At 41.9% G+C, this 144,179-nt stretch overlaps 1 protein-coding gene and 1 long non-coding RNA gene across 4 annotated transcripts; both read right to left on the reverse strand.

Moving 5' to 3' along the window:
- Positions 1 to 12,134: 12,134 nt before the first annotated feature.
- On the reverse strand, positions 12,135 to 97,841 carry LNPK (lunapark, ER junction formation factor). 3 transcript variants are annotated; one of them, XM_077829824.1, is made up of 13 exons: positions 97,733 to 97,841; positions 92,345 to 92,434; positions 87,815 to 87,856; positions 86,001 to 86,188; positions 81,174 to 81,232; positions 75,496 to 75,536; positions 64,510 to 64,593; positions 64,376 to 64,427; positions 57,524 to 57,748; positions 36,304 to 36,409; positions 35,467 to 35,537; positions 33,639 to 33,809; positions 12,135 to 13,128 (listed from the first exon to the last, which is right to left on the reverse strand). In XM_077829824.1, the coding sequence occupies exons 2-13, from the start codon at positions 92,369 to 92,371 to the stop codon at positions 12,929 to 12,931; spliced, it is 1,266 nt and encodes a 421-aa protein (XP_077685950.1). In that variant the 5' UTR covers positions 92,372 to 92,434; positions 97,733 to 97,841; the 3' UTR covers positions 12,135 to 12,928. The 3 variants fall into 3 exon arrangements, with proteins under 3 accessions (XP_077685950.1, XP_077685949.1, XP_077685951.1); XM_077829823.1 differs by having other exon boundaries at positions 87,815 to 87,859; XM_077829825.1 differs by lacking the exon at positions 57,524 to 57,748 and having other exon boundaries at positions 87,815 to 87,859.
- A 29,730-nt stretch (positions 97,842 to 127,571) lies between these two features.
- On the reverse strand, positions 127,572 to 142,906 carry LOC144272369 (uncharacterized). The gene is made up of 3 exons (XR_013347540.1): positions 142,671 to 142,906; positions 133,200 to 133,247; positions 127,572 to 127,607 (listed from the first exon to the last, which is right to left on the reverse strand). It is a non-coding gene; the product is annotated as an uncharacterized LOC144272369 (long non-coding RNA).
- Positions 142,907 to 144,179: the final 1,273 nt, after the last annotated feature.

Genomic DNA, 144,179 nt, shown 5'->3' on the forward strand with positions numbered 1-144,179 from the left:
ACATATAGGCCAACTGTCCTCACAGCACATTTTGATAAAACAAATGAAAAACTGGTGACAGAGATTAGTAGCATACTTAGAAGGAAACAGGCTCATAGATGGAAGTGAGTTCAGAAGCGGTAGGAGTGCAACTGACCACATTGTACAGACAGACACAGGAGAACAAAGAACACATAATAATGACCTTCCTGGACAAAGGGAAAACTACAATGTGTTCTGGAGAGAGGGACTATTATATAAACTGGAAACCATGGGTATTGTAGGAAGAATGTATACATGGATCAGAGATTTCCTAAGCAAAAGAACTATACGAGTCCAAGAAGGGAAAGCCTTTTTCCAATGTATATCCCATTACAAATGGAACTCCATAGGGGAGTGTCATTAGTCCACTCTTTTTAACATCATGATAAATGATCTTCCAAAGGGGATGAGTGCAGGAATAGGCATCACATTATTTGCTGATGACTGTGCCATATGGTCCAAAAGCTGGAACCTTGAAAATACCACCAAACGAATCAAAGATGTCCTTCAGAGGAATACAGAAAGAGGAAGCAAAAGTGGGGCTTCAAGTTCTCCACTGACAAAACTAAGGGAGTGATCTTCACAACACAGAAGATTCAAAAAGACAGACAATTATATCTATGTGACCAACAGATAAGGATAGTGAAAAAGTACAAATTCCGAGGTATGATATTTGATAATAAGCCCATTTGGATGGAGCTTCTTGAAAATATTATAGATCAGTAAGTGCAAAGGAAGAATCAACTTACTTAAAAGTACACCTGAAATCTCCTGGAGAGCAGATAAAAAACAAAAACAGTGATAAGGATATACAGAGTGCTAATCACAACTATTAGTGGATAAGGCTGCCAGGCCTGTAGGTCAGCATTAAAAACAAATCTGAGAAAACTAGACTGTATCCAAGTTTAGGCATGGTGTATAACATATAGTGCCTTCATTCCTGTGTCTGTGCGTGTAATGCCTATCATGTTTAGAATGAAGCTCCTAGACTTACCTTTTGTGCCAAAGTACTAGGCAGTAGTGACGATAACACTCCAAGCTAATATATACTGATTGCTGGGAATTAAGTGGAGAGCGGGTAGGACAAAAACTCAAAAATCCTCTAGGTAAGTAGTGTGGGTAAGTGGATAAAAAGAGCTCAATGAAAAGAAAAGCTTGAAAGAGGCCACAATCAATAGCTATGGGAAACTATTCCCCTCCCCTTAGATAGGCATGGAATTGCATAATAAAATAAACAAAAGGAGAAAAACGATAACGATACACGATATAGCAAATCAATATATCTGTGTCAGATGAATACTGTAAGTGTACATACTGTACTGTATGTAATGATGGTTCCAAACAGGAAGGAATGGGGAGAGTGGGAACAGCTTTCTGTGTGCTTGCATTCAGACTCAAGAAAGCTATAAGCTAACAGGGATATTGATGGCACTAATTTGGGCCTTAGACGTGGAGTCAGACAGGACGGCCATGGCAGCGGATTCCTTATCAGGGCTGCAGGCACTATACAATGGCAAGTCTGACAGCAGAAACAGTATACTTAATGAAATATTACTGCTAACAATGAATTGGCACATTTGGATAAGACCATAGGAAAAGCATGGATCCTGGTGCATGTAGGGATAGCTGGCAACAAATTGGCAGACAGACAAAAAATCCTATTAAGCATGAGATCTCCTTAAGTAAACTGGAATTTAAACACTTCTTCAAAAATGAGCTAAGGAAGGAGTGGCAAGAACTGTGGGCACATAAATGAAGAGGGAAAAATTCCATGAAGTATGCCCAATAGTTGAAAATGCTGATGTTATCCAAAGCCCTGAGAGGAAGAGTGAAATGGTTTTATTCAGAATTTTAACAGGGCATTGTGGATTAAGTAGTAATCTATTTCTAATCAACAAGCATAAGGATGGACTATAAGAAACATGTAATGTCCATAAAACGATAGGTCATCTCTTATGAAATTGTGAAGACTGGATCAGTAAAAGGAGATATTCATATGGAAAAAACTTAGAAGCCTTAAAGTAACATTTTTTTTTCTTTGTAACACCTATCCAAAATACAAGGAAAATGGCGAGTCTTCAATTCTTTAAGAATACTGGGAAATCTACAAAATCCAGAGAATGGTGGTCATAGACTCACGAAGTGAGTCTACTGCGCCACCCCTAAGAAGAAGGGACAGGGAGAGGAAGCTTAGGAAACTGCAGAGAGTGAGAAAGACTCCTGAGGGAAGAGGCAGCAGGAGAGTCTGGAAGGCAGAGCCAGAAGGCTGAGCTCCAGCCAGGGGGGAGAGACAACTGAGTTCTGTTTTGACAGCCTATTTCCACCCTGAGAGGAACAGGTGAAAGGCAAATCAAAGGGACCAGGGAAAAGAACTGCTCAAGCCCCAGGAGGGGGGCTATGGGTTCCATGAGTCAAGAGGGAAAGGTTTGGGCCTAGTGGGCCACTGGATACTGTGAGCAAGATTAAATAAGTAGATCCAACCCAGGAGGCATAATTTTATTTGAAATACTGTGGGCTGTGTAGTTCTTAAGAAGCCTAGACCAGGAGGAAACAAAGGCAAGGTGCTTCTCTGGCCATAAGGAGGCAGCTGACCATATTACATAGAACAATTGAGCTTTACTGAAATATACCAGATCTCAACAGGTAAGCAAAAACTTAACATTTTTGCAGATTGCAATCCACAGAAACTAAGAGAGAGAGGGGTATTTCAAGATAAGGCATGGTAAGGCATATCCACCTTGGTGCATTCAGAGCATGGGCTGGTAGATCCCTTTGCAATTGACTTTTTTGGGGCTCCATTTGAGCACAGAGATTCACTTTCATATGATCCACTTGTATATAAGGACTGGGGCCATAGCGAGTCTGAATTACTTTTCTGTCCAGTTGAAAAACCCCATCTGATTAAAGCTATTGTTTATAGAACATATTCTTTGAACACACAAAACTCATACTAATGCAATGTAAAGGCTATTACAGCAACATGACTGGGCCAAACTATACATATGTTGTATTTTCTATTCCTGTTTCTCCGGTGAGAGACATAGCTCAATAAATAACTGTACTAAAGCCCATACCACCATATATCCAGAATGTGTAACATAGTTGACTTAACATTGCACTAGGAGCCTTAACATTTGCATTTCCTGACATTTTATCCTAAACTAGGCAACTTCAATATTACAGAAACCACCATCAATTAAAATTTAATTGTCTTGGTGTTTTATAAAAAAAAGTTCATATGACAATATTAATAATTAAATTGCTCTAATTAGGCTTTAAATGAATTCATAGCTCATTAAAGTGAATGGGAAGAACTTTCCTCATGGAGATGAATGGGATGAGGCAGCTTAGAAGTCCAGTCTTCACTCTTCCCATTTTACCTGAGAGTTTTCTACAAATCTAGGTTAATGAAAGAGATGCATATCCATTCTCTTTGAAAATGAGAGACAACCAAATTTAGTTTTTAAGTTTAACTTTAAAATTTACATAATGCAACAAAAATGTGGAGAGACCCTAAAAATTGTGAGATCTCCTGTTTTTACAACCTCAAATTTTCTCTTATCCTGACTATTTAGAGAATTTTGCTCGATATATTTCAGCCAGCCAGTTGCAATCACCCTTGTGAAAGTTGTTCCAGCAACAGACAAAGAACAGCAGCCACTACCCCACAGTGCCTTTTGGCAAGGCAGGGAGAATACCTAATGATGTCACAAAAGGGAAGGTTTGGTTGGAAAAATATTAAGGACTTCTTACTGAGCATGCTCCCAAGCATAGCATGGGAGCTTACAATCATCTAGCCAGATATTAGAAGTTTTCTTATTTCAAATACTGTGCCTTGAAAAGGAGAGAAATGCACGTGATGGGAATTTTAGGTCAATATTAGTACATTATGTGAACGAGAGGTGTATCAGCGTCTATTAATTCTCTTTGCTGCCCTGCAGAATCTCTTTGCTGTTTTGGTATGTTCTGGAGTAAACCTGAAACACGCTAGTCTTATACTGGTGGCAGGCCTTATGCTGAATAAAAAGCATGTTAGGATTAGAAATAGTATTTTATTTTTTCTGGATACGAATAAAGAACCTGATTATAAAATGTTATTATATAAGCCAGAGATGATTTAGGTTTCGCAGTGTTGCCAACTCAGGAATTTTATCATGAGTCTTCAGAAACTTCATTTTTTTTTTTAAAACTGTCCTAATATTTTGGGGTCTATCTGACCTTACTGTGCACAAAAGTGTAAAGAATTTTCATGCCAAACCTGTGCACCTTCATACTTTAAAAGTATTCTCAAATGAGGATGAAATAAATCTTTCCACACTGGTTTTATCATCCTACCTGCTGTGGTTTTTGTGCAGCAAACAAAGTCACTGAACAGGAAATGAGATCAGTTCGACCCCTCAATATTAGTCAATAGGGAAAATGAAAGTACTACACTTCCAAGGTTCTTTGGAGGTCTCTTGGACTCCAAACAAGTACAAACATTTAAATAAAACATGATAGGCAAACCACTGTCTCAGACGCAGACTTTAACGCTAGATGGGACCATCATGATCATCTAGTTCAGGGGTGGGCAAACTTTTTAGCCTGAGGGCCACATTGGGTAATAGAAATTGTATGGTGGGCCATGAATGCTCACAGAATTGGGGTTGGGGTGCGGGAGGGGGAGAGGGCTCTGGTTGGGGGTTGCAGGCTCTGGGGCAGGGTTGAGGATGAGGAGTTTGGGGTATAGGAGGGTGCTCTGGGCTGGGATCGAGGGTTTCGGAGGAGGATCAGGGATGCAGGTTCTGGCTGGGGGTATGGGCTCTGGGGTGGGGCTGGGGATGAGGAGTGTGGGGTGCAGGAGGGTGCTCTGTGATGGAATCGAGGGGTTTGGAGAGTGGGAGGGGGATCAGGGCTGGGGCAGCGGGTTGGGGCGCAGGGAGAGGCTCAGGGGTGCAGGCTCTGAGCAGCACTTACCTCAAGCGGCTCCCAGAAGCCGTGGCATGTTCCTTCTCTGGCTCAGGCATTGAGCAACCCCTGACCCTCGGAGCAGGGCCATACCGTGGCTTCCAGGAGCCGCGTGGTGCAGCCCCCCACCTGGCTCCCCAGTGGGAGCTCACGGGCCAGCTTAAAATGGCTTGTGGGTTGGATCCTGCCAGAGGCCTGTAGTTTGCCCACCCCGATCTAATTTGATCTCCTGCACATTGCAAGCCACAGATCACCACCTATCCAATCCTGTAATAGACCCATAACCTCTGGATGAGTTACTGGAGTCCTCAAATCATGATTTAAAGACTTCAAGTTACAGAGAATCCACCAATTACATTAGTTTCAAGCTGAAAGTGACCCATGCCCCATGCTTCAAAGGAAGGTGAACGCCCCTTCCCCCTGCGGTCTCTGCCAATCTGACCTGGGGGGAAATTCCTTCCTGATCCCAAATATGGTGATCAGTTAGACCCTAAGCATGTGGGCAAGACCCACCAGCAAGACCCCAAACACATACAAACATTTAAATAAAACATGATAGTCAAACCACTGTCTCTTCTTTCTTTAAGTATTCTCAAGCTATGATGAGGACAACCAGTTAGTATTGGTTTTGTCTGTATAGCTGTTGTACTTTTAGTGTAGCAAAAACGTCACTCAAAAGATATTTGGGTCAGTTAGATCCCAAATTAATTAGTGTAGGTATTCATAGATACTAAGGTCAGAAGGGACCATTATGATCATCTCGTCCGACCTCCTGCACAATGCTGGCCACAGAATCTCACCCACCCACTCCTGCGAAAAACCTCTCACCTATGTCTGAGCTATTGAAGTCCTCAAATTGTGGTTTAAAGACTTCAAGGAGCAGAGAATCCTCCAGCAAGTGACCCGTGCCCCATGCTACAGAGGAAGGCGAAAAACCTCCAGGGCCTCTTCCAATCTGCCCTGGAGGAAAATTCCTTCCCGACCCCAAATATGGCGATCAGCTAAACCCTGAGCATATGGCCAAGATTCACCAGCCAGATACCCAGGAAAGAATTTTCTGTAGTAACTCAGATCCCACCCCATCTAACATCCCATCACAGGCCATTAGGCCTATTTACCATGAATATTTAAAGATCAATTAATTACCAAAATCATGTTATCCCATCATCTGATAGACATTATAAAAACTATGCTTTTTGTTTTGTTTTTTAAATGCACCAAAACGATCTTGGGGGACTGTGAGACTCCTCTCACAACACTTGACTCATGTATCATCACAATTTTTCAGCAAATTGAGTTTCTTTGAAGATAAGCCTGTCAAACTGAGTTTCTGGGAAGCCTACACTTGCTATGAAGAGCTTCTGGGGAAGCCACAATTGTCAGATACATTTTCTGGCAAGCCCACACTTGACAGCTGCTGTTGCTGGGGCAAAGACTCGTTGCATTGCACATGCACGCTGCAAGTCCGAATGCATACAGCGTTGGATTTTGTTGAATTACACACAGCACAATAAATCTCTGAGTAATAAATCTCAGTGACCCAGATACCAAAATGGTGAAACCACTGGTGCAGGTAAGGAACATTGCAGCCGTGCCTCAGGCTTCCAGGGAAGCAGCATCTAGTGTGCTGATTACTGAACCAGCACCTAAGAAACCAGAAGATGTTACATCTGTTCCAGAGAATGAGACAGAAAAATGCATCAAAAACGTTCAAAGTAAAACCTGTGTACGTTCAGAACATGTCACGTATTTGCTCCATTTGTTCACAGTAGTAGGCCATTTATTGCCACTTTGCTGTTGCTATCTATTTTCATTGTCTAAACATGGGGTCAATTAGACAACACCACCTGTATAGCGTATAGCATTTTTAAAATGCGTTTGATCATGGGGCCTCTCTTGCTCTCTTCTTAATTCGGGGTGTTCCCTCTTCATGACTTGGCCCTATGGCCAGGTCACTGTACAGTCCTCCCCTTCTGGGGTAACACACTTTCCAGACCAGCTGTCTGGTGGTATTTCCAATGCTCCTGTGCCTGCTAGGGGAACCCCCTGCCTGCTACACTGGGTTCCATTCCAGGGACCCTATAACAAGCAAGCAATGTCTGCACACAGTCCTGCCTCTTACTGCTGTTTCCCTGTGCTTCTTCCTACCTTGCCCTCTCAGGTTATCTTTCACTACAACTCTTTTGGGTTGACCCTTCTTCCAGGGCTAGAACCCCAGTGCTTATTCTCCCTCTTGGGTTTTCTCCTCCCTTTCTCTCTGCTCCCAGAGCGTCGCTTCAGACTCTCTCCCTGCAGCCTCCTTCTGCTGCAAACACTTCCCAGGCACTTTTGCTGGCAGCATGAAGGAATGACTGCGCAAATTATTCAGAGGTGATGCCACTGGTACACGGGTAACGTACAGTACTAAGACGACACAGGATATGTCTACACTGTAATTAAACACATGCAGCTGACTCGGGCTCATGAGACTTGCAATGTAGATGTTCGGGCTCAGCCTGGAGCCTGGGTTCTGAGACTCCATGAAGGGAGAGGGTCTCAGGAACCTGAGCTCCAGCCTGAGCCCGAATGTCTACGCCACAACTTTACAACCTTGCAGCCCAAGTCAGCTGCAGGTGTTTAATTGCAGCGTAGATATACCCACAGGGCCCCTCTTTTATCCCTGTAAGATAAAATAACTCCTCCTTATAAGTTATTTTTTAACTTTAAACACATGAATGAGTTCCGATTTTCTTTCAGGATTCCCATTTTATAGAGATCAGAAATAACTGCATGATGGCAGCAACTGAAATTATATTTTTTATGAAATAAAATATTTAAATTACAAAATGAAGGGGGTACAGAGCCAAACACATTGAAGGAGAGGTAGCTGTGTTTTTTTTGACACCTGAAATTTACATCAGAACACCACAGCAATAAGGACTGTGGCCTAATTACTTTTTGGTATTGAATTTTTTCTTAAAAGTTTTCAAACAGCCAAAAGCAATGTTTGAGCTTGTTTTTTCAATGAAAACCCAAAAACTTTAATTAAAAATTGGTATTTCCCTTGCAAATACCAGTTTTGATGAAAAAGCCATTTTTCTTCAAAAAAATTAAAATGATAAATTTCAACCAACTCTACTTTTTATAAATATACCTCCAACCTTCAGTTCAATGGACTGGCTGTGCATGCAGCCCTAACAATTACTATTTTTCAAATGGTTCTAGGACACACGATAAGTGCTCCATGAGAACATGCACCTGCAAGAGGCAATTCTCAAAGGAACTAAGTACTTTGCATGCAGGGACCTAAACTCATGTAATTTTAACTTCTGAAACACTAACACCATTCACCTGTTGGCCATTCCACTCGTGAGACCTGTAACCAAAGTGCAAACAAAACCTTACCCGTAACAGTGCTAAAGGAGGCTAGAGAAAATGTATGGTCTCAACTTGGTTAGTTAATTTGTTATAATGCCTTGAGATTCCTTTCTGAAAAGTAAACTTTGCATATACAAGCCACTGAAATACAAAGTAATGCTGCAGTTATAGGTATGTACTTCTTCCAAGATAACACTCTTGCATTTTTAGTTCACTTTCAGCCAAATGGTTCCCATAACACTTTACAAAAAATTGATATTTTAGGATGGGAAATTTAGCGTGTTGAACATTTTACTAGTAAGATGTATGTGTATCCCCCTTAGCACTTTGCTTGGATACTGTATCCCTTTTCTCCACCCTCTGGTCTGAGACCGTACATTCTTAAGACAGAGACAGTGTGTCTTTTTTGGGAGCACATTTTGGATACCAGCATGGACTAAATCAATATCTGCATATTGTGTACACGTGCTAGTGAAACAATGTGAAGCCAGTCACATAACAAACATTGAATTTATTATGTTCTTTTGATGACCTCATCTGCACTCTGCCCACTGGGCATACTTCTAACAATCCATGAGCATCTTAAGGTGGCTGCAATTAACATGTTCCATAAAAATATTTCCCATTTCTCCCAAATATGGGGCTTCAAGTTCAAGTTTGAGATCTTTTAACCATGAAGGTAAAAAAATTGCATACTATTGAAAACTGAAGATGACCAGCTTTCAAATGAAACTACTTCTGTCTCTCACTTGTTAAGATATGAAACCTAAAATCATGTTTACCAGAAAAGTAGACTGTTTTTTGAGATAATTTAATCTATCCTCCTGGGGTCATAGAATATCAGGGTTGGAAGGGACCTCAGGAGGTCATCTAGTCCAACCCCCTGCTCAAAGCAGGACCAATCCCCAACTAAAACATCCTTTGTCAAGCTTGACCTTAAAAACCTCAAAGGAAGGAGATTCCACCACCTCCCTAGGTAATGCATTCCAGTGCTTCACCACCCTCCTAGTGAAAAAGTCTTTCCTAATATCAAACCTAAACCTCTCCAACTGCAACTTGAGACCATTACACCTTGTTCTGTCAATTGGTGTACAACTGGACTCAACAGAAACTGGTTTTGCAGACAAAAAGACATGAAAAATGTTGTTTGCAGCATAGTTGTAGCCGTGTTGGCCCCAAGATATGAGAGAGACAAGGTAGGTGAGACATCTTTTATTGGACAAACTTCTGTTGGTGGACAGAACAAGCTTTCAAGCTTCATACAGCTCTTCCTCAGGTCTGGAGAGGGTAGCAGAGTGTCCGAACTAAATACAAGGTGGGACAGATTGTTAAGCATACGGGGTTCTCACATGCTGTAGGAGACCACTTAAAATGAAGTGGAAAAATGCACCATAAAACTAACAATATACATCAATGATATTTTAATCCTCTGGACAGATGACCTGAACTCCCTCAGACTTCCAACACAACTTCAACAACCACCACCCATCCGATGAACTCTCTGAAATACTCCCACTCTAGCACTAACTTCTTGGACACCACAATCAGCTTCAGCAATGGAACACTACACACAACTATATACAAGAAACCCATGGATCACCACATTAATTGCCATAGATCCAGTGACCACCCCAGATACACCAAGATATTTTATCTACAGACAGGCACTGAGAATTTGCTCCAAAGAGGAAATCTGGGATACACACCTAAACTCACTAAAAATCACCTCCACCACACAAGGACTCGCCCACCAGAGAAGTAGATTATATCATGGAATGGGCCACCCAAATACCCTGGGAGAACCTGCTTCAATACATAAAAAACCCACTGACTGCACACCCCTAGTTGTCACCTACCACCCCAAACTAGAACCCATATGGGGTATCAAATAATTACAATCCATACTTGATGGGGACCACTTCCTGAAAGAAATCTTTTCCAAACCTCCTCTTGTAGCCTTCAAACAACTGCCCACCAATCTGCCAAGTTCATCATCAGAAGCAAGCTCCCTACAGACTAGGGCATACCAACTCAAAGTGGAACCAAACCCTACCAGCACAACAGACACAAAACCTGCAAGCCTGGACACAAAAACTGCTAGGAGGATTAATCACTCCCCGGCAAAACACACCTTTAAGGAGCCATGGGTCCTACACATGCCTATCACAACATGTACCTCATTCAGTGTATCAAATGCCCCAGCCACTATGTGGGTGAAACCACACAATCACTGAGCTCTCAAATGAACTCACACAATAAAAATGACAAAAGACATAAAAGACAAACACCCCATCACCAGTGGGTGAACACTTTTCACAAAACGGTCACTCCATGTCTGATCTCTTAGTTCTCATCCTCAAAAGAAACCTGCACATCATCTTCAAAAGAGAGCCTGGAAATTTAAATTCATAACTCTGCTGGACTCTAAAAAACATGGACCTAACAGAGGCACTGTCTGCATGGCTCATCACAACAATTTGTAATATGCACTACTGCCTGCTAACCCTTAATTGTCCACTTCATTTTAAGTTGTCTCCTATAGCATGCATGAACCCCTTATGCCTAACAATCTGTCCCGACTTCTATTTAATTTGGACACTCTAGTTACCTTCCCCAGACCTGAAGAAGAACTCAAAAGCTTGCTCCTTCCACAAACAGTAACTGGTTCCATAAAAGATATTACCTCATGAAAATATTAATATTTTAACAATACTTGAAAATATTTTTTCTGTGCAATGAGGCACATGCAGAGCACATGATGGTGCGGAAGAGATTTGACTGACAATTGTTTGGCATGACCTGTATTACTCTGTATCAGACACACATGGTTTATTCAGGCCATCCCAAACATGTCAATAAGACTTCTAATATAAGAGAATACATAATAGTCATACATTCTGCATACACAAACCAATGAAACATCACCACCTCAAGGGTGAAATGTGACATCAGCTTAACAGTGTAAAGCAACTAATTACAACTCCAAGGATAATTTTAGGCAAGTAGAATATAACTAACCAATATGGAAATTGTTTAGGGTAATGTGGATTGAAGTCCTTTTTGCAAGTAGTACATGGAATTTTTAAAGACCACCAACTCCCAGGATTTCTGTTTTACATGCCACTCTTAGGAGGGCAGCTCCAGCAGCAGAACCACTCAACTGTGCTTCAGGGTTTTGTTTATTTGTTTCTAAAACATAATGGCAGCTCTGCAGTAATTAGCTAGGTGGAAACAACTAAGGCCCTGTCTATACTACCGGGGTAAGTTGACCTAAATTACGCTACTCTAGCTAAGTGAATAACGTAGCTGGAGTAGATGTAGCTTAGGTCGACTTACTGTGGTGTCTACGCCACTCTGCATTGATGGGAGACGCTCTCCCATCGACCTACCTTACCCTTCTCAGGGAGCTGGAGAACCGGAGTCGACTGGAGAGCACTCTGTGGTCGATTTAGTAGGTCATCACTAGACCCTCTAAATCGACCCCGCTGCATCAATTGCCACAGCGTCGATCCCTGGTAAGCGTAGACATGGCCTTAGTAATTCAATGTGCTGTTAACCAAAAAAAACCCTGGAATTGTAAAATTAGGCACATTTAGAAAACAGCGAAATGTACTAACATAACTCTACAAAAAGCTTCTAGGTTAATTACCAACCCAGTTCAATTCTACCAAACAAGTCACATAGGTACTAAAGTACATGCTCTTTATAAAGCAAACTGACGTATTCCTTCAAGAGTCTCCATAAACTGTTATAGTTGCTATATAGCACATAAAGTTTTCTCATGAGTTCTGGAAAATACAAAGCAAATATTGCTGCTAGATAGTCTTTATTTTCCTTTAACAAAATACACAAAGGCACAACATTCACTTATATATCGTCATTATTATACACGTATAAATAACGCTCAGTATTCAAGTACAATCAAGTGCAGAGACTTCCTATACTGTATGTAAACACAAACTAATTTTGTATATCATGTGCCTTTGGCCCATCTGCAACATAGGTAATGCCAAAGGAGTTACCATACAGCTTAGTGATGTTTAAATGCATTCTGTCAAAAAAGTTAAGACAATGACTAAGCTGTTACAGTTATGACATTTCCATACTGCTTAAGCTGAATGCCTAAAGACATTTTAGCATGTAAACATCTAGATATTTAAAAGTCACTCAATCCATTTTAATGGGTAAACATTAAAAAAAATCCTAAAAGTTCACAAAACCAAAACTCCACTTGACAAGTTGTTGCCAATTACTGCAGCTTATGTTCAATAACCTAAAACTTAGTATGCATTTGATTAAGTGTATGGAAAATAAACCTGTAGGTAAATTTTAGTTTTCAAATATACAAATCTAAACTAAAGCGACCTGTAATTATGTTAGACTTCAACCAGCTGCACATTCTGCAGTGCATTAGCTCACTGAAAGAATACATGCTTAATTTTCAATATCCAGTAGTGCACATAGTTTCGACGTACTGTGGTAGTGAGGCAGTCTGAGCTCAAGAGAGATTTTAAATTATACCTTTTTTGAAAAGCCCACCTGAAGAGTAACAACTTGCATGAACAAAGCTAAAAGAACTAGCTACAGAAGGCACTTGAAGTACTTATTCTGCTTCCAGGACAGGCTCATCACTTTGTTCAGTTGGAACAGCAGAATCGATTTTTGTAACTGAAGGTTCATTTTCATTTGTTGTTTCTTCTTTAACACCCTCTTCAGATAATTCAACCCCTTGCTGCTCAGTACTCGATGCCTCACCATCTATCTGGTCTGCCTCAATAATACGTGTAACTTGTTCTATGGGTTCTGAGAAAAAATAAAATCATTAAATTAATCATTTGATCACTTCCAGAAATACTGAATATACAGTTCACATTTGTAAAGAAGTGTGGGAAACTTACACTTGAACATTTTCTAATCACACGTTTAGAGTACTGTCACCGTATAAAAGTTCTTTATAAATACCAGGACCAACTTGCAATGGGTTGATATTTCTCTAATGGTAAGGCCAAAAGTAAGAATTTGCAGAGTTTTGTTGTGGGGAGAGAAAAGTAGACAATGGGTGGAAGAGATATTGAAAATTTGAAGCTATCAAGGCAGGCATTTATATATTCGAGCGTATTTGATATAAGATTACACACAAGAACATTATTATAAAATTGCAGAAACTTAAGCACTCAAAAGTTAAGTATCAGAATTAAGGTTTCCTATGCAACCTTAATTCAGTACCCTTGTGCATATGCATTATGATATAGTCTTTAATTACATGTTCACATACCATTTTTTCCCCACAGGACCCCTGCATCATTCTATGGACAAGACAGACTGAATCAGAACTGTGCAATGAAGGAAGCTGTTTGTAGGACCCCTTGCAGCTTCTGCAAGAGATGAGGCAGTTCAACCTGAGTTGACTAGTTTGTGATTTTTACATGTTCACATACCATTTTTTCCACAGGACCCCTGACTCATCTCTTGTAGAAGCTGAAAGGTGTGTAATATTTATAGTACTGGAGGTAGAGGGGTTTAGGTCTGCCGATAACTACAGGCCCAACCCCTCAACTACAGGGGAGGAGCCAATGAGCCCAGACTACAGTGGATTTCTGGGGACAACAAATGAAAAAAAACGGGCACAGAAGTGACATCAGAGGTAAAGAATAAGAGCTCCAGAGAGAGACACAAAGCAGAGAACCCCAGACAGCACTCATTGCTCCTCTAAGGAGTTTAGGGAGTCAGTGGACACTGCCCAGAGGAACTCTGTCCAAAGACGTGAGTGGAAAAGGGACCAAAAATAGGCCCCATGGTCACAGAGCACCCCTCTGTCTAGCTTCCTCCTCCTGGAATGATGGATGACCATCTTGGCCAGCACCAGGAGGAGGTTGATGAGGAGATCCTGCAACTTTGTGGGGCCACAGATGCAGTGTGCATAGATCAAGAGGTGTGGGGAAAAATGTGGCCAGAACCTCAGCAAGAGGCTCTGGAGGAGCCAGAAGAGGGGCTGCAACCTGATGTACCCACAGAGATGTGCACCAGGGTCTTCTTCTCATTGCAGAAGGGACGGGCATCAGGGGATTTCGTGAACTGCACCAAGTACATGCCTGTGCTCACAGCCACCAACTGAAATGCCTGGCAGGCTGTGGGACCAAAGTGGAATACAGGCTGGCCCACCAGGGTTCCTCACCCTCCTCTGGTGGCAGCAGGTCCTGCCACTTGGCGTCAGGGCAGGACACAAAGGTGAGGATGTGGATAGTATAAAGCACGAGGACATACAGATGTTCTCTGGGCAAGGTTTGGAGGCAGACTAGCTGGATGTTGTGCAGTTGGCTCAGGTGGCATTTTAGGAGTGGCTGGGGAGGCTCGCAGGATAAGGATCCAATGATGAGTTTTGGAGGGAAGCATCCTCCTGCAGGACTCACTCGAGAAAAGCAAGAGAAGCAGGAAACAAGGCTGCCCTCAGTTCCTGGAGTGCACAAGAGGAAATGTGCAGGATGGAAAGCCCCATGTGCTGGCCAGTAGTTGCAGGGTCCACCTGGCCCCTCTGATCAGAGTCCAGGTGTGTAATGAATGAGACAGGAGATGCAGGAAGAGAAAGGGTGGTCTCACAGTTAAGAATGCTGCCCTGGAAAACACTGCATTCTATCCCAGCCTCTACACACAGTTCCTGTATGGTGTGAGGCAAGTCACTTAAACCAACTTTTCACAGGTGGTCTCTCATTGTGTGTTCTTTATTTTCTGTATGCCCAACTTGAGATCCAGATTGGAATCTGATTTGCAAGAAGACTGAGCACTCACAGCTGCAACTGAAGTCAGAGCTGTACTCTCATCATATGAGCTGTTAAATTCTCTGAAAAATCAGATCCTAGTCAGTTCAAGTTGAGCACTGAAAGTTAAGGTCAGAAGTGTCCACTAATCTCCAAGCTTCCCATCCTTAAAATGGGGATATCACTACCCTCTCATCTCTCACAAGCGTTACGAAGATACATTAATGTTTGTGATGTACGCAGATACTATAGTGATGAGCGCCACAGAAAGGCCCCCGGGGCAAATTAATAATTTTGTCTTCACAGGAGAGTTTCAATACCATGCAGTAAAGGCATGGGGACACTAACTGAACAATGAGGAGGAAATAAAATATTTAATACTTCTCATTAGCTGGGCATCATTTAACCTGCACACTGAATGAGGCAGGGGGTCCTCTGGACAAAACTATATGTGATCATGTAATAAGGCTATCACAAGGGAGAAAATTAAAGTTGGACAGACAACCTTAATTCTGGCATTTCCTAACTTCTGAGGAAGTTATTATATTATTAAAATATTAATTTTAATGTGTTTTTTTAAAAAAATATAATTGACTAGGTCTTTAAGAACACAAGTTATAAAAATAAATTCCATTATATGGCATCATACTGACACTCATGAGGTTCACCGGCAGGGATGGAATCTTTAAAGCCACTCCACTGATCTCTGCAACTTGAGCTAATGTTGTAAATGGTAGCCGTAGAAGGTTGTCGTCCTCTACACGGATCAGCACCAGAGTGGTAGGACACACTGACAGGGGGGTTCACATATATTTGGTGACAGAAAAGGAATGGGGAGATTCAGGCATCTTGGGTTCCATTCCAGGGTCTAGAGGGGAGTGTGATCTAGTGGGCACAGGCTTCTGCACATTCTTTTCAGCTTGACTCCTGCTCTGTTCCCTCTAACCAGTCCCTGTCTAGTCTCTTCCCCACCCATCTCATCATCCCAGCCTCATTCTCCTTACCTCACCAGTCTCAGCCTCCACTCCTCTGGCTTCTCATCCCAACCCCAGTTTCCTGGACCAGACAGTCTGTTTCATCTCCCAGATCCTCAGTCAGTCACTCTGCTCCTCCTTGGCCTCCAGTCCTTCCCGCCCGCACTGGTTTTCTAATCCCAATTATTTTCCCCAGACTCCTCATCTAGTTTGTCTCTCTTACCTCCACCCCACTCCCTGGCTCCTTGTTCCAGTCTCAGACTCCCAACTCCTAGTCAGATTTTCTTTCATGCCTTACTTCAGTCCCAGTCTCAGACTCCTTGTTCCAATCTACTCCGTTCCTTGCCCAGTTCTTATCCTCTCTGCATTCAAGTCAGATAGCTTTCTCCTCCCTGGGCTCTTCCCCCAGGGTGGGTGGGTGGGAGTGCCATTGAAAGCACAGGAGAGACACCTTTCCCCTGCTATCAGTTCCAGTGCCCAGCCGCACCATAGCCTGGAGATTTTTAGCAGCTCAACCAAGAAGTCTGAGCATGTGTGAACTGCAATTTTTCAAAAGCTTATAGCAGCCAAATTTGGGTGGATTTTCAAAGGGAAAACAAAAGGCACATTCTTGGTACAGAGACCACTCCCCTGCCAAATTTCAAGCCCCTGAACTGAAGCATAGGGGCACACTAGAGGTCTCAAAAGAAGATTCCAAGAATATGAAAAAATAAGTGAAAAGTAAGTTTTTATTAATTAAAAATAATTCTGGCAAAGGGCTGAACTGTTTGGGCTGAAACTTTCAAAAAATATTCAGCCTGAGGAGACACTATGCATAAAAAAATTTCAGCATAAATGCTTAAAAGTTGGCAAAGTTGTATGCAACTAAAAACAGGATCTTATAACAGCTCCACCTATTGTGTAACAAACTCCAATGTTTAAAGCTTTCATGTGCAAGTACAAGGATTTAATGTTACATCATAACAAATTGGTTATGATTAATGTAAATGTCTAAAGTAATTTAGATCTCAGTAACACAATTTAAATGCTAGTAAAAACTGTAATTATAGAGGGATAAAACTCTGAAAATTAAATTGAAAAGGACAAAATATTACAATACAAATCTCTTATTTCATTGAAGTCTTTGAGTATTAGGGAAATACACCTACATATATCGGTCTTACACACAACTGTTGTAGACTGCTTAAGACAGATTTTAATATGTCAAAGCCATTACCATATTATAACACTTAACAAAACCTGATTCCAACAGCCATGCATTTCTTAACATCCTTGCTTAATGTTTAGTATTAAACAAAAGCATGTAAACAGAGCCTTCTTCACAGTCAGCTAATGAAGTCAGGAGTCCTACCTTTACAGTAGGGAATGTTTCCTACAACAACCAGTGAGCTCACAATATTATAATTTCACAGTTTGTCTAGGAAGGTAGGTATGAGAAAGTTTACAAAAAATCATGTAATAAGTAAATACCAAGTGTAAAGTGTATGATCTAACATGCAACTTGTTTTTTTTTTTTTTTTTTAAGCAGCTGTGGTAGCAACACATGAAACCAGATTCTTAGATTGAGTGTGGGGAGGAACAGCAGGAGGAAGGAGAGTGGAAAAAGAAGAGAACAGAGAAAAAGACACTCACCTTTGTAACTGTTGTTCTTCGAGATGTGTTGCTCATATCCATTCCAATTAGGTGCGTGCGCACTGCGTGCATGGCCGTCGGAGAATTTTTACTCTAGCAACACCCGGTGGGTCAGCTGTGGAGCCCCCTGGAGTGGCGCCTTCATGATGCTGGATATATACCCCAGCCGACCTAGCACCCCCTCAGTTCCTTCTTGCCGGCTACTCTGACAGAGGGGAAGAAGTGCGAGTTTGAAATGGATATGAGCAACACACTCGAAGAACAAGTTACAAAGGTTAAGTAACCGTCTTTTCTTCTTCTAGTGCTTGCTCATATCAATTCCAATTAGGTGACTCCCAAGCCTTACCTAGGCAGTGGGGTCGGAGTGAAGTACTGTGGATTGCAGGACCACTCTACCAAACGCTGCATCATCTCTGGCTTGTCGGACGATGGCATAGTGTGAAGCAAACGTATGTACTGAAGACCAAGTAGTGGCTCTGCAGATCTCCTGGATTGGCACCTGGGCCAGGGAAGCCCCTGAGTCCTTGTGGAGAGAGCGGTGAGGGGTGGGGTTGGAACACCGGCCAGATTATAGCAAACATGGATACACGATGCGATCCAAGAAGACATCCGCTGAGAGGAGACTGGGAGGCCCTTCATCCGGTCCGCCACCGCAACGAAGAGCTGGGTCGTTTTCTTGAATGGCTTCGTACACTCTGTGTAGAAGGCAAGGGCCCTATGAACATCAAGGGAGTGTAGCCGCTGCTTCTGACTACTGGCGTGCGGTTTTGTACAAAAAACCAGGAGGAAAATGTTCTGGTTGATATGGAAGGTCGATACCACCTTGGGAAGAAAGGCAGGGTGAGGTCGCAGCTGCACCTTATCCTTTTGGAAGATTGTGTACGGTGGTTCCGAGGTAAGAGCCCTAAGTTCGGAGACATGCCTCGTTGACGGGATAGCAATGAGGAAAGCCGTTTTCCAAGAGAGGTATAGGAGGGAACAGGTGGCCAACGGCTTGAACAGGGGCCCCATAAGCCTGGAAAGGATGAGGTTAAGGTCCCACATGGGGACTGGCTGCCATACCTGCAGGTAGAGATGGTCCAGGCCCTTAAGGAACCTACAGACCATGGGGTTGGCAAAGACAGATTGGCCATTCGCTCCCAGGTGGAAAGCCGAGATGGCTGCCAGGTGAACTCTGATGGATGATATCTCCAAGCCCTGCTGTTTCAGCCTCAGGAGATAGTCCAAAATGAGAGACATGGATGCTTGGAGGTGGGGGCGTGCCACGGTGAGTGCACGAGCATGAGAATTGCTTCCACTTCGCCATATATGTGGCCCTAGTGGAAGGTTTCCTGCTACCCAACAGAACTTGCTGCACCAAATGAGAACAGAGGAGTTCTGAATGGCTCGGCCATGCAGCATCCACACCGTGAGGTGGAGGGATCATAGGTCGGGGTGACAGAGGCGGCCGTGATCCTGAGTGATCAGGTCTGGAAAAAGGGGCAGCGGCACTGGGCATCCACAGAGATCTCCAACAGTGTGGTATACCAATGTTGCCTGGGCCACGCTGCGGTGATCAGAAACGGCAGCGTCCTGTCCCTGCGCACCTTGAGCAGTACTTTATGTGCCAGGGGAAACGGCAGAAAGGCGTAAAACAATCGGCTCGTCCACGGGAATAGGAAGGTATCTGTGAGAGCCTGGGGAGCAACCTTGGAGGGAGCAAAACGCCAGGCATTTCCGATTGCTCCAAGAGGCAAACAGGTCGACCTGAGGAAACCCCTACTTTAGGAAGATGGAGTGGATGACATCCAAATGAAATGGCCACTCGTGGTGGTCCGCCAACATGTTCTGGACTCCTGGGAGAAAAGACGCCACTAGGTGAATGGAGTGGGCTATGCAGGACTCCCACAATCGAATGGCCTCCTGACAGAAGGGAGGAATGAGCAGCCCCTTGCTTATTGATGTAGAACATGGCTGTGGCGTTGTCTGTGAGGACTGCCACACAATGACCATGCAACCGCTCCTGGAAGGCCTGACAACCCAGACGTACTGCCATCAGCTCCCACACGTTGATGAGAGAGAGCTCGGATGGGGCCTATAGTCCCTGCATCTGATGTCCCTGAGAAGGACACCCCATCCCAGGGCTGATGTGTCCGTGATGAGGGACAAGGAGGGCTGAGGAAGGGGACTCCTTTGCATACTGTCTTGGGGTCTAGCCACCAGTGGAGGGAGGCCAGGACCCTCTTCGGGATGGTGACCACCAGGTTCAGGCTGTCTCGACCTGGGCGATAGACTGATGCCAGCCAGGCTTGAAGCAGGCAGAGCTGTAGTCTGGCATGCCTAGTCACATATGTGCAGGAAGTCATGTGTCCTAGAACACTCAAGCATGTTCTTGCCATCGAGGTGGGAAGCTTTGAAGGCTCTGGATAAGGCTTGCCAAAGCTTGGAAACGAGCGTCCAGCAGGAGGGCTCGCGCTCGCATGGAGTCCAGGACCACCCCGATGAATTTTATTCTCTGGGTCGGTTCTAGCGTCGACTTCGCTACGTTGAGAAGGAGGCCTACTCGACAAAACGTGTCCGTGACCAATTGAAGGTGGGACTGTACCTGTTCTTTGGTACGACCTCGGATGAGCCAGTCGTTGAGATACGGGTATACCTGTATCCGTCGTCGACGAAGGACGGCCATACATTTGGTGAACACCTGGGGGGCCGTAGAGAGGCCGAATGGAAGGACCGTGAACGGTTAGTGTTTGCGATTGACCATGAAGAGGATGAAACGTCTGTATGCTGGATGGATCGCTATGTGGAAATATGCGTCCTTCATGTTGATGGTGGCGTACCAGTCTCCAGGGAAGGTATAATGGTGCCCAAGGAGACCATGCGAAACTTCAACTTTACCATGAATTTGTTGAGTCCGTGCAGGTCCAGGATAGGCTGAAGCCCGCCCTTTGCCTTGGGGGATTAGGAAATAACGGGAGGAAACCCCCCTGCCCCTTAGCTCCCTTAGAACCCTCTCGATTGCCCCCATGGCAAGGAGTATCTGAACCTTCTGAATGAGGAGTTGCTTGCTTGTGAGGGGGTCCCTGAAGAGGGACAGGGAGGGAGGGTGGGGAGAAAGAAAATTGGAGAGAGTATCCCCTTTCCACCATGTGAAGAACCCAATGGTCTGTGGTTATGAGGGACCAAGCACGGTGGAAACGAGATAAACGATTCAAGAAGGGTGGGGTAGGATCCGGAACGAGGTCCAGTACATCATCCTCTGGCGTCCCTTCAAAAGTTTTGCTTAGAACCTGCTGAGGGCTTGGAAGGGCCCTGGCCCTGCCTGGATTGGTGGTTGGACGGCTTCCTCCTGCCATTACAACCCCATCTCCTATAAAAATCCTGCCTTGGCCAAGAAGGGGGATAGGAGCGCTGAGGCTGAGGTTTAAAGGGCTTCCGCTGGGTAGCCGGCGTGTGCATGCCCAGCGACCTCATTATGGCCCTTGAGTCTTTGAGGCTCTGAAGCCTTGAGTCTGTCTTGTCCAAAAACATGCCCTCTCCATCAAAGGGGAGATCCTGCAACATTTGCTGAAGCTCCGGTGGTAACCCAGAAGCTTGCAGCCAAGAGATACACCTCATTGCGATCCCTGAAGAGAGGGTCCGAGCGGCAGAGTCTGTGGTGTCGAAGGAGGCCTGCAATGAGGTCCACGCCACCCTTTTGCCTTCTTCCACCAGGGCCCCAAACTCTTCTCTGGACTCCGGAGGTACCAGCTCCTTGAACTTCATCATGGAGTTCAAAGAGTTAATATTGTATCGGCTCAGGAGCGCCTGCTGGTTCACGATCTGGAGCTGAAGACCCCCCGAGGAACAGACTTTGCACCCAAACAGATAGAGGTGCTTGGCCTCTTTTGACTTGGGCACTGGGGCTTGCTGACCATGCCACTCCTCATTCACTGAGGCCACCACCAGTGAACAAGGCTGTGGGTGACTGTAGAGACAGTCATATTCCTTGTAGGGGACGAAATACTTCTGCTCAACCCCTTTAGCAGTCGGGGGAATGGACGCGGGCATTTGCCAGATTGTTCTGGCCGTGGTCTGAATGGTCCGGATGAGTGGTAGGCCCACCCTAGATGGAGCCTCTGCGGACAAAATGTCAACCACAGGGTCCTCCACCTCTATAACCTCCTCTGCTTGGAGGTTCATATTCCACGCCACTCTGCGCAAAAGGTCCCGGTGGGCATGGAAGTCTATTGGAGGGGGACCCGATATAGCAGTTCCCGCCACCGCCTCATCGGGTGAGGATGAGGAGGCCGCCACGGGAGGAAGAGGATCATCTGGAGCCCTAAGCCCGCGACCTCGGTGTCCGGACCAGGAACTGGACCTAGAGGAGGGCCTGGAGCCGGGAAGGACGACACCACAGTCTCCATGCTTCCAGGAGCAGGACAGCTGGTGGTGGCCTCTTGCACTCATGGCTCAGACGGGGCTGAACGAGAAGCCCCAGATGGAGCACCCTGGGCCTGGTGGTATGCCCAGGGCATCCAAAAGGGCCATTGAGTGGACCCTTGAGCAGAACCTTGCTCCTGTGTCTGCCAGTGTCCAGCCCGAGTCCAGGCAGCTGTGATCCAAGTGGCGGCAGTCTGAGAAACTCGACCCTGCCTCTGACTCTGAAGAACAAGAGGCGGAACGCGATGGCCACAGTGGTGCAGAGTGGGTCTGCGCAGAGTCACATTGATGAGACGATGGAGAGCGGTACCGCAAAGCTAGAGATCGGTGCCGTGATGGTGGAGAGTGGTACTGTGACGCCGGGGAGCAGTGCCGGGACCTGGACCTAGGTCGCGACGATGACTGGCATTGGGAGCAACGTTTGAATCAGGATCTACTCCCGGACGGTGACTGGTGTATGGAGCGGTGTTGGGAACGGTGCAGGGAGTCAGAGTGGTACCGCGAGTACGACTAGCGCCGCGGCTCAACTGACGGTACCGGTGGGTGAATAAGAGCCAGCATGCCCCGGAATGGTGCCATACAAACAGGTGCCGGTGCCTTGGTCTGCTGAGGGGATGCCGACACTGTCATGGCAATCAGATCCCTTGCAGCCACAAAGATATCTGGAGTAGACAGCAACTGGACCTCAACCACGCTGAGAGTCGGGGAGTCCAGTCGCACCGGACTCAACGGTTCCCTTCTCGATGCTGGAGTCAATGGTGCAGAAGCCGCCACTTGTGCCCTGGGTGCTTGGCTGTAGAACTCGGCTCTATAAACAGATCCAGGGAGGGTGGCACCTGCTGAGGTGGGCCAACCTTTTCCGGTTTGTGGTGCCACTTCTGGCCAGGCGAGTGGGAGCGGTGCTGGACCGATGATGTCGGTTGCAATGCCGGGGAACGTCGGTGCCGCGGGTCTCTATCAGAGTCCAACCGCGGTGCCATTCCTACCGCTGTTGCTGGGGCGCTGCGCACCAAAGCACTCGGTGCCAGGAGCTATGTTAAGCAAAAGTCCTGCTCCTTCTTAGTCTGGGGACGAAACCCCTTGCAGATCCTGCACTTGTCTGCTTGATGAGACTCCCGCAGACACTTCAGGCAAGAGTCATGGGGGTCATCCATTGGCATGGGCTTAGAGCAGGAACTGCAGGGCTTAAAGCCTGGAGCCTTGGGCATGAGCCTAAGCAAAAGATGGGAAGGAGGGAAAACCGCTTCCATCCCCACTAATACAAACAACTATACTATAACTATTAACAAACTGTGTAGGAAAAACGCTAGGGAGAGTGGAGAGCAGCAAAGCCAAGCTCCACAATTCCAGTGACCGTCACGTAAGAAGGAACTGAGGGGGCGCTGGGTCAGCTGGGGTATATATCCAGCACCATGAAGGCGCCACTCCAGGGGGCTCCACAGCTGACTCACCGGGTGTTGCTAGGGTAAAAATTCTCTCACGACCGTGCACATGGTGTGCACATACCTAATTGGAATCAATATGAGCAAGCACTCTAAGAAGAACAACCCATTGCCTATTCTCTAAAATTCTGAAGCAAGAGACTTTTGTAACACTTCTGCAGCAGTGATAGCATCCAGCCACCTGTAATTTTACACTCAAGGAATCCATCACTAGCAGCAGAATTTCAAGAATCCTGGCTTTTCATAATTCTGTTCACAAAGCCTCAGACACAAGAGAATTAAACCCTTTCTGAACTAGAAAAATCAGTATGTGATTAAATGGTTTCAAATTCAAGAATTCTCTGAAAATCTGCGTTATCAAAAGTGAAACAAGTTTATTCAGTTCAGCCTAGCACTCCACAGAATGTCAATTCTGTATGACAAGAATGGAACAGCAGAATTAGAGTTCAGGGATATACATAAAAGCTGTGTGAACAAGTTACTGTATACAAAAACTTTTCTGCATTGTACCACACTTTAGCCACTATTAACAACATTTCACTCTAAATAATAAAGGTCATCCCAAAAGTTTCAAGTTAGAGTCCAGGGATTCACATTTTACTCACTAAGAGTGAAGTGTGACACAGGAAGATATTTGAAAGTTTTCATCTAGTTACACACAAAGCAAAATAACTGTTTTCAATGCAGAATGCCAGGTTTCAGTTTTATAGACCACACGTGACATCAGCATTGTGTCATATAGTCAACTCCACTGTGTTGCATTTAGATTGAATGAGGTTTGCCAGTCAACCAAAGTGCACATTTTGGGGAGCTATATGAAGTCCCTTTATTAAGTAAATTTTAAATGTTCAGAAGAACCAACCACCTGTTAAATAAGGATTACTGGGTTAAATCAACCCTTCAACTCCCAACTTTAAAGAGTCTCATGCCCAGACTTGCAAACTACAGAACCGTTACTAGTAGTAAAAGCATGAGAGGCAGTGCATGCATCACCTAGTCTGGAAACATTCTGTAACAGAGGAATAAGACAGACAGACCGACTGACTCTCTCTAATAATTTCTTTAGTTGTTCCTTCCATTGGCAGAAGTGATCTCAGAACCTCCATTTGCTCCTTTGCATTGGGCAAACTCATTGTTATTTTTATTATTCTTAGTACAATGCAGGATAGCTTAGGAGTTGACAAAAGCAACCAAAGGTCTTAAAGTAACTCAAGTTTTTGCCCTTTATATGAATTTTCTCTAAGACTAGGTTTCCTTCTCTACCTTAGCAGACCCAGTGAAATAATCTGACTTTTAAAATGTGCACTAGTGAGATACGCACTTTCCAGTGTCTCAAATACCTGCCTGAGGGATATTTGTCTCACACGTATTCTGTGTGCGTGGCTTCTATACCATGAGGAAGGAAGGAATACATGCATTTTAGTTTTTCTTGAAGGAGAAAGCCTAACATTTACACAGCACTTGCATCCATATGCCCGTGACAGTTCTGCCAAAGAGGTAGATCAGCGCTCCTCAACAAGTCAGGCTGAACTGAGTAAAAGGGTCAACAACTTAGGACATTTTTACACTGAAAAAAAAATCATATTAGAAGTAACTGAATCCAAGAAAATATGATTAATCTCCTCAGTCCTCTGTGCCAGTGTCAGGAGGTCTGAAAAAAAAACCACAAAAAAGACATACGGGGGCAGAAATGCTTTTCTTCCAAAGAAAATAACATGGGTTTAAGAAATGGTGCCCTAGTGCTATTCCCTAACAGAGCTAGAGGATATTAAGCCTTACTGGTTAAGAGACAAGCCAATTCTTTGCCAACAAAGTTTGCTTTCAGATCCAGTTTCTTGAACAGTCATTCTGAGCGGTCATTCAAACCGAGCTAAATTTATTCCCCTATAGTAGATACTATGTCTCTGCTGCAAGTATCTCAAAAAACATATCTGACATTTGAACCAGTGTCTATTCTTCTGGAGCATCTGGTAGGTAGCCAAACAATGGGGTCAACACTTAGTCTTAAAGACATGCATGGTTGTCTGCTGAACTTCAGTCTACAATTCTGAAGCTCCCTTTTGAAGGGTAGGACTTTTTTACAGCTAAAATAGATGAGCCTGGAAAAATAAAAAGTATCAGATCATCTGCCACATTGGCCTATCGCCTGGCCTGCCCCAACTGCCATTAAAAAAAAACTTTGAACACCTTTTTGTTTCTAGTAGTCCCCTTGTGGAAGATGGTCTTCATAATCTCAAAACATGAGATACCCAAACAACAGTCAGATCAGCAGTTTAGGAACGGTCAGATGTGCAGTAATCCCCTCCTGCTTGATGTGCAGTGAGGACTGTCCTCAGCTATAACTTAGCATCTGCTTTTAGCACAGCTGTTTTCTGAGAGTGAGGAGGTCTTGAGACCATTTGTCAACCAGCTGCAGGAAAGGAAAGTGTATTTAAGCAAGCCTAGTTGCTGCTTCTACTACCTGTAGATTGCAGGTACTCTAGCTAAGCCAAAGCTTGAGAATTCAGCTGTTTTTGCCTATCGGTCCTCTGGTTCATAGGCCAAAATGAATCAAGTATTGGACAAAAGTTATCTGTTCCTTTAACAAAACGGGCTTAGTGGGATACAGTTCGAATGAAACACTGTATTATGAAAAAAAATTAAACTATTTTATGCTGTGGAAAAGAGCTCTCTATAATACTTAACTATATTCTAGCTTTCCTTATCCTAAAATGTAAATCACTTCAGACAAAAAAAGCTTTAATTTCTTTTGCACTTCTGTTTTGAACTTGTAACTCGGAAAGCATGTCTTGCACTGTTCAGTCTTTTGATTGATCACTTTAACAACCTCAGAATTGTTGTATACAGTGGATTATTTTTTTCCAGTTGGATATTTTTGGAACCCTATACAAATATCACTGTCCTTGTTTTATTTTAATGTGCTAAACTATGTAGCTTTATCATTCGACTTATGTTTTCTTTTAATCAACTGTTGGCTTAGGTTTAGGTGGAATTAAATTAGGGAATCATACTGGAAAATGCCACTTACTGGTGGTAGTTTAAGGTTTGGAAAGTACTATGGGTTAAAGTGCAAGTTCAACACTATTATATCTTCTATGTCTGTCCATGCAATGTGGTTCTTGTATTCAAATTAACAATCTTAAGATAGGCTAGGGAACCTAGAGCCCATATGAAACTCCTTGACTTACTCTACCTTTCTGTATTATTTGTTGCAATATTTTCCAGCACTGCAATCACCTTTGATTGATGGGTCTTGGAAGTTAAAGTTTACATTGAGTTAATGGCATATCAAAACTTAACCTCCTTTCCGGGATCTTTCTTATAACAAGTTTCTAATGGAAAACTCATGTCCCTGTCAGACAGAAGCCATGGAACTAGAGCCAGAGCTTTATTGGGGCAGAAGTTTTACTCCAACTATCCTCAGAGAAAGAAGTTTCTGTCCCATTCTTGACAACTGCAAATGGAAAAAACTGACAAACAGAAGTTTAGGATGGCTTCTCAGTAGCTACTATGGCTTATCTGCTTTCTCCCATCCCTTAGTAAACTGACTCATTTTTATATCCCAATTTATAATCCTATCAACCCTTGGAACACTTGTAAAACTCATCAGAACCATACATGTTCCTTTCAGACACATTAGCACTACTACAAAGACTACTGCTTTCTTCTTCAGCCTTACACTATTTTTCCTAAGGATGACATGGCTTTAAATCCTCAAGATACATTTTTGCATCCAAGGGGGTCAGAGACTTCTACATAAATCAATGTATTTTGCTTCCACTGTTTCTTCCAAGACATGATCTCCATGGGGAGAGATTAGCTATATCTGTTAAAATGACTATTTTGTTTTATTTAAAAACTCAAATTTAAAAGACTGTCCATTTGGGGCTATGGGTGCCTTCACTGTCAGCTAAAAGCACAATACAAAAGCCAATTACAAAAATAAAATAAAAATAGCAGAATTCTTCTACACACCAGTCACTAGTCAGCATATTACATATTATCTGCCAAACAAAAAGCCTACAATCACAGCTCGGTCTAAATGTCAACTCAGAGGAACTTTGTAGGATGCTTAGGTCAGATCTGAGTTACTTTAGAATGAAGCTGTGTACCACCGGGCCGGGGGGAGGAAGATGCTTTCCCAAAGGACTTCACAGAGAATGCCTTGCCAGAAGCCTGTTCTCTAAAGGTTCAAATTGAGTACCTACGCAGATCTCAAATTGTGGCAGTATGGCATAAAGAGACAGGAAGGTCCTTGGCCATTTAGGGCCTTGTAGGTCAAAACCAACACCATAAACTCTGCATGGAAGCCAATAGGCACCCAGTGCAGATTCTGGAGCACAGGTGTCACACGTGCGCCACGAGATACCACATTTATGAAGCATGCTGATGTATCATGCATTAATGTCAGCTTCCAAACAAATGTTAAGTATGACCACCTTGAAGAGCATATTACAGTAGTAAAAAGTACAGGCAACAAAAATATGAAACAAGGACAAGGTCAGCATCAGAGAGAGGACTGCCATCTCCTGATCAAACAGAGAGGAAAAAAAGTCCTTATCACTGCCACTTGTTGATCATACAAAAGCAGCTGGTAATCTAATCAGACCACCAAACTACAAACTTTGGTTACAAGTTTTGTAGATTCACACTCAGTCAGGGGTACTGCTAACTTCCGCCAGCTTGTCTGCTTCCTTACTGCAACTCACCATTCACTACCTGAGTCTTCTCAGGATTGAGTCTCAATCAGCTCACTCTCATTGCACCCAGACACTAGGAAAAACACTGAATCATACTCTCTGGATTGGTGAGATATAAAGTTGGCAAAAAGAAAAGGAGTAATTGTGGCACCTTAGAGACTAACTAATTTATTTAAGCATAAGCTTTCGTGAACTACAGCTCACTTCATCGGATGCATTCGGCTGTAGCTCACGAAAGCTTATGCTCAAATAAATTTCTTAGTCTCTAAGGTGCCACAAATACTCCTTTTCTTTTTGTGAATAAAGCCTAACACGGCTGCTACTCTGAAACCTGTCATATAAAGTTGGGTGTCACTAACTCTAGCAGCCCCATATATGCAATGAAGAGGGATTAGAAAGTAGATCCTTGTGGTATGCCATGACAGTCCTGGTGAGGGGGTGCGGGGGAGGGAGGGAAGAGCAAATCCAATACTATTCTCCATGGTCTATCAGGAACAAACAAAACAAACTAAGGCAATGAAGTGCAGCCCTGTCCATTCCCTTCAGAGATCCCGGGCATGTTCAACATCACCTCATGATTTAAGGTACCAAAAAGCTGATTGAGGCCTATCTTAAAATAAACACCTTATCTTTTTGCATCAGGTGGTTGTCAATACAATAAAGCATTCTGTGCCATACTCAGGTTGGAATCCCAGTTGCTCAAGGTCAAGTAAATCAGAAGCACAGATCTTCCAAGATTTGTAAAGATTTGCTGCCTTTCTACAGTTTTAATTGGATATAATGCTCTATTTTTGGTTATCAAATATTTTCAGCGTCAAGATTTGGCTTTTTCCAGCAGGGACTAAATATGACGCACTCAACAGGAACATTTGGAGACACAGACCAACAGCTGCTGATCCCAAACAACAGGACAAAGAGAAGCACTTTACTTTAAAGCACTCTGTGCTCTGTCTTCAAATGAAACCAGAGGAGCAAAATGGATAAAACTGTGCTTTGTAGCTTCTTAAAAATTCTGTTGGAGATTTAGTACTAAAATGACTCAGGTTTTAATCTACTATAGGAAAGGCAGCTACCATGGCTTCCCTAATGAATTTCTCAATTACTGAGATATATTGAGGCTGCCATTAGGAGCTCAATTCAAACATTTACTAAGCACTAGTCTTTTGATTTAGATGCAAGATAAGATGGTAGGCATGTGAGAGCAATTTGCTCAACTAGTTTTCCTTAGGCACATCTCTGCTGGCTAATCTCTATCGAGTTGAGATCTGCAGAAGCAATTTCATGGAGAAAAGAAGAGCAATCACCTTAGCGTTTTAGTGTCAACAGGTACTTTAACCCCATCCCCCTATGTCTGTGACCACAAAAGAGTATGCAGCAGGCTAGTGAATACTTGGACACAAAACTGGAGGGAGTGCGGGGATTCAACCCAGTCATCTTTACTGAAGGTGGCTAGTCATTTTGTCCATGCGACTGTGGTTTTGCTATTTTGGTAATGGCATTAGCCTTACTCCAAGGCTATGGTTTAACAGGGTTACTGATCCAAATTATGTTTCTGAATGCTGTCAACATTTCGGTAGAAGTTATTTTCCTGTTGCCAACATCTGTTGTAATTATAATTAAACATACCCTTTTTTGCCAGTAGAGTACCGTCTTAATAGGTGATCTGCAAAAGCCTTGCTTACAGTTTATACCTCATTAAAAGGAAAGTTTAGTAGCTTAAGTTTACAGAGTCACATTAATTAAAGCCTTTAAAATCAGTATGGGTTAAAACTACCTGTAAGCAGAGTTTACGCTATAAATTAGATCTGACAAAAAATGGCTCATTGAAAATACTTTTTGACAGATTGAGAGAAAAGATTATTTTCATAAGACAGCTGCTCAAATGAAATGCCTTGAACCAAGTCATGGGCAGTTTGTGCATAATGACAAAATTACAAATTAGCATCAACCTATAGTGCATCATCTAATATGGGTACAAAAAACATTTTCTTTTGGATAGTACAGTTAGAGAGTTAATATTTTGTTTTATACATCTATTGTAATAGATTAAAAGCAGGTACAGTATTTATCTAGTATATTATATGGCTGAGATTTTCAGAAAATAAGGAAATTAGATACCCACATTCCAGTAATAATGGGTGTTGGGAACTTAACTCCCTTTTTCTGTAAACCCCAGCCTGTTTTAAAAATTTAGTCTGGTGCACATAGATTATACTTTCATACTTTACTTATTGACAATTAATTTACTGACAATCTGGATTGCATGTTTTGTTTTAAAACACCTTAATCCTTTTCTAATTATATCAGTGACTTCCCTGCTTATCTGTATTCTGACTCTGCATTCTACACAGAGAACTTTGGAAAATAAGAAATGGTTAATTTAAGGGAGGGATACTTTACAATTTTATCTGCAATAGCAGCAGGAAGATCTGGGTCTGAGTTCAATAAAGAACTCAACGTTTAACTAATATAACGCAAGATCACACTGGTAAAACCAAAATGATGGCCATCACGATTTTCATGATTAAAAATCAATTGAAAGATGATCTCATAGTTAATACAGTTCAACATAATATTGGGAATATTAATGTAACATACATGAGAAAATACAAAGAAAAAATACTTCTTTTTAGAGAAGCAGAATTACAAGGTATCTTTAAAAATGGTTTGCTTCACCAGCAAGATTTTCTCTCTATGAAGGTTGAGTTCACAGATAAAAGAAACTACACCTTGGGCTGCTCTAATCTATGCGGGGGGAAAGTTACCGATAGAGTCAGCCTCGAGAGCAAGTGAGGGCTGTATACAGCTACTTTGGAGTTCCTTCACTTAGCTGCACCCAGAGTTTATTGGGTGCAACTAAGGATTGAGCCTGAAACCTCTTGGCTAAGGAAATTAAAAGGTAGGAAGACTAATAAAGCCAATATGGCTCCAGCAGAAGCTCTTTAATGATATGAAAAATCAAAAAGGAATCCTACACAAAGTGGAGAGATGGACAAACTGCATGGGTTTTTTCCTCCTTGTTGTTAATATTAATTGTTAAGCATCTGGCCACAGTTAACCTTATTAGTGAATGCTGAAACAAAATAGGCATTAAATACCTCAGCCTTTTTGATATCATCCGTTATTAGCTCTCCTTCCCTGTTAAGTAGAAAACCTACACTTTCCTTACAGTATGTCTACACTGCAACGTAAGACCATGCTTGAGCCCGGGCCGAAGCCTAACCTGACCAATGTGAAAAGGTTAAAAAAATTGGGCTTGAGAAAAGACGACTGAAGGAAGTCCTAACAACAGTTTTCAAACAGAAGGGTTATTTTAAATAAGATGATCAATTGCTCTTTATGTTTACTTCTTGTCCTCCTTTCTGTGATGGGCTGAATCTGCAGTAAGGGAGATTTAAATGAGATGTTAGAAAACCCTTTTTAACTATAAGTGTAGTTAAGTTCTGGAAGAGGTTACTAAGGGAACATGGGAAATCCCCACCACTGTTAAGAACAAGTTGGTAAACACCTGTCAGGGATGGTGTAGGTTTTCTTGGTCCTGCCTCAACTCAAGGTTTCTTGCAGCCCTGCATTTCTATGATTTTATGATTAAGTATGATTGACTAGAAACTGGAGAACACAACAAGGCCCTGAATAAGGGCTAAAGCAGCAAGAGGCACTCCCACATCAGATTTCAGAGTAACAGCCGTGTTAGTCTGTATCCGCAAAAAGAAAAGGAGTACTTGTGGCACCTTAGAGACTAACCAATTTATTTGAGCTCAAATAAATTGGTTAGTCTCTAAGGTGCCACAAGTACTCCTTTTCTTCTTCCCACATCAGAGCCACTGAGCAGTTCCTTCACTGACCAATCAGAAAGGAACTGTCTGCAATGTTCTGGATAAGGTTATGTCTATACTGCAAAGAAAAACTCAGTGCCAAATCTCAGAGCCCAGGTCAACTGGCTCAGGCTGTAGGATTAAAAATAGCAGGATAAACATTCCCACTCAGGCTAGAGCCCTGGCTCTGGAAGCCAGAGGAGGTGGTGGAGCCTGTGCCCCAGCTTGAGTGGGATGTCTACACCTCTATTTTTAGCCCTGTACCCCAATGCTGAGGAGCCCAAATCAACTGACTTGAACTCTGAGACTCCGTGCTTCTGGTTTTTCTTTGGGTGTAGACATACCCCTGACGTACTTGAAGTTGGAGCATATTCAGCAAGTTAGAGCTCTCAAGCCAGCCTGCAGGTGCCTCACCAGATCAAGTTTCTCAAGACCTAGAGGCAGTTTCCCACATGACTCATGCTGAGGCAGGAGACATCAGTAATGAGAATTCTGTACAAGTGGTATTTTTAGAGAACTCACAGCACTATTAGCAAGTAATTAGACACTAATTGTGTGTGTTTTTAACCAGTTTAAGCCATTAAAGTCTTAATACACCACTACAAAACCCCCCAATTTATTAATCTGTCCTCTGTGCAATGGCAAAGATGATCACCCTGCCTCTTCATGCCACATACAAAGTGAAAGACAATGGCACTCTGTCCCCAACATGAAAAGATTACAACAGGAAGGGAGTTTTATTTGTTAAACTACTAGAACTATTTCCTGTAGTCAGCTGCCTTTTAAACCTCTTCAGCTAAGCACATAGTGACATGAACTGCTCCATATTCCCTAGCCCCACATGCTTTAGATCTTGTCTGGTTTGAACGGAACCGTAGAGAAATCCATACCTCTTTAGTAAATAATCAAAAGTTAAGTCTAACTGAAGATTCTTTGGTTTTAATTACAACTCTTTTCTAAACTCTCCTGAAAACATTGCATCTTCTTCTTGGCTGAACTCTAGACACCTACTGTATTTGCAGACTATAAAACCTCTCAAAAGGAACTTTGTTAAATTAAAATTGACAATTTGTCTTTGAACTCTTGATTTTAAGCAAGGCAGTTTTACTAGATTTTCCTGCCCTGGGGAAAATAGCAAAACTAACTTAAGGAACAAAGGCAGGAATTTCAACCCACCTCAACCAAATGACCTGTTGAAAAAACAGTGAAATTTAACCACTTGGGGCAGATTATCTTGTTAATTATGCACATAATATATAGTTTAGATTTGATATTTGTTTATCAATAATAAAAAAGCCAGGGATTTCATTAAGCAGTATTTTCAAAGGGAAAATAACCTTGCCAGACATGAGTAAAGTAAGACTGAATTTTAAGGGGTTGTATGGCTAAAAACCCTTCAGCAATGCAGATGAAGAGTAAATCAAAAACACTAAGGAACAAACAATGCAAAATACACACACTACAGGAGAACAAAAAAGTTAGAATGCTTTAAAACTGCTGCACTTTAAGGAAAAAAGACAGAACCAAGAAGAGCAGTGACAAAAGGATTTCAATTAACATGAATAATGGCAACCTTCACAGGATTAGTACACACCTTCCTTTGGTGGATTCTCTTGTAGTTTTACCCCTCCAGAATGCAAAGGTCCAACCATAGTCTGCAATTCTGTTGGCTGCCTCTTTTCACAACTGAAGTCTGGGAGTCGTGGAGCTTGTGGTCTAGTTTTTCTTGCAGGATTCAGGAAAAAGCAGTACGCACACCTAAATGCTGTACAGAAGATTACAAAAGCATACACAATAATAATCTCACTTTCAGCTCTGCTGCTGCTACTTGTGAACATTTCGGGTAAACATTACTAGGGGTGTCACAAACATCAACAAAACATGATTGTCTATGGAAGAAAAGTATTCTTAAAGATTTATAAGACGAGTTTCTTGGGGGTTTTTTTGGTTTGGCTGGGGTTTTTTTGTGTGGTTTTTTTTAAATAAATACTCCAGTATGGATATCCATTCCCTTTAAATTATTCTGTAAAATATTATTATTCAGTCATTTCCTTCCCTGAGGGCTACACCTTGATGTGGTGGGAAGGCTTGAAAGTTCTCATGACCTGGAGAGCTTTGCCAGCAGGAGTTTAAACTTCTGGTAGAACCACTCCAGCCAGCCAGGTCAAAGACTAGGGACCAGACAATAAGCAGTCCATTGCTGGGGTAGACAAGACTCCTAGCCCCAGTAGACAGCTCGTCTAGGAGAAGACATACTCTGTATTAAAACTGGAGCTAGCCAGTCATGGCCCACAGACTTCGGCGGAGTGGCCACTTTCTTCTTCAGTCTGCAGCGACGTTTGGCTGTGGGCCATGACTGGCTAGCTCCAGTTTTAATACTGAGTATGTCACTTTGACCATCAATGGGATCTGCATATGATTGTCTCAATTGTTTCTCCTGCACCTTGCAAAGTGCTGCATCTTTGTTTGGCAGACCACCCGTTACAACCTTCTGCACCGGTAGATAAAATGGCCAAAAAGGATGAGAGAATTACGACCAACTTGCTACCACTTTGAAAAATTATTTGTGTAGCTCATCCATCAGACTCAATGGGAGACTCCATTATTACTTGAAAAATAATCTGCTCTCGTGGTATTTAGTAAGAAAAGCCACGTTTGTGTTGGAAAAATATTACATGCTGTCCAATAATTTAAAATACACTTTTACAGAAGACCAAACAAGTCTCTTTCTTGCACATTTGGACTGTTTGTTGCTCAGACGGATACACAGAATACATGCTGTCAGATCAGTGAGAAATGAAATATATTGCCTATTGTGCTGTATATTTTCTCCCAAACAGAGAGACAGACCCCCATGCGCAATGGAAAGAGAAGAGAGATGCCTGAAACTATTTCTTACACATTAGACTTACTGTAGTTTTATTTTGCCTCTTTTGTACATCATCTGTGTTCAAAAAAGAACTGGGTCTGTCTTAAGTTATTGTCAGCCATAAATTGACATATAACCTCCAGGGCTTGTTCCTACTCCTGTTTTGATGCCTCCTTGAGATCTTCTTGCCAAAACAAGATTTTCTATAAGTTCTGGTAAAGTGGAGAACTTTAACGTCAGATAGTTTTTAGCTATAAAACCCTTTTGAGGGCTATTCATAGCCCACAGTGATTCTCAAGGATGTTTTGGAAGAGGCTTATTTCTCCTGAATAGTTTTACACACACAATATACTCGGCCTGAAGGTTGTAATAAAGTACTTTTTTAAAACTTAAAATGTATCCTTAGCTACTGAATAGTAAATTACCATAAGTGGCATCTCTTAGCTTGTACTAAGTACTTAACTAGAATCTAAATGTTACAGTACTGTAACAGTCTCTCAAGAAGTACAATACTTATTTTTTGAAAGAACAGACTATGTAAGTTAGTTCTTACCAATGTATTCAAACTCCTCCTTCAGAGCCATACCATTATGAGAAAAACACTGTTGACATATAAGGGCATACCTTAAAAAAAAAAAAAGAGTAAAAATACAGGTGTTAAGTTGAAGCTAAGTATTCAGACAATGGAACTGCTGTATAGTATTAAAGCTGAGCAACTTTCAATATAGTTAAAATGTTGTTAACAAGTAATGCCCAATCCATTTATGAAGAATGTACTGGTTAGCAGGGTCTCTTCATTTACACATCAGCAAAAGACAAATTTTGAATCATAATCTTAAGAATTAAACCAAGATGGTTAGGTCTTAACCTATCACATAGCTGCAATTTAAGTGTCTGTTTCATACTAGACTCAATAGAAGCCACATCAAAAATACTGGTAATTCAACTTTTATGAGGAAATACAATGATCTGATTAATAGTTCCTCTAACAGAGTTAGAAGGCCAGCTCAAGTGGGTTTGGGACAATTCAGCAGGCAATTAGTTATAAGCAATTAAAATGACGATACATGTGAAAAGAAATTAAGAGTCTCGGATGTTTTTAGGTGATGGTTTAATTCATTCTCCCACTCAAGCTTCAATAAGGCTTTTCTTTTTCATTAGTGCACTATCATTTTAAAACTGCTCCTGCTAGAGTTTACGCTTCTGAGAGTGGGGTAAAAGAGAGTTCAGGCAAGGCTTTAGAGAGCCAGTTCATTAGGAAAACTGTATATGAAGCCACCAACAAACATAAGCAGCAGAATTCTAGAACATCTAATGCTGCACAAACAAAAACCAGACTTTCAACTCATTGTGTATGTGCTGTTACTTACTATCATTAGCAAAATTTTACCTGTTCTGTGGACCATCACCAACTAAGTATTCAACAACTCTATCCAAAGCTCCCCTTTCTCGAGGAAGAATAGGTCTTGCTAAAGGAGGGCCTGGTGGATGGAGACCTAACAAATGAAGTAAGCATAATGAATTGACTTTTAACAACAAAGTCGTACTACATAATGTACTAGTTCTACTGTACATGCTAATACCGTGTATTAATATGTGCAGTAATTTTAAACGGTCACATTTGTGAAATCCACTAGGGAAGTTGTACCACTTTAGATAGTTGGACTGCAGCTAGTTTTCTTTTCTCCAACATGTTATTCTTAAAATTCAATTGCTCTTGCTGTTTAAATCTTTCAGTTTTATCAGTTACTAAATGTGAAATCAAAGTTATGATTTCTAAACCACTTATTTAAAAATACTGGTAAGTAAGTTATTGTTGTTCAAAAGTCAAATCTTTGAGGAAAAGGATTATAAAAAAAGCAAAAATCCACCCTTGTAAACTGAAAAACATTTGAAGGAATGTGTATGAACACACAGCATGTCCAATTCTCATTTATCTTAAGGCCCTTTAACACCATGTTGTCAGTGTAAAGAGATGCTTACAGTAGGTGTAAATATCAGAGCACGCACTGGTGCTTGTGTATTTGCTGGAATAAGGGATCTCACTTCAAAATACTTTTGCTCTCATTGCCTATGTTAGCCAGACTAGGCAGAAACTAGGGGCAGAAATTCACCTGCTCCTCAAATGTAGATTACCAAAAAGCCAAAAGGTTAGACAAAGTCAGTCTAGACAGCCCAAAATTAGAATCTTAAAAATATAATCTTGCGTATCAGCATCTTAATACCAACAATGGACAACAATCTCTCCTAGTACCAAAATGGCATTACTTAAAATAGGTACTGCAGAGAACAAATGAGAAATCCAAGATTGAACACAAAAATGCTGTTATAAGCAAAGAAATTAAGCAAAGCTAAAGGGTGATCTCGTTCTGCAGTACAGTAGTTCGGGAAGGCTTTTGGTGCATTCTTCCCTGTCAATTTAAAGGATCAAACAGAAAAAAATTAAAGTAAATTTACGATCCCAAACTATTTTAGAGGGCAAGCCTTAACTTTTTGCATTGCCATGAGTACTACTGAAAATTTAAGACAGGTTTCAGAGTGGTAGCCATGTTAGTCTGTATCAGCAAAAACAATGAGGAGTCCTTGTGGCACCTTAGAGGCTAACAAATTTATCTGGGCATAAGCTTTCATGGGCTAGAACCCACTTCATCAGATGCATGGAGTGGAAAATACAGAAATAGGTATGAATACGTGAAAAGACTGGAGTTGCCTTACCAAGTGTGAGGTCAGTCCAACGAGACAATTCAATTAACAGTAGGATACCAAGGGAGGAAAAATAACTTTTGTAGTGGTAATGAGAGTGGCCCATTTCAGACAGTTGACAAGAAGATGTGAGTAACAGTAGGAGGAAATTAGTATGGGGGAAATTAGGTTTAGGTTTTGTAATGACCCAACCACTCCCAGTCTTTATTCAGGCTTAATGTGATGGTGTCCAGTTTGCAAATTAATTCCAGTTCTGCAGTTTCACGTTGGAGTCTGTTTCTGAAGTTTTTTTGTTGAAGAATTCCTACTTTTAGGTCTGTTATTGAGTGACCAGGGAGACTGAAGTGTTCTCCTACTGGTTTTTGAATGTTATAATTCCTAATGTTATATTTGTGTCCATTTATTCTTTTGCGCAGAAGAATAAATGAACACAAATCTGACATCAGTAATTATAACATTCAAAAACCAGTAGGAGAACACTTCAGTCTCCCTGGTCACGCAATAACAGACCTAGAAAGCTTATGCCCAAATAAATTTGTCAGTCTGTAAGGTGCCACAAGGACTCCTCATTGTTTTTGGAAATTTATGAACACCTGTGGTAGAAAACCTGTCAACTGTTGCTTCAATGAGGTTTCATCTCTAATAGAGATGCCATATTATGGATCATCTCCCTCCTATTTGAAATCATGAAATCTCCCTTTTGGGAACTATAGCAGTTGACGCAACATGAAAAAAATAGCGATGAGAAAGAATTTACGTACTTTTAGTCAATTTTCATAAGTGTTTTGTCCTCTCAAATGAATTAATCTCACAATCAGATTTTGCTTCTTTTTGTCTCTCCTCACATATAGAAGTAAGACCACCCAACTCTCCACAGACCAGAGTTTGGGAACAGTGGGTCTGCTGTACAAGATATAGGCAACCTTAAAAACCCGCAAATTTTATTTCCTGTAGCTTTAACTCTTCTCTTCCTTACTCCTGAAGTTGTCAGCCACATTATGGAAAGATTCTTGTCAAATTAATTTTTAAAATCTAAAGTAGTCTCAATTATACAAAACCAGTCAAGTGTTAACAATTATTATTCCATTTCCCCAAACTCTCACATTAGCGGTCAAGAGTCAAAATTTGGCCAAGAGCTTAATGAATAATAATACAGATACCCTGTGATACACTGATAACAAATACTGGACAGATTTTACTATGGTCAATGCCAGCTGCCTCCTCTCCCATTACTGGATGCCTACATAAATACACTGAGTAGCATTCCATATTTTAAAGGGAAATTTGCCTCAAACCCAAAATAGTTCTATGTCCTGAAATTTGCAATTCTCTAATCTTCAGAAATAAATCTTACATTGCCATATCATTTTTCTAGTGTCCCATAAGTGAGTTTGAAAGTTTGTCCAGACTTTATACTGAAAATTTTTTTGTTCAAATTTTAAGCCGTTCATCAGTCAGCAAAACCCAAACTGCTTTTGAAAATAGGGTAACAATGCAGGTGGTAAGGATGAATACCTTTGGCTCAGACTTCATCCACACTTAATAAATTGTTTCAATTCAGATTTGTTAAACATAAAAGTTAATAGATTAAAGCCACAATCCAAACGCTGATTCGTGAATAACCAATTTTAAGGTAAACAATGTTAACAAACATTAATTACAATGTACTGTTGCAGTACTATTCAATGTCAAGGCCCTAACATTTGACATCCCTCAAAATGCAACACAGAAAAATTTGACAATTTTTTTTGGTAATGATTCACAAACAAAACTGTACTTTGAATGAAAAAGGCCTTTGAAAACCTATGTTTAAGATAATAAAGAATGCTGACAGAAAAGGTTTTTTGTGTTTTCCATAACTCCCCATTCCTGCAATAGATTAAGGGGTAGAAGAGTGACATACATGTACTGAAATATAGAATGAAGAATTGCAAAATGGTAAAATTAAGAGCTTTGTTAGCTCTATTTTAATAATTTGTAATTCTGGATACCGAATGGGTTTAGATGAGGCAACACTTAGGCCAAGGCCTTGCCTGGCATAAGTGTGGTTTTGCCAATCCCTCTTTGATATAAATTGCTGTTTTGTTTAAAATGATATTATTGCTAGCAAGATACATAATGTGTCATGTTGCAAGACATAAAGAAGATACACAAACATGTAATGATAAATACAAAATCCCAGGTTTCTGGGAAAGCTAGGAACAGGGTGACATAGAATGACATGACCCCAAAACTGCAAAACCAGCAGGAAAAATTAGGTAAGTTAGGTAACTGAAGTTTGCACGTGCACATTGTATGGGTTACACACACGCACAAATGAAGGGGATGATGTGGTAAAAGCCTACTGGATAAAATTAAGTAATCTAGAAAAGTGTAAAAGACTCAAGTGAACAAAGCCCAAATTACAGAGACTGCACCAGAAGCTGTAGGAATGGGACTGAAGGCCTAGACCAAGAGATCAGAGAAGGCGATGATCATCATGGAAGGTGGAAGAACTTTCCAGTGCTCCAGAAGGCAGTAATTTGGGCCCATTTACCTATTCTATCTTGTCTGTTATTGGCATAAGCATATGTTCAGACATTATAAATTACAATACTTCTGTCTGAAGTTGTATAAATAAAGGCAAAAATTGATTAAGCCTAAATTGGGTGGACTTGTGACTCAGTTTCCCACTTTGATATCGAACATTGGCATCCCTGGATGGGCATGAGTCCATGATGTCTTGCTCCTTGTGGTCACTTCCAGCTCTTCAGGATTATGAAGGCTCCAGATACTAAGATACAGATACAAGCCTAAGGCTTGGAAGGCTATAGAGAACAGTGCCCTGGCCTCCAGCCATGGTGTTCTCCAACACCCAGACAAGAAAGTAAGTTCTCAATCATAATGGAGGAGTATGTTAATATAATTTGCCACAGAGAGGGATTTGAAAGAAAAGTCTTAGCCAAGGAAGAACCTTGGGACATAGCTGAAAAGACTTAACAGTAAAGTTGAGAATAATAAGAACTATAAAAATTCCCATGAAAAGGGACTGTATATGGAAGTAGTATATTTAATGATCTTGTGTCTGAGGAACAAGTTAAAAAACGCTGCAACTAGTACAAGTACAGAATAGAGAGGTTGTGGCCAATGACCAAATGACAACCACAGTATTTGCTCTTGGTAAAAATCAGTCAGTGAGCTATGACAGGGAGAAACTAAGCACAACACAGATTGTTGTACAGTTACGGAAAGACGGAACACACAGTAATATGTCCAAGAATATAAAGTACAATCAAACTATAGAGAATTTAAGGAAACGTAAGGATACTGGTACTAGTGAGGACTTGTCCCATCTGTACCTTTGGGAAGAAGATAATGGTTATTCTGATTTGTATTCCCCCTCAAACTATAAACCTTTTTGCTAAAATGCTGGCCACTAGTAACACAGAAGATTATAGACCTCTATAATTGTTGAAAATTTGTATTAAGTCATGGAAGGACAAATTCAGTGGGGGATGCCACTCACCACAAGGATCCATGAAAATATGTTTGTTAAGTTTGTTTGTTTGTACTAGAAACAGAAAAAGGTCGGGGAGGGGGCTCTGGGCTAGGCCTGGGGCAGGGGCTGGGGTACAGGAGGGGATATAGGGTGCTCACTCTGGGAGGGGGGGGTCAGGGCTAGGGCTTTGGGTGCAGGACGAGGTTCAGAGTGCAGAAGGGGGTATGGGGTGCTGGCACCGGGAGTGGGCTCATGGCTGGGGGTTCAGACGCAGGAGGGAATTTCAGGTGCTGGCTCTGGGAGGGGCCTCAGGGTGGGGCTTGGGATGCAGGAGGGGCTTCAGGGTGCAGGAGGGGGTATAGGGTGCTGGCTCAGGTAGGGGGCTGGGGTGCGGCCTCCCCCTGGGCAGAACTTACCTCCGGTGACTCCCAGTCAGCAGCGGGTGCAGTGAGGCTACGGCAGGCTCCCTGCCTACCCCAGCCACACACCACTCCCGGAAGTGGCCAAAGTGCACTGCCCCTCTCTGCAAGCCCCGGCCCCCACAACTCTCCCGGCCAATGGGAACTGCGGGGGCAGTGCTTGCAGGCAGGACCAGCGCACAGAGGGAGACCCCTGCCCCGGGGCCGCACTGGCTACTTCTGGGAGTGGCATGGGACTGGGGTAGGTAGGAAGTCTGCCTTAGCGGCAGCCACACTACACTGCCAGAGATCACGATCAACTGGGAGATCCTTTAGGATCGACTAGTTGATCACGATCGACCAATTAGTGACCACTGTTCTAGACTAATACATAGCCTTACTTCAAGAGGCAGCTTTGCATATACACACACAGACTAATGTATTATCATAATACATATCTCATGCAGTGTATTGTATTTTCCTAATAAAACAAGTTTTTTTTTTTGTATATTTTGAATATAAAGTAGGTTGAAAATCAGAAAAAAACTGAATACTTTTTGTAAAACCCGGGAATTTTTCAGTAAAAATTGTTTAAACTGAAAACGAAGGGGCTTATGTTTTTTATATGTAATTTTTTGTTTTATATATTGTAGGCACCTATATTTTGAAGCACTCAAACCAAATACAAACTGAGTTTATATATTTGTGGCATAACTTGCCAACTGAGGAGCATCAAAAATCCACATTCATCAGTTAAAATGTTTAAAGGGAAAGCATAATATTGTTAATACTTTGCAAAATGGTTCTTGGAATATTTTCTAAAATGCTTGTTAAACTGTATTAAAACAAAACTGCAGTTTTTAGGAACTGGCTTCTCTTGGGAGTTTATATTTGAATATATAGAAATAGTTGCTCCTTCATATAGTTTGCTTTAAAAATGTAGTAGTTGGGAATGGAACCCACAAGTGACTGAAGCAGTCACTAAATTGAAACCGGTATTAAGCTCAGTTCCAGTGTTGGTTCAGCCTGACTATTCACAACCTTTTGTGTTGGAATTAGCTGCTACAGAAATAGCACTGGGAGTCGTCTTGGGTCAACATAGAAATTCAAAACTCAGACCAACTACTTACACATTGAGATACTAACTCCTGTAGAACAGAAATATACCTGGTATGAAAGACATATGTTAGCTACATTTGGGCTGATAAGCATTTTGCTTATATTGTGGGACCATCATTTTTAATTATCAATACACACCGCAGTACAATTCTTGTTATTTGCCCAAGCACTAATGGAAACCCCAAAGAGGGCTAATCAGTTAGTCACAATAATAAGCTGAACATCACACTATAACTATACGTAATATGAAATGCAATGGGTGCATATATATATTAATAGATGTTTCACAAGCTTTAAAAGATATCCGCATAGGGAAAATGCATAGCCTCATTACCAACAAGTATCTGCTGGACTGGTATAGGAATGAAACAACTAGTCACAGAAGTTAATATCCTCAGTAATCTAGCTGTGGTAACAATGTCATCTCTTAATTATAATTACTATACAAAAGGCTATTTTTTTTTTTAAAAGTCTGTCCGCCCCACTTTCACTATCAATAAAGTAAGCATCCTCAAAGACTCCAATTTTAAGGAACATGTACCATGTCCAGCCATATACCTCACATACTGGAAGACACTCACATGAATGGTGGCAAGCACCTTTTCTGGACTGCTGCACAGAAGTGCAAGCCAAATGGATCTGCTGATGTAATGCCCTAGGGGCCATGCAACCAATCTGTGGTATAGATCATAATAATGAAACAGAAACCCAAGAAAGAAATCATTTTTCAACTGCCAGTACAGCTGAGTACCTAGAATAGACATAAAAAGTGTGAAATAAAGACTACTGTGTGGTTATACAACAGTAAAAATACAATCATGGAGGGAAAGTGTGCCCATTCAATCAGCTCAATTGGTGTTTTATTCTTAAAATTCAAAACTATAATTGAATCAATCAAAATTATACCTATACTCAAATTTGTTGAGCCAGTAGTAGTAAAGAGTCAACTAAGCTTAATTGCAAAGGCTTTGCAATTACTTCCTAACTTTAAAATACCTCTTGTAAAATTAAATTTGCACTTAAAAGTCTTTATTAAAATAACATACAAACCATTGAATTCATATGCAAGAACAATTAAATACAATATATAATTAGATAGAGTAAGTGTTACACCCAGTTACTGGGATCAAATTAATATAATTGGGGAACATCCAGATATGGCATTTAATTTTAAGATAGATTATGGATACCAGTGTTGATAACTGTAGTAATGCTTATAATGTGTTGTAAGATAAAGTGGATTTGTGGCTCAGTTTCCCACTAAGCTCCAACAAAAATCAGTTAATCTGATGAAAGCTATGAAAATGAATAGTTATGCTTTCTACCATCTCCAGTTGGCTTGAAGACCCCATCCTACCCTTATGGATGATGACCAGTTATACTGCCTTTATCACCTCCTCGCTAGACTACTGCAATGCAATATACTTAGACAAAAAGCCATCAACGCTTAGGAAGCTCAGAGTATAGAATGTTGAAGCATGTCACCTAAGCAGCATGGGTTACGATAAGCACATCAAACCTGCTCTCTGCTTTGATACTGGTTTCCCCACAGACTATCCAATCAAGTTCAAGGTCTTGATCCTGATCTTCCAAGTTGCTTAATAGCCTAGATCCAAGATATTGAAGAGTGCCTAAAGCACCAGAAGGAAGTGCACTCTCAACAACTCTGCTCCTCAGGCGCAACAGAACTTACTACCTTTAGTATTACTGCTTTAAGAGTAAAGCTCGCCCGTGCAGGAGATAAAGACTTCTTTGGTGGACAGTCCCAGACCGCGGAATATACTACCACAAACCTGAGCATCTACCATTTTAAGTGAAATGTACCTTTGCCTTCCCTAACAAAACAAAGCAACAAGTATTAATTTATAAATGTATAATACTAAACTGTACAAGATTTCCTCCCAGGGGGAGAAGATGAGAGAAAAAGTTAACCACACATGACAGATGTTCATCAGATGGAGAGTTTTTTGCAGTAGTGCATTGAGCCGATACTACAGTGATGAGGGGCTGTATAAGAACCTAAAACAGAACACAATATATGGAAAAATCATGTTAATTACATGCTGTGTGAAGACAGACAAGAACCATAATTATACACAGTAAGGAGGGCAACCAAGGAAAGACAGTTACCTTTTTTTCTTTTTTGTAACTGGTGTTCTTTGAGATACATTGCTCATGTCATAAGAATGTTCTTATGAACATAAGAATGTCCATTCCATTGTAGGTGTGTGTGCTCGCCACATGCACCGGTGCTGGAAGTTTTCCCCTCAGTGGTATCCATAGGGGACCAGCTCTGGTCCCCTCTGGAGTGGTGCGCGTATGCTGCGGTATAAGGGGTATTGCTGGTTCCCCCCACCGTCAGTTCCTTCTTGCTGGAAACTCCAACAGTGGGGAAGGAGGACGGGTCATGGAATGGATATGAGAAACATCCCGAAGAATACCAGTTACGGAAAAGGTAACTGGGTTTTCTTCTTCGAGCGCTTGCTCCTATCCATTCCATTGTAGGTGACTCCAAAGCAGTACCACTGGAGGCGGGTAGCAGTTCATGGGCGTGTCGATTGCAACACAGCTCTGCCAAATCCAGTGTCATCTCTGGCCTACTGAGGGATGGCGTAATGCGTCATAAACGTGCACGCTGAAGACCATGTGGCGGCTCTGCAGCTGTCCTGGATGAGGACGTGCACTAGGAAGGCCGCTGAGGATGCTTGAGCTCCGGTCAAGTGGGCCTTCAATACAGGTGGCAGTTCAGCCTGTGCTAACTCATAACAGAACCGGATACAAGAGGTGATCCAGTTCTAGATCCTCTGCGAGGACACTGGAAGGCCTTTCATCCGGTCTGCTGTTGCAATGAAGAGTTGGGTCGATGTGGGGAAGGGCTTGGTGTGCTCCAGGTAGAACACTAGGGCATGCCAGACATCCACGATATGCAGCCACCTCTCTTCTACGGTGAGTGTGGCTTTAGACAGAGAACTGGGAGAAAGATATCCTGGTTGACATGAAAGTGGAACATCACCTTAAGCAGAAATGCGGGATGGGATCACAGCTGGACCTTGTCCTTGCAGAAAACCGTGTAAGGAGGTCAGGAATTAAGGGCTTTAATTTCAGATACTCACCTCGCCGAGGTAATGGCTACAAAGAAGGCAACCTTCCATGACAGGTGTGAAATGGAACAAGAGGCCAGGGGCTCAAAGGGAGGTCCTGTGAGCCTCGAGAGGACAAAGTTGAGGTCCCACTGTGGAACCGGATCCCAAACCAGTGGGAGGAGTCACTCTGGGCCTTTTTGGAACCAGATGGACATGTCCTGGAAGAACACAGATTTTCCCTGGACCTGCTGGTGGAAGGCCAATAGGGCTGCCAACTGCACCCTGACAGAGGAAAGAGCAGGGGCTTGAGGCTTAAGGTACAGCACATAACCCAGGATAGACTGCAAAGACCTTGTTGGTGAGATGCCATGCAGAAGAATTGCTTCTACTTTGCTAGGTAAGTCGCTCTGGTGGCAGGCTTTCTGCTTTCCAAGAGGACTTGCTCTACCTGGCTGGAGCAGGCCCTCTCCTGCGGGTTCAGCAATGCAGCAACCAAGCTGTGAGGTGAAGGGAGTGAAGGTTCAGGTGCAGGAGCTGCCCATGGTCTTGTGAGAGGAGGTCTGGGTGGCTGAACAGTGGCCATGGAGGGGCCAGTGCCAGATCCATGAGCGTGCCGAACCAGCGCTGGCGAGGCCACGCTGGAGAGATCATGACCACCCGTGTTTTGTCTGTTTTGACTTTTGCTAGGACCCTGCTGATGAGCGGAATCAGTGGGAATGAGTACATCAGATCCCCCTCCCACGACAGAAGAACGGCATCGGAGAGGGAGTCCCTGCCTAGGCCCTGGAAGGAGCCGTACTGTTGGCACTTCCTGTTCTGTCTGGTGATGAACAGGTCCACTCAGGAAGTTCCCCACCATTTGAAGAGCAATTGAACGATCTCTGGATGCAGGGACCACTCGTGGGGAGAGAAGAACCACCAGCTGCGGTGATCCGCCGGCATACTCCGACTGCTGGGGAGGTGCGACGCCTCAAGGTGGATGTTGTGCTGGATACACAAATCCCACAATCCGAGTGCTTCCTGGCAGAGAGCCAACGAGCAGGCTCCCCCTCACCTGTTGATGTAGATCATCGAGGCTGTGTTGTCTGTGAGTATCCATACCGCTCAACCAGAAAAATGTGGCAGGAAGACTTCGCAGGCTAGGCAGACTGCTCTGAGTTCCCTGATGTTTATGTGCAATGTCAGCTCCTCTGGGAACCACATCCCTTGAGTTCTCAACATGCCGAGATGCGCTCCCCAGCCAAGGTCAGAGGCATCTAATATCAGAGATACCAAGTGTCAAGGACTCTCCAACGGGACTCCTTCCAGGACCACCCCGGGGTCATTCCACTACTGCAGGGAGGCAAGTATCTTCGGTGGGATCATAACAACTTTGTCCAGATGGTCTCTGGATGGGACGTAGACTGTTGTCAGTCACTGTTGGAGGGGTCACAATCTAAGCCTCACACAGCAGGCAACATAAGTACATGCTGCCATGTGGCTCAAAAGCCTGAGGCAGACCTGGGCTGTGGTGAGGGGATATGCAGAGACACTGGCAATGAGACTCACCATTGTCTCGAATCAGTCCTGTGGCTGAAATGCTCTGGCACAGGTGGAGTCGAGGACTGCCCTGATGAATTCTATTGTTTGTACTGGGATTACCGTTGATTTTTCCTCGTTTATCAGCAGGCCCAGGGCATGGCACGTGACCTGAAGTGCTGAGATGTCATGCTGGACCCGAGACCTGGAGTGGCCCTTGATGAGCTAGTCGTCGAGATATGGGTAAACCTGGATACCCTGACGCCTGAGGTAGGCAGCCACCACTGCCATGCATACAGCCTCAGGGCTGTAGCCAGGCTGAACAGGTAATGAGCAGGACCCACCATGAAACGCGGGAATCATCTGTGTCCTTGGAATATCGATATGTGAAAATACGCGTCCTTCAAATCAAGGATGGCGTACCAGTCTCCTGGATCCAGGGACGGAATGATGGAGGCCAGGGAGACCATGCGGAACTTCAACTTCTTGAAGATATTTGTTGAGGTCTCACAGGTTTAGGATGGGTCTGAGACCCCTTTTGGCTTTGGGGATCAGAAAGTACCACGAGTAAAATCCCTTGCCCCTGTACTCCTGAGGGACTTCCTCCACAGTCTCCACTTGCAGAAGGTCCTTTTCCTCCTGCACGAGCAGGTACTCGTTAGAAGGGTTCCTGAAGAGGGATGGGGGATGGTGGTGGGAGGGAGGGAGGGACAGAAAGAAACTGGAGGATATAACCCTGCGTCCCGGTGTTGGGGACCCATGGTGTTGAGGACCCGAAGTTATGGAGACCCATGCAGAGAGGAAAGGTTGGAGAAACATGGGGAAGTAGGATCCGGGATACAGGCTGGTAGGTTGCCCTTGGGCGAACCCTCAAAATGCCCGCTTGCCACCCTGTTGGTTGCGGATGGAGCTCAACTGGGCAGAGGGCACCAGCTGGTGACCCTGCCAGCATCTGTAGCTTCTCCCTTTTTACAGGCAGGCTCCAACCTGGGCAGGCTCCCAGAGCCCTGGGGCTGCGGCGACAAACTGCTTTCTGGCCGGGCCCAGGGTATAGAGGCCCAGGGTCCACAGCATCATCCCAGAGTCCTTTAGCCCATGTAGTTTTGTGTCTGTTCCACAAACAGGAGGTTGACTATTGAATGGGAGATCCTGTATCGACTGTTGGACCTCTGTTGACAGACCCAAGTGTAGCCAGGATGCCTCCTCATTGAGATGGCAGAGGCCACTATTCTGGCCACAGAGTCCACCGTGTCTGAGGCCGCCTGAAGGACCACTCTGGCTACTACTTTGGCTTCTTCAAGGATTGCGTGGCACTCTTCCTTGGGGTCCTCAGGCAGTGAATGCTCGAACTTGGCCTCGGACTACAACATGTCGAAATTGTAGTGGCCAAGCAGGGCTTGGTGATTGGCCACTGATAGCTGGAGGCTCGAGGAAGAATAAGTTTTCCTTCCAAATAAATCAAGCCTCTTTGAGTCTTTGTTCTTGGGGGGGGGGGTGGGGGAAGGGGTCACTCCTAGTTGGTCCTGGCTTTCCCATTCATTAATGACCAAGACCACCAGGGAGCTTGGGGCAGGGTGTGTATAAAGGTATTCATAACCTTTAGCAGACACATAGTACATTTGCTTTGCTCTTTTGGAGATGGAGGGAAGCGACGAGGGTGTCTGCCACAAGGATTTGTGGATCTTTACCACCCCCTCATGTAAGAGCAATGCCACCCTGGCTGGGGCCGCTGAGCTGACAATATCAAATGGGGAGTCCGAGGGTTCCTCCAGCTTCTCAGCATGGAGCACCAAGTTTGAGGCTACCCTCTTTAGTAGCTCCTGATAGGCCTTCGCATCATCCTGTGGAACTGGATGAGCGCACCCTTGTAAATCGCCTCATCAGGAGAGGAAGAGGAGGAAGCAGGTGCTGAAGGGTCTGTTGCCTCTGATGGTTGCTCTACTGGTCCCTTGATGGGGGCCAAGTGAACTTGAGGAGTCTTTTCCCCAGTCAGCTCCATATTGGGTGGGAGATTGTGGCCGACGGCTTATGCAAAGCACCAAAGACCAACTTGAGCCCTTGCAGAAACCCCCAAGTATTCCAAAGGTAGGAGGGGTCAGGCCACAAAGTGACGGGTGGTGCCATTGGTAAGGAGGGTATCCCTGGTGTGGGACCCTGGACTGCTAGTAGGGACTCTGAGGAGGAGGGATCACGACCGGGGGACCAGGACAGTGCTGACTGTCCATCCCGATCACGACTGTGCCAATCTCGATGCTGCGATGGGGGATCTGTCAGAATGTGATGATTCCCTGCGTCGAGCTCCCGGAGACAGATGGCATTCAGCGGACCAGCGACAGTGGCCTGGCAATCTACGCCTCACGCTTCTTGAGCGGTGCCGGTCCGTCAGAGAGCAGGAGCATGTTAGCTGCTGAAACAGGGAACTTCAGCCCAACTGTGGTGACCCATACCAGTGCTCCAGCGGCCAGTAGTGAGGCACTCGGGACCATCGATTGGGTTTCCGGAGTGATCCAAACACTGGGGGAACAGCTAGGTCGGTCCTGGTTTTGGGGCTACAGGGATGGGAGCACTTCCATGGGCCAGCGCCATGCCACTGGTGATCGGCGTCTCAAGCCCGACAACCGGTGCCCTGAATCTGGAGACCTGTGGGGGCTCCGTTGGACTGGCCTCCTGATGTCTGAGGACTGATAGCTCCACACAGGGCAAGCGCTGGTAGGACACTCCCTGTGGTGGGGAGCGGTACTGCGCCGATGGTAACCACTGAAAGGGTCCCAGGCCCGATTTACCCCTGGAACGGGGCACCATCGTGACTGGAATTGGTAGCGCTAGTATATCCTCGCAGCCTGCAGGGCCTCAGGCGTCGATGACACGTCCAGGTGCCGAGGGCCCACGTCACTGTCCAAGGTGGCAGGTGTGTCTTGGGATGGGCTAACCCGCTCGACCTGAGCCGGAACCTGACTCCCACTTGGGGGTCAGAACCTGCCCTTCTTGGGTCTTTGCTCCCCTCCGGCTCCCTCCTTCCCTTTGTGGGATATAGTAGATCGTCCCCTCATGGTCTTTCTTTGCTTTCTAGCCAGTGCTGGGGAGGGAGGCAGGATCAGTGACAGTCTGAAGACAGCACCAGCAGAGTGCTCCGCACCGATGCCATGGTGCTGGGAGCAGAGTCTGACCTAGATGGCTCCAGTTCCAGTGCTGATTCCATAAGGACTGCCCGGAGATGTTTTGTCTGAGGTTTGAAACCCTTACAGATATGACACTTGTCACTGATCTGGGTCTCGCCCAGGCACCTCAGACAGCTACTATGCGGATCGCTGATGGGCATCTTTTTTACAGCGGTCACAGGGTTTGAAGCCTGGGGATCAGAGCATGCCCTGCCCCTAGGCCGAGTCCCATCTGGGACTAACTCACTCACTCACTCCACTAAGGGAAACTACTAACAACTATAAACTATTTACAGGCAAGGTTCATAAGAATGACTGAGATGGGAAAGGGTCAGGCATTGTCATGCTGTCGTAATTAGATGGCTTTGAAGAGATCTTATCAGGGAGGCAATCGCGAGGAACCGGTTGTTTGAAAGTTGAGCTCTTGCTTGTACTGAATTGAGTCCTGCCCCTATGAACTCTATCCTTTCGACCAGGATTAGGATGGACTTCTGGAAGTTCAACAAAGGGCCCAAAATATCAAAGGTCAACTGGATGAACCATAAGTCAGCCTTTACTTCAGTTCTGGACCAGTGCTTGATCAGCCAGTCATTGAGGTATAGGAACATGTGGACCCCTTTTTCCTTGGAAGGCTGCTGCTACTGCCATACATTTCATGAAAATCCACAGGGCAGCGGACAGGCCAAATGGGAGCCCTGTGAACTGGTGGTGATTTTGGTTTACTACAGTCTTAGGAAACATCTGTGACCAGGGAAGATCACAATATGGAAATCAGCATCCTTTAGATCAAGGGCAGCATAACAATTCCTGGGATCCAGCAAGAGAATAATGGAGGCCAAGGAGACCATGAGGAACTTCAGGTTCCTGAGATATCATTTGAAACCACGCAGGTCTAAAATGGGTCTGACATCCTTGTTGGCTTTCGGGATTAGTAAGTAACAGGGGGAGAACCCTCTTCCCCTCAAGTTCCAACAGGAGCTCCTGAGAAGGTCCCAGAAGAGGGATGGGGGTGGGGAAAGCTAGGTGGACAGGAATTAAATGGTGCAACCCAGTTTTATGGTGTTGAGGACCCATCAGACCAAAGTAATGTGAGTCCAGTATCCAGGAAATAGGAAAAGCAGTTGGAAAACAGGGGAGTAACTGGATCCATTGTAAAAGGGGCAGTAATGCTGACCTTGAGTGCTTTGACAACTCGGGGTGCCTGGAGACCAGTTGCAAAAGGCCCAACAAGGATGATGGAGGAGGCTGCCTGTGCCTAAACCCTCTAATTCCTTCTCTTCTGTTAGTCTTGACTGGCTGCCCGAGGAAAGGAATGGCTAGGCTGCTGCGGTCTGTATTGTTTTCTTGTACTTGCTAGTACATAGAGACCCAAGGACTTCATGGTCACCTGGAAGTCCTTAAGGCTGTGCAGCCTAGCATCCGTCTGCTCTGAGAAGAGTGACGAACCCTCAAAAAGAAGGTCCTGAACGGTGTGTTGCACTTCCTGAGGAAGTCCCGATATCGCAAACAGGAGCTCCTACACATCGTCACTGTGATCGCCAATGATCTGGCCACAGAGCCAGCAGTGTCCAGGGTTGTTTGTAAGGAGGCCTGGGTTACAGTTTTCCCTTCCTTGACAAGAGAGGAAAAATCCTGTCTGGAATCCTGGGGAAGAAGGTCCTTGAATTTGAGCAATGTTGAAGTTGTAGCACCCTGCTGATTTACTATACTCAGTTGTAGGCCCCCTGAGGAGTAGGTCTGGCACCCAAAGAAGTCCAGATTTTTAGGGTCCTTCACCTTGGGAATAGAACTCAGTTGTTCCTGGCGGTCTCATTCATTGGTCGCCGCAACTACCAATGATCTCAGGGGGGCAGATGGGATGCATAAAATGAAACTCCTACCTCTTAGCCATGGGCAGCGGGTGAAGCCCCACTTTGGGGAGGCTAGCCTGCCAGCCCCGCCCCTTCTGCCTGAGGCCCCACCCCCTGCATGCCAGAGCCCCGAACTCCACTCCATAACCGGACAAGCCCTGAGGGCCCCCTCACAACTGGAAGACTCTGGCCTGCCAGCCACAGCCATGCTGGCCCAGCCCCCCAAGCACCGGCACAGCAGACCCAAAACACCCTCCCCCCTCAACGAGCACCGCACTGGCCCCAGTGCCCAGCCGGCCCATGCCAGCTGCTGGCTCCCCTCCTCCTCATTCTCCCGCAAGACCTGCCGCAGGCTTGCCGCATCCTTCCTCACTCCCCCACCTCAGAGGGGGAGGAGGGACATGGAAAGCCAGTGGGGACCTCCTGAGAGGGAGGGGTGGAGTGGAGGATGTCAAACAGCAGCAGTAGGAGATGGGGTGGGGGCCATGGGGAAGGGGCAGAGCCAACACAACTCAGGCATCCGGTGACAGGTCGGCAGCAGCTTAGCTAGGGAAGGCTAAGCCTTCCCTAGCCTATTATACCCACTGCCCGTGCCCTTAGTTGAAATAAAGTATTTATGCTCCTGAGCGTTGGTGGAAGGGAGGCAGGGGTTTGCAAAAGGGCTTTAATAGGGTCCATGATGGCATCATGTAGTGGTGGGCCACTATGGACGGCCCCACTGGTGACCCAGAGGCCATGTGTCACCTCCTTAACCATCTCCACCTGGACCCAAAAGGTCTTGATAAGCCTTATTGTCACCCAGCAGCAGAGAGTCTCTGGGTTCCATCATGACCTCATCTGGAGAGAAGGAGGAAGCTAAAAATCAGATGGGAAGCCTCAATTGGTGCCAGCACAATCCTGGTTTTCCTCCTGGGGTTTGGTACCATGTTCAGTACCAGAGTCCAGCCCTGGGGTGTGTGTGCACTGTACCAGAGTGCCCTGGCCTTTAAGACAACCGAATAGGATCTCTGGAAGGGGTCCCTGGAGGCAGTGGTTAACCCTCACAGGTTCCAAAAGGGCCTCTACATGGTGGTTGGGTCCCATAGGTACCATGGCTAGGCACCCGGAGGTCCCAATGAACTCAGTGCCATGAAAAAACGGGAGCAGCATGTTCAGACACTTCAGCGACAGGATGAAAAAAGAGGAACACACTTTCTCTTCTGACGAGGAGGTGGTGTGCTGCGGAGACCAGGGTGGAGTCATGCAGCCTGGTGCTGGAGAAGGTCACCTAGGGGACCTTGGTGCTGTGAATGCTGGCTTCCCTTTGGACAGCTGGCACGGTGCTGGTCTAGCAGCACTGACTCCCTGCCACTTGGGAGCACCACTGGTGCAGTTCTGACCCTCTGGCATGGTCATACGATCCCTTGCAGATGGAAACACTTTGGGGGTCGACAGGACAAATTAATGAGTACACTGGTCTTGATTAGGCCTCGTAGGACACTGCTACACTACGGCTATAGGCACCTGACGGTGCGGTGCCAGGGATGAAGAGCGGCCTTACACAGTCTCACTCTGTCCCTGGCCCCCTTGTCCTTAAGTACCAGAGACCGGCTCTTCTCCAGGTACTTGCAAGCGTTTCTTCTTGGGCACTGATGAAGATGATAGGTACTGGGGAGCTCTTCTAGATGAAGGGATTGTGCTGCATTGAGGCTGAGGTGCTTGGTGCTGAGTCTGAGCGCAGCTCCAAGGCCGGTGTTAAGGCTGCCTCCACGAGTAGAATTTTCAAGTGAGAGTGGTCCTTCTGGGTCCAGGGCTTAAAGTCCTTACAAATTCAGCAAGGGTCTTTCCTATGAACTTCCCCTAAGCACCTGAGACAGCTCGAGTGCAAGTCGCTCGAAGGCATAGACTTGTTGCATGCAGCTCAAAGTTTAAACCCCAGCAACTGGGTCATGCCTCAGCACTGGGACTAAGGATAGCTTCGCTGTATAAAAGCGGGGTTGTCCAAACCAGTGGTTCTCAACCTTTCCAGTCTACTGTACCCCTTTTCAGGAGTCTTACGTTTTGTGTACCCCAAGTTTCACCTCACTTAAAAATTGCTTGCTTATAAAATCAAACAAAAATACAAAAAAGTGTCACAGCACACTATTACTGAAAAATTGCTTACTTTATTATTTTTACCATATAATTTTAAAATAAATCAATTGGAATATAAATATTTTACTTACATCTCAGTATATAGTATACAGAGCAGTATAAATAAGTCATTGACTGTATGAAATTTTAGTCTGTACTGACTTCACTAGTGCTTTTTATGTTGCCTGTTGTAAAACTAGGCAAATATCTAGATGAGTTGATGCACCCCCTGGAAGACCTCTACGTAACTCCAGGGGTACACGTACCTCTGGTTGAGAGCCTTTGGTCCAAATAATCTAAAACTACTTAAATTATCTAAACTAACAAACTACTAAACTATTTACACTAAATTTTGAGTAAAACCACTAAGGGAGGAGATTGCCTAAGCAACAAGAGGTTCCAGCAACCATCACGGGCAATAAAAAGGAACTGAAGGGCAGGGTCGGTGGGGCCCAATGCCACTACCCAGCTCTAAAGGCAGCACCGCCGCTAGCAGCAGCACAGAAGAAAGGGTGGCACTGGGGTGCTAAGTCTGCTATAGAAAGTGATATTTGTATGTTAATATCACTTTTCACAGCCCCCCAGCTAGCAAGTCTGCTGTGAAGTCTATGCTAGTAAGTCTGTTGTGAAAAGTGATATTAAATGTACAAATATCATTTTAAGATAGCGTTCAATATAAAAAATGGTGTTTTTAATTTATGAGGGGGGTAGGGGGAGGGTCACACTCAGAAGCTTGCTGTGTGAAAGGGGTCACCAAAACAAAAAGTTTGCCAATCACTGTTTTAAGGTCACTGAGACAAAACACTCCCATTAAAAAGGAGTGGATACAGCTGAATACAGGTATGAATATAAAGTTTTAGAACACTCTGACGGCATACTATAGTCTGGAAGAAAAGAAACTGAACACCTAAAATATTCTAGTAATAATACTTAAAAATTCAGTTCTCCATTTAAAGTATTATAAGACTCTCCATAACACTTTATACTGCAAGCTCATTTAATTGCTACATATGAATAGTCAATGCAGAGAAGTACATAAAGAAACCTAGAGGTATTAAGCATGAGAACATGCTCCACAAGAGCATCTTCAAATCACTTGCATACTAATAACTCTCAAACCATGCACCTTAGTCTTCATGCTGTTATGGACAACTGTAATTAATATAAACATCAAAAGTAATCATTGTATGAAGACTGGTCATTTTTGCAAAGCTTGGCAAACTCTCAACTACCTGCTGGTTATTAATTTTCAAACATATGGGAGCTCTGTTGTGGTACACGTTAAATTGATTCTCTTCTACAAAATACAGTAATAAAAATGAATGAATATTCTTACTTTAGAGATAATTAAGCCCATTCATATTTGTTGCAAGTGATGCATAGACTTAGGTGGAAAGATATTTACTCTGATATTGGATTTAGTTTAGACTAAAATGTTGTGATTGAGAGTGTACATGCACAAGAGTCAGGAAATCCAAAGATTGACTTCCACAGTAACCATGACATCTCACACAGGGTTTGCAATTTCTGTATATGAGAAATAAGCGAATCATCATATTATATACATATGCACACATACATATATGACAGAAACTACATATATGCAAGGGAAACATGTCAGTTACTAAAGGAAACAATTTAGTTTGTGAAAGTAAAATATTAGCCACAAAACTTGCATTAAGAGTTTATTTTTACTTAAAAGAGTTAGCAACTATGCATTGCAATACACCCATTAAACACCTATTTCACTGTTCTATACTTAGAAGCTCAAATTCAAATAGACACAAGTTAGTTCAATGTGCCTACAGCTTAATATTGCTAAGGAAAATTACACACAGTTAAACAATTAAATATGAGCAAACATTTAACCAATTATTTCAGCAACCCAACAAGGAGCATATGCTTTAGGTACATGCCAAGTTTGAACTTGTTAAACGCTGCCATTAAGTAGAGCTGTCTGACTGCAATACATTTATTGGTGGGAAAACTTCACTTTGGTAACTTAAGAAGCTAATCAGGATTTACTAAAAAAAACTTTCCCAACACCTCAGTTTTAGTCTCAGCATAAAGATCATTTTCAAGTAGTTAATTGTTCAAGAACAGGGCATTACAATTAAAGTACCTTCTCTAATCATTCTATAGAATTTGCTACCATCATAGGCCAGTGTAAATTAACTTAATATGGTGAGAAGTTTAAATCCTGCTCCATTTAAAATCTTATCTCACTAAGTTGTTTTAAGGTATGGTAAAAATCCATTTAAAAATTCAAGTGCCCAATTTTCTCCGGGGGGAGGAGAGAGAGAGAGAGAATGAATCAATGTACCGATGTATTTTATTACCTAATGTAAGCCAAAAACCCTAAAATAATCACTATAAAACCTCCAAACTGGGGACATAAGTCACAACTAAAAAAAAACCTTCTTGGCAACAGTATAAACTGAACAAAAACTTCTCCACAGAATATGGATTAAATTGCAAAGAATGTTAGCAAGTATTTTTCATGGAGAAATTCCATTCTGAGTTTTGACCCAGAACTAAGCTGAAAAAAAGCATCTGCAAAACAGGAGGCCCATTCAGAAGTGAACAGTTTGAAGTATCTTGTGTAACTCACTATTTTTTAAACATCACAACGGCTGCTAAACCCTTTTATTGGGCTACAGTATAAAATTAACATGCCATTTTTAGAAAAATCCATCTATCTAGCAGAAAAGATTTTTTAGGGTACACAGTATTTTATACTATAACTCATGCTGCATCAACATCCCTGCTAGAATAAAAATTTAAATAAATGTCAAGATGCATAATAAAATATGTGCCGAGTTTAGTGAGAAACGAATGTATACTGAAAGTGTTTTCCTTTTTACCTGATTTATACAAAATCTAGAGCTTTCCTAAACCACGAACATAAAAAGGTATGTTATTCTGTTGACTACAGAATACTGCAAAGTTTTATTGCCATTTAAACAAAGAAGCCATAACAGTTAAATGAGCTCAGGCAATAGGTTTCAGTATCACAAGGTGCCAGCTGTAAAGAGTTATGGCTAATTGAATATGGAACTCCTGCTTAATCAGATAACTGCTCTGCTATTTCCAAATGAAATGCCATTTCCATACTGTCTGAAAATGGCCTGTTTTATTGGTAACCAGAGAAAACAATATAAACTGTAAATAACATTAAGTGCTCTGTTTACCCATTCCAGGCATTGAAGTAGCAGGGGATCCAGGACGTCTTGGTAACACATTTGACTGGAAGGCTGATGCAATGGTTCTTTCTGGGGGTCCACCAGGAGCTGAAGCGTCCTTTTGCAGACCAGGAGATGCTGCTAGTGGACCTGGAGCTTTTGGAGATCCCTGTTTAGGGCTTACTTGGGTGGTTGCAGAGACATTTCTTTGAGCTGGGGTCCGCTGACGAATTTCTGACAGGAACATGTACATACTGAATTTAATGTTCGATACCATATTGCAAGTAACAAAAACACAAAGTATTACTATTTTAATCAGTAAGAAAAGTAATAAGCAGGAAGTCAAATAAATGTATACAAGACTACACTACAAAGACCAATCATACTCTGATTAAGCGTGCACTTCAATACAAGCAGTTTGATCAAATACACAATCCCATATTTTAATACTAGTATTTGGTTAACAACTGGTATATACTCAGAACAAAGCATCTCCAAAAGTGCACTAATAGAGAGGTAATTGCTTAGTATACATATCTTAGTATACAAAATGAGAGACATTAATTGCTAGAATGAACCTGCTATACTCAAACAGAAAACCTGAACACACTGACTGACCATTAATTTACCCTATAGTTTAAATGTTTCCAAATATTGTTTTAAATTCTATGGAAGACTAAGTCATTTTGACTACAACTGGTAAAGTATTCAGTCTGAATTCCCCAGCAGTATTAGTAGTAAACACCCTTAATTTTCCAAATTAGAAAATCTAAGGGTCCCTTCTTGTCTTAATCTATAGATTTCAATTTGCCCAGTTCATCCACCTATACTACCACCCTATTTTTTTTTTTAGTGTGCTTGATTTGTTATTGCAGCAACAATGCACTGAGGGGGAATGATGTACTATGGTGCTCCCATCCTGCCTTTTTAAATAAGCGAAAAGCATGCTCAAACTGAATTATAGGCAGGTCATCAATATGGCAAACAATTTAAGGGGATCTCTTCAGTCCTCCTCACTCAGACAGAACTCCCATTTACAACAAAAGGAATTTTGTTTGAGTACGGCATTGGGCTTTGTGCAGTTGCAACAATTTATGGCAGAACTGAATAGCTGCTGACTTAGCCATCCAGAAATTTGTTGTTAACCAAAAAGTGATACAAGTCAGGAACAGCTTTAATAGTGAAATAGCATTTCTCTCTCACACAATTCTCCCCTCACTGGTTCCTAATTACCACTGGCACAACCATTTTCAGGCATCAGTGCTTGTCTCAAATATCTACAAAATAATGCACAACACTTGGAAATCCACCCTAAACACATCCTCCCCCACAACAATTTCACATTATCCAAATCATGGGCAGTAGGATGGCTCCCCAGTAAGCCAACTTCTTCCTGGGCCACCTGAAAGAAGAATTACTGGAAAAATGTGCCATGAAACCAACGATATACCTGACATACATTGATGAGATCTCCACATGCTTTTCACAACATGTGATGTACTTCATTCAGTGCATCAAATGCCCCAACAAAAACAATGTGGGTGAAACCAGATATTCATTATGCTCTCATATGAACTCTCACAGAAAAATGATAAATGACAAACACACTATCACCCATGGGCACGCACTTTTCACACAGCGATCAATCCAAATCTGACTTCAGTCCTCGTCCTCAAAGGAAACCTACACAACAACTTCAAAGATGATCTTGAGAACTTAAATTCATAACTCTGCTAGCCACTACAAACCACAGACTAAAAATACACTGGTTTTAAGACTCATTACAATTGTAACACACCTTACTGCCTGCTAACTCTTAATTTCCCACTTTATTTTAAGTACTACATGTGAACCCCTCATGCTTAACAGTATGTCCCACCTTGTATTTAGCTTGGACATTCAGGTCCCCTTCCTCAGGTCCAAAGAACTCTGTGAAGACTTGTCCTTTGTACCAACAGAAGTTGGTACAATAAAAGATATTACCTCACATATCTTGTCTGTCTTTAGAAACACACATTATAGTAATAAGTAAAGCTGGAATTTTTTAATTTATTTTATTTATTTTTAAGCACTGCAGTAGTGTGGGCATTTACATGAAATCAGCAGATAAATAGTTTACTAAGCCCCTTTCCAAAGGGAGGGGAAAAACCTCACAGAACACCAGTGTCCACCAGATGAAAATTAAACCAGTAGTGTGCATGACTGATTACGTGCATGGCAGGCACTTTCTTTTTCATGGTTTTCCTTGTTACCTACACTGATAATTCACTAAAATTTTGGTGACAACAGCTTATTTGAAGATTTGTGTCAGGGGTTAACTGAGATCAAAGGAAAACTGGCCACTTGTTATCTTTAGGGAGTGAATTGTCTCCCAAAACCTTAGATGCCACAGATTACTGTATATTCAAATAATCAAACATAGGCCAGGTCTACACTAAAAAGTTAAGTTGACCCAGCTACATTGCTTAGGGGTATGACAAATCCACACCTCTGAACAACACAGCTATACTGATCTAACCCCTGGTGCAGACAACTCTAAATTCACAGAAGAATTCTTCCGTTGACCTGTCTACCGTCTCTTGGGGAGATGGATTACCTATGCAGACAGGAGAACCCCTCCCATTGCTGCGTGAGTGGCTACACTTAAGCATTACTGTGGTGCAGCTGCACCACTGCAACTGTGCTGCTAAAGCATTTTAAGTGTACACATAAGCTTAGACAACACTTGTCAGCCTCCAGTGCTGGCAAAAGGTTAACTGACCTCCGTTCACCCTCACTGGGTGGTATAGGGGCCTACTGCTCTAGAAAGTTTTTATAATTTTTATTATAAGTTGGTGCAATTAAGTTAATTTTAACCATATTTTACATTCAAGTGCTTCTTCAGCCTGTTACGCAATTTTTACAGAAAAGGGCAGGTCTAGATCAAGAGGTAACAGTGTGTCTGCTGCACATACTGTATGGCAAGATCTCATTCTCCTCTGAAGAGTGGAGACAAAAAAAGCCAAAGAAACTAGATTGAGAACAGACATCAGAAAAGACAGCTGTGATAAACCATTATTTACCAGGGATAAACTGTGCCAAACATGCTTCTCCCACTAAACTCTCTACCTTCCCATCCCTCCTACATCTCCTTTGTAAAATCCTAAATGAAGTACACGTGTAACATATTTCAGCCTTCTTCCATCTCTCTATCCCATTCTTTGTCTTTCCCTGCCAGTGCCCTTTTGTCTTGTTTCTGAATTCCTCCTTAGCCAAATCTTTTTTTTTTTTTTGGTAATTATCTTTCACCATCCTCCACTATACAGTCCTTCATCCCTCGCCCCAGGTAGTATTTTTTTCACCACATATGGAGAGCAAGGTCAGTGGGGCCCTTATTACCAGGACTGCATTCTGCTTTGTGCTGTACCAGGGGTTTAGGGCACAGCCTAACAGCCTCCAAAGATTTTGCAGAATAGAAGCAAGAAGGGAGAAGAGGGAGGAGTACTGATAGCTGGGGATACAGTAAAAGCATCTGGGATAGAGAGACTGTCAAACAGTGCATAAGGTGCAGAGGAGAATTCTTTTGTTTAAGCAATTTCACTGCTCTGCTGCTCTTGTGCTGGCCTGCAGGCTTAGAGAGGACGAAAGGGTTGATGGGAGATGGAACAGAATGAAAGAAAGAAAGAACAAAAGAACGAAAGAACTATTTTCAGTGGTGTGGGTATACGAGGTGCCTTTTAAGTTTCTGTGCTCCTTTACCACTTACTGCTTTCATCAGCTGCACCTCAGTCAGCAAGAACAGGGCAGACAATGCTTATATGCCTATCCTAGACCAACTACCACTTCTCTGCTAAACCTCTGAATCTTTCTATTCCTAAAGTACATGCCATAGGCAATTTTTGCTGCAAGGTTTCACAAATGTTTGTTGATTTCACTGAAAACTGTCCCCACTGGGAGAAGATAATATTTTAGTAGCTGTAATATTCAAGTCACATTCACCTTAAAAGATCATGAAGTAATTTAATGCTTGGGAAAAAAAGCAGGAGTCCCCTTCGTCCAGCAAACAGGTATACCTGGAGTTACCTTACAAGTGGAGAATCAGTGTTAACAAGGCCAATTCAGTCACGGTGGATGTGGTCCACTCCCACTCTCCAGGAGGTGTCAATACCAAGAGAGTGGGCGTAGACCACATCCACCGTGACTGAATTGGCCTGGTTAACACTGATTCTCCACTTGTAAGGTAACTCCCTTCTCTTCATGTGTCAGTATATTTATGCCTGCATCTGTAATTTTCACTCCATGTACCTGAAGAAGTGGGGGGTTTTACCCATGAAAGCTTATGCCCAAATAAATCTGTTAGTCTTTAAGGTGCCACCGGACTCCTTGTTGTTTTTAGTCCTACTGTTTAAGACTAGAACTATATATTTAAAAAGCAACCAGCATTGCATTATTTCCACACATTTAGACGAATTCTTTTCTACAGACAAATGACTGCTATGCAATTGTGGATCCACTAGATCTTTGAAGTAAACAGCTCTTCAGCTTTATAGTTTCCATTTTCATCTCTTCAAACATTTTCTTTTTTTAATCTATCATGAGTGCAGTTGAGACCAATCTGGCCACACTTTCAACATTACTTTTCTTTTTAAGAGTACAGAATTTACAAGTATTGACATTTAAATGATAATTGAGTTTCTGATATCTACTGCACTTCTGACTAGTTTAAGTGAAAAGAAAACTTAATTAAGGTTTGCACATAATTTAAATATGTTGCATTAATTTAATCAAATTACATTCATGCAGACTTACATTTATCATATGGATCAATTTGAAATTGATATTTAATTGCACCAATAGTGAATTATATACTGCACAAACCAGAAGCAGATACTGGTTTCATCTCGGAGTTACTACCTACTTTAAATAGTACTACCCAAGCCAAAACTTCAGAACCTAACAATGTTCTTCTTGATGGCCTGACCTATAAGGTGAAACATCTATTAAAGAAAATCAGAGATTAACAAAGTTGATACTGGGCTGGAGGCAAACTAGTCCCATTTTCACACAGCACTTTGAGCTGCAATGCCTGTAAAGAGACTAGGAATATGTTTCCAGGCAGCTTCGCTCTTCATCCACCACTACTCAAATGCTCAGGAGAGCAGTGATGATCTAGCTCTGGTGCATCTGCTGATCTAACTCAAGAAAAAGAATGAGGACTAAACGGATAAAAGATATACGCTAGCTCAAACAGAAGTTAGGGCTTGAGACAGGAATTGCACTGCAATTCTATGGCTGGTGTTATTCAGGAGATCAGACTACATGATCATAATGGTCTCTTCTGGCCTTAGAATCTAGGACTCTAGGATTAGGACAGTTAAACATAGTGGAGAAGAGAAGACAGACTGTTGCCAAGACATCAGGAAACCAAAGGAGAAGGCTGTTTGTGAAAACAGCACACTGCAAAACCTGCACATTGTCACGACAATGGCAAGCAAGGATGGGCTAGTAAAAAAATCATGATAATTTTGGAAGACTGAGCAAGAGCAAAAGAAAGTGGATATTATTCAACTGAAAGGAGAATTATACAAACAGCTTTAGTGGCAAATTATAACCTATTTCATGTTGTACAAATATCATAACCAGCATTCCAGAAGCTGAGACATGTGAGAAAGTGATTTAAAATAGCCATGATGGTTTAAGATTAGGCCTCCTCAAGCTCTTTCTTTCTTCCCAAACTCAACAGATCACAAGCAACTGTGGGAACAGGATGAAAACTAAATAATGGTTTGACTATGTAGGAGTCTTCCAATCAGACTCCCACAAAAGCAGTCAGGGCTACCATGCAACCACCAAAGATATATAAGAATTGCCAAGCTCCCACATGTGCTCAGCTGGAAACATTAATCTGTTATTGAAAAATGATATCCCTCTGATTCTATAATTACTTGTAGTGAACACTAGACCCTGTGCAGCCCCATTGCTTTAAAAGCAAATTAGTCCTTAAAAATTTTTTTCTAGGCAATCTATCTTCAGTTATATTCATTCAACGACACATTTAGATTTGAAATAGTAGCATTATTGCAATATTATTGTAGCATTTCATATTTACTTAATGCTATCAATTTTAACCAGGAGAATAATTTAAGTTTTCCAAAAAAGACTAGTGTGTTTACAGCCCTATTTCTAAATTAGAGCCATTCCACTTGATGTGATAAATTTTACTTTCTCTTTTGGGGTGGGAGAATGCATGTTTCTCAGCATAAGCCTTTTCCCTAATGATTTTTTAATACATAATCATTTTCTATTTCACTAGCATGCATAATAGTACAAACTTTAAATGGAAAGGTCTAAAACAGTTAAGAACGGTCAGGTTTTAGTGCTCCATAAAATATTCAGGTGATCTCTGCATTAACTTTTATCTCTAAAACTTCACCCTGGGAGTGTTTTGACTAAGTAAAGAAAAATACAAATGAGTTGGTAGGAAAACCAAATCAGTCATTACATTAAAAACTCTGAACGTAACTGTTGACTGCAAACTAGCATTCTGAGGGATTACCACCCAGAAAAGTCTCATCTCTGAAGATAAACAAAACATGAATCTGGCTCCAGAATACACTATATCAACATCAAGCAGCATTAAACATTTAACTGGCTGAAAAAGCATTAAATTCATTCATCTAATAACAGACCCACTACTAAATAAAGAGCAACTAATAGGCACAACCTAATACCAATTCCCTCCATACAACCAAAAATTTAATCCCAGTTTACCACACAATTCCCATTTAAAAAAAAAAATTAAAAAGACAGACTCCTCTAGTGGAATTTGTTGCTATAAATACTGATCTTTCATGAAGAGCAGCAATTTCACAGAACTATTACCTTGTCCAGGTCTTGGAGTTGCAGATGCTCCAGCAGATGGCAGTTCAACCTCCTGTCAATTATAGTAATATTACAAAAGTGTAGCATCGAGAAAACATTTTTATAATAAATTAGTATTGATACCAGATTCCTACCTTTGCCTTCTTAGATTCTGGATCAAACCTTTCAAGAATTAATTTAGCAGTCTTATAAGTTTCCTTTTCCATTACTTCTTCAAGCTAGAAACAAAGGTTTTGCAGGTCAAGACAGACTTCTTTTAAAAAAAGATTTCAAATGTTTATTTTTCTATTTACAAGCATCACATTAAAATTTGCAAGAGTGTAAAGCTTAGTCCAACCAAGCATTACTGTGCTCAGCCACTTTGATTTACTCTATTCAAAGGAAACAAAATCTAGTTTTAAAAAATTGTTTCTAACTTCTAACTTGTACTCAATAGCTTTATTGCAAGGAAACACCAAATATTGCTAATTGTTTACATATAATGAGGAGAATAATTACATGCACCAACTTCAATAATGGAATGTGCAAAAATCTATCAGCTATCATTATTGGAAGTTATTAGACATGACAAGCAAATGACAGGCAATTCCTCAGATTTATTTCCTCATAGCACTTAATGCTATTAATTTAAAGAAGGTCATTAGCCAACTGCTTTACAGAATAAAGTCTCTGTGCCAATTAACTGCTGTCAGCATTGATTTTAGATTATTTATTAGCAGAAGCAATTAGCTTGCTGCAAATGCTGTGAAAACTCACTAACTGGGAGAACAGCCATGGAATTTGCTCAAGTGACTTTAAAGACTAAACTCTATCTTTACGGTTACGTTCAAACTGCTTTTCAGAAACAACTGAACATGTTAAGAATTTAAATAAAAATTTACTGAGTATTATGCATACTTTAGGGAGCATAATTAAAACACTTCATTATACAGCATTTTATTTACAATGCACTCAAGTGGCTTTATAGCTAATACATGGGCTTAATTAAAAAAGTAATCACTAGTAAAGTATCTTTTTAGCAGTTAATAGCCAACATCAGAAGAAGCTGAACTTTAGAACACAGATACACATAGTTAAGACAAATGGCTAATATGTACAGTAAATATAATGTATTTTACAGGGTCTTAGACGGATCTTATTCCTCAGATATTCCAGTATCAAATAATATTTTGTTTAGAGTACTATAGTTTCATATTATGTTTGGCTGCTGGTGTGAACAGTTGGTAACTTAAAAGGCCAGTGACCACAAAATTAAAGTTCTGTCAAACAGTCATTTATCGCTGCTAAGAAATAAATTTACTGAGACTTCAAGACCACTAGTTTGTAGAGGGTTGGATGGATGCAATTTTCATTTCTCACCTGCAGATTAGTGATAATAGCTTTCCAACTATAATAGTGCCTTCTTATCCAGATAGATCCCAGAACATGTGTAAATAAAATTTACTTCATTCACAATGGAAATGCAGCATCTGTTTAACAGCTCACAGCAACACTCGCAATGGTTTAAGGCAGGAAATGAAATATTATCCAGATTGTACATTAAGCACGACTGAAACCACTAAATGATTAGAGAAATAAAAAGCAATTCTCTAAACTGAAATTTGAGCAGGATATTGGGGTTAGCCTACCATCCTTGCAAAAAGTGCAATGGAGCTTTAGTATGAGATCAGAAATAAGGATTTAGAATACACATCCCTCAATAATATTTCTCAGGAGAAGGGGAGGCCAGAAGGGAAATCTCAATGTGGATGAAAGATTTGGGAAAGGAGGCTTGGGAAGGAGCCAGTTATGGTGACATACCACTTTATGAAGGCAAATGAAGGAGCACCTTGGTCAACCTCTGGCTCCTCCAGAAGCCCTGAAACTGGGCTAATTACTTGTTCCTTTTCATGCTACTGGAGAGCAGTTAAAAGATGGGTGTCATGTTTTCATTGATCTTTGACAGCCACACAAGAGAAGAGGAAACTGAAGGCAAGTAGCCAGCACCACACAAAGACCTTTAGAAAGGTCTCTGTGCACCTCCATTTTCCTCCAGCAGATAACCTTAGGAGAGGCTCCACAACTGTTTCAGCTCTCCTGTAAAACTGAGCCAGCCATGAAAGCTAGTATACACTAACAGAAAAGGAGTACTTGTGGCACCTTAGAGACTAACCAATTTATTTGAGCATGAGCTTTCGTGAGCTACAGCTCACTTCATCAGATGCATACCGTGGAAACTGCAGCAGACTTTATATATACACAGAGAATATGAAACAATACCTCCTCCCACCCCACTGTCCTGCTGGTAATAGCTTATCTAAAGTAATCATCAGGTTAGGCCTTCTCACCCTCCACCCCCCCACACAAATTCACTCTCCTGCTGGTGATAGCCCATCCAAAGTGACAACTCTACATTGTGTAAAGAGTTGTCACTTTGGATGGGCTATCACCAGCAGGAGAGTGAATTTGTGTGGGGGGGTGGAGGGTGAGAAAACCTGGATTTGTGCTGGAAATGGCCTAACCTGATGATTACTTTAGATAAGCTATTACCAGCAGGACAGTGGGGTGGGAGGAGGTATTGTTTCATATTCTCTGTGTACATATAAAGTCTGCTGCAGTTTCCACGGTATGCATCTGATGAAGCGAGCTGTAGCTCACGAAAGCTCATGCTCAAATAAATTGGTTAGTCTCTAAGGTGCCACAAGTACTCCTTTTCTTTTTGCGAATACAGACTAACACGGCTGTTACTCTGAAACCTATACACTAACACTATCCCATCACCAAGGGAAAGTAACACTCTCCCATTATGCCCCTCTGCTTTCCTTTGGGGAACAACAGGGGTCGGTCTGAGCGGTGGTGAAGAAACAGCACAGACTCTTCATGCCGTCAAAGGGTTATAGTAGCCTTTTTCACTCAGACCTCTTGCTGGGAGCACTGCCACTGCAGCTCTAGATTGCCTTCAGTTTCTTGATTCTACAGCCACAAAAATAATATGGGAGCAATGAAAGCCTATCCCTGATCCCCCCTCAGCATCAGCAAGGCACTGACAGATAAGCAGCCTTGCTCCAAAGCATCACAGTGGCCTATAGTTAGCATGAAATATCTGCTTAGTGAAGTTTTTACATGGTTCCAGTAGACTACAAACCTGGTAGTCCACTTTCAGTGCAAGGCTCTATTAAACTATTTTTATGGACAAAGGAGGATTCCCCATTCAAATGATCTGATGCTTTTCTCTTACAGCCTGTTAATGACAATCTGCCAAATAAAATAAATTCTATACCATTTTAAGATTAGACTCTCACCTAGTTATCCTGTGTATTGTGTCTGAAATGTATTGTCTGCATAAACTGACTGCAAGCCCTCTAGATATGAAGTGTAGTGCTAAACAGTGCTAAAATAAATGAAGTATTGCAGAGGATCTTGGAAGAAGTCAATGTTACATTTAAGGATACAACGAAAATTGTTGTTGTTAGAGGTCAAACCTAATAGCTTTTATTTCTTGATTTCTCTATACTCTATACACTTTCCATTAGTAATGGCCCCAGATCCTAGCAGGACCCAGCATCATGAAAGGCAGCTGCTCTTCATCTTAAAGAGCACGCACATGTAGTTCTACGTTCTCCACACCTCCCTTTCAATGTAACAAGACATCTGGAGAGGCTACAATAGGTCACAGGTTCTATTTTCAACAATATAGCTATTACATCCACTTCATCTCCTTTTCTGTTAGATGCAATCAATGGTGTCACCAAGGTATCAGTGTCTGCCAAAGATTAGCACATGGACAGACTGCAACTAACTCAAAGTGACCCATGCAAGAATGAAGCAATGGGTGAAGTGAAGCACTTCAAAGAGCTAGCCAAGCCATTGACCTCTCTTCCATAGGGCATCTTCACCTTCCATTCATCAAGGTAGTAGAGTCAGGTTCCTCCTGATCATCCACATGGCAACTCATTGGTGAGAAATCTCATTCACCTGCAGCTTTTAAGGAAACTATGTCTATTTCTTTCTTATAAGAATTAAGCCAAAGATATACTCTACATTTAGGTTAGATTACTGTAATTAAGTGTGTTTAGGACTGAAGGTGTTGACTACATGGAAAATCCAATTTGTATAAAATGCAACAGCCCAACTTCTCAGTAACCAGAGTCACAAAAATAATTGAAAGCTCTCTGTACCTTGATACCACCCTACAAACAGTGGTTTTCAAACTAGCTCATCATGGTAAGCATATCTTAAAGAGATGGTCTTAAGGACTACAATCTCGCCGATTCATAATTTCATGGATGGTCGGCTCTCCAACTGGCAACCAACAGAATTTCTGTAGCAACTACATCAATTGCATATTTGGAAAAGTATCATCATCAATGCATTTTAAGCTTCTTTTAAATTTGATTTATCAGCTAAAAATTTGGAGAACCAGCAGCACACCATGCCAATAGCTAACATTCCATTCCACCACAAATGGTCCAAGTAGTTCAACTGGAGAACTAAAAGAATCCGATGTTCACTGAGCTGCAAGATTAATTCACATCTTTTATATAAAATGTATGAGTTAATATAGCAATCCTTTATTTAAAATAGGAACTAAAATGCATACATTAGGCCACAACAGTCTGTACTCTGAGTAGATCACAATCTGAGCTAACAGTAAAGTGAACAAATCTAGCCCTTTTTTGTGGGCATTCCATCAAAAAGCAGACAAAAATGCCTCCAATTCATTCATTTGGAATTAAAATGCATTTTTTGTTAATTTTACTCTACAACATTAAATGTGAACACAGTTCACTATAAACTCTGTACTCTATGAGACGTTTTGTCTAAGACGGTCTCACCCTCCCTTCCGGTTCATGCAAAACTTTGCTGCTGTATTGTCCATGAGAACATGAAGATTCTGACCCTTGATGTGAAAGAAAAGAGTTTAACAGGCCATAGCCCGTAACTCCTGCACGTTTGTGTGAAGACCCAAATCTTGTTGGGCTCACAGACCTTGACTTCATAAATTTTCTAGGTGAGCTCCCCAACCTAGAAAAGCAGCATCTGTAACAAGAGTCACTGTGGGTAAGGGAGGGGCAAAGGAATTGTCTGGGTCCATCCACCAGTCCAAGGAGGCTAGCATTCCTGCAAGGACTCAAAGCAGAATGTCCAATGGTTGACGATTCAGGGCGTAGAGAGACCTTAACTAGTCCTGCAATTTCCTGAGATGAAGTCTGGCACGCCAAACCACATATGCCCAGCAGTCTGTGGCAATTTCTCACTCTTGTAAGCGGATGGGCTTTGAGGTCTATGGAAAACTTATCATTATCGCAAAGCTGGCCTGAAGTAAGAGCACCCTGACTACCACAGAATCCAGAATCACCCCTATAATTCTATTCTCTGAACAGAATATTTACCTGTCCTTGTTTAACCACATATCCTGAACACGTAAGAGATACCATATTTTGGAGAGAGACTTCTACTTGGAGCATGGATCGACCTCACACAAGGCAGTGATCCAGGTAAGGAAACACTTGTACACCTGCTTTCCTTAGGAATGTAGCCACCGCCACCACACATTTTATAAATACTCTCAGGGTCACAGACAGGCCAAAGGGCAAGACCAAAAACTGATAATGGGCCTTGTTGACCAGATATCTTAGCAACCTACTGTGGCATTGATAGTTAGCCACACAGAAACATGCGTCCTTCAAGTCGAGGCTAGCATACCATTTGCAATGATCAGGGGCGGAGAGGATGATTATGGATGCCAGGGTGACCATGCAAAACCTTATTTTCTTTATATATTTGTTCAGATTTTGCAGGTCTAAAATGGGCCTGAGATCTCCTTTAGCCTTTGGGATCAGGAAGTAACATGAACAGAAACCTTCTCGGAGAAGAGGGGGAGCCTCTTCTATAGCTCTCAAATGGAGAAGAGACTGGACCTCCTGGAGAACAATCTTGGGAGAGTGAACCCTGAAAATAGGAAGGAAGGAAGGAAGGAGAACATGGAAATAAACTACAGAGTATTTCTGTTCCACAATACATCGGATCCATTGATCTGTGGGACTCAGCAAATAGGAAATGGGACAACCCCTTGGAAAAAACAGGGAAGGGAGATACTGCAACGATATGATCTGGTACTCTGTCCTCAACAAGGCAGTCAAAAAAACCCAGACTGCATCAAAGAGCCCACCACAGAAAAAAACTGAGGCAGTGTAGGTCTCCTCCTGCAGTTTCTTTCCCCTTTTTTGGGATGGTCAGGCTGCCTAAGGGGGAAGAGTGGGTATCTCTGGAGAGACTTAAGGCAGAATTGTTTTCGTTTAGGGAACAGCATGTAAATTCCCAACAATTTCAAAGTGGCCCTTGATTCTTTGAGGCTTTGCAGCATCTCATTCAACAGCCTGCCGCATCCTTGATCCCCCTCCCACTCTCTAAACCCCTCAGTCCCAGCCCGGAGCATCCTCCTGCACCCCCAAACCTATCATCCCTGGCCCCATCCAAAAGCCTGCACCCCCAGCTGGAGCCCTCACCCCCCGCTGTACCCCAACCATCTGCCCCAGCCCTGATCCCCCTCCAAACCCCTCGGTCCCAGCCTGGAGTACCCTTCTGCACCCAAAACCCTCATCACCAGCCCTACCCCAGAACCCGCACCCCCAGCCGGAACCCTCACTCCCCCTCCCACCTCCAATTTTGTGAACACTCATGGCCTGCCATACAATTTCCATACCCTGATGTGGCCCTCAGACCAAAAAGTTTGCCCACCCATCCTAGATCATCTGCTAGACCTCTTGAGGTATACCCAAATGTTTGAAGCCACGAACATCCGCACAAAGTTACTGAGGATGCCGTAACTCTGGCTGCCGAACCTGAAGCAGCCTGCATAGAGGTCCTAGCCACCAGTTTGCTCTCTTATAAGGAGGTCTTGCCTGGCATCCTCTGGCAATTTGTCTGAGAACTTCACTACATTACCCCAGAGGAATAAGTCATACCTTCCCAGTAAGGCTTGCTGGTTAGAAAAACAAAATTGTAGGCTAGCTGGGAAATAAATCTTTCTATCAGAAAGGTCTAGTCTCTTAGCTTTCTTCTACCCCAAAGGAGAAGGGTGCAATCCTTGATGCACTCTTTCATATACTTTTGAGACAATCAAGAAACCTGGGAGGGATTGATATAAAAATGCTCTCAGCCTTGAGAAGGCACACAGTACCTTCCAGGAGCGCCAGAAAAGGTAGGGCCGGGGAGCCATGACCCCATCTCTTTTAAAAGTGGGAGGACTATGCCCTCCCACTCTTTACCAGCCACAAGGGCAAGCAACAGGGGAAGGAGGCAGAGAGGAGTGAGCGTGGGGGGAAGCCTTGGGGAGGCACAAGGAAGGGGTCTCGGGGAAGCGGGCAGCAGTGGCCCTTCCACTTTTAGGGAGCTTCCACTGCTCATGGTCCTTCTTTCAGATATCTTGGCTGTCAGAGGCAGAGAGAGGATGCTATTTTCCACAAGGCTCTTATAGGCTCCAGGATGGCCTCATTGATGGGGGAGCCACTCTAGAAGGCCCTGTTGAACCCCGAACATCCATGAGGCTATACAAATTCTTCTGGACCACCTCAACAGGGATATCAAGAGAATTAACTATTCTCTTTGAAAGGACTTAGTAAGCCCTGCAGTCATCTTGGACAGGTGAGGTGTCTCTAAGAGCCACAATCTCATCTGGCAATGACAAGGACGAAAGAAAGGAGGCAGAGACTGATCCTCCTGCAGCATAGTGGGTGGATGTTCCAAAGGTTGCAGGTCTTGAGGGTTTTGCTCAGTACTAACGTCCTCCTCCTGGACCTTGTAGGGGTGCCTAGAAGCAGGGAGCATGCTCACAGGTTTCAGTAGGCCATGGGTGTGACCTAGGACCACAACCACAAGTACTCCAAAGATATCTTTCTCTGGAGTGTCTCTGTACCTCTGGTGGGCACCAAGAACAAAACACACTTGATGAAGGACAAAGAGTGCCGTCATCTGTCTTGGGAGCAAGGGACACAAGAGCCTCCTCAGACTTCACGAAAGACAGTGAGTCAGCTGACAATTGATCTGTCCCACATATTATCATCAATATTAAAAAATTAAGCATGATTTTACCCTTCTAATATTCACTATGAAGTAAAAGGTTACTCTTTAGAGGAGTAAGCATTCCAGAAGTAAAGTATGGCCAAAAATACTATTTTTTCACACTTAACAAAAATATTAAAGTATAATTAGTTAAATATAAACAGAGTATAATTTGAACCATGATTTGCTAACTCTTGTTAAGGAGCTATTTGAATGTAGAGGTGAAAAACAAGTTAGATGCTATTTACATGCTGTGAGGACATAAAAGGGTACATATTTAGTGAATTGGGGTGATAGCTCAGTTAACAGAAACCCCTCCTTGAATTTCTTGGGTTCACAAGGGAGACAGCAGTTTAGTAGTTAGAGCAGACTGATTAGTCAGAGTTAGTTCTTATTCCCAGAGTTCCATGTGACCTTTGTCATCACAACTTGTGTTTCATTTTCCTGTCCTTAGAGCTAAGGGGTTGAGACTGAATGACTGTATAACACTCATACCCTTGGAGGAAAGAAGTCATAGAAGCATAAAATATCAATCAACAATACTTTCCCAGTTACACTAGGCTCTTCCAATTCAACTTTTAAATTATATTTATTCACACTAGGCCAATTTTCTTGACTAACTACATGCATAATCTTTAGAAATCTCTCCCTTCTACCGTTGTTAAGTCTCAATTTCTATACTGGCTGCAGAACATTTGTCTTGTCACAGACTTCAACCTTAAAGAAATGTTGCTTGTTTGCCGAAATGCCCAGATTTCAGTTGTTTTCCACATACCCACCATTCCACCCTCATTCTTGTGTCTCAGTAGCATCCATTCCCTTATCCAAGGTTTCCTTCAACAAAAGCCAGACTCTTCACTACAGACCCAGATTCTAAACTTCTTGCACTGAATAGACTACTCCTATTTTAAATTTGTTGTTGTACCTTCATCATAATAAAGTGAGTAAAACTGTACACTAATCAAAATTCAGCCTCACTAGTCCTTTTACTGTACTAGAATTTAAGACTACTTTTGCTTCCAGGAAGTCAAGCAGCTTTACTGACATTTAGAAAGTTTTAGAGTGAAAATAAGTGTTCAGAAACTCTCCTGTTATTTGTTTGTATCTACTAGCACTTGTTTGGACAGTCCACTTGTAATGTAATCTTCCTGAGGGGAGATTTAAAAAAAACGTAACGGGCAGTCGCATCTATCTAAGCCATTCTGAAGAAAAAAGTGAACTCCCCTTTCTTCCACCACCACGCTAACTGAATGGGTCCCCTACTAGTGTCAGTTTACAGATACAGATCTCTAAATATGCAAAGGAGGAGAATTAGATGCCATTTCATTAGGATATTGGGACAGTTACCTCTAACTTGTTTCTATTCTATTTCAATTTAACCCCCACATCAGTAAAAAGGAAAACAGAGTGGAAGATTAGTAAGGTCACCTTTCCCTGTAATGGACAAGTACTGCTATCTGCTTTATGCTGTTTCCCTCCAAACAATTGACTGTCTTACAGATATCACTGGAGGAGGCATGAGTCCAAAACACACTTTTGGAGATCTTGCCTTAATACAGCATGCTAGTGACATGTCCTGAAACATTTAGGCTTCTTAGATAATTGATTTCTAAGTAGGAAAGAATAAAAATATGGATTATTTGGCCCTCCTTCTGTCCATCATAAAGTGATATAATGCAGAAAGTTTTAGGATAATCTGTTTCAAACAAATATTCACAGCTTTTGCAGTTTCATTTCCATATTTGGTTGAATTAAGCTACCAAAAGGTAAGGAAACATTTTTGTAAGGACACTATTGTAGTTATGGCTGATGCACATATGGAGAAAAGATTCGGGGCTTCTAGTTCTGCCACCCGCTTGGCTGCTGTCATATCAAATCAGACCATATCAGAAGAATTCAAATAGTAGAGAGCAACTGAAAAAAAGAGGGTCACCTCACATGTTTAAGATTAGAGAAGTACTGCTGAGACAGCATCTCCATACCTTGGACATAAAGTCCACAGGAGCAAAGAGATTCTAAGTAACTTGGAGAGAAAAATATATGAGGACCAAAATTATGAAGGGAGTCTAGTGTCTTGGGTGACAGTCTCTTTCCAAAGCCAAATGATTAGCACTTAAGTGTATGCTTGATAGCACAATGAAGAAGAATGAAGTGTAATCTTTGCATAAGTGAACAACGATCTTCCTTATCATACTGAAAATCAGAATGGAATGGTTCCCAACATTGCACCATTATAATGAAAGAAAGAATTCTTAAAGCCCAGGAACTCTTTCAACTCAAAATCCAGGCTACTAAAATTAAGTGTTGATCCAGGTGAAGCAAAGTACTTGCGAGTGCCAGTTTCAGACTTATTTGGAAGTGTTGTTTGAAGAGCTACATAAAAGAAGTGGATGAGCTCAGAGAGGGAGAGGCTGATAGGATAGACAAAAAATATGAAGTATGGAAGAGAGATTTTGGAGAAGAGGGAATGAAAGGAAGGAGATAGAGAACACTGCAGGGAGAAAGGAGGAAAAGAAGAAACTGTCAAGGCAATGCAGGAAAAGATACACTATAATCTATTACAGAAAAGAAAAAATAGAACAAAGCCAGAAAGGGAGATAAGATAACAAAAGTTACATTTTATTTTTAACCTCAAGCAAACAAAGTTAATTGACGATATTACAATTAAATACAATTGTGTACTGTATTTTTAAATTATTGGGGTGTGATTTTAGTGACACAGCAGCACAGATATTTTTCACCTTGACTAGTCGGTTTAGTCCTCATGCCAGTGGGCTTCAGGTAAATTTTTCAATCCCTGATTAACTAGGATCAGATTGTAGATCCAACAGTCCCAAGATCATTGGCTTGATGGGATGTCCAAATAAACTAAAGTGAGATTGATTTTCAAATGCAAGAATCAATTTTGGTTATTTTTGGTGAGGGACAAGACCTCAAATTATGTATTATAAACACACTACAAAAAGATAGGGTGAGAAAGAAAGGAAACTATGTTCTATAGTCAATCTCAGTTAGCAGAGCTGTAGAGAGAATGTTTAACAAGATATAATGGATAGATTTGAAAAAAATTTACTCACTATTTTTTTCTTTTGGGATTTTAGCTCTTCTAATGCTTCACCTAAAAAAAACCCCAAGATTTAGGTTAGTTTTTATATTAAAAATGTAATTGAAATATATTTCAGCATAGATTAACTGAATATTTCTCTCACTTGTGAGAGCCAAACAATATTTTCCATTCACTGGCCCCAAGTAATCCCAGTACATTAGCAAATCCTTCTTGTGCTTAGTTTATTTTCATGTAAGAGTTTTAAATAAGCCACCTAAACCTATTGGCAGTTTCAAGTTTTAATTATAAAGCCTTTTGAAGCACCACTTAATTAAACGAACTAGTACAGCACAAGTCCTGTTCTGACCTATATTAAAATTGGTGCAACAATAGCAATATTTGTTTAAATATGCTGATTCAGTTGACTTTACAGAAAACATTTTAGACTCCGAGATTCACATGTTTAATACAGTTTCTACAGTGCTGTTGTAGCTGTGTTGGTCCTAGGATATTAAAGAGATGAGGTTGGTGAGGTAATATCTTTTATTGGACCAACTTCTGTTAGTAAGAGGGATAAACTTTCGAGAGTGCCCAGAGCTCTTCTTCAGATCTGTGAAATGTACTCAGAGTGTCACAGCTAAATAGGAGGTGGAAAAGACTATTTAGAATAAGGAGTTAACACATATTTCAAGGGACCATTCACGGTGAAGTGGCCCATTAACAACTCTCCAGTCTTGGGGGTTAGGGGTTAGTGGATTACAAATTGTTGTAATAAGCCATAAATCCAGCATCTCTATTCAGTCCATGATTTTTAGTGTTTAGCAAAATTTGTCTCTCTCACCATTTGGTCCAATAAAAGATATTACCTCACCCAACCTGTGTCTCTAATATATTTTATGCAAGTCTCATGCAGGCTAGTTGCAAATACTAGACCATTTCCAAACTTACCAATGGGATATATATATATATATATCTCATCCTGACAGCATTTCCAAAATATAACAAAACTACCAGAAGATCATCTCACTACTACAGAATAGAAGGGACAGCGTTACAGCCAGTAGGCATAACATCTAATCTTTATCTCTAAAAGAAAAAAAATTAAGTCAAATGCATGTGGGATTTTTCCTGAAAGTCAATACTAGTAGTTCAGTACTTATGGAAAACTCCCTGTAATAAGCCAGTGTCTGCAAAGTAAGGGAATGAATTCCCTTGATACTACCAATTCTCTGCTACTTCCTTTATAGGTCAACAAGACATTCTAACAAGCAGAAAAATATAACTGTATTTACAGTTAATTTTTCCTCCCTCAGTGTTATTTAACAGCTGAATCCAGCTTCCTCGGTACAGCTCATTTTGTGGGCTGAAAATTTATTTTGTCAGCATCAGTTTTTCACAAAGATAGTACATAACTGAGAAAAGGCTATGGTGAAGAAGAAACTAAAATTTTGGGATTACATAACCATTATTTAGGCCATCACAAATTCATAAAAGAAGAAGTCTGGAATAATTTTGCATTATCTATGAATTGTTAGTCAAAATTTTAAAAAAGGGTTTACATTAGTGTTTGTGTTCTCAGACAACATTGCAATTCTTGCTGATTTAGTAGGCTTCTTTCATCACAGCAAGGATATTTTATTTGTTAATTTATAACATGCACCAAAATGTATAAATTGGGCATACGTCCATAATTTAAAATAATTTATACAAAGAGACAGCTATCACCAGTCCAGTTACCTCGTCCTCAGAAAAGAGCAATAGGGTATGGTGCAAGGCCTAGAGACCCACTGTTGTTGGGCCAGCTGGGAGAAGTAGTTTCCAGAGTCATAGAGCCCCCATATGATTAAATATTAAGGCCGCTTGCTCACACACTGTGACACTGACAGACTAGTGAACTGGTGTGTGACTAGGGTGACCAGATGTCCCGATTTTATAGGGACAGTTCCAATACTTAGGGCTTTTTTTCTTATATGGGCACCTATTTCCCCTGTCCCGATTTTTCACACTTTCTATCTGGTCACCCTATGTGTGATCCATAACAACTCAACAGGAGGCACTGAAATGGTAAACAAGGCCATTCCTTGTAGATAGTTATTAAAGCCATGTTAAGCAGACTTGAATCTTTAACATTTTTGCCTGTATTGTTGGAGAATCAAGAGTAGATACTATTTGTCTGTGTTTACCTATATCTTGTTAGAAGTTTAACAATGTGATCTAATTAGTTTGTAGATGCTAAAATCCTGTTTCTATCTTTTAATGATTCATTACTGTATTCTACTGAATCAAAGACTAAAGATGTAACATATTGTAGGAACTAAATGTTATTTACTTCGTCTTCAGCTTACATTGTCTATGCTATAATGAACTGCCTTGATAGCTTGAATGGTTAATTGCCTTATGTCAATTAATACAAACTAGTTACCTATGTATGTATAGGAAGCATACAATTAGCTTCAAAGCAACAATATACCTTACCTAGTCTTCATCCAAGGAAGGCCCTTCTGTGATGATCGCTGTCAAGAGGCTATAAGCCTGCTAAAGAACTATAAAGGAAGCTTCGGGCCTGATCCTTTTTATCTCACATCTGCTTAAACATTGACAGGGAAAGTCTAAGCCACAAGACTGAGGCCTCCAGGTTTACTCTGGGTTCACCCTGGAATTCTCACAAAAGGAGTTCAACAAACTCGGCACCTGGATGTCTATTGGACTATAACCTTTTACATTGATTTCAGAAAGACTTTTACAAATCAGCAGTCTCACCATCTCTGCTATGAAACTAACCTAAGGACTTTACACACATTTGTATGTATACTGAACGATATATAACTCTCCTTTTTTCTTTTAGTAATAAGTCTTAGATTTAGTTAATAAGGATTGACTCTAAGAATGTATTGGGTGAGATATGAAATATTCATTGACCTGGTGGGCAATGTATCCGGTCTTCTGGAATTGGCAGGACTTTAAGTATGGTGAAAACGGTTTTCAGTAATCTCTTGCTATATTAGACTTGGGAGCCAAAGACTGGATTGCTTAAAGGGGGACTGTATTTTGGATTCTTGGTAACCAGTGTGATATTACAGAAGCTATTTCGCTACTGGCTTAGTGAATCTAATCATAGAATAAGCCACCAGTTTTGAAGATTGTCTGCCCTATTCCTTGCCATTTTCACTGAGAAAGCACTCTCAATATGACCCCTCTAGGCACCATGGTCACATACACCATTACTGAATTTGATTGCCACAGAAAATCACTAGAGAGAGGCAGCCTCCCAGATAGCCCACACCATTTAAGACTTTACAGATCAATGACAACTCCTCAAGCTGCACCCAGAAGCAACAGGATGCCAGTTCAGTTGAAAAATTGGCAAATGTTCCAGTGGTTAATACTATGTAACAGACAAGCAGCAGCATTCTTCACCAAGTGCCACTTCCCAGTGGTCTTCAACTGCAGCCCCAATGAGCACTGTAGTATTTTTAAAACTTGGGCAATTCATTTTTATTGCATAGATCACTTTAACAGATTACAAGTGGAAAGGAAAGTGATCAACAAGTTAACCTCATGGAGCACCTCCCAGTGGCAATTCCTGGAAGTCATAATTAGGAAAGTGTCATATTTTAGCACTCAGCTAACTTTAGCGGATGAAAACAACAAGGACTCAGTACCAGATAGCCAGTATTTTGGAACCAGTGGTGTGGGGGTTTTGGGGATTTATTTTTATTAAATAAGTCCTAAGGGCTAGACTAGGTCCAGAGCAGAAAAACAAAATCAAATGTCTACCCAAACAGATTAAGAGATACTAGTGACATGGAGTCCAGACACCCTATAAACAGAGATCTTTAAGTATTCCCAAATGCAGGACTCTTGAAGGAAGAGTTATCTGCATTCTCCTGGCTCACATTTTAATAGTGGGCACTGAAATCCCCCCTACCACATCACCTGAAGATCAAACTACACAACCTATTACCATCACCTCTGCCTTAGTCAGTGTAATCTTCAGCCATCCTACTCTCCTTCACGTTCTGATTTTGGCCAAGCACTGAGAAAGCACCACGTGCGTCTGATGAAAGTGAGACCGAGTTTCAACAAGAATTGATGGTGGCTCAATTCAACAGTCTCACTGTCCATCCTCCCCCAACAGCCACATTTAGAATATCAAGCAGTATGTAAACCATTCACCTTCCCCTGCAAAATATAAGATCTCCCCCACTACAGCTTGCTGTGAGAGTGAAAGAGACAAGATAGAAGCATAGCCTCCCAGCATAGACCCTGTCTAGAACAAAAACAGAAACCCCCACCCCACTGTCACTAGGATTAAGTTTAACAGTTGTACTCAGAAGGAAGAGAGTATGGAGAAAGAAGTCTGAGCTAGTCTGTTAAACACAGGTTTAACAAAAAGTATTAAAATTAATCTGTGGAGTTTAAAACATCAGTAAGCTTAAAATATCCAGGCAAACTACACAGATACTCTAGAAAGTGAAAAAAGTGCAACATATTAGCACCTGAGACACTGATACGCCTTCATCTCTAAATAAAATAATCCTAGACCACATTGAAAAATAACGCTATAGGTATATTTATATCTAAAATATTTAAGCAGTGTTGAATCAGAGGAAAGATGTTCAAAAAGTTATGTTGCTTAACGTGGCAAATTACAAGGTGTTTTAAATAACCTAAGAACAATTCTTGAATCTCCTTTGAGTCATAAAACACAGGGCCAAATCTGAATTCTCTCTTCATGTTTTGCCTACATCAGTAAGGAGTGTTGAAGGCAATCTCACCTTTAATGAATAGGTCTCTTAATTAATTCTAAATACTATGGATAGATCCACCACCACAAATGCCTGTTTTTAAATTTTGCCTTAGAATTTATCCTTTTATTGGAACTCTGGCCATCCCTTTTGAACATTCTGCATTATTCTCATGCCACCTATCTGTACTACTTTAAAAAAATTAAATAAATAAATAGAAAAGACAGGAATTCCCATTGCTGTGGATAGGCAGCTCTCAAAACATATTAATATTACATCAAGAAAATGATGCTTGCCTGTCCCACTTTTCCATTTAGAAGACACTTCTTCTTTTTAATAGCATACTATTACAGCCATGCTACAGACAACAATGAAAATTGCAGTAGTCTCTTCAAAAGAAGGACATTAGAACTTATTTAATATAAACAGTCTCTGCCCTTACACACAGCATGAGAAAGTTAAGACAGTCAAAATACTGCCAGAGTATTTGTAGTAACTCTTTTGAAGCCTATAGTCAATCGATCTTATATATGAGTCAGGGGGCGATATGAGTTTCTGACATACAATCAGAGAGTTTAAGGCAAGAAGGGACCACTAGATCATCTATTCTTATCTCAAAAGTAAATGAAATCCACAGGAGATTGAACTACTGTATGCCACAGGCAGAGAATAGGAGGGATCAAGATGCACCGGTGCTGAAGACCCCTGAATTGATCTATTACACCTCACAACACCCCTGTATGGCAGGGTGTTGCCATTTTATAGCTGGGAAGAAAAGAGATTAAAGTGACTTTCCAAGGAAGTAAGTGGCAGAAACAGAATTTAAAAGTCTACCAAGTCCCAGCTCTGTGCCTCTACCAAGAGGTCATCATCATTCCTCTCCGGGAAGCTAATATTATATTGAGTCTCACTCCTACTAAATAGTTCCACAGGATTTGAAAAAGACTGAAAAGATACTTACTATTTCTTTCTGTTCTTTTGGAAAAGAAGAAAATGAGCACTGTTCTTATAAACCAGATTCTGGGGAAGGGAAAAAAGTTGTTTTATTAGTCTTAATGTAAACTAACTGAAAATAGTTAAATTTGTAATGGGAAGCTAACTTCACCCTCAATTATGGAGTGACTAGCACTCCTCCAAAATGGTTTACAAGTAGCCTATTCTGAAGGTTTAATAGAAACTCAAGTTTCAGAGAACAGCTAGTGTCAAACACTTTCACAAAAGGTAGCATTGTTCCCCTCCAACATCTCTTACAAATGCTGCAAAGGACACCAACAGAAAAAGTAACATTACTCCTATGTCACATTCCCCTTGTAACACCTAGTTTTTAAAGTAGATTATCTATAATCAAAAGGAGTACTAGTGGCACCTTAGAGACTACCCAATTTATTGGAGCATAAGCTTTCGTGAGCTACAGCTCACTTCATCGGATGCATCGAAAGCTTATGCTCCAATAAATTGGGTTCTCTCTAAGGTGCCACTAGTACTCCTTTTCTTTTTGCGAATACAGAACTAACATGGCTGCTACTCTGAAACCTATCTATAATCACTTCCTTCAAGGAAACCATCCTTAGCAGCTATGCAGAAAGTAGTGAAAATCTTCACAAATATATTACGAAGTGAGAAGTTATGAATGATGCTCCAGCATTTCCTCCCATCACAGCACTGATTTACATATCAGTAATGTTTCTATTAAAATATAATGAAACAAATTATTACTATGTAAAGAGCTAATGAAGAAGCAGCCACAATGACAATGTCATATTTAATGGGGAAGTTTTAATATATTACCCTCCAAAAGTAAAGCAGTAAAAACCTATAATAGTAAGAATTTTAAAAATAAGCTTTTACACTCACATATTTAGTCACATATTAGAATATGTAAGGATTCAAGCAAGGATTGATCTTCATGTAGAAACATCATAAATTCAAGGACTATGTTGCTCAAGTAATCTGCTGCAAACAACTTCACTTGCAGGTTACTTCTTGAAATATTTATCAAACACATACTAACCTGAGGACTAGACTTACCAGCTATATTCAAAAAACTGAAGATTTGGGAGGTTAGTGGGGAGGGGTCATACCAGAATGGTCCACAGAAAACAGCTATTGTGCACTTGCTACATTAAATCATTTTCCAAGCAGAAGAGTAAACTGACATTATTCTTGTCAGAGCCCTGTAAAATTGAATAGCAGCAGTGATTCTGACCCACATCTTGTCAGCTGCTTCATAAGACTTTGAATATTAGCAGAAACAATGAAGCAGTTTATCTGCACTCTTAGGAGGGAAAAACTGCACTGATCTACATTCATTTTACATTAGTAAGGTTCTCCTTGCAGGCATAAGGATTAGAAACTTCTTTTTTTTTTTTAAATTTAAGTGCTACTTAAAGTGATGACTTTGGCGCCTTTTGCTTGTCAGGAAAATCTACCAACTCCCTAGTAGCAAGTAGATTTTCAAGCCTCACTGAGAATTTTATGTAAAACCCTGTTTGTCATAGGCACTATTTAAAAATCTAAAGGCAGACACAGAATTAAATGAAGCCAATAATAAATATTAGAGGTCTGCATGAGGTTAAAGCAAAGAGTTACCAAACTTATGTTTAGCATCAAAAAGAATAAGCAAAATTCCACAAAGTTTTAACACAACACATTGATGTCGCTGATTAATAAGCACATACTTAGCATTTATATCTTATATTGCATTATTAAAATGCTTACAACAATTAATAGTCACAAAATCCCTGAGAGGTGAGTTAGTTAACTACTATCCCAATTTTCCAGATGCAGATGTCAAAGCACTTAGGTGAAGTGATTGCTGAAGGTCACAGACAACAAATCATTAACAGAGACAGGATTAACAAAGGCATACTATACTGACATTCCGCTTCCAAATTCATGGTTTAATAACTATTTTAAAAACAGTTATAAAGTAGTATAATGATTGCTGACATATTCCTTATATGTCATGTGAGTGGCACTTATTCTCTATAAAGTGATATGAGAATGATGCATCATGTGTCTGTAGAGTCTTAAATTGTTTTGGAGAGTATGCTATAAACCCAGAAGCATTATTTCCTTTAACCATTATTTATTTTTTCCCCAAGTCAAGTTTCTTTCCCGCACCACCTAGTGCTATATGTTGAGCAATCAGATAGTGCTATTAGTATTGAAGTTTCCATTCTAAATTCTCTTTTTTAGGACTATTATGTCCACTCCAGCTCTCAAATTGAAAAGGTTAAATGAAGAATCTTGTCAATTTAATTATCAGAGAATTAAATTATTTAAAGTTTCAGCTGAAGAAATAAGACAAAATAATTCTGAATGGAAGTAATTGCAGTTTCAAGAAGTGAGGCTTTCTTATGTGCCACTATTTTTCTCAAGTCTTCAGTTATTTAAAAGTAAGTATTTACAAGTTAAAAATGCTACATATTCCTAGAATCTAGCTCACTGTACCAGCATCAGTAACATGCTCAGACCTTGGGGAAGCGAGGTAACACAGTACTGTTAGTGAGTGACTGCAGGCTGGGGGGGTAGGGGGCAGACATTTTCTAGTTTGCTTAAGGCAGAAAAATCTCTAGAGTTAGTACTGGATGGCACCAGGCATTCAACATAGATTCACCTCTTGACTGAGAAAGAAGACATGCTGGCAGCTGCTTGCCATTCATACCTGCCAGATAAAAACTGAAGAGGACTGGGCTCAGGAGAAAAATCAGACACAACCTTCCAAGTCATAAGAGCCTAAATTTAATTTTAAACATTCATATGCTTGGTGGTTGCCTGACTCAGGATTTCATGAAAGCCTATCGTTCAAAAATGAAATGTGTACTGAACTTAGAAAAACAGGAGAACAAAATATCCATTAGAAGATCAGACTAGTAGTAGAAGACAGGCCCTTGAACAATGGCAATATTCATTTGCTATATTTGAGTATAAGAGGGAGGCTAACATAAATAGCAGGCTAGGTAAAAAGCCTTTTTCACAATACTACCGGGGAAGGGGGGAAACCTATTCACTCTGTTTGTCAAAGCCTACTTTGAGCCTTCATTTATAGATCAGTTCAGTCAGTGTATTGCTGTACATGTATATTGATCTACATGTTTTATTTCATGAAATATATATCCATTTTCAAGTGAACATCAATATTATATAGCAAGTTAGTACATATTATGAATAGCAAGATTACTACATGTGCAAAAAGCATTTTAAAAGACTTCTTCATGTAGTTTTGCTGTCCACAGTCTGCACAAATCAGTCTTGCTGTAATATCTGTATTAAAGCACCAAAAGGCTAAACAGACTTCATGCCTCTCCGATCCCAAACAAAGATGATCTTGAAAATCCTGTCAAGCCTACATTTCAGCAGGGGTAAAATCCGGGCCGGTGCAAGGATATTGTGCACCCTAGGCAAAACTTCCACCTTGCGCCCCCCACCCACCCCTCAGCCCAGGGAGCTGCCCCCCCGCCTCAGCCCGGGGAGCTGCGTGCGGCAACTCTGTGCCCCAGCTCACCTCTGCTCTGCCTCCTCCCTGAGCATGCCGCTGCTTCTCCCACCTCCCAGGCTTGCGGCGCCAATCAGCTGTTTGGCACGCAAGTCTGGGAGGGAGAGAAGCAGAGCGGGGCGGTGCTCAGGGGAGAAGGTGGAGCAGAGGTGAGCTGCGGCGGGGAGTGGTTCTCCTGTGCACCACCCCCCCTCCTCGTTACTTCCTGCAGGCGGCCCTCCTCGCGACCCCCTGCCCCAGCTCACCTCCACTCCACTGCCTCCCCGGAGCGCGCTTTTGGCCGCCCCCAACCACTTGGCACCCTAGGCGACCGTCTAGTTCGCCTAGTGGTTGCACCGACCCTGGGTAAAATTTGAAACTAAACACAAAACGTTGAAAACAAGACACTTTACAAGAAAAGTAATCAGTTCAAGCAAACAGAACTAAAACCAACTTAGTAGCCATTTTGCCTACTGTATATTCAAAGAGTTAACAGCATCAGGGCTCCTTAACCTTCTATGATAGGAAAAAACTCTATCAAGAATACTCCAGTAGAACAGCTCCTCATGTGAAACTCATCCACACATTAAAGGGACACCATCAACTTTATTAAAAAAAAAATCAATTCAACTTGAACATTTACACAGTTTTGTTAGTTGCACCTAAAAATGTACTTAAACTGAAAACTTGGAACATTTTTCTTTCCCAGTTTTAGTTTTTGCATTCGCCAGCACTTTGACTACCTACAAAGTATTTTGTTTGTGCAACTCTTTCAGACAATGGGGGGGGAAATTTTTTTATAAACCTAAACAATAATAAAGCCATAAAAACAGTCTGGGAAATTTAGGAGTAGCTGTTGTACCCTAATAATTTAAATATTTTTTAAAGGACTAGATTTTGAGTTGATGATATCCCTTTAAAAACTTAGAACAGGACAAACTTATCTTCAACCCAAATGAAACGGATTTTAAGGCTGTTCAGATTTACATAACCCGAGTGAGTCTCATTCTAATAAACTAAGCATCTTCAGATGTTGACACTTTTTGAACGGAAAAATCTTTAAGTTCCACTCCAAACCCAGACCCAGCAGACATTTCCCTCACCAAAAAAACCCAAAAACAAAATAAAAAACAAAAAACCCTACACCACACTCTTCTGCCTAACTACTCAGATCTATTTTAAAGGGAAAAATCCAGCAAGTTGTGATAACTCAAGGGTTGACAAAAACAAACCCAGGGCCCTGCTGAGATTCACTTTCCACTTCCTTTCAACAAAGAGACAGCAGTTAGGAAAAAGGCATATTTTACTTACATCAATGGAAATGCAAAAAATGGAAGCATCATAATCAGCCTTGCTGTCCATTCATCAGGAAGATACCACAAATATACAATTAAACAAGTAATAAGATAAAGAATTGATGAGTAGAGAAGTAGTCTTCCAACCCATAGCTTCTGTAGCCTCTGATTTTTTTCTCTAAATTCTTCTAATGCCTGGATGTCCTGTAAATAAAGGATTTTTAAGTGACTAGTGGTTGAAGGTAACGAATGCTTTATTAGGTTTGTTGAAGTTGAGCATTTCAGTATGACATCTGAAAACATTACAAAAGCAATCAGGCTTTCTGTACTTGACACTGTTTGTCCAACAAATCTAACAGTGTTCATAGCATGAACTACACCTTAATACATTGGCCGTGGCATGGACCACCTGTCCTTCATTCATGAGCAGATAACATTCCTTGGGCAACTACAGCAACTCAAGAGTGATATTAAGAATATGTGTATTTTTAGCTGCCTTAATGAAATTTAGTAACTTGGAAACAAGGGGGAGAACCAGCATCATGGGACCAGCCAGCTTTTTCTGATCACAGCAAAGTGTTCTGCAGTTTGAGTACTGTTGCTTTAACAGGCATCTGTGAAACTTCAAAATATGTTTTTATATTTTAATAGTACCATCTCCTGCTGTGACAAAGCTGAGCTATTGCAGCCACTTCAACTATATTTTTGTTTTAGTACTCCCTCCCATTAAGAATACAGTCCTGAATATCTTAACACTGTTTTGTTTTGTTTTTTTTGGCAGGTGGGTGAATGATCTAACAGTGCTTTGTACTTTCAGTGACAACAGGATTACCCACACCTTCATTAATCTGACCAATGAAAATACTGACGGAATATTTCAAAACAGGTCCTTGCTCCATAAACAGACAACTTTCACAAACGTTGACCAGAATCATACTAGATCACTGAACCGTCTCTTTAATTATTCTGTCCATGATCTTATTTTATCACTTATAATAAAAGTTGTAACACAACCTGTATTGAAGCTTTTCGAATGAGACAAATGAATAGGACTTTGTTCTAGTGACATTTTCTGGAGAATATAAAAATGAGAGCCTAAAAATCAGCCTTAATTAGATTCTCCAACCAGGCCAATTTAACATTTATTTACTTTACAAGTTGTTGAAATGTAGACTTAGACTATAAGTTATGTAGCTATTTCTTGAGGAAGTGCTAATATTCAAAATCATTTAATGTTGGGGTTCTGCTCTCTACTTTCCTTCTCCTGAAGCTCCAAGTCTCTAGTACATCAATGCTCAAGTCTGGAATCAGCACCATTATAATTTTAATTCCATTACAACTAGGCTTGGAAGGATTTGATTTTTTTTTTTTTAAATCCGTAAACGTTGATTTCACCGTATGCACACAAACCAAAAAAAAATATTTCCATTGACAATCAAAATAGACAGGCAAAGTAAAAAAATGCTGCTTAAGAACTTAGATTTTGATTTAATGATATTTACTTTGTATATATTGACATGTGATGTTGGCAATGTGTGTTTTAATGGTTATTAAGCTTTAACTTTCTGAATCTCTCCACTGAGATTAAATAATTATTGCCTGATCCCCCGCCGATAACTTCCTGCAACTACAAAGATTTAAATAACATGATAAAATTCTAAAAAAAGTTAAAATTGAATTCTGCCAACCCTAATTAAAATGTACATAACCTCCTCTCCTCCCCCGCCCCCCATTTGTTACAAGCTTGGTGATTTTAAAAAACTGCCCAGATGTTAGATGTCTATTTCTAAAGTAAATAGAACAGGAATAGTGCAGAGGCAAAATACATACCTTATCAATTTTCTCCAACACTTCTACTGTCGAAGCCTTTGCCTGCTTTCGGGGAGGGAAAAGAGGTGTCATCGAACTCTACAGTGATACCCAAGATATTCTGTTTACAACATACTGCCAGCAGTATTTATATGTGACAACAGATTAAGGTGTTTTCATTCAAAACCAACAAATGAAATGTACTTTTACTTTGTACTCATTTTAATTGACTAGTTATCCACTTTCCGTGCACATTTCCTGCTGACATTAGCTGCTTATAAAGGCTCCTCTCCTAAGCCACACACTAACAAGGATGTGCACCCTGCCAGCAGACCTAGTACAAAGACCTGGTCTACACTACAGAGATAGGTCCACGTAAGGCAGCTTATGTTGACCTAATTATGTCAGTGTACACACTACAGCCTCGTCCCGCTGATGTAAATGCCCTACTACACCGACATAATAACTCTACCTCCACAGGAGGTGCAGAGCTTATGTTGGTGTAGTCAGGGAGACAGTGTCTGTGTAGACACTGTGTTACTTACATTGGCTGTCTTGTCCATTTCAGGGCTAGGTGCTGGAGCCCTGAAATGGGCAAGAAAGCCAGGCAGCTAGAGCCCAGCTGCCCACAGCTGTCTGCCAGGCTACACCTGCCTTGCTCCCCACCCAGCTAGCCTCTGCTCCTGGTGGGGAGTGGCACAGAGCTGAAAGCCCTTGCTCTCAACCCCACCCCACAGTTAGTTGAAGCACTCCTTGGGAGGACATCCACCACCAAGAGAAGGAGGGTACTGTGGTGGTTGATGTCCATGCTAATTACTGTGGGGCTAGAAGTCGAGCTAACATACATTGACTTAAGTCTGTAATGTAGACATGCCCTTAGAATATGGGTTCTCAAACTTATTGCACCACGAACTGCTTCTGACAACAAAAATTACTACAGGACCCCAAGACAGGGGATTGAAGCCTGAGCTCGCCTAAGCCCAGCTGCCCTGGACTCCACCCCTGCTCCCTCTCCCCGCAGCAGCACCTGGGATAAGGGGGAGAGGTGCCTCTCCCTGGCCACAGCAGGTTTGGGGCAGGATCGGGTCGGTTCTGGGGGGGGGGCACCTGTCCCCAAGCTGTGGCAGGTCCAGGAACGGACTGGGGCAGGGCCGGGGGAGGAGCAACTATCCCCTGGCTACAGCAGGTCTGAGGAGGGGTGCCTCAGCAGGTCTGGGGCTTGGGGGAGAGGAACCTCTCCCAGTTGCAGCCCTGAGCACCTGCGTGGTGCTTAATAGGCAGCTGTACTGCCGTGCAGCTTAGAGGGAACTTAGCTTGCTGCATCAGTTATGAAAGTAAAAAAAAATTGGTTGAGCTCCAGCAACTTTTTAATTATAAATTAAGAACTCAGCTGCTGTGCAGGAGAGCTGCCCTTTATTGTTCTCTGGGTCTCACCTTTCCCCTACCCACTTCCAGTGCTAGTGATCTGGTGTACACACACAGCGGCAATAAGGAGGGAGGTAGATGAGACTTGGAGGAAGACAGAGAGAGGGGGTACATGTGAAAGGAAGAACACCTGTGGAGGATCTGAAGCTATTATGAATGTAGGATATGGAATAAATGAGGAGAGGAAATATATTGATGAATGAAACAAGGGAGGAGATGTGAACAGCAGAGACCAACCTGACATTCCAACAAAAAAGTCACATGAACATTGCTGCCTATGTGTATTTGTTTTAAATAAAAATTACTAGCAACTGCAAACAGAATATTTTCACCTCCCAGGAGGATTTCTTTCAGGAATAGAGTCCATCTTCCAAAACACTGAGTTTTGAGAAAAGAAGATACATCTCAACCTGTTCATTATCTTTTTTGATTCCCCCTCAAACTCACGTAGAGGTGTCAGCCAGATGGCACAACATGAGCAGGAAAGTTATATTTTACCCGTAAGGGCCTGGTAAAACATCCATTATACAAATTTGACAGGTTAAATCTTTAGAGGACTAGATTTATGCAGTATTTTTTGGTTAAAAACTCAAGACATTCTTTGGGCATGCAACACATATGAGAAATATACAGTGAATTTAGGTGAGCTGTAAATAGTTTGCAGTTTACAAGTGTTTTGTAAAGAAAGCTTTCACACACTCAGATATGCTAAAAAACCAAGAACAAACTAGACTATGGAACTTACTCCCGCAAGAGGCAAGAATGACCAGACTTCACCATTCATGTATTTGACCTCGCTTTGCCATAAGTTCCTCACACATCCCAACAACAAATGTATAAACTAAAGATACTAGTTTTCTTGCAGAATGGGACGGAAGGGAGATTTACCTCTATTTTTAAATATTTGCTAGGCACTCTTAAACTAGTACATACATCTAGACAAATAAAGAATGATACTCTTCTTGATTTATTCACTAGTACCTAGGTTAAAAGGCTCAGGAACAGCAACCAAATCACAATCTGTTATGTACTGTTAGCACTGGATCAGAATAGATGTAAGTGATTATTAGATCTAGAAAGGGACTTCTGAAGGAATCCCTGAGGTGACAGTCATCTTCACCACATTTCCAACTATTAGAAATTCAAAGCAAGGTCCAAAGGCAGGACAAAGAAAGCAATAAAAGCTATGTAAGGCACAAAACAGCCTATTAGTAAGGACATGCCCTAAGTGGATTCTGAACCCAAGCCTAATCAGTTATACAGTTTTCCATTTGGGTAGCATGACCAATGTTTATTTGGTTATTGGTTTTCAATCAGCACATAGATGATTACTAGAAATTTCAGACTCAGAACAGTTTGACCAAAGTATCATGAACAAATACTAACAAATTTATTTGGGCATAAGCTTTTGTGGGCTAAAACCCATTTCGCTGGATGCATGCAGTGGAAAATACAGGGGGGGAGGATATATATGAACATGAAAAAATGGGTGTTGCCATACCAACTATAACAACACTAATCAATTAAGGTGGGCTATTATCAGCAGGAGAAGAAAAAAAAAACTTGTAGTGATAATCAGGATGGATGATGTCTTCATCATCTGCACCCATGAAAAAAAAGCCCTTGAGGAATTCCATCATGATTTCAACAATTTCCATCCCACCATCAACCTCAGCCTGGACTAGTCCACACAAGAGATCCACTTCCTGGACGCTACAGCACTAATAAGTGATGGTCACATAAATACCACCCTGTACTGGAAACCTACTGACCGCTATACTTACCTACATGCCTCCAGGTTTCATCCAGACCACATCACACGATCCATTGTCTACAGCCAAGCTCTAAGATACAACCGCATTTGCTCCAATCCCTCAGACAAACACCTACAAGATCTCTATCAAACATTCGTAAAACTACAATACCCACCTGCTGAAGTGAAGAAACAGAATGACAGAGCCAGAAGAATACCCAGAAGTCACCTACTCCAGGACAGGCCCAACAAAGAAAGTAACAGAACGCCACTAGCCGTCACCTTCAGCCCTGAACTAAAACCTCTTCAGCACATCATCAAGGATCTACAACCTATCCTGAAGGACGATCCATCACTCTCACAGATCTTGGGAAACAGCCCAGTCCTAGCTTATAGACAGTCCCCCAACCTGAAGCAAACACTCACCAGCAACCACACACCACACAACAAAAACACTAACCCAGGAACCTATCCTTGCAACAAAGCCCGTTGCCAACTCTGTCCACATATCTATTCAAGGGACATCATCATAGGACCTAATCACATCAGCCACACCATCAGAGGCTCGTTCACCTGCACATCTACCAATGTGATATATGCCATCATGTGCCAGCAATGCCCCTCTGCCACATACATTGGCCAAACCGGACAGTCTCTATGCAAAAGAATAAATGGATGCAAATCAGACGTCAAGAATTATACCATTCAAAAACCAGTCGGAGAACACTTCAACCTCCCTAGTCACTCAATTACAGATTTAAAAGTCGCAATACTCCAACAAAAAAACTTCAGAAACAGACTCCAATGAGCAACTGCAGAATTGGAACTAATTTGTAAACTGGACACTATTAAATTAGGCTTGAATAAAAACTGGGAGTGGAGGGGTCATTACAGAAAGTACAAACTATTTCTCCATCCTAATTTTTCCCCTACTGTTACTCACACCTTCTTGTCAACTGTTGGAAATGGGCCATCCTGATTATCACTACAAAAGTTTTTTCTCCTGCTGATAATAGCTCACCTTAATTGATTAGTCTCATTATAGTTGGTATGGCAACACCCATTTTTTCATGTTCTCTATGTATATATCTATCTTCCTACTGTATTTTCCGCTGCATGCATCCGATGAAGTGGGTTTTAGCCCACAAAAACTTATGCCCAAATAAATGTGTTAGTCTAAGGTGCCACAAGTACTCCTCATTCTTTTTGCTGATACAGACTAACTCGGCTACCACTCTGAAACCTATGAACAAATACAGAATTCTATTCTAAACCATATCAAATTATTTAGAAAAGAATATTTCAGACTTACAAGTATTTTAGTCTCCTGAACTATCTGTAAAGATTTTTATATCATAACAAGATTTACTTACCCTCCATCGGGAAACTAATCCACCCATTTTTTAATTTGTGGAAATAGGTTGACTTGGTTGCTTATAACAATCTTCTGATGGAATTCACAGCTAGAAGTAAAGCATTTCTGTTTAAGAATACGCCAAAAGTACATTTTAAGATGTTTAAGGTGATATTTCACAATTGCATTCTGGAATATAAATTAAGTAACACTGCATATGGGTGTCTATCATCTCCAAATTCTTCACATACTCCTTCACTCCAGCCACCAGTTTTAGAACCTCTTTGTATTGTTAAGTCATTCTACTAAGTAGCTTACCAAGATTGTGGGCAAGTTTATGTTTTGTTTTGGAGATATCTATCTACAAGTAAAATACAAAACAACTAGTACTCAGAACCCTTGTCTTCATTTAAGTGCCACAAACGTTATAATTTAGCAAATGAGAATGATTTAAGTGCCATGTAATTTAATTAGCCGTACATTAATTTCAACTGCAGATTTAAAATTCAGACCACGTTAAAAAAAATCTAAATTGTCAAATTCAAATTTAATGTGAATTGAATGCTCTTGTGAAGTGTCAGATTGGCCTCTCTTTATGCCCAGAATATATAAAATCCAGACAGCAGCAGTGCAATGGCCTTTAATACTTCTAATGGTGCAGCGATAGGTCAGTCTCCAGGTCCAGCTGTCTGCCAAGACTGACAAGGATTCCGATCAGCAAAAATCATAATGTGGATGCTTCACAGAAAAATGGAATAACCACCAAGTTACTTCAGAGACCAATGAACAGCAATCATAAACCAACAACCTTCAGCCACGAGCTTGCCCAGATGGGTTCACACAGAATTTACAGATGATAGATTACATATTTTACTACCATTTCAGTCCCTCAATTTAGAATTTTTACCTATAAATAAGTGAGAAAAAAAAGTTACAAATTCCTATTTGTAATAACCAGAGATTCTAGAAAGCCATTTGCCATGGAAAAACGTGGAATTTGCATTTTTACAGAGAATCTTTCATTTTTACATTTTGTAAAAAAATAAACGTCTGTGTATATGTATATGTGTATATTTATACATACACATACCATATCTATATATACCAGAACCCCATTTATCCGAACCTCCATTATCCATCTCTCCATATTAACAGAGCCACCAGCTGCCCTGCGCTGACAATGACTGGGGCTTGGGCACCTCTGGTTCAGTTAATACAAGGAGGCAAATAATGGAGGCTCAGCTAAATGGGGTTCTGCAGTCTATCAATAAAACACTGTGTTCAACAGATAACTATATATCAAGGCTAGGGAAACTACAGTTCAGCATTTCATTTTAATTGTGGGAAACACTGGGATTTTTATGGTTTTTATCAGATAATTTTTTTTTAAATCTCAGAAAACTAGGATCCCTGTTAATAATAATAATCCCAACCAAAAAGCAAGGGTTGTACCAAGTCTTTTGAACTAAGGAGATTGAAGTAACACTGTCTTTAAGAGAAAAAATCCTTCATTTTAGCAGAGGTATTAAAATTACCATTACTAATTATCTTTGGCCAAATTAAAGATACAGAAACTCCATCTAGATCCAGATTTCTTCTCAAAAAGTTTAAGAGGTTGTCAGAACAAGGTAATAACACAGTACACATAGCCACAGCAGTATTAGCTGTAGTGAGTGCTAAGTAACTCTTTCACCATTTAAGAAAACCAAAAATTTCCATGGAAGCCAGAACTATGAGAATGCAGTTAAGTCTTATGATTCTGAAAACAATCCTTAAAGATGCTGAGAAAAATCAGTATTTGAATTACTACAAATTAAAGCAAAGAACAGATGGACAGATCAACGTTGCTGCTGCCAGATGACTAATCAAGAGGGGTGAGCTGCAGACAGGGAAAAGCACAAATACTTTCTGGGTCCCTTAGATTTACCCTGTGGATAGCCACTTCTACAACAAAGTTCACAATGAAAGAATAATCTATTTGTTTTAATGCTAAAAAACGTTTTGTTAAAGTTTATATAACATCTACTTGGCAGTCACATGTAAGGCGGTGTATGCCAAATATGTATTATATGTTTGGACCATTCTGAGCAGACACTTTGCTCTTGAACACTTTTTAAAAGAGATGCTGTTTTTGTTGCAAAAAAAAAGAAGGGCTAAACTACAATGTGTCTAATTACTCACCAGAAAGTTTGCACTCTTTAAAAGGACAAAAACAATCTCAATGTATATATTTAACTTGGCCTTATTAGTATCACTTGTCTATTTTGAAACTTATTTGGCAAATATCTGTGAAAGAAAGCAGTCTTGTCAAAATGTGGGTATGGACACGTTCATATGGACTAGAACTGTGACTTGCTTTACATGTACTATTCTGAAAAATCAGACATTTTTAAAGGAATGATATTTGATATGAACAGCTAAATTAGGGAAGCAAGTAAATTTCCTATTCTTTATTTATATGCCTTGTATTATATTTGAAAGACTAAGCATTCCCCATTGTTTTGGTTTGCACATGAAGTACATTAGCTGCCAGCCCTTCCAGTACCACCCTTCTTCCCCCATGTCTTTCTTCTGCAGCTCTTTCACAAACAACCACAGGACAGATTTCCTCCAGCTCCTCCATAAATAGAATATCCAAGGGCCTCTTGCTCACTCTACTTCACATCACTTCTCTCTCACACACACACACCATTAACATCCTAATATCTATCCTGACAAAACTTCCCCTTTCCTAGGCCTCTTTCCTTCTCATGCCCTTGCCAATAGCAAGTTACAGCTTATTTCCGCCTCTCTGTCTCCACCAGCATGAGCAGAGTTCCTCTTTTCACTCTGATTGTCAGTGCTGTGATAGAACCTACTTCCATAAACATCACCACATATTACTGAAAATGCAACTGTGTTACCATGTGCAGTATTTGCTATCCCAGTGTGGCAAAGCAATAATTTAAATGTCCAAAGCTTATCGTTTAAGATAAAAGTTATGTGGAAACATTTTATAGTCAATTCCTAAATTGAGAGATTAAATATGTTGACAGTATTGCTTCAACCAGAGAAACTAGCTTCTGTACATAGATTTTCTTGATTACTATAAAGCAATGTGAAAACTGAATGGTTGGGAAAATTAAAGGGCTGAATGAGGCAGAAGGGAAAGTTTTAGGTTAAGCTTTCTTTCCTTTATTTATTTTTAAGGGAAGTTGACCAGTCAACTACTGAGCAGGAATCCCCATCTCTATAAAACAACTCTAGGAAAAACTAGCAAAAATCAGAGGAATATTTGCATGCTTAATTTGGTGTTCTGCTAAACTTGTTACAACAATTGTGCAATTACAGATTGCTTTCCTCAGGTAAGACTGAAATATGAGCATTTTGTCTTACTTTAGAACTCAAATAGAACCCTAACCTTAAAGCAAAGATGACAAAAGTGTCAGACCCTCCAACAGCCATTCAAGAAAAAATGGTATCAAAAATTATATGGAAAGTCCTATTTTCAGCTTCTGATTTCTCCACACTACTATAATAAATAGGAGTTTTGTAAAATGCAGGTGATCTCAAAAAACGAGTTTAGATCCTCTAATTTTGCAACCTGAAACACTTATGTACAATAGTCTCAAAATTTAAAGTCACCTCAATTCAGATAATATACAAAAGGGATTAATGACTATTAAGAGTTTACAAAACTGTATGTAAGACATTCTATTAGATGATTGCAAGGATTTTCCCCCCCCTTCAATAGTATACATAAACAATTGTTTGCAGTCTTCATGACAAAACCATTTTCACCCAGAATTCATTGCTGCTTTCTCTTGGCAGTTCATTGCCAATGCAACAACTACAACTGAAAAAAGTGGAAGCCCATTTTGAAAGTCAGATCCAGAATCAGACAGCTTGATTCAGTTGATTCCATTCTCTAAATCCAAACAAAATCTTTTAAAGACACCGTTAACTAACAAAATATAATCCTCGTAGCCTTGATTTAAAAGCCCCAAAATGCTTTGTAATTAGAATCACATAATATGATTTGATCTTTATTCCAGCTTTTTTTGAAAAAAATCTTCAAGTACTATAAAAACAGTCAAGATTGCATAAAAACAGTTGATGTGTTCAAATATGGTGGTGCCTAAATCATGTTCTTAAATCTATATTATGTCATTGATTTAGGAGTCTAAGTTTTAAACATGCATTTTTGGCCAGTTTCATCATCATAAGTTTTTAATTCAAGAAAGCCAACCCTGAAGAAAAGACAACTAGATGTGGAACAGCCTGAAACAATTCAAGCTTCAGGATGGATAGGCCTTGGAGACTATACTGTTCATTTTTTTATAAGTTTCCTTATCTATGTTGCAAAAACCTTAAATTACTAAACAAATTATTAAAATCAAGTCTGTTTTTCACCATTATGGCTACCTGTTTTTGCATCTCAGTTTGAGCAACAAAAATAGACTCCTGAATTTAATTTTAGTTGTTTTTCCCCCTCAGTTTCAGGTTCTTATAGATTAGCACATGCACCAGTGCTGGGTTGCAAACCCTGTAGAGGAACATCTGCTAAAAATCTTTCTATTGATTAGTTTTTTAAATGTCATTGGAAATAAATAATGGTGTTAAGTTTTGTAAAACCTTATTTTAAAAACAGATTTAGGATCAAACTGGATTTCAAAGAGACCAATTAAGGAGTTTACTGGATTCACAGTATTGAGCCAGATCTGGGAACTTCCCTACACAATGGTATGTCACTCTGGTTGGCAAAATGGTCCTTAGTAGACTATGCTTTTGATAATGAATTAAGGAGTGGTTTGGTTGAGCACTTTTTTCACTCTAGTTTTCTACAGCTGCCCATGAAAACAGAGTAGCCAAAAGACACTAAGGCTGCAGTGAGGCTACCTGTCCTGATATAGCTGTACTGGAAACTAATGTAAGCTACTCGCAGCTACCTTTTGTCTGCAAATCACTCATGAAGCATATTCCGCTAACGCTGTACCACCTGCTCCGTACTTTACAGAAGTAGGAACAAAACCAAACAGGCTTTCCCGAGGCCACCCCCACCGGCACAATTCTCGTGTGCCGGCGCAGGGAGAACAAGCTGCCGTGTCACGCTGTAGCTACCCTGTCCGACTCCCCCAGCCTCCCGGGTCACTGGGAGCTGCTTTGGCGACTGGGAACTAGCTCCCCTGAACACGACGAGACCCGCCCCCCTTCCCCAGCCCAGCCCTTGCCGGGCGCAAGGCCTGCGCGCCAGGGAGCGGGGCCGCCTGTCAAGCCGGTTGCGGGGGAAGCTCCAGGGGCAGAGCGGCGAGGACCGGGACAAAGAGGGCACCCATCACCGGGCACCCGGGCCGCCTGGAGAACCACCCCCCGCCGGCCCGCGCAGAGCCCCGGGACGCGCTGGGTACCCGAGCAGAGCCCCCAGTACCTGCCGCGGGCCTGCCCCGCGCATCCTGCTCTCGTCTCTGCTGTCTCCCGCCGGCGCTGACTGGACCACCGACCGTTCAGCTGCTCTCCCATCAAACACCGCGCGCCGCGCGCAGCCAATCGCCGCTCCCCGCTCCCCCCCCCGAGCCCGGATCACGTGAGGGGGGAGCGCCGCGCAGCTGGGAGCTGTCGGGCGGCGCCGCTGCTGTGCCAACGGCCGTCGGGGCGGCGCGGGCGCCTCGAGCCCCCCGCAGGGCCCGGGCAGCGGTGGGTGTGCACCCGGCGGGGCGAGATGGCGGTTGTCTGCAAGCCCGGGGCTCCCGCACTCCGCCGCGCAGTCTGCCTGGCCTCGGAAAGGAGCCGGGAAAGCGCGGGTGGGGGTTGAGGTGTTTCTCGTTCGTTCCCGCTTGTCTGAGCCGTTCGCAGCGTTGTTTTTTCGTTAAGGGAGGCGGGGTCCACGGGTCGCTGGGCGATGCACGCGTGCTCGTGTTTACAGGTCTTTGCCTGGGAATAAAGACAACGCACGTTGTTGGGCGGCTTTGTCGGCGCTCACATCTTGACAGCAGCAGCGCAGGCTTCCCCGCGCTGCCCTGCCCGTAAAATGAAACAGCTGTCAAGTGCTCTACCCCTGCGCTTCCCGCACAGAGCCGTTTGAGGCCAGAGAACACACCTGAAGAAGAGGAAAAGACCCAGGATAATTCAGGAGAGGAATATTGATGGGGTTGTGATTGAGCAAAATTGCGGGGGAGGAATAGCTAGTTGAGGTCGTGCCGGGGAAGCAAAGGTTTGTAGAGCGCAAGGACATGGGGAACGTTGTAGGAATGGGGGCAAATAACAGCTATAGGAACATAATATATCGAGACAAAAAGATCGGGAAAGAGATGAATGAGAAGAACAAGGGGGAGAAGAGGAGAAGTGCACAGCAGAGATGTAAATAGGGACTTTTTGGGTAAAGCCTTTTAGGTGAGAATGTAGCTTGAATTTGATCTGGTGATGGAGGCGGAGTGACATGGGAGGAGAGGGAGATGACTTAAGAAGCAACATTTTGAACAGACTTGACCAGGGCGGACTGAGATGCAGTGAGGCCAGAGAGGAGAAGCTCACAGTAATCAATGTGAAAAATGACCAGCACATGAAGAGAGGAAGTTGGGGTTCATAGGCAGTCAACTAACGTTATCTATGCCTGCACAAAACTCTGAAGATGTAAATTATATTAGTACAAGTATTGTTAAGGTGCTGCTAATATATCTCTGGAGTGAATTGTTACTCTGTCTCTAATTGGGAGCTATTCCTGAAAAAACATGCAGAAGCTTTGACTAGTGTAATATGTATGTGCACTAATTGTTGGCAAATATAATAGATACTTTTCAGAGGCGGCATTTTCTTGTGGTTGTAATTCTAGTCATTGATTTTGAGCCAGAAATCCCTATGTCCTTTAGTACCTACTTACCCAAGAAACTACCTCTCTCCCACACAGCTGCTAAAAGAGATTTATTGAGATAATTTTGGTAACAGCCCCTAAATGCCGCAGGGCTAGAGGCTTGGAGTTGGGAACCTGGACTCTGGGATTTGCTTTTTCACTGTTATATCAGTCGCTATGGCAGGAATTGCAGTCTCTTCCCACTCCTGGTACATTGGAAATGTCAGCAGCCAGTGAAAGGATGAAAAGAGTAATGTCGGACAAGGATGCCAAATGGTGACCTTTTGGAGAGGGAGTACTATTTCTCAAGCATCCTGCCAACTACAAAGCAGTTATGGTTAGATACCAATTCCAGCTTTGGGAGCTGGTGATATTTTAATTTTATCACTTTCCAGAGGAACAGAAAATGACATCAAAGGAGCTGGTGGCTACAGGATGTGTCATACTCAGTTGTCTTACAAGTCACGATGCTTCAGAAATATTGGGCAGTGGGCCCAACTATTTCATTTGTTAGTCTTGCTTCAAGTCTGATATTAGGCTTTTCATCTGATGCTCAGGCTCATGAAGAGAATCTCCAATTCAGAGGGGTAGCATCTCTTCAGAGCCAAGATGCTAGGGAAGAATGATAGTCTCTCAGGCTCCTACAGCTTTGTCAGAGGAAGAAGTCCTTCACATCACCTGCCTTCCAGTACCAGGGCATTATCCCTGTATCCTTGTACTGTTTTCCATCTGCAGTACCTAAAACAGCAACCTTGTTATCAGGGTAATAGGAAGCACATCAAAATAGGTCTGCTTTGATTTTATGCCCAGTGATCCAGAGTGTGTTTTAACATCTACTTTCCACCCTTCCTCTTCTTTCTTTGTGAACTGTTTGATCTTGTAGTATGGTGTATGTTTCCTTAGGCCATGGAGTAGAATCACTGTGGATCTGTAGGTCAGCTTGGCTATGCAATCCAATTCCACTCTATGCTGCCTTCCAACCAGTCTGTCTTTTTTCTGAGAAAATGACTAGAGGACTCTTAAGATTCTGCCTGAGGTTGATGGGGTCATGGATTCCAAGGCAGTATGCAGGATCATTGTGATCATCTAATCTGGCCTCCTGCATAACACAGGCCATAAAAATTTCCCAGAATAATTCCTTTTGAATTAGAGCGTGTCTTTTTACAAAATCATCCTGTCTTGATTTTAAAATTCCAGTGATGGAGAATCCTCCATGACAGTTTGTAAATTGTTCCAATGGTTAGTTACCTTCACTGTTAAATATTCATGCCCTAGTTTTAATCTGAATTTGTCTAGCTTCAACTTCCAGCATTTGGATCTCGTTATACCTTTGTCTGCTAGACTGAAGAGCCCACTATCAAATATTTGTTCCCTAGGTAAGGTACTTATAGACTGTGATCAAGTCACCCCTTAACCTTCTTGTTAAGCTAAATACATTGAGCTCCTTTAATGTATCACTATCAGACCGGTTTTGAATACTTTAATCCATACTTCATAAACTTGACACCTCAGTCTTCTTTAAAATTAATGTTGCCTACAACACTGGTAAGTGGCAACTCTGTAGATGTAAAGGATATGGGAACACTTTTGAACATTCCTCCAAAAATCCCCACAACTTCTATTTTTGGAAACTTGGTGTGCTGATATTAGCTCTTTTTTCTGTATTCTCATCTATTGTGGTCATGTGATATACATACAAGATGATCTAAGAAATCTCTTCTACCACTGATCAAGACTTGTGTGGTTCAAATGCTTATTTCTTACATCAGTGGATATGAGGTGCTTGTTCTCAGCTATTCTCAGATATGTGATTTACTGAGTATATCCCATTGCCCTACATCTAGTTGTCAAAAAAGAATTCTCTAGCAGATATTAGTCATAGACTGCAGGGACAACACAAGATGTCTCTGAAATAGACTGCTGTTTGATTTAGCAGAAAGAATTGAAGAGTTGAAGCTGTACAATCATTTAATAACCTTGGCTCCAAACAGTTGCCATAAGAGAATACTATGATTCTAAGAGGATGCTTTCATGACACCATGGGACAGTGCTTTCCTAAGGGTTCCTGAAGCTCTAACCCAGGAATTGGCCGAGATATTGGACTTTAAGATTGTCATGCTTTCATATATAGAAAAACTACTCTAGGGCATATGTAGAGCTTTTTTAGATCTCCATCTGAAACCTGTACAGTTAAGTTAATGGTAACTATACAGTCGTGCAGTTTGATGTATGTATATATTTCAGGTTTTTTTTAGGGGGTGCTCAAAAATGCAATAGCATTAACGAACTGGAGGAGTTCAAGCCTTTTAGGCCAAGGAGCTGATTGTTTGTCTTGCTGATGTTTATTTAGTCAACACAATATAAGAGTTCACTCTGGAGATTAAAATAGGGATGCTGTGTCTGATCTTCTGCAAGTCATTTGCCTTTGCTGCTGACACTAGGGAACTCTTCCTTTCAGCCTCAAAAGGTGTTCAAAGCTAATCTTATTGCTCACACACGGGTGTCACAGCAGTAGAGTACCAACTGACTACAGTTGGGGCCCATAAGCAGGACATGCCTCAACTCAAAATCAAACTAGTGAAACAGTCAACAAAGAACTGTTGACCAAGATGGATATGGGATGGGATCAATCCCAGAAGTAAAAACAGCCTGGCTGTATCTAGGCTTTCCTTTTTCCTCAGTGAGCTCTGGTCACTTCCTTGAGAGTAGTCTAACATTCCATTGACTAAGCCTTCCCTTCCCCAGGAAGGCTTCTCATCTCACCAGTTTACTATAGTCCCCGGCTCTGCTGACTAAGCTTCTTCTAGGGCTGTATGTTCTCCCCTCTAGCCTGTTCCCACTTGATTACTAACTGCAGCTGACGTGCACCCCCTCCTGGCTTGAAATTTCTGGCAGAGGATTGTGATTGTGGAGCTGATATAAGTTTGTCTCCAGGACAGGCCATTAACCTCTTTTTGCCTAGCATAGTATGGGTTTGTATACCACCTCCCTGATATAAATGTACACACAAAGTGAAGGTAGTATGTTTACAGGTTCTTTGGAATTCTGCAGCCAAAATGGTTTTTATGAGACCCTTCCACTTCCAACAGCAACATACATGTAGAATTATGATACTGAACAAGCAGCTGTGGCACTGAAAACCATTCCTATGTCAAATAATACCATCCATCAATGCATTGATGACCTTGTGTAAAATGATCAGGACCAGTTGATAGAACACGTGAAGAAGAGTCAATATTTTGCACTGCAGCTTGATAAATCCACAGTCATAGCCAATATGGCTCAGCGTTTGTTACATAAGGCTTGTACAAGCAGGTACAACTGTTGAAGAACTCCTTTATTTTGCAAAGAAATCCCAACCCAAATAATCAGTGAGGAAATGTGCAAGATCCTCAATAAATTCATAGTGGATGAAGATCTTAACTGGGCTATGGTTGTGGCAGGGCTGTACAGTGTGGGTCAACAGCAATGATGACAAAGGGGATTGCAGTATGAGTAAAGAAAGTGGCACACGCAGCAGTGTGGACACACTGTATGATTCAGTGCCAAGCTTCAGCATTAAAGTTGCAACCTGAAATACAAAAGGCCCTCGACAAAGTTATTAAAATTCCATGTAATGAACACACATTGTTTTAGTATGCTATGCAAAGAGATGGGCTCTGACCACATAGCTTCTGTTTCAGAGTAAAGTCAGGTGGTTGTCACATGTGAAAATATTTTAATTGTTTTTGAATTGTGAGACAATCAGAATTTTCCTCCATCTGATAATAGACCTTGTAGATTACATATATAATGAGAACTTTTTGACTATGTTAGCTTACCTGGTGGACATATCTGCAAATTGAATGCACTGAATGTAATGCTTCAAGGTCGGAATACAAATATACTAGATATGAAAGAGAAAATCAAGAGATTGAAGATAATTTATCTTTGGAGTTGCCACATTGAAACAGGGTTACTGAGATGTTTTCAGACTTTTTTAAAAGGAGAGAGTGAATGTGATCAAAATGTTATTAAAGACCAAATATTAACTAATTTGTCTGGATTGTATTCCTATTTTAATTAATACTTTCCTGGAGTTGAATATGAATCTCTAGATACTGACTGAATTCTAAACCCATTCTTAGTAACAGTTGATTCCATTCCAATTCTAAGTATCTCAGCTCAAGAAAATCTCTTAGAATTCCTGAAGACCAAGTTTTCAAGTCTAACAATCCAGGAATTCTAGATTTCTGTTAAAGGAAAATCTGGAGAACTCAGGAACATAAGAAAGTGCTGCTTTCATTTGCTTCCAGTTATTTCTGTGGTTCTGGGTTTTCAGCAATAATTTCTCTGAAAAGAAAACCTAGAAATCCATTAAACTTGGAAAATGGCTTACATTTGGTGCCATCAGAGATTCCACCAAATGTGCAATCATGCAGTTCGAAACAGGCCCATTTTTCTCATTGAACTCTAAGGCTACGTCCAAACATACCAAAACAATTCACATGTTCAAACTGTAGTTTTAAAAACCTGGGTTAGATCAGATGATATAATTAAACAAAGTCCATGTAATTGAATAAATTTGTTCAACCTTCCGAACCCTAGTGTCTCTCTTGAATCTAGTGTCCTGAGGAAGTAAAAAAATTGTATTTGTCTGTGGGGAGCCACCAAGGTTTAAAATATGTAGAAGGGAGCCACAGTACTAAAATGTTTGAGAACCATGGACCTAGGACCATATTGTGTTATTGATTTTTAAGCAGTTCTCGCCAATGAAGTTCTAATCAGAGGCATAAAATTATACATCTAATTAATTTGTAGCTGCAAAGCTGAGTCTCTCACATGCAAAATTAAGCAATACTTTAAGTGTATGTCTGCTAGCTGATAGTACACAGCATTCTCTTTCCTCTAGTGTACAATAAGTCTTGATTTGTCTTTCTGTGAGATTACATCTTAAAGAGAAAAAAGCAGTGTTATACTTCTCGTGAAGCTAATACAACCAAATACAGAATTATAATCTGAATCCAACCAGAGTAAAATATTAATTAATCTGATTTAAAACTGCCCCCTACAAAGTATTTAAATTTTGTATATCTAAATAAATACCTCACTGAATATAGCTTCTTACCAGAGTGGAATTGTTTTGATCTGTACTTACCTAATGCTGTGTAACCACCCTAATGCTAGTGTATATTTATTTGCATGTTTATTCAATTTGCATCATAAATAATTAGGGCCCTATCAAATTCGTGGTCATGAAAAACATGTCATGGACCATGAAACCTGGTCTCCCACTGTTAAATCTGGTCTTTTGTGGGCTTTTACCCTATACTATACAGATTTCATGAGGAAGAACAGCATTTCTCAAATTGGGGTTCTGACCCAAAAAGGAGTTGCAGGGGGGTCATTAGGTTATTTTAGGGGGGCCACGGTCATAGGCACTGAGTTTTTAATCTGCCAGGGGAGAGCACTCCCCCCTTCACCCATGGCCCCACACCCACCCTGCTTCTACCCTTCCCCACCCTGCTCCTGCCCCTGAGCACGCTGTGCCCTAGTTCCTCTCCCTATCCCCCAGTGCCACAAAACAGTTGATCCGTAGCAGGTTCTAGGAGGGAGGGGGAGACTCTGATCTGTGGGGCCTACTGGTGGGAAGGAGGCACTGTGGGGAGGGGGAAGTTCTGGTAGGGGGGCTGCCGGTGGCTGCTCAGCACCCACCATTTTTTTCTCCTGGGTGCTCCAGACCCGGAGCACTCATGGAGTCAGCGCCTATGGCCGCGGTATTGCCACCCTTACTTCTGCACTGCCTTCAGAGGTTGGTGGCTGGAGAGTGCTGGCTGGTAGCCCAAGAGCAGCTCTGAAGCTGGTGCCCCACCAGCAGGAGCGCAGAACTAAGGGTGGCAATACCGTATCATGCCACCCTTACTTCCGCACTGCTATTGATGGCAGCTCTGCCTTCAGAGCTGGGCTCCCAGCCAGCAACCACTCTCCAGCTGCCCAGCTCTGAAGGCAGCGCCACCACCAGCAGCAGTGCAGAAGTAAGGGTAGCAGTACCACAAGCCCCCCTACAATAACTTGCGATCCCGCCCAGTCATAAACAAAGGGAAGGGTAAACACCTTTAAAATCCCTCCTGGCCAGAGGCAAAACCCTTTCACCTGTAAAGGGTTAAGAAGCTAGGATAACCTCACTGGCACCGGACCAAAATGACCAATGAGGAGACAAGATACTTTCAAAAGCTGGGGGCAGGGAGAAAACAAAGGGTGTTGGTCTGTCTGTGTGATGCTTTTGCCGGGGACAGAACAGGAATGGAGTCTTAGAATTTAGTACGTAATCTAGCTAGATATGTGTTAGATTATGATTTCTTTAAATGGCTGAGGAAATAAGCTGTGCTGAAAGGAATGGATATTCCTGTCTTTGTGTCTTTTTGTAACTTAAGGTTTTGCCTAGAGGGATTCTCTATGTTTTGAATCTGATTACCCTGTAAGGTATTTACCATCCTGATTTTACAGAGGTGATTCTTTTTACTTCTATTAAAATTCTTCTTTTCAGAAACTGAATGCTTGTTCATTGTTCTTAAGATCCAAGGGTTTGGGTCTGTGGTCACCTATGCAAATTGGTGAGGATTTTTACCAAACCTTCCCCAGGAAGTGGGGTGCAAGGGTTGGGAGAATTTTGGGGGGGAAAGATGTTTCCAAACAACTCTTTCCCAGTAACTGGTTAAACATTTGGTGGTGGCAGCGAAAGTCCAAGGGCAAAGAGTAAAATAGTTTGTACCTTGGGAAAGTTTTAACTTAAGCTGGTAAAAGTAAGCTTAGGAGGTTTTCATGTAGGTCCCCACATCTGTACCCTAGAGTTCAGAGTGGGAAAGGAACCTTGACACACCCTGTGATAATGAAGGGTGAGGAGCTCCCTTTTACGGACACTCAGCCAGACAGCAGCTATAAAATCCCTCTTAGTAGCTGTTCTCTAATTGCTCTACCTGTAAGGGGTTAAAAAGTGTCATTGCTATGTATAGGTAAAAGAAAGTGAGTGGGCACCTGGCCAAAAGAGCCAATGGCTAGAACTAGGCTAGAACTTTTAAAACTTGAACAAAGGCTCCCCTTTTGTCTGTCTGTGGTTGTTCTTCCGGGGAGAGGCAAACAAGGCAACAGCTATGCTGTAAGAAGCTTTGGGCCAGGTATGAAAAATTCCTCAGTATCATACCTAGAAACTACTCATTTGAAACCCCAGATATGTAAGTAAATCTGGAAAGGTCTAGGAAGATGCGATTAGATTCATCTTTTTTTATTTCTTTATGGCTTATGGACTCCTCTGTGCTAACCCCAGGTGCTTCTGTTTTGCTTGTAACCTTTAAGATGGACCTCAAGAAAGCTATTCTTGGTGCTTAGTCCTTGTAGTTGCTCTTTTAAAATCTAGCTATAGTCTGAGTTCCCAAATGTATTTTCTTCTGTTTTATTAATAAAATTTACCTTTTTTAAGAACAGAATTGGATTTTTGGGTTTTAAGAGGTTTGTGCATATGTTAATTAGCCGGTGGCAATAGCTGATTTCCTTTTGTTTTCTTTCTCAGCTCTTCCCTCCAGGGGGGTGAAAGGGCTTGAGGGTACCCTACAGGAAGAAATTCCCAAGTGCGCCTTCCTGGGCTCTCAAAGGGGTTCTGTACTTGGGTGGTGGCAGCATCTACCAATCCAAGGTCAGAGAATAGCTGTAACCTTGAGAGTTTAATACAAGCCTGGAGTGGCCAGTATTAATTTTTAGAATCCTTGCAACCCCCCCACTTTCTGCACTTGAAGTGCCAGAATGGGGAATTAGCCTTGACACACACACCCCAACTCCTTTTTGGGTCAGGACCCCTACAATTACACCACCATGGAATTTCAGATTTAAAGTTGAAATCATGAAATTTATGATTTTTAAAATCCTCTCTGACTGTGAAATTAACCAAAATGGACCATTAATTTTGTAGGGCCCTATGAAGAATACTTCATACTTATAACTCTCTCCAGAGTACTGAACAAACAATAACTTATGTTTTAAAAAGCTTTTTTCAACAAAAACATTTTGAAATAAACAAAATTATCTGCAGCCTTTAGGACAACTTCTTTGGAAGAATTTTTGCCCAGTAACTTAAGAGTTGAACTATGTTCTTCCCCTTCTTCATCAAGGAGCATTTCCCTCCATTCATAAAGCATATATGCATCAGCAATGTATGTATTAAACAGCATAATTTGTTTTCTAAATATATATATGGTCCCATATGTCCTTAGAAAAATGCCATTTGGTTAAGAGAAGCTTAGCGTTGCTAACTGGGATGTTCACTTGTTGGTTTTAATTAAGCTGCCAAAAAAATTTGAGCAACCTCTTAAAAGTAGAGCCTTTTAGACTTTTCTTTCTCCAGCTAGGGAAGGCCATATAGATTTAACTCATTCAGAAGCAGAGTAAGTTTTGATGAAGAACAGAACATGGACAATCTGATGAGACACTAACCAATGAAAGAGCAATTTGACACTTACATGCTACTGTATGCTGCATTTCTTGGACCACACCTGGAGTACTGGATTTTATGCTTCCTTGTGCCAACAGGTGTCACACTGCCACTCATTACCTGGGCTTCCACAAGGGGAGGGCAGCTTTCACTTCTGATAATGCATAGGAGCCCAGTGGTGAAAGCTTCCCAAAATTTTCAGGGGCACTGTTCATACCCCTTTACCTGAGTTAATACTTTACTTTTGGAACTGCATTAGAACAGGGTCCGCAAAGCAAAGGACCTGGTGTTGAGCATACCTTGTGCTGCTACAGCTTCATCTGGGCAGACATTCCGCTGTTAACAGAAGCCAGCATAAATCAGATCTGTGTCAAGCCAATTATGTTCATTTTAAATTATATGCTCATCAGGGCAGGGATCATGTTTCCTTCAGGGTCTTATACAGCATGATCACACTGTTGATACTTAAATAACTAGTAATTCTGGTCTTGTCATACAAGGACATTAGTTGTGGGACTGGACATCTCAAGAGGACCCAGTCCTGCTCCCACTGCAGCCACAGGGAGTTTTAACACAGATTCCAGCTGGAGTCTATAATTGTTATAGAATCTGACACCTCTAGGTGAGTAGTTAAATCCAACCCAGATCCAAGGTTCTGCACAAGTAGCAAAAGATGGCAACTCCACCACACATTCATTTTCTCCCCCCATATTCCCTACCTTGAAAGCTTCTCACTGTTTTTACTGGATCAAAAACAGGGACTTGGTCTAGATGATCCAAGGGTTCCTTTGAACCTGACACATCTATAAAGTTTATTCATCCCTCTTCCAAAGGAAAGCACCATTATATTATTTTTAGAAAGGGTATCTTATATAGTAGAATCCAAAACAAGACTTGCAATCTATTAAAAGATTAAATATAACCACTTACGGTATAAAATTGTTTGACTTCATTATAGTGAACAAGCTGCAAAACCATTATAAAATATAGCTATTTAAAAGGAAAAAATCAATCATAAAACAAACATTTATCTGTTTAAGATGTTTGGCAATAGTTGTGCCACAGCAAAAACTGAGTCCCTGCCCCCAGGAAAGAAGGAGCTTGAGCTTAAGGACTGAGGCTAAGAAGCAATCTAGAGGGAGGTCTTTTCAGAAAGGCTGGGAGGCTGGAGTGGGACCGGCAGACAGAGCCCTGCAGTGGGACTGGGATCCTGCGGGTCCCGCAGGACCCACTGTCATAATAGCAGGACCTGGTAAAATGTATTTTGTTGCAAGCAGGATTGGGTGGGCAAAATTAATGGACTCCAGTAATTTGTGGGGAAAATACTTTAAAACTTTTAATACTTAAATTTAAGCAAGGGATAGAATGAGATTTGATGTCAATTATAATAGGAGTTAAGTATTTTTTTACATAGTTTAAGCAAGATTTATTGTATGCTTTTAGTGATAAAAACCACATCTGAATTCTGTTTATATACCATTTAACTGACCTTTTTTGGTTTGGGGTTTGTTTTTAGTCTGGGGAAATCTGTCTCTCTTGTGGTACTTGCAGGATCAAAGGTTTTTGCTGGCAAGGATGGGATAAAAATGCAAGAAACAATGCGGGAGTGAGTGGGAATGGGTATTGTGGGACGGGACGGGAGCAGGATTAAAAAAAAAGCCCCATGCAGGGCTCTCCTGGCAGAGCTCCCTTGCTCAGAGTGAACTGGGGAGCTAAGACCTCACGCCCTGAAACAAGGGCAAACTCAATGGCAGATTTGGAGTTAGCAGGGCCCCGTGTGCAGCTTCATTTCTGGGGACCCAGCCAAGAAAAAGAACATTCTCTCTTATCTCCCCTCTCCCCCTGTTTTTGATTCTTTTTTTCTTCATCCTCCTCCTACATTATAAGTAATGGGAAATAAATGAAAATAAAGTGAGATACCTTGGATTGTTGCAGGGGTGCAGGAGGTAGGCTCTGGGAGGAAGTTTGGGTGCGGGCTCTGGGATGGGGCAGGGGGTTGGGGTGTGGGAGTGGGTGAGGGGTTCAGGCTCTGGGAGGAAGTTTGGGTGAGGGATGCAGGCTCTGGGCTGGGGCAGGAGGTTGGGGTGCGGGAGGGGGGCAGCACTTACTTTTGGCAGTGCGGCTTCCAAAGTGACCTGCACACACCCCTCTGGCAGTGGCACCTAGGCATGGGAGCGGGGTCAGCAGGTCTCCGCATGCCACTGCCCGCAGGCACTGCTCCCGCAGCTCTCATTGGCCTCGGTTCCTGCCCAATCGGAGCTTCAGAGTCAGAGCTCAGGGCGGGGGCAGCACATGGAGACCCCCACCCCCAGGGGTTGAAAAATGATAGAACATTTTTTAAAATGCAACATTGAACTGTCAAATACCAAATCAAATTTGCCCAGTTTTCAAATGAACTTTTCATGATTCTTCTTACTGCTTGTGCTGGAGTTCCACATGTTATGTAAAAATCAGCTATATTCTTTTTACTTCCTACTGTATGGGATTGTTTACAAGTGGAGTTATTCCAGAATAACTATTCCACTTTAAATCCACACCTTAGCTTATTCCAGAGTTACTTCTATGTTTAGACAAGCTCCATTACTAATAATATGTTTATTCTTCCATCAGAACTTGGACCCTGATTCAGCAAAGTATCCCTATTCCACAACACTTAAGCAGGTGCTTAGGTCTCATTAAAGTCTATTTGCCTAAGGCAAAATAAAAAAAGGTGATTCCCATTAGTTCTTTTAATTTTGCTGTGCTGGTGTAAGCACAGGATTTGTCCCACCATGGTAGGGAAATTTTTCTATGCATACAGTGCCCCAGCTGAACTGAGTGATAAAAGGATCCGAGTCCCTGCCCTGATTCACTTCACCCCAGTACCTGCCCACCTTGACTTTCCCTCCTGGTACTGTGTAAACAGGATTCAGATCACACAGGTAGAATGAGCCCAGGGGTTCTTGGCTGTTTACCTCAATCTCTCCCTGGGCAACTTGGAAAGGAACAAGGGTGCCCCTAACTCCAGGATACTCCTATCCTTACTCATTACCCTTTTAACCCATAATCACTGCAATTCACTTCAACATATATACAATTTATTTACAACAAAAACCTTTTCTTTGGATATTAAGGACATTTCATGATGTAAGCACTGTGAGGAAATGATGTGAGTAATGTTCAATGCAGCAGTTTCTAAAGTGCAATAGACTTTACAGTTACAACATCTATAAGTTCAGTGACTTCTTCCTGAACCTGGATGTGGTGCCGTGAGGCTGCTAGTGTGGCACTCCCCCAGGATGCATTTGGACTTTATGTGACAGAACCCATTCTCCTCAGGCCAAAGCCCCCCTCTGGGTCTGGTACTTAGTGGCCTCTTGACTGGTGACATCCTCCTCTGTGTCTGGCACTTAATGCCTTTTCGACAGACTTGGGAAAGACACCTGTCTCTTCCTCTCTCCCTAGACCAGCGCACACGACTCCACTGCAAGAGCATGAAACTCATCCCACCAATCCTTGATGCTTTCTAGCACTTCAAAGATGTTGGGGTATCCCAAAACAACTGCATTCACAGCTTCAGCATTCGCACTCACGTGTCCCTGAGCGTGATTTGGGCAGTGGGAATCCCTTTGGTAGTGAATCTCGAAGAATCATCCAATGACTGGTTGATGCAGAGAAAAAAAAATGTACAATTCTTGGACAAATCTGGAAAAAGAAACTGCTTCAACAAAACAATCCACAGCAGACTAGTCAACAAAGTTGAGTGAGTGTGCAGCATGTGGTATGTAATCGACCAAAGCATTGCACTCTTATTTTTGCCTGCATCCCTGAATATTTGCTACTCATATTTGCCAAGCTAATTGCCATTGTGTTTCAATCCAACAGTCTCATCTAAGCCACGAAATGGCAGACCACACTCAGCAAGAAAAATGATGGTTTCAACTACGCATTGGAAAATGTTCTTCCAATAAGCATGAGCTTCCAAAAACTGGTTTTCCATTTGGGTATCAATTCTACCACTAACTTTCTTTTGGGCATGGTAGCTGCTAACTGACAATGTATGCTGCTCACTCATTGCATGATTAGTAATGTTTGCAGCATTCTGCCATTGAATCATTGAAGCCTCTGCAGAACATTCTCCACTTTTTGGTATCAGAAAACAGATGGCAATAAAAACAGTACACTTTCTTCTTAGAAGGTGAATAGATGAGCCATTCTTGCATGCCAATCTGTTTGTTAGGCTTCACATATTCAAACATTGATTTGATCAGATAACGATTTGGATTGGTGTACTCTCGCTTTGTCAATGAAAAGTCAGCATCTAAATTCTGGCATTTCTGTGGGAACCTTCTCAGTCCAATATGCAATGAGATCTTGAGAAGTCATGTCCCACTCGCCTGGATCAACGGAGAAGGATATTTTTGTATTACTATCACTGGGAAAGTCTTCAGAGGAGTGGGGTGAGACTGCAGCTAGAGAAGTCACATGAGGCTGCTCCTTTTCATCAGGCACAGGTGCAGCAGGTTCACTTGGGCTGGCATTTGCCTGGACTTCCTTATCACCAGACTTAAAATAAAAGTAGGAGGAAAAAACTTTGAGAGAAGGAGTACCTTTCAGCACTACATCTTGTCTTTGCAGTCTTTCTTTGGCCTCCTTCAATTTCTTCCATCCTCCTTTCTTCAACATGGTTGCGATTGTCCAGTGTAGGCCTATTGTGTACAAAGTTAAATATTTCTTGGGCCCACACTTACTTAGCCCACAAAGACAAAATCACAACCACCATAAATTGAATTCATAATCTTGATGGATTAATTTGTACAAAGCAATATCTAATGAGACAAAAAATTTCTGACGGTCCCACTACCATTGCTCAGCTGTTACTTCAATATGGAATGGAGGGCCTACAGTAGGGCCTAAAAATAGGAGGGCCTAAAAATAGGCTTTGACCCATAGGCTAATAAGGCTAATCTGACCCTGCATACACTGGGTTGATTGGTAAACTAAGGGCCAAATTGTCCTTAAATGAGAAAACTCCTGCTGGCTTCAATAGGATTTGTACTTCATTAAGGACAACAGGATTTGGATCCAAGTAAATATGATGCTTGAGAGCCAATTCTCCCTGCTACTGGGTGCGTAACTCCATTCAGGATTGCTACCTGTGTGTATAGGGTACAGACAAGTGTAGAAACCAGATATCAATTTTTTCACCCTGAATGCATTTTAATGCCTTATTAGTTAAGCTGGAGAAGATAGGCAATGAGAAAAGTCCTAATTAGTTGTATATATTTTACTGTTAGCTTTTGATAAACTGTTCAAGACTAGAAAGGTAGGTAGAGAAACATTAACATTCTGTGCATTTCATACTTGTTTCATAGAGTACAAAAGGTTACTTTAAAACACAGTTCTAAACTTACATATAAAATTGTTTTCAGCAAAATACTGAGAACTGGATCTGCTAATAAGCTTTGTTCTGGTTGGAAACCAAATGGAGCCATGCAATACCAGAATGCCAGAAATAGGACAATAAATGTTTTTGGCACAGTTTCAAAGCTGCATAATGCCAGACATAGACATGTAAAAGTAATAGCAAGAACTACAAAGATTATAAAAGAAATAAAAGCACAGTTCGTAATTCATATGATCATGTTAAATAGCAGGCTTATAAAGCAATTTGCGTAATAAGAGCCACATGTAATTGTATCAATGTACTTCACTCAGTAAAAGATGATAAATATTAGAACTCCCCTTAAAAGCAAATTTACATTTTGAAAGCTGAAGAACAGTAACTGATTGTTTTGTATTTATATTTAGATAAATAGCTTCTGTTTGTCTTTTCACATACAATGACATAAAATAAGCTTTCTTAGGGATTATGAAACTCAAAAGCATGCTGACGGTTAGAACTGGTTTCAACTGTTGGCTGTTCTGTATCACAACTGTTACTATTTAAAGTTGCAGATAATTTAGGGCCCAGTCTTGCAGTTCCTTCACATGTGGTACTTTCAGTGATGTCAACAGGAGTTCCACGTGCGGAGGGCCTCCAGGACTGAGCTCTTAACATATAAATATTTAATATGTGCCTGTGAATCAGAGCCTGAGTTGAAGGACTGCTAAAGCCAACACTCCTCCCCCTTTTTAAAACAAAACTATTTTATTAAATATGGGTAGAGGATAGATAAAAAGAGGAATTTCCCATATCAACATTTTTCACCTGAACCCTGGTCTGTCTACAAAATACAGATTTCAAATATTAGAACTGAGGGTCAGTTCACGGATTAGAAGTCTTAAATCATGTTAAGTTTCTTTGAGTAACCAAAATAGTCTTGAATGCTTTAAAATATGTGGGGGGCCTACATGGTCTAGCAATATATGATGCTGCAACCTAGGATGGTTAGGTTTAGATTAGCAGAAGTTAGGATACCATTTATTTTATATGCAATGAATTCTGTTTCCATGGTATAAATATAGCACCCTTGTGCTCCCTTGCTGCCCGATTTATAAATTACCATCAACCAACCAACAGGGTGGGCTCGTGAAAGATAAAACCAACATGAAGGTGCTAATGAATGAAAGATGGAGTATAAGGCAGATGGGAAAGAGTAAAGTCTTAGATGAACTGTCAGTTCCTTAGGCAAGATAAGCCAGAATGCTGCAATTGAAATGAACAACTGACTCATTTTTACAAGAGATTGAGTCCCACTGAGAATAAGGGAAATTACCAGGAAAGGTAATAACATAGACAGACAGAAGGTAATGGCAAAGTTTAAGGACAAAATATGTATTTTGCATTAGGGCAAAATATGTATTTTTGTTAAGTCTGAGTTACTTTATAAAGTAATATTTGTTAACATTGTATGGTGGTATTTCTTTCACACCAGAGAAACAAATTGTCTTGTGATACATGTGCACAGCTCTCTGTGATTTCAGATCTTTGTGAATAATCTTGTTCTACATATACACATTTCTGTCAATTCCAAGTGTAGATGTGTATTAATTCTGAAAATTAAAAGCTAGCATACAACAGAACCTCACTAATTCTCACTCAGCTAATCAACATACACCATAGCTTCAACACAAAAGGTGGTAGTCTCTGATTTCTTAGCAAAGATCTAATACCAGAGTGCACTAGTGAGGTCTCAAGACTAAAACATCAATATTATACACAATATTAACAGACCAATATTGTCTCATTGTTTCCTTGTGCTCCCCCGTCTGTCTGTAAACTCTTGTCTTATACTCATGATGAAAGTGGGCCGGTACAGCCTACTAGTAAGATATCAGTACCGGCCTGTACACAGTGACTTTAAAGAGCCGCCGAGGCAGCACTTTAAGGAGGGTCCTTTGCCGCAGCAGCACGTTAACATCACTGCCCCTTTTGCCGCCACCACCATCCCCATCCCCAGCGTGTCAGCAGCCCCTCCGGTAGGTTCCCTACCCACAGGACTGCCGACACGGGGAGAAAGAGGGGGTAAAAGGGACAGCTGCCCTGGGGCTGGCAATTTAAAAGGGCCCAGGGCTCCAGGCTGTCGCCACCGCTACCACAGCAGTGGCTGGAGCCCCAGGCCTTTTAAATCACTGCTGGAGCCCTGGGCAGCACACGCCAGGGAGCACCAATGGGCTGGCTGGGGGAGGCTGAGCCCCCCAGCCCCACCCCTTCCAGGGGAATGCTCCAGGTCCCCGTACCGGTAAGAATTTTGTTACTTTCACTCCTGCTTATACTTAGATTGTACGTTTTTGGGGCAGGGACCATCTTTTTGTTCTGTGCATGTACAGAACCTAACACAATGGGATCCCTGATCCATGTCTAGGACTCCTAGACACTTCTATAATAAATAAAATAATAAATATATTACGAAGATATACAAATTAATACTAAGCATTATATAAATAAATTAATGTTGATTTTGTAATAGGAATTCTTACTTATTGTGTGTGTCTGCTTACTCATTTACCAAACCCAGAAATTCTCTGTGGCCAAGATTTTCAAAAGTGACTCATGATTTTGAGTGCCCAATTTGAGACAGACCTTAAAATATCCTGAATCTCAGAAGTTACTGAACACAGAACTTTTGAAAAGCAAGCCTCTTTAAAGTGTCCAAAGTTGGACATCCCAAAATTAAGGCACCCATAATCACCAGACATTTTCTAAAATCATGGCTTGTCTCCTTGTCAATTATATGAATTAGCAGAATTTGTCTCAATTTATGCCAATTGTTTCTTTGCTATTAATAATGTTATTATAAATTCAAAAACAATAAAAATATGTTATCGCTAGGAAAAGTACAACCACCACATATATTCCTAACAATCTATAAATGCATTCCTACAAACTTTATTAGATAAGTCTGGACATAAATTGGCCAGAAACACAGAACTTCATATGAAAAGGACAGAACATTGAAAAAAAACAGCATAAATCCAGAGTATTAGACTTTAAGTAACATATATCCCAAAATTCACTATCTTTATAATATAATTTTATCATATAACTGTCTTAGTCACGCAGATCAGCATTTAACTTGTTTATCTTTAAGTTAAACAAAATTCAGATGTCTCTAGGGAAGACAATGCTATAGCATAACCATATAAGCTTTGCATATGAAATTCAATTTTAGCTTTAGTAGGGGCTGTCAAATTGAAGACTGTAGTATAAGGCCAATATCCTTAATCAAATTCTATCACACAGAGATCAGACATTTGTTTTTATTCAGCTTATCCAAGAGTTTCTTAGCAGCTCCTGGGTCCTAAAATAGATAAATTTTCCTTTGGTATTTTGCTTACTTTTGCAGAGTACTTGATAGATATCACCCCAGTTTTTAATTAGAAAAGTTATTATTCTATTAATTAATAGAAGAAAAACCATACTCCATTGCTTGTATTTGGTGGCCCACATCTGGGAAAATCCTGATTGTCTGCCCTTCTCTTTCCAGTAATGGTATGAATTCTCTTCTTAGTGCCTGCTCTTTCTACCAGATGAAATCATGAGAGACCTTCCATTAATTTCAACTAGAACAAGAGCAAGCCCTTTATCCTTGCACATGGAACACCCTTCTTGAACTGATCCATAAAACAGCCACACTTTTATTTTAAGTGTCCCCCGAGGGCACATTACTTCAATCAAAACCTACAAGAAAACAAAGGTTATTTTCTATTTAATCTAGTCTTATATTTTAACATTTTTTGCTCCATCACAGGTCATGAGACTAATTCTCCATACTAGAAAAATGCCTGATGAGTGGCAAAAGAGCACACTGGTCCCGGTCTTCAAGCGTAAAGGAGATGTGCCAGAATGTACTAATTACTGACCCATCAAGTTACTGAGTAACATGTTGAAATGACTGGAAAGAATTATTGAGAAAAGACTTTAAGAGGAGCTGAAAAATCAAGTATGCCACAACCAATTTGGGTTTATTCCAGGAAGGTGAGTAATGCAGTGTTTCCGGCCTGAACATTGCAGGGGAAGTACAGGAAAAAACACAAAGAATTGCACTTCATGTTCGTGGATTTGGATAAGGTTTAGGACAGAGTTCCTAGATAAACATAATGGCGATGCCTGCAGTCATGCAACATACCAGAGATATATGTTCGAGCTATCATGGAGGGTAACACCACAGTAGTGAGAACCAGCTGTGGCTACAGTGAGTCATTCACTGTGAGGGTTGTCTACATTAATGATCAGCCTTAAACCCTTTCCTATTTGTAACTGTAATGGATACCTTGACTCAGGAGATTAGGGAAGAGAGTCCATGAAGCATGCTTTTCACCTATGACATTTTATGCCATGAAGAGAGACAGAATCTGTAAAGTGACCTAGAACAATGGAGGCCTGCATTAAAAGAAAACGGCTTACAAATCATTCAACAAAAGATGGAAAACATACAATGCTTCATTGAGAGGGACAAAAAGAAGCCAGTAAAATGAAATGGTATAAAGTCTGTGCAACAGTTTAAATACAGTAATTTGTTTCAGTGTTGAGACATGATGGTAATGTGTATAAGCATATTAGGATCCACATGAAGAGTGCTTGGTGTAAACAGAGGGAGTTGACAGGAATTCTCTGCAATAAGTATATGCCATGTGAACTAAAAGGGTATAAGATTATCATTAGGCAGCCACGCCAAAGGAGTCAGAATGCTGGCTAGTGAGGAAGAGCGATAGGAACAACTACCAAAATGTGAAAGCTCAGGTGGACACTGGGTAAGACAAGAGCTGATAGCCAAGACAATGAAATTATAGAAACCCCCCGTCATGGAATAGCTGAGGAAGTATCAATGGAGACGGTTGGGTCATGTGAGACAATAACATGTGGGATATGTTGGCCAACGAGTACAAGAACTAGTAGTCACATGACAAAGACAATGAGAAAGGCCAAGAAAAAGTGGTTTGAGATGTGGAGGCAGACATGAAGAAGGTTGGTGTCAGCTTAGAAGGTGCATTTGACAAGAATGCTTGGAGATGAAAAACAGGGGCCAAGAGACTAGGCAAAGAAAGAATTTGTAAACTTTCGCCTTTAGACCTAAATGTTTTCTTCAGATAAGTGCACACAGCTCTATGACTTCAGTGGGAGCTGTGTGTTCAGAGACTCCTATAATAAAGGCTGTGCTAAAGGGAAAAGCCTCAATCCTGTGCCAATACTAAGCAAAACACTTTGGTGAGTGGGGTGGTAAAGCCCCACATGGGCTGGTGAGTGGGGGAATTCTCATCCCTGCCTCCAAGCCACAGAGTTGTAGAAGGGCCACTGCACAACTGCCACTGCTGCAGCAGTGTACACAGGATGTGTGGCCCTGTCATGCCTCCTCCAGGTCACTCTGGGGATTAGCTCTAGAGGCAAATGCCCCCTTCCACAGTTGGTATACCATCGCCACTCTGATTCTCTAACCTGCAGCCCCCTCTCGCTCCAGGAACTGCAGCGTCTTCTTTGTGACTTAGCCCTCCAGCTAGGTCACTCAGCATTCCCCCTTCCAGGATATATCAAAGTCTTTCTGTCAGCTGTCCTAGGCAGTTTTCCCATTCACTGCCTCAGGTCTATGCCATGCCCTTGGTAGGGGAACCTGGGCCCACCCTCCTCTCCAGGTTCCAGTCCAGGGACCCTCAGCTCAGCAGTTCTGGGCTTTCCTCTCCCAGCCTTCACTCTTCCTTCCCTGGACTGCTTCCTACCACTCTGTTTCCCCTTCTCTCTCTCTCTCTCTCTCTCTCTCTCTCTCTCTCTCTGAGTGTACCAGTTCCCAACTCTCCTCCCAGGGAATGACTGCAGCCTGCACGCCTCTGCAGCTTACAAATACTCCTCCCTCTTCCCAGCAGCAGCCTGTGGAGTTAATTGGCCAACCTGGCCATTTTAACACCTGTCAGTCCTAAGTGGGGTGGACACCCCATCACAGTCCTCTTAGTAAAGGGAATGGCCAGTGAATCCATGTAGCTGTGAATCCAACAGCCATGCCCTCAGTCTGCCACCAAAGATTTGGTGGAGGTTTCTGCCACCACAGAAGTGGGCTTCACAATGTGCAGGTTCCACCATCCATCACAGGAAAACAATACTGATTCCATTGTACCCAGAGCATGCCTCACCCACAGTGAGCCAGAGCTGGATTTGCCCCTTAGCTATTAAAGATGCATGATAAGGATTCTTTCAGTGTACAAAGACAGTCACATGCCTTCTTTTATAGAAGACAGTATGCTATGAGGAGTTCATAACAGGCTGGCTTGCATTTTGAAAATCTCTGCCTTTGAAATCAGAATGAAATGATCCACCCAGCTGCAGACAATTAAGACTAGCAGCCTAGCATAATAGGGTGGGGAACTTTTAATGGGTGTTTATAGATTGGAAGCATCAATCCCTCTTTTAAATGAAAGAAGCAGAGAAAGAAATAGTACGTGTTAAATGATAACTCTGAATTCAGAGAGCCCTCACAAGCAGAAGATCTGTTATCAAAGAGCTGTCAGGATACCACGCCTTCAAGAGAACTCTGCTCTTCAAGAATCAGGAGCAGGGGGGAGTTACTTAAAAAAAAAGTTATTTAAAAATATTTCATTAACATTTTCAGCTGTTTTAAAGGTTAAAGCACATGCCAGAAAAAGTATCTGGTATGAGAGACAAAAACAAATATTGCTCCATGAAATCACTACACTAGCATAAAAACACACACACACACACACACTTACTTAGTAGGCTTAATGTGAGAATTTAGGGAACAGTATTCCTCCCCCCTTTTTTGACAGGAAATACTGTTTAGGCATTTTATATAGAGGGTTCTGCATTTGTGAAGGGATAATTTGCTCTAAAATATGTGGGCAACCAGCCTAAATTCTCTAATTGAGTAGTTTGCTCATAACCTAAGGCCATTAGGTGAATGTAAACTGTTACAGGCTTAGTAAAAAAAAAGTCCCATTAGGATTTTAGTATTTGTATGTGGTTGTGGGTTAGTGTGACTGTTTCCAAAATCATGGATTAATGAAAAGATCTTTTTCTCTGAGTTTGCAAATACCTGCTTTGAAATGCCCAAACTCAAATTAAGCCAAAGGGTTCTTTATTCCGGACCCCTCCTCCCCCAAAAAGGAAAAAAATACTTTTACAAGATCAAGGCTTTACTATGAGTTCCAAGGTGAATTATCTAGGATAAATCACAGACATATAGGCTTTTTTTAAAAAACACTAAATAATAAGAAAATCTCCCTCTTTATAAAACTTTTCATTCATTGAAGGCTCCCATAGTGATGCCTAGTTCAGTTTTGCTCTACAGTTAATAAACTCACCTTAATTTTGGGAGCCAGCTATGAGTACAATAAAAATGTCCAATGCAAGACTTACTTTCTCATCTAATATGAGAAAACTATGGCCCTTCCAGAAGTATTTAGCCTCAAGCTTTGTACACATATTTCACTAGTTAATGCTCATTATCATGCAAGATGCTCATAATTCTATGAGGAAGAAGACAAGTTTATGTGCAGATTCTGTATGCTGTTAACATTAAAACTTATGTTTTACCTACATTATACATATCCTCAGTTGAACAGTCTGTTCCTCTTTCCATTCCCAAGTTACCTTTAGCATTTTGTTTTTACTAACTTTCATATATATGCAAATGCTAAGAAATTAAGAGGAACCAGAAAACTAATGAAAATTAACATGAATGAGTGAGCCTGAATCCAGCCTACTATTTATAAATGTCTATCTGGGTAACAGGAAAAAGTATATATATTTGTATTTTAATTCTCCAGAAATAACTCAATCATTTGATTTTAAAATAGCTACCTTTATAGTTTTCCATATGCCTTCCTTTTTTCACACATTAAACTAGCTATAGTAGTGTTGTGACTGACAATACGACATTCCATGTTACCATTCCCCCTTGACTCTGAACTTTATATCTTAACATATAACTTGATAGGTTATTTCCTCTGAACTAAAATCTGACTTCTCTCTTGTTTGGTTCTAAAGAGTCTGAACTCTTTGTTATTTTCTTTGTACCAAATGAGACGTGTCCCCATTAGAATACACAAGCCCAACTTTTGTTCCCTTGAAACAGAAGCTGAAACAAATGCAAAGATGACATTCATAAGATAGGATTGCAGTGTCGCGGTCTTGGACATTACCTGGCTTTTTCTTATAACAAATTGAACATCTGCCTGAAACCACTTTTAGAGTGTTAGACTGAAATCCCTACCCAAGAGATGTTTTAGCGCAACAGTATGGATAAAGAAATATGAACTCCAAAGAAACAAGGTTCTAAAACAAACATGCCTTGAAAGAGACTCGCTACAGGAGAACGAGTGTGAAAAACTAGTTGTGGCAATGGAACCTGGTGCTAAACATTAAGAGAGAAATCCTGGCCCCACAGAAATCAATGGGAATTTTGCCATTGAGTTAAATAGGGCCAGGATTTCACCCCAGGAATTCCCACTGAAGTCATGGAAACTTCCAGGTACAGCTCAGCATCTCTCAGGATTAGGCCTCAAAAGCACAGCTCTTCTTGCAGTGGCAGCAGCTGTAGAGGTCCTAGATCCCAAAAGTGGTACAATTTCCACAACAGTTGGCAAATTTGCCAGTATAGTACAGAAGAACCAGAGGAGAATCTCAGAAGTGGAAGACAAAATGCCCTGCAACAAGGCCAGGTTGGTGTGCTCGGAGGAAGGATATGGAGACAATGAAAAAGAGCTGAACATTCTGAAAACCAGGGCTCCTAAGGCAAGCTTCATATTATACAAAGAGTCGGATTGCCCAGGGGATTAAATGAAATAACCCCAACAGCAGCTTCCCCAAGGCATTAAAATTGTATGTAAAAGGGATTAATTAAATAGAATTACATGGCTTGTTCCATCTCCCTGATGATCCAAAAAGATCATTGGTAATTATTATTATTTATATTCTGCCATTGATGTAAGTGACATTCTACAATAGATAAAGTGAGATAAACACCAAGTCCCTACTCTGGGGACTTTAAATATAAAGGCACTATGATGCCTTTATAAAGTACAGCACAAAACAAACACAGAAACATGCAATTGTAGAAGGTGGGTCTTCAGAAAAGTATTGAAGTAAGGAGGGATCTTGATGTACATGAAGTGGTAAGTTGCTCCAGCCATATCAGGAAGACATGGAGTGGATGAAGACAACAAAGGTAGCAGTCAAAAGAGAAGTGTGTACGGACTAAAGGGAAGCTTATAATGAAAATCTACAGCTAAAGGTTTTGGAATTGGTCAGAAAAATTAGTCAGCTTGACACTGCAAACCCAGTTCTCAGATTCTGAGATGATGCTGAACTTTGGATATGAAGTGAAACATTGGTGACAATCAGGAGATGCATTGCTGGAATTAAGAGGGTGCCTCTTAAAGTAGAAGGTTTCAGCAATGCAAGGCCTGTTTAAATCTGATTGTGCATAATTATATAGGGAGAGAAAGAATCAATGAAATCCCTCCCATACTTCTGGCATTACTATGACAGCTACTGATCTGATTCATGGTCAGATGCACATCATTTCAGTTTAACTCACAACCTCCCTCCACAGTTCTTTTAGCAGCAGCCGATGGAAACTGGGCTACAACCCTGATCTGGCATTTGTCAACACCACCACAGCTGATTCAGGTCACAAACTTTGGGTCCAATTCCACATTCACAACTCTGGCCCATTGCCATCCAGATCAATGCAGCCATAACACCGAACTCAGTACCATTCCAGCACCATTTTAATTTTAAGAAAGCAGAATGGAAGGGCTTCACCAATGACCTTGATGCCGTTGTAAAAAAGAACAAACCAACAACAGAAAATTATGACGAGTTTCTCAATGTAGCATACACTGTCTCGAAGAAGCATATTCCATGAGGCTGCAGAACAAACTATGTACCAGGGCAAACATCCAAGTTATCAGATCAGTATGCAAGATACAAGCAGAAATTTGAAGCAGACCTATTTGCTGAGTATACCATTGCAGCTGGCAAAGAATTGGTCTCTGCAGTAAAGGCAGAAAAACAGAAGTCATGGCAGAATCTCATTCAGAGTGTGGACATAACCCACAGCAGAATGAAAGCATGAATAATGGTCTGGAAGCTTAACAATGACCCAAGGAAGGCAGAGCAACACTACATTACTGCAGACCAGGTCACACACCAACTTCTAGAAAATGGCAGGGAACTGAACAAACAACCCAAGACAAGGCTTAAGCAGCAAGAAAACATAATTTGTGGGCACAATACCAATGACCAAATTAATTTCTAGAACTAACACCCTCAAGAATGGCAAAGCTCCCAGTCTAAATTCATACTGAACAAATCAAACATTCGGGACCAAAGTAGTCAAGTTGTTTAAGACATGTTCAACCACGTACAAAGTACCCAAGATCTGGCACCAAGCACATGTTGTGACACTGCTGAAGGCACAGAAGGTCACAATGGAGCCGAAGAACTTGAGACCTATAATCACTACTATGTCACCTCTACAAGCCATAGGAGCATCTCATTCTAAGCCGCCTATCACCACTTGATGAAAAGCACTTAATCCCAGAGCAAACTGGATTCTACCAAGGCAAATCATGCACTGGTCAAGTGCTGAACATCACTCAATACTTCAAAAATGGCTTTGAAAAGTGTGTGGGAACAGGCACCATATTAGTTGACCTATTAGCAGTGTATGACACAGCGAATCACTGAAGGCTCCTCACTAAAATATACAACGTGATGAAAGATCATCACCTTACATGACTGATGCAATCTCTACTAGAGAACTTACATTTTTACAGTGAACTATGCAGGAAGCAGAGCCAATGACAGCAACAGAAAAACAGTCTACCATAAGGGAGCATACGGTTGCCAATAATCTTCAACATCTACGCTAATGATTACTTAGTCCCATCTCAGCAAAAGAAGTTTTATCTATGCTAATAATATATGCTTTCCTGCCCAAGCCAAGGATCTCTTCCAGATCAAAACTACATTAATATCAGTGCTCTTTGGGCTCTCAGTCTATTACACCAAGAATCACTGTTGCGCAAACCCAGCCAAAATGCAACTGAGTCTCTTCCATCTTTGGAATTGTGAGGCCAATAGACAACTCAACATCACCTGGAATGGGGTGTCACTTGTCCAGTATTGAAATCCTGTCTACCTTGGATGCTAGACCACACTCTCTCCTTCAAGGTACATGTGGAGAAGACAAAAAGCAAAATTAGCATCCAGAACAACATACTCAGGAAGCTTGCAAATTCAAAACGGGGAACCAACTCAGCAGTACTAAAAGCCACCGCACTTGCACTTTGCTATTTGATGGCCAAATACACGTCTAGTTTGGGAAAGATTAGCTCATGCAAAGCAGCTGGACCCCATGCTGAATGACAGCTAACCTCTATATCACAGGATCTCTAAAACCAACAAATGTGAACAGCTTTTATGTGCTTGCCAGACTCACTCCACTGACTATTAGGAGAGCAGTCACATGCTAAATGGAATGCTTACGAAAGATACCAAAGATAAAGATACCAAATGTCTGTTACATAGCCACACTGCAGCAGTTAGTGCCTGAAATTGCAGAAGAGTTTCCTAACTGCAACAACCATTTTTAAAAAATTACTGATTTCTGCACAACTGGAAATGTGGTGCACACAGCTCAAAAAAATTAAATGAGGACAACAAAATGCACATTGATACTGCCAAATGCCTTTCCAGAGGTGCAGAGAAAGATTGATAGAGTTGAAGATATTTAAATCATCTCCAGACAAGAGATGGCAGGTCAAACGTCAATATGCAGATGTGGGGCTATTCCAATGACCCAAATATATGTGACTGCAGTGACACACAAAGCGTAGAACATCTGTTGGTCTGCCGACTCCGGGAGGAAAGGGTTGACCATGGAAAATCTTGCCAGTTCTATAAACCAGGCCATGTCATGTGCCCAACACTGGAAAAACTATGATTGTGATGGAAAGACACAAGAACAAGAAGTCTGTGCCCACTTTCTACTCCTCACAGCCTGCTGGTCACCAACAGGAGACGTACTGAGAGCACAGGAAAGACAGTATCCCTGTTCTCAGTTTCAGTGGCTGGAACCACAGTGGTCCCCAGCTGCTGGGAGGAATAATATACTGCATGGAAAATCCTATCAGCCCTGAAATGGTCTGAAACATGCTGTCACCATATGGGGATGGCATATGCAGAGTCCACTGAGCACACAGGAGTTGTGAAGTGATGATGGAGCATGCTCAGTGCAGATGGAATCTTCCATGAATTTAGCTGCCAAGTGGGAACTGAGATTGTTCAGAAGTTTATAACCTGGTCAAATTTGGATGGATTTTCACAGGAATGGCAAGAATCACATGTCTGACCCTAGGGTGACTCCCCTACCAAATTTCAAGCTGTTGCTCCAGAGCATGTAGACACAAGAGCCTCTCAACAAAACTGTTGTAAGATTATTTTTAACATGGGCAAATATATTTCACTAATCTCATTCTTGGAAATGACTATTTCTTTAAAGCTGAAACTTTTTTTTTTTTTTTAAAAAAAAAAAGAGAAGTCAGCCTCAGGCAGATACCTGAAATAGGAAATTTCACCCTTTATGGTTTCAGTTTGGCAATATCACAACCCCCTGAAAACAGGGTCTTATAATGGGAAGTGTTGGGCAACCTTAACTATCGGGCAATCTACATGACCTATAATGAATTTATAATTCATTTGAAAACAGAATAGTAGTAGTATTCATGTACAAATCAAGATTTTCCGTGGAGAAGAAGTGAATGAATTTTCATCATTCATTAATCATTTTCATGTCTTCATCACTAGTGTCATGACTCCAGCAAGATCAGCAGCTAGCTCCATTGGTGGTTCTGGTTTGTGTGACAGTGCAATACAGCCTTTCCATATTCACGCCAGAGCTGTTAATACGTTATGATGACTTGTCAAAGAACTGCTTTCTGAGTTGTTCTTTCACACAGTTTTTTAAAAAGTACCCCTCCCAAGTAAATTAAAAGCAGCAGTATTCTATCACATTATAGATCCTGAACTTTGAAACCAAAAACAGAAGGATGATTTTCTTATTAGTTGCATCAAATACTGTTGTTCTGAATTTAATTCATTACAGAATCAGGCTCACATTCAAAAAGAGTCTTCCTATGCAACAGTGGAAAGCAAATGATGATTTTATAGGATTGGGAAATTCGTTAGAAGGGATCCATCTCATTTCAAAAGAGAATAGCAGACTACGAGCAGCATATGCTTTCCTCCCTATTCCTTCTAAGCCTTGATTTCTGCACGTAAAGGTGCACTGCTTCCTGATCCCACCTCCCAAACCCCAGTCTGGAAGGCCCAGCTCTACGGTGCTTCAGGAGTTATCCAGTTTCCACACACATAATCCTGCTCTCTCTCCGAGCTCAAGGCTCGATCCCCTGCGCACGTGTGCACACACGCACGCACACACCCACACGCCCCCCCCCCCCCCGCCCAGGCCTGCTGTCTCCAAAGAGAGAAGCAAGATACTAGAGGTGGGCAAGTATCTGGTGTGTATGTGGTGGGAATTCTGCAGGTATTCTAATGTTTAAATGAATTCTCTTTGATGGCATTCACAGGCCCTCTTCTGTTTGCGTTCTTGACTATCCTAGCATAAAAATGGGAAATTTTAAGTAAACATTGCAGAATATCTGCAGAAAGCCTAAGGCTATGGCTACACTTCCAGCTGGAGATCTAATTCCCAGTTCAAGGAGACATATCAAGGCTAGCTCTGATCTAGCTAGTGCACTAAAAATACAGTGTAGCCATGGTAACACTAACATGTTACCATGATAACTAACAGGAGGGGCTACCCACCCCAACTACTGTTGTGGCAATTAGTCTAACTTTTGCCTTCTTAGGAAATTACCATGAAAAATAGGTCAATTTATTTTCAATAAAGAATGTTATAAACAGGTGCAAGACAGAAGGGCTGGATTAGTCCAAACAAAAATATATAATGATATAATGCAAGAACAGTTGAGATTATGCTTGTTAAAAAACAGATGATGCAGGTCCCCAAATTAATGAACCAAAATAGGTGTGTAGGGTATTAGGCCCAAAAGGTGGACAAAATAATGAGGGGATGGGCTATTCTACCCATCACTCCCCTTTTGGGTCCTTAAAGAAAGGCTTCGAGGGAGAAGTAAATACAGAGAGGCTATTGAATTGAGCTTTACCATCATGGCTGGTCTCTCACCATATTCTGGGACCCTGAGCCTGTGTCATCCTGATTCTGACCAGACCAGGCCAGAGAGAGGGATCCTGAGGACATCATCACCTCTACCAGCTCCAGCTGAATCCCATACACTATCTGGGATTAAACAGGATCAGATGTTAGCAGCAGCAGCTTCAGCTCATCTCAACTAAATTCTTGTCTTTTACCCAAAGAATAGTTATTATATTTGATACCATTGAAAAGACTATCAAATAAGACAGGGGGTTCCTTCTAAAAAAATTTTCCAGGTAAAAAGAAAGGGAAACAAAAATGCTTTTAAAATGCCTTACTTAATACTTACGTTTCAGATGTTTTCACTGTTTTTTCTTTTTTTCTGTAATAAAAAGTTTAAAAGATTTTTAAGGGCATGTTTGCCATGGTACTAAGCAAGCTGAAATCTCCATATACCAAATCATAGAATCATAGGACTGGAAAGGATCTTGAGATGTCATCTAATCCAATCCCCCGCACTCATGGCAGGACTCATCCCTGACAGATGTTTGTCTAACCTGCTCTTAAGTGATGGAGATTCCACAACTTTCTTAGGCAATTTATTCCAGTTCTTATCCCAGACCTTGTTTAACACTGTTTAATGTTGGACAGTGACTGGGTTAACATCTTTGGCCCATTTCTTCCATCTAAGTTAATACAACAATACATACCATCTGAGATGCTAAGTACCTACTTGGGCAGCTAGCCCCTCCCAGCACTCTGACTATGCTTTATTTTTAGCCCATTAGCTCAACCACAGCTAGTGCTGGTATGTCTCCCTGTGCTGAGAATTACACCCCCAGCTCAAAGCGTAGACCTACTCTAAGTGTCAGAATCGGGTTCCCCATGCAAATACATGACTATGAATTTCAAAAAATTTATAAATGTCAGTAATAGTACAAGAACCATGGTTCTAACAGGTACACTCAGTCAGGGAACAGAAACATACCATGTGGCCAATGGCAAAAAATAAAAGAAATTAAAGCACGGGAACTAAGTTTAAGCATATACATTGCCTTATTTTCAAAAGTGTTGACCACTGATATGGAGCTTCAGATGCTGAGCACCTCTGAAAGTCAAGCCACTTTTATTCAAGTGTTCAAATATAGAGTTAGGGATTTGGAATGTAGAATTTGACAATTAAACGGTCACAAACAAGCAAAAGACAAAATCATTCTTAGCCAAAAATATTTGAATTTAAACAGAAAATGAAAAAAAATATAATCTGTTGGTAGACATTTCATAAACAGAAAAAGTAGTGATATTACTGGAATAAGACACACAGAATTAATTTTTCACCCATTTCTACAACTATGAACTGCCTTCGCTCTTTTCCACTGCCTTTGTGCTGGGAAGAGTGACCCACCAACAGGTTCCTTCCAGGAATGTCTCCAGGATGATATTCATACCAGGTGCAATGGAGTTGCAGCAGGCCAATTTCATCCCGGTACCTCTAGAGGAGATTGGAACTAGCTCTGAGTAGATAGTTCCATAAATCTTTGCTGTGCTAGAACCTGACACCACATTCTGCCTTCTCCAGTCTTTTCATGTTCTTTGAGATCTCTCATCTGTTGTTGTCCTCCCAAGAACCATGTTCTACCCTTGATCTCTTTTAACACATTTTTATATTAAATCCTGAAAAGGATTTTATATCAACAGTTTAAGCTTTATTAACAGCCTAAGTTGATTTTATTTTAGCTTTAAACTGTCAAGTTTCTTGGGTTTACATTGGAAAGGGCTTATAGCATGATAAAAATCACAAGAACCCTAATTTTAAAATTTGTGGGTTGACATAAATAGTACTTACTAAACTGTCCTGCACAATAGATACAGAAACAGGATCTAACAATTCCAGGGAAGAGAGGAACAGGATCAAAGCCAGGCTTCAGAGACATATTTAATAATGTATTTCTGGTAAAGCAATAAAGTTTATAGTTAGGCCCCTGTTCACAAAAAGGACATTGTTTTGCTATGTTCTTCTTGCAAGTGTTATTTTATATGTTATGCATAAAGACAACTGTCAGTTCCATATGGGTGTACCAATGTGTTATGGAGATTAATCAAAAGGAAATATGTACGTTAAAATTGTGTGTGTCATTAAGAATCCTTTGCCAATGAAGTGGAACTCATATTATGGTCAACAGAGTGAATGCCTAATGCATAAAGTTGCACTGGACCTTCTGCACTTCTGGAAAAGTGATACAGATGGAATTGTTCATGCTTTTATTAAGCCAAATATTCTGTAACAGGGGGGAAAAAAAAAACAAGGGAAATATTGTGTGAAGATTGCCCTCACTGTGCTTTTCTACTGCCCTTCAATATAGAACATTGACTTAAACACTATGATAGCAGAGGAATGGAACGGAGAGATAGATTTTTACTATTTGAAAATGCTTGGGAGGAAAATACTATGTTGCTGAGTACATAGACGTATACTATGTATTGTATTTGAAATTAAGGTACATTTTAGTTTTATTAGATGATTATAGATCTAGTCATTTGAATCCCAGTTTCATCCACTGATTGTTTTTGGCCTGTAGATAAGCAGCAGCCCAAAGCCAGCAGCTGATACATAGCATGAGCCTCCTTGATGACTTCACACTTGTGAACCAACTTCTAAAAAACACACACATCTGAGATGTCATAACTGAAAAACAAAACTAAGATTCACTACACCCTTCATGTTAAATGGGGAAAATGAAATAGGGGGAGACAGAGATAATGTGGAGCATGAAAAGAGATAGTTGGAGATGAAAGTGAGATTTAAATTGTCCTTCCTCCCTCACCTCCTGGTGCAACCAAGCCTTCAGTAGCACTTTGCATTGTAAAAAGAAACCCTGAAAGGGAATTGAACAATGTTCCAATTTTAATTTTTATAACAAAGTGAGTTAAACACAGCTATTGGTCCTTTCAGCAGAAGTTTTTGGCCCCACGGGGATTAATGTCGCCTGAAAATGAGAAGATCAACAGTACATGAAGCTGGGCTGATGAGAGTATTATGAAAGGGAATGCTGACAAAATGCTGACATAACTCTGAAAGGATGCTACTGTGTTAAAAACAACAATACAGGGACCTTTGTTGTAATGCTGACTTATGTAAAGAGTAGATAAAAGGAGAATCATCTAAAGATTGAATTAAAGTCATGTTAATGATCAAACAAACCCACAGGAGAAAGGAAATGGAGAGAATTCTAGCATAATTCCCCATCCCATTGTGTCTATGTACTGAAGCATACATAACCCTACATCATCCAATCTCAGTCAGTGAATGAGCTTCCATAGCCTGCAACAAATGTGCATTGGTTATTGTTAAGTGACTAACAATGAATAAATAATGATCAAATGAGGATTACAGGAAAATGAGGAAACATCCAGAAAGGCAACAAAACACAGCCCTAGTATGATCCAGGAGTTCTCAATTGGCAATGAAGTCACTTAAGAAGCATGAAATAAAATTATACAGGAAGACATACAGGAAGCAAACCAAGAACTTAATGAATCCTACTGTGCAAAATACTTTTAAAAATGTGCATCTGCTTTCCACACCTACCAGTGAGGCAACCATGGGCTCCACAAGCTGAGCTAAGACCTGGTATAAATTTTCACACACACACACTTTGAAGGAAATATTTCCCAAAATTGAGAAAATGAACTGCTTTGAAGTGTTATCAGTACTAATTAATAACTTCACTTTGGCAAAGCTAGAAATACTCAGGGCTTGATTCTCCACTCTGGTGCACCAGGGTCATAACAGCAATAGAACTCTATTGATTTCCATTGTAAAAACTTATGTAACAGATTTGAGAACTGGGCCCTTGGTTTCATGTACCTGTTTCCCTCACATGTGCACCTTAGGATGGCTCAGGGGAATTTAGAGAATGAGATCCTCCCATCGTTCCAATGAGATATAGAGCTGTCCCACAAGAAAAAAAGTGGCACTGTCCCTGGACTCTGTAGCAGCTTCATTTAAATTAAAAATGTAGCGTTTTAATTAACTGAATGAATAGTATACTCTGTACAGTAACTCCAATGATAGTCACATTTATATACAATGTGATTTATTTTACAGGGACCCTATATTTTAGTTTTCAATATGCAAAAGATTTTGTATTGATAACACAAGTGCGCCATGGAAATTGTCTTTTGGGGCAGCTGGAAGTTTTGGCTAAGTAAGGGCTTTTGGCACCTTGAGAGGCAGATTGGGGTTGTGGGATAAAGCTGTTAAAATGAGCAGGAGTGAAGTAGTCATTAGTGTTGATATTTAGATTGTTATTAGGTAGCCAAGTTAACACCCCACTGAGATGGATCCTCTCACTCCGGTTCACTCCTCTTAGAGCTGTTGTCCAGTCTGTCTGCAGATTCTGGAAAACAACAATGCATTGTTTGTAACTGGTATTCACTTCTGGTTTTCAAAGTTGTCTTTAGAGCCCTGAGAACTAGAAAACCAATATTTTAAACACCAAGACTGCAGGTTCTTGAGCACAGTTCTGTGGGAGGAGTGGATAACGGGTGGATTCTGAGGCTGCAGTTGCCAAATACATTGAGCCCACACCATGCTCTTTCCACAGAAGAATGTACATGAAATATAATTAAGAGGAACAGCTACCTTTGTCTGGTGCCAGTTGTTTTTGTAGGGTTGCCTTGTTTATATTGTAAACAGGGGAGCCAAAACATGTACATTCACTGGAGCCTATTTTTAATCATCCATGAGCCTTTCCAAGATAGCAAGTGAATCTCCAATTCTTGTAACCCATCATATGGTGTGGGGAAATTTCCCTTTCCCCGAATTTGGCAAAGCAGCATCTCACTATCATTAGGAGGTGAAAGATTAATTTTGATATTTTAAAGAGTTTTTTAAAGCTGGTGGACTTAGAAATATTAGCAGAGTATTGAGAAGTAGGCAAGAACCAGCGGTTTTGAAGATTAAGGATATGCATCCAAAAATGGCCATCTTGCAAAAGCATGGAATACTACTAATACAATAACCCTGTCCTGTGAATCTCAGCCCATACACAGTCATACATGCTACCAGGGAGCACTGTCATTATAACGCCTGGTCCTGCTTCACTATTGGCTTACTGCCATATCATCTCCCAGGTCTGTTAAAGCTATAGAGGGAGAGTTACTGCTTTTTAGGGCAGCAATAACTTAGAATGCAAATGCACTGTAAATTTTGCTGCCTTGACAGTGCAACATGTCACATTGAACATTTTACCTCTATGTGGTTAAAAACAAAGGACCAAAATAATCTGTTCCAACTTACAGCCCTTTCACTTACATGCCATCACTTCAGTGGGACTGTGATGGATGGAAAGGAGGTTAGAATTTGTCCCTGAAGCTTAAAGTAATGGCGAGGCCATTTCTAGATATAAAACAATTGCTGGTTTCAAATGTAACTGATGCTGGCCCCAACTTGAACCACCTTTTATACACATTTACCAGGGGCTAAATATTCACACAAGTATACAGTAGTTTGTTTTCACTGCTTTTGGAATATTTTTGAATGCAGATCACATCTCTCTTTTCCCCCCACACCCTGAGTTAGAATTCAGTTCAGGTAAATATAGACTATCCCTTAGGAAACTAAATATGGCAACTACTCAGAGAGATTAAATGAGATTGTATGTTGTTTCTGTAAGTTGCAATTAGACAGCCAACAGCTTCACCTGTAAATACCAGATTGTAAAGGATAAAAGACCAGTGCCTGCTTCCTTCAGTAACATGCCTGAGTTTTTTCCCCCAAAGAGACAAAAAGCCACACACCTTTTTGCCAATTGTACTGAAAAATTATTTCAGTGGAGCCCATCTAATTGGGCACATCCCATTTATACCATATCTTTCCCCATTATGTGACCACAAAAGTAGTCTTGGTTCCTTAACGTGTGAAAAGCAGGTACTGTAGAGACAGAATGCTTCTCTCTTAGGTGAAACTTACCCCTCTTCAGGAGGGCTCCATGCTACTGTTGGGATGAGGCTCCATAGTCTGTAAAGGTAGCGGAACAAGAACACTGTAAATAAAGTGCATGAAGTGTTTTACCAGACCATTTCCAAGAAGCTATAAAGTAGGTAGGAGTAAGTCCACCCTGCTACAGCTGCCTACATCCAACTGTGGATCTAGCCCCAAATCTCCTATTTTTGGACAAAGATTCCTAGTAATAAATAAATAAATAAAAATAAATAAAATTTAAAAAAAAAATCAGGAGACAATGTTATTCACCTGAATCATCTCTGAAGAAAAAGAAAATATTGTTCAAAGTTTCCCAAGACACGTTTCTAAGAGCTGTTAAGAATTTGAATTGTTCTAAAATACAGATAGTTTTTCTTAAGCGGCTAGAAAACAAGAGCTTTATTCAGGACAATCAAGTCTATTGTTGAGAGCGGGCCTATTGTTAATTTTATTTAACTCTCACATTTTGTTCTCTACCTCCCAGCACCTCTCTTGAGCAAGTGAATGAAATGCATAGCACCCTCTGAGAGGGCAACCAGTGCTGTATTAGCAGAAGCGAATAGTGATGCAGTTTACACTTCTCTCTTGGGCCTCATCCAAAGCCCAGCAAAGTCCATAGGAGTCTAGAAGCCTTGCACAAGCACCACTCAAGTCCTCAGAATAGGGCATAGGTGTTCTTTTCCACTACTCTTATAGACTACATAGCCTCATTCCAACAGTAATACAAAGCCCTCAGCTCCTGGGCTTTTTACAGGTCCTTCCCATTCCTGCCCAGCTGTGCCTGAGTCTAATTAGCAACCTCCTTGTAGCCTATATCTCTCCCCTACCAGCTGCTTAATTGGTCAGTTAGGCTCACCTGGCCTAATTTAGCTTCTCAGGAGTCAGTGTGGGGAATATACCCATCACATGGTCCATCATGGTTCTGGCTCTAACTCTACTACCCACGCTCACTCACTTTGTTCCTCTACTTCATGCTTCCTTCCTTTGTCTTTTGTACCATCTGGGCTAATGAATTAATTAGCCTTTTAACTCTCTCCAGCCCATCCGAATCTATCGGTTGAAAGCAGGTCCCAAAGTCATGTGTGCAGCGGAGCAACTAATTGGAGTTGCAGTGAGCAGAGTACTGGCCCAGCTTCTGTTGCTCAGGGTGTTTTACCAGCACCCCCCGGCCTGGCATGGATGGACACCAGAGACCCCTGAGATATGGTCCATCCCGACCAGACCTACACCGTCCAGGGGCCACACCATCTTTGATAACTTATATTTGGTTCTGAACCTCCTGGAGCTCGGGTGTAAGAATGGTCTGTTGTTCGCCCTCCTGTCCCTGGACCAGGAGAAGGCATTCAACAGGATAGACCACAGGTATCTCCTGGGCTCTCGGCGGACGTTTGGCTTCAGGCTTCAATTTGTGGGTTTTCTCGAGGTGCTGTACATCTCCCTGGAGTGTTTGGTCAGGCTCAACTGGACCCTGACTGACACTGTCAGCTTCAGGCAGGGGGTGTGTCAGGGTGTCCGCTGTCAGGGCAGCTGTATACTCTGGTGATCGAGCCCTTCCTCTGTCTCCTCCATTGTAGGTTGATGGGGTTGGTGCTCCTTGAGCCAGAGATGCAGCAGGTCCTGTCAGCGTACGCTGACAATGTGCTCCTCGTGGTCCAGGACCCAGGTGACCTGCTGCAGGTGGAGGCCTGCCAGGCGATCTACTCGGCAGCCTTTCCACCCAGGTCAACTGGGTCAAGAGCTCTGGCCTGATGGTCAGGGCAGGGTGGCAGACAAGCTCCCTCTCACCTACGCTTCAAGCCATCAGGTGGAGTGCGGGTCCACTGCTCTATCTCCGTGTTTACTTTTCCACCACGCATCCTTCTGCGTTGGAGAACTGGCAGGATTTGGTGGGTGAGCAGCTGCGGAGATAGACAGGACTCCTCCAGTACCTCTCCCTGAGGGGGAGGGTACTGGTACTTAACCAACTAGTCCTGTCCATGCTCTGGCACCAGCTCAACACCCTGACCCCGGCTCCAGGGATCCTGGCCTGCCTCCAGAGGATAGCTCTGGAGTTCTTCTGGCCAGGACTGCACTGGGTCTCTGCAGGGGTTTTGAGTCTTCCCCTGGAGGAGGGAGGACAGGGCCTGGTCTGCCTCCACAGCCAACTCCATGTATTCCACCTCCAGGCCCTGCAGAGACTCCTTTATGGTGCAGGTAGTCCGGCATGGAGCACGTTGGTGCACTCCTTTCTCCTCCGCCTCCAAGGGCTCTGATACGACCAGCAACTCTTTTTTCTCCACCTGAGGGGTCTTCCGCGAGACCTATCCAAGCTGCCGGTCTTCTACCAGGACCTCCTCCAGACCTGGAAGCTGTTCTCGGTGACCAGGTCTGTTGTGGCCACCGAGGGGGTGGACCTCCTCATGGAGACCCTGCTACACAACCCCTAGCTTCGTGTGTAGGTGGCGGAATCCCCCCGGTGCACTGGAGGCTGGTCCTGGCAGAAACCACCAGAACTGGAGACCTCCTGGACTACAACAGCGGGCAGTGGGTGGATCCCCAAGTGCTCGGTCAGCGCATGGGGCTCTTCACCCTCCTGCGTGTGCTCCAGGAGAAAGGGGCAGCCTTGTCACCCACCTCTGGGGTTTTTCTTGAGTGGGTACTGCAAGAGGGTGCTCCCCACCCACCCCTTACCCCAGGCCCTCCGGACCTTTTCATGGGGCCCCTGTCCCGCAAGCCCTACTGGCCCTGTCCCTTCCACAATCTAAGACGGCTGCATGCCCTGCAGTCTGTTTGCTTCCAAAAAGTGCCAAGGAAACACCTTTACATGCTCATGCTCCACACATTTCACTTCCTCACCCTCATACCCTGACACCCTGATGTTCCACCCTGATACCAAATAGTGGGACTATCTACCACCTGTGGAGGGTAAGGAACCCCCGGTGGGCCAGCCTCTATTCCACCCTGGTCTCACGGCCTGCTGGGGATATTGGTTGGTGGCTCATCTATGGACATGTACCTGGTGCAGTTCACCCCATCCCTGACACCTGCCCCTTTTGCGGCATGAGGGAGAACCTGGCACATGCTTATCTCGAATGCACCAGGTTGCAGCCCCTATTCCGGCTCCTCCAGAACCTCCTGTTGAGGTTATGGCTGCACTTTTCCCCACACCTGTTTATACTCACACACCCTATCCATGGCCCCACAAAGTCGTGAGGCCTCCTCATCAACCTCCTCCTGGCCCTGGCCAAAGTGGCCATCTTCAACACCAGCAGGAGGATGCTAGACGAGGGGATGCTCTATGACTGTGGGGCCTATTTCCGCTCCTCCCTGGTCTCATGCATATGGGCAGAGTTCCTCTGGGCAGCTTCTAGACAGCTTCTGGCTCCCTAGATAGCTTTGAGGAGCAGTAGGCACTGTCCAGGGTTCTCTGCTCGGTGTCCCCCTCTTGATCCCTAGTTTTGAACCTGTAACCTTCACTCCTGACCCTGTTATTCCACAGTTGTCCCCTGTATTCAGTTGGTTCCTGGGTCCAGTGGTCCCTCCCAGGATTTCCAATAAGGCCAGAGACCCCTGAGACCTGGGAGGGCACCAACCCTGTCATCATCGGCATCCCTGGCCACCCAGTTCCCACTGACATCCCCCTCTTCTTCTGCCTGACACCACTTCTACTCAGGCCTTGGGGATAGTGCTCCTGTCATGCCCAGACAAGCAGGTGGGCCCTACCACCACTGTGTGCAGTCAGGCAGGGCCCACGAAGGAGGGGGCGACTGGATCATCTCCGGACTTGGGAGAGGGTCCACGTCAGGGGGAAGTCTCCCTTCCACCTTTCACTCCACCCCTGCCTCCCTGATGCCATCGCCCTCACCCCCTGGACCCACCCGCTTTGGCTAGCCCTCCACTGTCACCACCACCTTGGAGGGCTGAGTGCTTTTTCAGGGGAAGCACAGCAAGTGGAACATGTGAACTCAGCACCTCCACCTTGGTGTGGAGGGAGAGGAGGTCCCTGTAACACCATGAGGTGGCTGCTGCTGCTGAGCCTTTCACTGCTCCCCCCGCCCCTGTACCCTCATCCCCAGCCCCCGGTAAAGTCAGTGTGTGGAACCAGCTAAGGAGACATTTGACATCAGATGGGAGAAGGTGTCACCAGCTCCCAGAGTCCCTTTCTGAGGAGGCCTCGGAGGGAGCCCCCCCACCCTTTTGTCATTCATGCCCTTCATTGGCACCAAGCTAGAAATTGTCCCGGTTTCTGACCGGGTGGACCTGTGGTGGTGGGTGGAGACCTGCACTCCATCTTCTAGGAGATCATGGCCCTGGGTCTGACCCCTGTCACTCAGGGGGAGGACAGTCTGCATGATGGCTTTGTTGCACCACCCTCTCTTCCTCTCTCTCTCTTTCTCCAGGCGGCCATCTGCACTCTCGCTTTTGGGGCACCCCGATTCTCACCCACCTGCCTGGCCATAGAAGGCACGCCGTTCGAGGCTGCCAGACCCATTATGATAACGGCTGGTGCCAAGCAGCTGGGCCCCAAGTCTTTGGGTGTGTCCCTCTCTGAGGCAGTGCAGCTGCCCCTTTTATGATCTGGGAGCCTGGACCTAAGTAATCCCCTGCCTGCTGCCATGGTTGTGGGTGCCCCCAGGCCCGGCACTGTAGAGGGCCTTCTTCCCACATCTGCCCCCTCTACCCCAATGCCTGGTCAAGTGGTGCCATACCAGAGGCCTAGTTGCTGAGACCCCTAGTCCTGGTCCTGCTCCCATCCCTGGTCCTCATCCTGCCCTTTATCCTGATTCTGTCCCATCCCCACCTCTTCCCCTCCCCCCTCTGCTTCCCATGTCACAGCCGCCCCTGGGATTGTCTTGTTTCTCTTCTCTCCTGACAGCTCCCGGGAGGTGGCTTTTGTATTTCCCTCTCTGAGCTCTCCCCAGGCTGCTGCTCTCCCTCCACTGCCACTCCTTGTACTGGGGACTGAGGTGGGCTGTGCAGCGCCTGAAGAACCGGTGCACGCCGGGGGTCCACCCCATGTTTGTCAGTCTCTATAGGTCACAAGGCCATTCCAGGGGTGAAGCTGGAGGATGACCAGGAGTCTATGAACCGGGCCCCGCGTGTGCTGCAGGATGAGCTGCACCATTTCCTGGTAAACATTTGTGGCTCCAAGGGCAAGGTGCAGCTCACTCGCCAGCGCTGGCAGGACTTCCACCTCACTCTCTGGGCTGTGAGGAACATTTTGAGAGAGGGTAAGGGGACCAGGAAGCAGGATGCTGCAGCCTATTGGCAGACCCACTGCTTCCATTGCTCCCTGATCACCTTGGGGTTGATTGTAGGTTGCTGCGCTGCAGGGCCCTGTGAGAGCTGGCAGTGCTCCTGCCCACGAGGATCCTCTCTTGCCCCCATGATGAATCTGACCGCCTTCGGTACTCTGAACACCCAGGGCAGCAAGGAGAAGACCTTGCTGACTGCAATTGTGGGGGTTTTTTTGTTCTGCTCAATCATTCCACCATCCTATAGGCCCAACCTTGTGAGGTGGTGATTGTCTCTTGCAAAGTGATGAGCACCTTCCACTCCCACTGAGGAAAGTAGTGAGGTCAATGAAAACTGAGATGCTCAGAAGCCCACAGGATTGGGCTTTGTAGACTTTCATCGTCAGTGCTGGTGAAAAAGGTCCCAATCTGAGGGGCATGAACTGACATCAAGAGGTCTCAACAACCCTGCCATTGCTAAATGGTAGAGGGGCCCCAGGGCCTCCTGAAATGGAAAAGATTGGGAACTGCTGGAAAAGTGCATCAAAGTGAAAATGTTCTAACCATTGAAACTCCAGTGTTTTTCCATGTATCTAATACTGTGCAAAGCTGAAATTTGGCAAAGAATTGTCTGCTAAATGCAAACTCTGCTGAAATTTTCTTAGTCAGAGTCAGAAAAAGAAGATTATTCGGACCCAATTTTACATTTTTAATTACAAAAGTCTACGGATACAAAGTTACCTGTTGTCAGGACAATGCCATAATGGTGCCAGTGCAAGTCTGTAGAAGTGTCCGGTTACAAAGTCAAATAATGACTAAGCAGTATCAGCACATTTTTATGGAAAATGGTTTGATACTGAACCAGTGTCAGTGACAGCTTAAGGCGACTCACTTTTCACGCTCAGGTGAATGACAAACCAACAAGAGTTTAAGTAGATCACCGATGACACTGTGAAAGTGAGGACAAAATGCCACTGTATATGGCTGTTTGCTTAAAATATCAAGAGTAATAAAAAAGAATTTCATTACTAAAAGGGTTCCTATATAGCTAGGTACACCAAGAAACATCTAAAAATATATTCATTAAAATAATATTGATACTAAGCCATCATCTCATAAAGGCAAGGAAGTCAAGAGTCAGGACTGCTACAGGTTATATAAACTGAACCATTGTGCTACATCAAAAAGCCTGCAGTCCAAATGGGAGCTGGACATTCAATGAGTGCAGCATTTGCCCCTTCAATTCACAAAACTCTTTTCACCAATGAATAAGTATTATTTTTACATTTTTAATTACAGTTAATGTCTCATCTAATGCTGCAAACAGCATCCATCTTGTTGAAAAGCAATGTCATTTATGACATCACAAAGCAACTATGAATGCACCACCAACCAGGTTGCCTTACTGATAGAACACCTCAACATTTTATTTTGCTAAAAGCCATATCATCTCATGCACTGTAGTGTATACACGGCTCTGTTGCAATTTTATGCAATATTCTAGTATACATATATTTCTAAAATCTCTGGATAAGCATTCCTCCCTGCCACATTCTGATTTACGGAACCAGAATATGGCTTCCACTATATGCCAGCTGGGGGCCCAAAGCATACAGTCTTTGCAAAGCTAACCATATTTTACAGCATCATCAAGAAACACACTGGTGCTTTATATAATTATAATGGCTCCCCTGCCAAGACTCTTTGGGGTATTATAAAGTTCTTTCATTTACTGTGTGGGTAATTCCAAGAACCTCTCACCTGAGGTACTCAGTATCACCCAAATAGTAAATGAGAGAAGTTTATAATACACAAAAGAGACAGGCAGGGGAGCAGTTATAAATATATAGCAGCTGTGAGAGAACACAGTGGAAGAAACTGTAAACTACTTTCCAACTTGCTTTAATTTTTATGTAAATGTCCAAAGAAAAGACTTATTATTTAAACCAAATATAATATCCCATTTATATTAAATTTGGTTTAAATAATAAGTCTTTTCTTGTGACTATTAAGTCTGTATTAAAGGTGGCTGAGGACTGTTTTACATTCTCTTGTATAGGCCTGCCAGTGTCACACATGACTTCACTTTTCAGCAAGATGGCACTCAGTTGAAAAATACCCACTACAGTAAAAAATGTGTGATAAGATCCCACAACACTTGAAAATGGTACATCCCACTGGGAAAATATTCACTTTTCCATGAATTGTCCAAATATTGGTTCAGCTGTGTTGATTTTGAGAAGATTTCTAACTTATTCCGAATGATGAATTAGATAACTTGACTGGTAGAACATCTTTTTTTTCCAAAGGAGATGCAGGCTCATGCAATGGAATGGGCAGCGTGCTGTAGTGAAGATCTCATAACACACCCACCTGGATTTCCTTCTGAAAATACTTCATTTTAATAAACTGAGAAAGGATTTCCAAGGAACGAGAGAAATCAATCTAGCCAGCTTTCTGTTGTTTCCTGAAGCTTCATCTCCTGTCTGCCTATCAGGAGCTCTCAGCAGAGCTGTGAAAGCAGCTCTTGGCTCCAGTCATGCAAACCCTTACTCATGTGTCTGCCCACAGCTATGAAAACAAAGTTTTTCTACTTGCCTACCTATCCTGCTGCAGCCCTTTGTTTACTCAGGTGAGCTCTCCTGGATCCTCCACATTGGGCATTCAATTTATACACTCCCCCAACCTGCCTCCTTCTCTGCCATGACACAACCAGCCATCCTCTCTATGCTTTATTTCTCCACATGCAATTCCCACCTAGTGTATTTTATCTTACATTTACATACTCCTCAAATATCCACTATCCTCATCCCATCTACAGCAACCTCCTCATGCTTCCTTACATACTTCCCAAATTCAGCATTCCCCCTAAGCCACAACAACATTCTAAGATACCCCATTCCACTACTCACCCAACTACCACAAATCTCTCAGTTCACACACATATATTTCAAATTTGCTAGCCATTCTAAAAAAGAATTCAGAGGCAGAAAAGTTAAAATGCAATATTTACTATCCACTGTATTATTCTTGGTGTCAATAAAACAGAAACACTTGTTTTCTTACAGGCATTATGGTCTAGCCAAAACTGTTCATGGATACAGACAAACTTATGCTAATCCTGTTTTATTTGTATTATGTAAACACTTGGTGACTTCCTATCTAAAATGACTTTCTCCGGGTGATGCATTTGACTCTAGGAATGCAGTCTAAGGGATATCAGTTTGCATGGCTTCTTGAGAACTCCATGCAAGTTACAATACCTTGAAGTTTTGTGGTTAACAGTTGCTTTTACAGTATTTCCCCTTTTCTTGTTTACTCATTTTTAATTTTATTATACTACTCTATCTAAGCCCTGTTCATTGATCAGCCTAGCCATCACTTCAGTGGCACTTCCTTAAGGGCTAAAATGCTTTAATCTTTGAAATTTAATAAGGGTTCAAATCTCATCTCAGATCTGCCCATACACAGAGCAAAAGTGAAAAAACATATGCATTTTAGCTGGTGGCAGCAGCATAAGATCAAAAGCATAGCAAAAGGTCTATTAGTTTAGATATGAATTCCATACTCCACAAGGCCTATTAGGACAGATATGCATCCTCTGAAAAAACTTACTAGGACAGATATGCTTATTCCCAAAAAATTATCCTCCAAAAAGCCATGCTCTGGCCAAAGTGGGAAGTCAAGTCTAAGTTCTATACAAAGTTGCAATCCATATGTGAAATCCAACATTCAAGGACTTTATATAGATTAATGATAACCTGTATGAAATTTTTGGTTCATAAACCAGTGAAATACATTTGTCCATATCGGTAGCTATTTCCTTAGAAGAAATTTAAGTAATGTATATGGGTAATATTCTTTAATAAGTAGATGAACACAATGTAACAAAAGCTACAGTACAATAGTTGCTAGTTAACTCTTTCAAAGCACCACGTGGAAAAGAATACAACTAAATGGAAATTGCTTATACAAAATGTGAAAAGCAACTGCAGAACTTTATAACGTGTGGCATGCTGCTCAATGTAATTAAAAGCATATCATACCCTGGTTTTATCAAATGAGCCACTTCACAGGCAAAAGCTCAACCTTTGACATCCAGCTCTTTGTTGAGAAGCATGTCATATGTGCTGATCTAAGACCCTGTTGAACTCAGGCTATTCTCCATTGGTGATGTCTCATAGAAAGGGTAAGATATACATTATTTTTTGGATATTGAGAATAATATATCAAAATCTATACATACCGGCTCCCCTGTTGACCTCAGAAGAGGGTTCAAAATCCAGGTCCTAAACTGCAGGCATTACACGGATTGTGACTAGGTTATCTCAGAAACCACCTTACCCCCCTTGATCTCCTGAGACAAGTAACTTTCAGGTTCAAACTACCAGGCGATGAGAACACAGCATTCTTGATGGTGTGACCCCGGCTTTGAAACTCAAATTTCTAAAAAATTAGAATGACCCCCGCACCTGATGTTGTTCCATGAAGGTTGTGCTGACAAGAATTCAGCTGCAGGATATAGCCAGTAAAGTAAACACAGCCCAGGGCTGTCAGTCAAACTGTTCGCTAGGCGACCTTAACAGGTCCATGCATGCGCAGAAGGAATTCCTTATCTAAGGAGTGGGCAGTGCTCCAAAACCCTTGGCACGCCACCAGTGTCAACTGAGTAAGGCAGCTGTTACGCTAACCACACGTTGTGAATTTAGTGGTAATGCAGGATAGCGCAGCAAGGCTGCAGTTACATGGAACTCGGAACACCACCTATAGTCATGAATCGTACGAAAGGCACCTGTTAACCAACGATAATAATGATGGTTCATATGACAGGTGGATGGACCTTTGTTGACTGGTTGATTGTCCGATAGCTAGTAAATATAAGTTATGTGCTTTTGGTATCTTGTTGGAATTATCTGTTGGACAGGTTAAACCACCATGACTCTGTCTGATCAGCAGAGCTCTGGTATTCTATAACCGCGTTTCTTCCATAGAGCTGTTTATTACTTGCCAAAACTCCACAGGCAGGGACCAGACAGGTAGCAGATGGAAACCCGTGGGGAATACTATCACTTAGAAAGTCCAGGCTGTATAGTGACCCCAACATGCAGACCAAAATGTAAAGCATATCTTTTCTATAGGACCTTCCCATTGCATCAGTACACTTATAAAAAGATAGTATACACGAAGTTATGCTCTTCTGCCCCTGAAGAATGGAGAAAGTTAAAAATTAGGTGAAAACCCAAGATAGATAAATAGCTGTGACAAAATGCTCTAACCACCGCAGCAAGATGTTGCCATATGTACAAGCAAAGTATATACTAGATCTCAGCTACATTATTTGTGATTGCAAAATCATAAATAGGATATGAGAAATGGTGGAAAATATATATCTGTCTTTCAGATGTGGCATAAAACTGACATCCTGCCCATTTGTTGACATTAAAGATCCCACTGCTAAGGCTGGATTTTATTTATTTTATTTTTTCGCGGAAAAAAAGGGCCATTTTTCATAGCACAAAATGGTAAATTTTGTGGGGCAACATTGCATTTCATAAACAGATGTTTTAATAGGCACTGTCAACCAAATAATGCTTTATAAGGCACTAGGAATGATTCAGTGCATGTCTGGAAAAGGTGTAAAGAACTTCTATTCACTTTGAGCTTGTTGAAATCTTATTGTTTTCTCTAGGAGGCTTTGTATGTGGGTCAGACTTGAGTCAGGGACCTTTTCTATCATTTTTCCTGTCTTCCCCTA

Source organism: Eretmochelys imbricata, chromosome 11, assembly GCF_965152235.1.
Source record: "Eretmochelys imbricata isolate rEreImb1 chromosome 11, rEreImb1.hap1, whole genome shotgun sequence".
NCBI lineage: Eukaryota > Metazoa > Chordata > Testudines > Cheloniidae > Eretmochelys > Eretmochelys imbricata.

Excerpts from the sequence above, each read along its gene's own strand:
- LNPK (XM_077829823.1), bottom strand. The coding sequence starts at position 92,371 with ATGGGTGGATTAGTTTCCCGATGGAGG. Across the intron at positions 64,594-75,495 it reads AATCCCAAAAGAAAAAAATA|CTTGAAGAAGTAATGGAAAA; the intron begins GTGAGTAAATTT and ends CTTTGTTTCTAG. Across the intron at positions 33,810-35,466 it reads GGAGGAGTTTGAATACATTG|CATTTAGGTGTGCGTACTGC; the intron begins GTAAGAACTAAC and ends TCTTCTGTACAG.